General features: G+C 53.9%; 5 protein-coding genes across 9 annotated transcripts in view; 2 read left to right on the top strand and 3 right to left on the bottom strand.

Annotated features, from left to right (window-relative positions):
* The window catches only part of GSE1 (Gse1 coiled-coil protein), a 398,855-nt gene extending 379,274 nt beyond the window's left edge, over nucleotides 1–19,581 (top strand). For 3 of the 5 annotated variants that reach the window (XM_035024658.1, XM_035024654.1, XM_035024653.1), the window contains 12 exons: nucleotides 1–107; nucleotides 551–742; nucleotides 1,041–1,345; nucleotides 2,019–2,343; nucleotides 4,805–5,418; nucleotides 6,589–6,701; nucleotides 7,012–7,282; nucleotides 8,957–9,070; nucleotides 9,915–10,286; nucleotides 11,950–12,225; nucleotides 14,942–15,045; nucleotides 15,741–19,581. The exon at nucleotides 1–107 is cut by the window's left edge and continues 94 nt beyond it. In XM_035024658.1, coding sequence (XP_034880549.1) covers nucleotides 1–107; nucleotides 551–742; nucleotides 1,041–1,345; nucleotides 2,019–2,343; nucleotides 4,805–5,418; nucleotides 6,589–6,701; nucleotides 7,012–7,282; nucleotides 8,957–9,070; nucleotides 9,915–10,286; nucleotides 11,950–12,225; nucleotides 14,942–15,045; nucleotides 15,741–15,875 — 2,928 coding nt within the window. In that variant the 3' untranslated portion in view covers nucleotides 15,876–19,581. The remainder of the gene's footprint in view (nucleotides 108–550; nucleotides 743–1,040; nucleotides 1,346–2,018; nucleotides 2,344–4,804; nucleotides 5,419–6,588; nucleotides 6,702–7,011; nucleotides 7,283–8,956; nucleotides 9,071–9,914; nucleotides 10,287–11,949; nucleotides 12,226–14,941; nucleotides 15,046–15,740) is intronic. The other 2 variants (XM_035024655.1, XM_035024657.1) reach the window with 2 other exon arrangements.
* A 1,501-nt stretch (nucleotides 19,582–21,082) lies between these two features.
* Nucleotides 21,083–33,470, bottom strand: GINS2 (GINS complex subunit 2). Its single transcript, XM_035024659.1, has 5 exons — nucleotides 33,298–33,470; nucleotides 32,574–32,688; nucleotides 26,567–26,666; nucleotides 22,003–22,129; nucleotides 21,083–21,746 (listed from the first exon to the last, which is right to left on the bottom strand). Exons 1-5 carry the CDS (start codon nucleotides 33,385–33,387, stop codon nucleotides 21,621–21,623), a joined length of 558 nt encoding a protein of 185 aa, XP_034880550.1. The 5' UTR covers nucleotides 33,388–33,470; the 3' UTR covers nucleotides 21,083–21,620.
* An 11,829-nt stretch (nucleotides 33,471–45,299) lies between these two features.
* CUNH16orf74 (chromosome unknown C16orf74 homolog) lies at nucleotides 45,300–66,791 on the bottom strand. The gene is made up of 3 exons (XM_035025308.1): nucleotides 66,702–66,791; nucleotides 48,114–48,245; nucleotides 45,300–45,799 (listed from the first exon to the last, which is right to left on the bottom strand). The coding sequence occupies exons 1-3, from the start codon at nucleotides 66,727–66,729 to the stop codon at nucleotides 45,741–45,743; spliced, it is 219 nt and encodes a 72-aa protein (XP_034881199.1). The 5' UTR covers nucleotides 66,730–66,791; the 3' UTR covers nucleotides 45,300–45,740.
* Nucleotides 66,792–101,421: 34,630 nt separating this feature from the next.
* EMC8 (ER membrane protein complex subunit 8) lies at nucleotides 101,422–119,664 on the bottom strand. Its single transcript, XM_035024652.1, has 5 exons — nucleotides 119,200–119,664; nucleotides 110,969–111,045; nucleotides 103,690–103,759; nucleotides 102,919–103,013; nucleotides 101,422–102,413 (listed from the first exon to the last, which is right to left on the bottom strand). Exons 1-5 carry the CDS (start codon nucleotides 119,428–119,430, stop codon nucleotides 102,254–102,256), a joined length of 633 nt encoding a protein of 210 aa, XP_034880543.1. The 5' UTR covers nucleotides 119,431–119,664; the 3' UTR covers nucleotides 101,422–102,253.
* Nucleotides 119,665–119,764: 100 nt separating this feature from the next.
* On the top strand, nucleotides 119,765–128,146 carry LOC118023493. The gene is made up of 5 exons (XM_035024651.1): nucleotides 119,765–119,894; nucleotides 121,244–121,317; nucleotides 126,075–126,242; nucleotides 126,851–126,982; nucleotides 127,888–128,146. Exons 2-5 carry the CDS (start codon nucleotides 121,245–121,247, stop codon nucleotides 128,022–128,024), a joined length of 510 nt encoding a protein of 169 aa, XP_034880542.1. The 5' UTR covers nucleotides 119,765–119,894; nucleotide 121,244; the 3' UTR covers nucleotides 128,025–128,146.
* Nucleotides 128,147–138,926: the final 10,780 nt, after the last annotated feature.

Here is a 138,926-nt window from a genome sequence, read left to right as displayed (position 1 = left end):
CGCATGTCCTCCCTGCCCCCCCTCGGCCTGGACCCCGCCGCCGCCGCCGCCGCCTACTACCACCCCAGCTACCTGGCCCCGCACCCCTTCCCCCACCCGGCCTTCAGGTGAGGCCCCTCGCTGAGTCACCCTCACGTCCTGGGGCCAGGCTCCGTGTCTCAGAGCAGCCCCAGGCTTCCGAGGCCGCCATTAGGGGTTTGCCCCTGGTGGGAGTCCCCCCGTCGTCCGTGCTGCCCCTCCCCCACGGACTGCCTGTTCTGCGTAACCGAGCAGCCCCAGGGGAAGTGTGTCCCACGTCCGTGCTCTGTGCGGGAGCCTCCCAAATCCCAGCCCGACGCGTGCGTAGAGCGCGGGTTGCTGCTCACAGGAGGCCTGCGGGTCAGGCCTGGAAGGGTCCCGGCCGGGCTCTGGGGCCGGCCGTGGCCTCTACCCGCACGGCCTTTGGGGAGGCTCCCGGCCGCTCGGCCCTGGCTGGAGGACACCTTCGGATGGGCCTGGGCTTTGTTTTCTTTAACTCGGGTTCTCGCGGCGCCCCGTCTTCTCCGCGCAGGATGGAGGACTCCTACTGCCTGTCAGCCCTGCGGTCCCCCTTCTACCCCATCCCCACCCCCGGCTCCCTGCCCCCGCTGCACCCGTCCGCTATGCATCTGCACCTCTCCGGGGTCCGCTACCCCCCCGAGCTCTCCCACTCGTCCCTGGCCGCGCTGCACTCGGAGCGGATGTCCAGCCTCAGCGCTGAGAGGTAAGCCCTGTGCTGGGCCGGGCGGCCGGGCTAGGCCTCGTGTGCTCGGGCTGCTCACCTGCCAGAGGGGGGCGCCGGTGCTCGGCTTCGAGCTTGGTCTCGGTCGAGCTCCGTCGCCGCGGGCCTCCTGGCGGGAGCGTGTGGTGCGGCTCAGGGAGTCGGGGTGCGGCTTTCGGCCCGGGGCCTTGGGGTCTCCGGGTGAGCCTGCGGGTCTGCCGTCGCGGTGCCAGGGGCCTGTGCCGGGCCCCCCCGCCAGCGCAGCGCCGTCACCCCCCCACCCCCGTGGCCCGGCCCGCAGGCTGCAGCTGGATGAGGAGCTGAGGCGCGAGCGGGAGCGGGAAGCAGACCGCGAGCGGGAGAAGGAGCGCGAGCGCGAGCGGGAGAAGGAGCGCGAGCGGGAGAAGGAGCTGGAGCGCGAGCGGGAGAAGGAGCGCGAGCGGGAGCTGGAGCGCCAGCGGGAGCAGCGGGCCCGCGAGAAGGACCTGCTGGCGGCCAAGGCGCTGGAGCCGGCCTTCCTGCCCGTGGCCGAGCTGCACGGACTGCGGAGCCACGCCGCCGAGGAGCGGGCCAAGCCCTCGGAGCAGCTGACCCCGACGCGCGCAGGTACCGCGGGCCCGTTTCAGGCTGCAGACGTGAGGTCGCGGAGCCAGGCGGGAGCTGGGGGAGGTGCCCGGTGGCCCCCGATACAAGAGACGTGGGTCCCGTCGAGGCTGCCGCGCACCGTAGTGACCTGCCGTGAAAGCATCAGGAAGGGAGGGATGACCTTCGTCTTGAACGTATTTTGGTTTTTTTTTAATTTTTATTTTTTTTTAAGATTTTATTTATTTATTTGAGAGAGAGAATGAGATAGAGCATGAGAGGGGGGAGGGTCAGAGGGAGAAGCAGGCTCCCTGCCGAGCAGGGAGCCCGATGCGGGACTCGATCCCGGGACTCCAGGATCATGACCTGAGCCGAAGGCAGTCGCTTAACCGACTGAGCCACCCAGGCGCCCGAACGTATTTTGTTTTATCGCGAGCTTATGTAATCAGAGTTAACAACGGCTCGTACAATGGGCTCGCGTGATTCTGGAGGGCTCGGTCTACTCTCGCCAGCCCGCGCGAGCCCAGAGCTGCCGCACCCCGGCGGGTCCGATCGGGAGCCGTGCCCACCGGCCACCCAGCGTCCCCGGAGGCCGTGCTCCCTGAAAGCATCCGTAGGGGCCCTGGGGGCAGGCGTGGGCTGGGCCCCCGGTGCGGAGATGCTACTGTGACAGCCTCTCCCCCCCCCCCGCCAACAGAGAAGCTGAAGGAGGCGGGCCTGCAGGTCCCGAAGCCCGGGCAGCACCCCTTGCACCCCGCGCCCGCCGCCCACCACGCCGTGCCCAGCCTCCTCTCCAACCACAGCATCTTCCCGCTGCCGGGCAGCAGCGCCACCACAGCCCTGCTGATCCAGCGCACCAACGAGGAGGAAAAGTGGCTGGCGCGGCAGCGGCGGCTGCGGCAGGAGAAGGAGGACCGGCAGTCCCAGGTGTCGGAGTTCCGGCAGCAGGTGCTGGAGCAGCACCTGGACATGGGCCGGCCCCCGGTGCCCACGGAGGCGGAGCACAGGCCGGAGAGCGCCAGGTGGGGCTCGGCGGGGCCGGGGGTGCCGGGGAACCCCGGGGGCTGGTCTTCACGCTTGGATTTGCTCGTGGCCAGCCAGCATTTATGGAGTGCCTGCCGTTTGCCCTGCCTCCTGAGTGCTTTCCCTTGCTACCGCGCGCCCCCCACCCCGACCTATTTGGCCTGCGAGGAAGCAGAGGCTCCAGGCCGGGAAAAGAGGCACTCAGAGTGATGTCCCATCACTTGGGGACAGGCGCCGGCCAGAGCCAGGGCCTTCCCACGCAGCCTGGCTGTGTCCCCGTGGGGACGGTCGTGGCGCCTGGAGGGGGCGAGAGAAGCTTTCATTGATCATTACACCCGTTCTGTCTGTCCCTGCTTTCGAGCCCAAACGTTTTTTAATGAAAAAGGGGACTGTATTTAATTTTTGTTTAAATAAGAAATTAAGTTTATTGTTACTGCAATAAATAATACTCGTTTCCCAGCCCCATTCTGGGATCCCCCGGGAGTCCTTTGTGCCCGTTGTTGGGCCCCTTCCTCCACTTACAGCTGCCCTCAGGCCTCCCCACTCCCACCTGTTGGTCTGGCTGTCGCCTAGTAGAGTCCCCTTCCCCAGCATCCAGCCTTCCAGGGCTCATCAGCCAGAGCTGGCACAGAGCCTGGCCACGTCTCAGGGACAGGGGATGCTGACCTCAGTTTCCCCAGTTGTGCACAAGGCAGGCCGGTGGGAGGACTTGGGAGTGTCTCTCCAGCTCTTAACGTCGGGGATGCCGTCTGGGTCGGAGGCTTTTTCGAGGTCCGTGTGCTCCTTCCCTCTCTTACCTTCAGCTCTTGGCCGACGGGGCCTGGGTGCTGCTGGCCTGTTCCGCAGCCCAGCCGTGGCGTCTGCTGCTGGGTAGGGCAGCCGCGGGGATTGGCTTGGCTGATCTGGGGTGAGGTGCCCTGCCCCAGCCGGCGGCCTGCACTGCCTGCCACGGCCGCAGGGAGGGCCGCCGTCTGCAGACCATTCCGCTGCTTCTGTGAGCTGCTCTCCGCTCGTCTCCCTCCCCGCCCCGGGCACTGGGAGGGCAGCCAGCACCCGTTGGCGCCTCCTGATGAAGCCTGGGTATTCTCACTCCCACGGGAGTGTGCCTTTGCCCAAGGCCCAAGGGTCCCAGCACCACTGTCCCCAGCAGGGGCAGCCTCTGTCTCAGGGACTAGCAGCCTCGTGCGGGCCCCCAGCTGCCCTCTCCCGGCCCCCGTGGCCCCCGTGGCCCCCGCAGTGGCTGGCAGCACACTCGGCCTCACAGCAGCACGAACCGGACATCTGACGGGCCCTTGGGTCCCCGGCTAGAAAACCAGTCGGTGCTTAGCTCCGGCGCAGGACGTATTTCGCCTGCTGATGGGTGTTATTCCTTGACTGTTGAAGGACACGTGGCTTCTTGGAATGGCCCCCTTTTGTACTCTGCGGATCAGAGGTACAGCGGCACTGGGGGGTTTTCTCCCAGCCTGCATTTGGGAGTAACTCGGTGGCTATGGTTCAGTGTCCGCAGCCCCCCTCAGGTGGGGAGAGCCCTGGAAGCCTGCTGCGGTAGAGGCGAAGCGTCTTACCTGATAGAAGGTTCCCTCTAGTTCCCGCCCTGCCTGAGTGTGGGGGCGCCATGCTCCAGCAAGTGGCTTGGCTCCGTGGAGACTCTTGGGGTGTAGCTGCTGCTTTGGGGCCACGTGGGGTTGTTGCCTTTTTTTTTTTTTTTTAAGATTTTATTTATTTATCTGAGAGAGGGAGAGCACACAGGGAGAGGGAGAAGCAGACTCCCCGCTGAGCAGAGAGCCCGACGTGAGGCTCGATCCCGGGACTCCGAGATCAATGACCTGAGCCATAGGCAGATGCTTAACCGACTGAGCCGCCCAGGCTGCCGTTCTGATGGGGACCGCTGGGGTTTGGCACCAGCACAGACCCACCCTAACTGTGGGGGTCACCCTGGAAGCAGGTCTGCCCTGCCCCACTGGGCTGGGAAGACACCTGGCAGAGAGGAGAGTGGCCCCTTCGAAGGCTGGCCTGCCCTCTGCATCTGCCCACTGCTTGGCACATGCGGAGGGGTGCCAGTGACAAGGCCACACCTTTGCCGTCGGGGACTTGTCTTTATTCTCTCTTCAGTGGGACTTCCTGTGGAAGACAAAGGTGCAGGTCCGTCCTTACGCAGAGTTCACAGGGATTCAGGAAGTGGTAGAACGTAAGGAGCTATTGCCAGGTCATGGGTGAGAAACAGGAGCACAGGTGGGTCTGGCCTGAGACTGTCTCTGTCCTCAGCAAGCAGCGTCCACCTTTGAGCTTCTGTGTCCTCCCAAAAGTCTACACCTACCTGCCTCCAGCTCTGTGCAGGGGAGATGGGAGTCCCCGGGCAGCAGCCCTGGTGCCCCTCCAGCTCTGCTCTCCGGGGAGTTCCTGGGTGGGCAGCGGGCGGGGCTGCTACGTGACTGATGGCCTGCTCTGCTCTTTCCCTAGGCCAGGACCAAACCGTCCAGAGCTGGGCGGCCGAGACGCCCCACAGCACTTCGGCGGGCCCCCGCCGCTCATCTCGCCCAAGCCCCAGCACCATTCTGTGCCCACGGGCCTCTGGAACCCGGTGTCCCTGATGGACAGCAGCCTGGAGACACGGCGGGCCCCTGAGAGCCACCCTCTGCACAGCCACCCCACTCCGTTTGAGCCCAGCCGCCAGGCGGCCGTCCCACTGGTGAAGGTGGAACGGGTCTACTGCCCGGAGAAGGTGGAAGAGGGGCCCCGGAAGCGAGAGGCCACCCCCCTGGACAAGTACCAGCCACCCCCAAGAGAGGCAGCGAGCCTGGAGCACCAGGCCTTTCCTCACGGGCCCGGGCCCTTTCTGGCTGAGCTGGAAAAATCCACCCAGACCATCCTGGGCCAGCAGCGGGCCTCCCTCGCCCAGCCTGCCCCCTTTGGGGAGCTCACCGGGCCCCTGAAGCCAGGCTCCCCGTACCGGCCCGCAGCCCCACGGGGCCCGGACCCCGCCTACATCTACGATGAGTTCCTGCAGCAGCGGCGGAGGCTGGTCAGCAAGCTGGACCTGGAGGAGCGCAGGCGGCGCGAGGCCCAGGAGAAAGGTGCGGTCTCCCCGGAGGCTTCCTGGGACTGTGGGGGCAGTGGAGCCAGCCCTCCTCCCACTCCTGCTTCCTGCCATGGGCTTTTCGCAGCTCAGGGAGCAAGGTCGCTGGCCTCCGTGTCGCTATCTGACACCTCCACTGGGGAGACAGACCTGGGGTCCCTGCCGATCCTGCTACAATGAAAATTGGCCCAAAAAGCCAAATCAAAGCTTTCTGGAAGGATGGTTCCACAGACACACACAATTAATAAGTGATGAACAGAGGCTTATAACACGGTTTTAAATATTAATGGTGCAGTATAACAAGGGAGGAGGCTGTTGAGAGGACAGGCCTGGGCCCGGTGGGGGCTCCTCCTAGGGGCGGCAGGCCCAGGTGGGAGTGGGGCAAGGGCAGGAGGTCTGGCCCCCTTTCCTTCCTGCTCCTGCGGTGGGGGTGGGGGGGTGTCAGCCAGCAGGCCCAGGGTGCCCTTGGCTGTCCCCCACCTGCACACCCTGTCTGACCAGGAGGGGTCAGGGGCTACTCCAGACCAGTTTCTTTTCTCCTGTTGAACTCAGCCTCTTAGCCAGAAGCTGGGGCCAAGGCCAGGTCTTCCCAGGTGGTGGTTCTAGGCTAGATTTCGGGCCTGACAAGTATTTTTCTCCTCCGCTTGCCTTGTGAGGGAGGATGAGGGGATACCCTGGTGCCCTTGGTGCAGGCGGTCTACAGTTCTCTGCATCTTAGGAAGGGCCCTGAGTGTGCCTGTCCCTTCCTGGGTAGTGGACCCAGATGGCCACAGTAGGGGGGAGTGGATATGCACACAAAGCCTTGGGTTGCCATGGACACAGCCCCAGGCCTGCGGGCTGAGTGATTCCCTGCAGAGAGAGCACTGTCCGTTCACACTACCTTAGCCTGGTCGCTTGGGGTCCAGAGGAAGCCTGGCGTCTGCCTCCTGCCTCTTCCACCCCCAGCCCCAGTTGCCATGCCTATAAAGTGCTAAAATCCTAGGACTGGGGGTTAATGCACATTACCACCTGGGATAAAAGGAATCTGGGTTTTGGGGTGCTCAGAGCGGTCGGCAGGGCTTGGTCTCCCAGGTGCGTCTGTACACGACACAGAGGGGCCCCGTGTATGCAGCATCCGCTGGCGGACAAGGCTCCTTGCCCAGCCCGATGAACCCGTTCTTGCCCCCAGGGTACTTCTACGACGTGGATGACTCCTACGATGAGAGCGACGAGGAGGAGGTCAGGGCCCACCTCCGCTGCGTGGCCGAGCAGCCGCCTCTCAAGCTGGACACTTCCTCCGAGGTATCTGGAATCTGGTCCCCACTGTGTGGGCCCGCAGGCTGGGCTTCCGGTGCCCCCTCAGAGCCTGCTTCTTGGCTTCCCTCCCGCTGTCCCGGGCAGCCCCGCACTTGCTGGGACTCCCTGCGCTCCTCCATGCCCACAGACTGCGGGTGTCTGGATGCACTCACTGTCACGGCCCTACCCCTCTGCGGCCCCGCGCAGAGTGGGCCGCGGCCCAAGGGCTGCACGGACCCCAGGAGGGGCCCCTGGGACAGTGGAAGCACGCCACCGCCAGTGGTTTCAAACTCATTTGTTTTCTTTCCCAATCTAGAAGCTAGAGTTTTTGCAACTTTTTGGCTTGACCACCCAACAGCAGAAGGAGGAATTGCTGACCCAGAAGCGGAGGAAGCGGCGGCGGATGCTGAGGGAGAGAAGCCCGTCGCCCCCGACGGTTCAGAACAAGCGGCAGACGCCTTCACCGAGACTGGCACTGTCCACCCGCTACAGTCCCGACGAGATGAACAACAGCCCCAACTTCGAAGAGAAGAAGAAGTTCCTGACCATCTTCAACCTGACTCACATCAGTGCCGAGAAGAGGAAAGGTGAGGCCTGGTGCGGGCCCCACGGGGTGGGGTCACTGTGGCCATGAGCTTCTGGACAAGCAGGGGCCATGGGCGCCTGGTGGCATCTGGAACCACTTCATCCTGGGGCGCTCTCAACTTCCTCTGGCCCCCGAGGCGGCAGCCACTGTGCTCTCACGGGCCTACCCCCGTGTCTCTGGGCATCCAGTTTCCCTCCACCCCAAACGCAAATTCCCCTCCTTAGAGCACATTTCTCTTGTCGCATCAGTGGCCTTTGTTCTGTGTGTAAAGCCCACTTTTGTCGGCTGCTCTGTCACTTGTCAGACTTCCCGGCGAGTGGGACGGCCCCTGGGTGCACGGTCGCATCGCACCTTCCCGCAGTAGCGGCTCTTTCCTCTTGGTGGGGGCCGGCATGGCCCACGGCGCTTCGTGTTCCCATGGCAGGAGGCTCGGGGTGGCCCGTGGCGGCCGGGCAGAGCCAGCAGATGCCGTGATGGGACAGCTTGCTCTGGAAGGTGCTCCCAGGTCCGTCCGGCCACCGGGGCCATGCTGGGGCCGCCTCCTTGGGCTGGAGTCCATAGTGCAGAAGGAGTGGTGCGCTCTAACCGCATTCTGGTTTCCCCTTCTTGGGTCTGCTCCCCACGCTCGCTTAGTGCCAGGATGTGAGTTCAGGTGAGAACTTGGCCTGTCCAGGTGCTCATTTGCACACTTCCAAGTCCAACTTGCTGACACCTAGGTGGTCCCTTCTCTCTGGAAGGAGTCCAGATGAAAGCAGAAGTGCTTACTGGTCACGTACTTGCTTCCACTTACTTCATTAGTGGGGCGTGGCCGTTTGCTTTTTGCCTTTAACCAGTAAAGTGGAAGCCGTGCACTCTGAGGCAGTGACGTATTGATCACCAGCACCAATCCCTGGGAACAACTACAGTCTGTAACAAGCATCTTTTTGCCTGACTTAATTCCTAATTCCTAGAGGACGCCACCAATAACATAAGCACTTCGTGTCAGTAACAAGTGCCACCGCAACAGGGACTCGCCGCAGTAGGCATCACGGGGCTCTGGTCCCGTTTCGGTAGATGGCAACCATCCTGGGACTTGGGCTCACATACCAGGAGCTGTAGGGGAGGAGGATGTGTGGATCTTCTGGGGTTGCTTCTTTGTGTTGGGACCTTTTGTGTGTCTGAGTCTTTTAAATAAGAATACGGCGTTGGCAGTCACCTCCGAAGATCATAGGAACCCGTTATTTTGCTGTACACACATAGTTATTTTTGGACTGCATCCAGAACGCTCTGTAGTAAAAGCTAAGCAGAATCTCGGCTCACTCTAAAATGAAGATTTCAGGCGCCTGGGTGGCTCAGTTGGCTAAGCGACTGCCTTCGGCTCAGGTCACGATCCTGGAGTCCTAGGATCGAGTCCCGCATCGGGCTCCCTGCTCGGCGGGGAGTCTGCTTCTCCCTCTCATGCTGTCTCTCATTCTCTCTCTCGCAAATAAATAAATAAAATCTTTTAAATAATTAATTAATAACTAAAATGAAGATGTCTTCCTTTAAACACAGCCTGTCCCTTTGGTGCTTGCTTTGTTGTTGTTGGTTTAAAGGACTTGCACCTGCCAGTCACAGCCTGGGCTAGCAGCCTGCTCCCCTTCCCGCTCAGCAGTGACGCAACGGTGTTGTTAATCTCAGGCTGCTTTTCTCATAGACAAAGAGAAACTTGTTGAAATGCTCCATGCCATGAAGCAGAAGGCCCTGTCCGCAGCAGTGGCAGACCCACTCAGGAACTCTCCGAGGGACAGTCCTGCTGTCTCCCTGAGCGGTAAGGCCCAGGGCGGGAAGGACAGCCCCTTCCTCTGCCGCCGCCTGGGACTGTCCCGAGGGCTGCCCGAGGTCAGAGGCGACCCCTCAAGGTCTTCTTCGTCATGAATCTTTCTTCCTGGAAACAGAGTGTGTTTCTCTCCATCTCTCTCTCTCAGAAGCTCCCTGCATGGTTGGGAAGGCTGTCCTCGGGACAGAGCAGGAGAGTGGGAAGTCAGGGCTGCGAGCCGATGGGGACGGTCCTGGCTTCTGCAGGGCTGTCTGTGGTGGGTCAGTGTAGTCACAGTCCAGCCAGGCCTCGGAAGCCCCGTGCCCCGGATCCCGGCACCTTTGCTGCTTCAGCTCTGCTGCTCCTGCTGGCCCCGAGCTGGCACTCTTCTCCCGTGTCACCGTCTTGCTTGTTCTGCCCTGCAGGCCTCTCCGACACCTACTTTCACACCTCCTCTCTCTCTCTCTCTCTCTCTCATGGCTTCGGTTAAACCTTGCTGCGCTGCTGAGTGGAGCAGGAAATCTTTATGGTCCGGCCCTGTTCTCAAATCCTAACATGGTCTTTCTTACCGGGTTGGGCCACGTAACATCTACCTTTTGGGTGATCTGAAGCAACTTGCTTCTTCCTTCAGATTCTCTTTCTTCCCAGATGCCTTTCTGGGGCGCCTTTCAAGGATGGACTTGCTGCTGAACACAGCCCCACCTTCTGACCACACGCGCTCACTGACGTTTAATTAAACGGCCCCCTGAGTCTTCGTCCTTTGCACTAGGTCTTTATTAAACGTGAGCTCTAGAGGTCAGGGTCCGCCTGTTCACTTGCCGCTCTTAACATTTTCCTCGCTTTCTGTCTCTAAAAGAACCAGCCACGCAGCAAGCCTCTCTGGATACGGAGAAGCCTGTGGGTGTTGCCGCTTCCTTGTCTGACGTTGCAAACGCCATGGAGCCTGGGAGACTGGAGCAGCTCCGGCCGCAGGAGCTGTCGCGGGTCCAGGAGCCAGCTCCTGCCGGCAGCGAGAAGGCCAGGCTGAGTGAGGCCCCCGGGGGCAAGAAGAGCCTAAGCATGCTTCATTACATCCGGGGCCCTGCGCCCAAGGACATTCCCGTGCCACTGTCCCACAGCATCAACGGGAAGAGCAAGCCGTGGGAGCCCTTCATGGCGGAGGAGTTTGCACATCAGTTCCACGAGTCTGTGCTGCAGTCCACCCAGAAGGCCCTGCAGAAGCATAAAGGTAAAGAGGCTGCCTGTCCCTGTCCTGCTCCCATGTCACGAGAGGAGCCTGGAGCACTCAGCTGCAGCCAGGGGCTTGCCCCTTAAACTTCAGTGTGCACAAGGCACCTGAGACGGGGCCAAGAGGTCTCCATTGCTAACAGGTGCCCAGGTGATGATGGTGCCCCTGGTCTACTGACCACACTTCAAGGAGAGTTAGCGAGCAACGTCCTCTGAGTTGAGTTAGAAGCCCTTCCTTTTTGTAGAGCCAGGTGAGGGGTCTCTCAGGCACAGAGAGGCTCTGTTCCTTCTGTAGCTTATGGATTTTCCAGCATTCCCGTACACACTCACCTGGGAATCTCCCTGCTCTTTGATAACCAGCAGGTGTTTGTTCCAGTAACCTCAGAGAGCACTTTGTATAACACTCGAGCCCCCGGATCCACTCCCCTTGGACATTTCGGTGGGAGTCCCCGAAGGTAGGAGAGAACAGGAGTCACTACAGCTCATTCTCACTGAATCAAAGGTTGAAACTGACTGGAGGGAAAATCCCCAATGGTTAAGTAACTACTGAGTATAAAATTTTTGTATGCTCTAATAGCCAGAAGAAGGAAATTAGGTTATTAGGCCAAACATGTTTATTACTACAAACTATAAAAGAGGAATGTGGGTAAATAAGCATTCTGTAGACGCACAACTCTGACACTGTGTTAACATCTCCTAGGTAAGTTAACGCCGCCATCAACAGAGACAGAAAGATACCAAAAAGCAAAGGGTGGTGGTTTTCGCAATGAAAATCTGGAGGAATTCTTGACTGGGTGTTTGTCATGAATTTACTTGAACGAATCTTGTTTTTCAAGGAGAAAATACTTTTGACAAGATGCCTGGGTTAAATACCCCATGGCCTCCCAGACACACCTCACAGAGGCTCTTCTGTGGATCTAGGACATGTTTTTCCTGCCTTGTTTTACATCAACCCTTTCCTGACATTACACTCAACTGTTTCCTTAAGATTTTTTTAAGATTCATTTATTTTAGCGCACGTGCAAGAATCCGAAGCAGGCTCTCTGCGCAGCACAGAGCCTCACACAGGGCTCCATCCCAGGGGCCCAGAGATTCCAACCTGAACAGAATTCAGGAGTCGGACGCCCCACCAGCTGTGCCACCCTAGCACCCCTTCCTCGGGATTTTAAGGCCACGCGTCTCCTGCCGGTCTGAGCCCTACAGGTGCATCGCCTGCGCACGTCCCAGGCCGTAGCAGAGGCCGTGTGTACCTGTTAGGACATGCCACAGGGCGGCGCCAACCTTGTCTAAAGAGGTCCGAGCAACAGCTAACGGGGTATGCCTGGGGACCACGGGACATGCACTTTCTGAGAGAGTGGGGACTGGTATCCAGAGGGCCAGCTGCAGACCAGGCTCAAGCACCATTTCCTACAACAGGACGCTGACGCTCTGGGATCGGCGTGGCTGAGACCGCACACCCGTTAGGACTGAGTGGACTACATCCAGGGCTGCTATGGTCATTACGGCTCTCTGAGTTGAGTTAGAAGCCCTTCCTTTTTGTAGAGCCCTTGGGTGCCATGTTTGACCTCTGAAGGGCATAGGTCTCTCCATACTGCCTTTAGTCAGCAGACCTGCAGTCACACACGCTCCTGCAGGCCTGTGACGAGCCTGTTCTTTCCCCGCAGGGAACGTAGCCGTGCTGTCTGCAGAGCAGAACCACAAAGTTGACACGTCCATCCACTACAACATTCCCGAGCTACAGTCCTCCAGCCGGCTCCCTCTGCCCCAGCACAACGGGCAGCAGGAGGCCCCCCCTGGGAGGAAGGGCCCCCTCACGCAGGAGATGGACCAGGACTCAGAGGAGGACGAGGAAGACGGAGAGGAGGATGAGGACGAACCCCCCAGGCGCAAGTGGCAAGGGATTGAGGCAATCTTTGAAGCTTACCAGGAACATATAGAAGGTACAGTGAGGTGGGGAGGGGGCCGAGGGCGATGGGAAAGAAAGTAAAAGCAGCTCCCTCATCCCATCCGTGTGGGATCTCCCTGCCAACCCCGGGGACTCTGAGTGGTGGCACTGACACTCCGCATTCCTGGGGCACAGCTAGGTAATTTTCCTCTGCTACTCTGCCTATTTCAAGAACTGTTCTTCAGGCTTCTGCAGGTGCCCCAGTTTACAGACTGGAGGCCACTGTCACTGGAGGAACTTAAGTTCCAGTGCCTGCCATCACTCAGTGTTGACAGCCAAGCCTGGGACATGCTCTCTGTGCTTGCTGTCTTCCATCGCGCGTCTCAGTAGTCCATCAGTTCTGACTGTGGCTACACACAAGGGGCCTGAAAACAGAAGGTTTATGAACTTAGCTGAGCCCCAGATAGTGAGGCCTTGTCACTGCCAGAGGCTGCCTCCCCTTCCAGTGCCTCAAGGCTGCTGGCAGTTCCCTCACCGGCCCTGTCACCCTCCCGGGCTCGCGCTTGGCGCAGGGAGGCGAGCCCTCACGAGCCACCGCACGCCTCTCCCGCCCTGGCCTAGTGCTTTGGGGTGAGGGGGTGTGGGTGGGGGGGGTCACAAGGCCTGAGTGCTGTCCTTGTGCTTGTTGCATACTGGCTCATTTCTCTGCTCCTCCGTTTCCTCGAGAGGCATCTGGCTTGCAGGCGGGGAGGCTGCAGTGTGTTGACTTCAGTGCAGGGGGCCCCTGCCCCGTCTGGAAGGGCAGGTGGTGAGCTGGGCGCCCACTGTTGGCCTCCCGCCCCAGCCCCTGACCATCGTTGAGGTGTCGGGAGGGGGGCTACCGCTCCCTGACTCGTGCCTTAACATTCAGAGGAGTTTTCATTCTGAGCATGGACTGGGAATCCTCTTACATTTGATTATGGAATGTCCTAATCACTGCAAATCCTTTGAGAATACATTTTAAAACACTCACAAAAGGAATGCCTGTGTAACCACAAGCGGCCCATGTGCTCCCGCACTTGGCTTTCTCCCCTACGAGGAATCCTGTTTTGAACTGCTCACTCCTTACACGGTGTTTCCAGGTGAATACATATGTATCCAGAACCAGTATAGAGCATTTTTTCACGGAGTGAAATGTGTCCATCTTATCTGGGTTTGTTTTTTGGTGCCTTGTTGGGAATCCTTCACTGCCCTGAGGACACGATTCTGTCCATTTTCTTCTAAAATTCATCAGGCCCTGCTTTCGTTAGGCCTAGAATTCATTTCTGTGCATGGCTTAAGGTAGATTTTCATCCCCCCCTCCGCCCCCTCCCCCTCAGCGAATAGCCAGTTACCCTGGCGGTGTGTGGGGTGCTGTCTGGGCCCCTCCGCCACGCCCGGGGCGAGCTGTGGAGCCTGTCTCTGGGCCGCGCAGTGGGTGCACTGGCTTGGCCGCTCTCTGCTGAGGAGCATGCTTGCATCTGCTGCACTTCTCTGGGCCCTTGGGGGTCCCCCCATGGATTTTAGGACCACCTTGTTTGTCCCAAAAAATTCTTAGAATTTGCAGTTGCACTGAATTTACAGACTTGGGGAGAATTAGTATTTTTGATAGCAGTGCTATTACCTCTAGGATTATGGTATTAAATTGCATTAAACCATTTACTCCCTCCTCCCCCTTTTTTTTTTTTTGCCGTAAGCAGCATCCTTTTATTACTTTGAGTTTTAGGTGTTAGTTCGGTTATCATGGATTTTTTAGTTTTTGTTTCCCTTTATTCCTTACATGATCGTAGATGGTCAGACCTTCTGTCAATCAAATTTAGTTCTGCTGAGTTTTTACTTTTTGTCCTGCTGCCATGCCGAGGACCTCTGGGCTATTGAACAGAGCACTGGGAAGAAATAAAGGTTCTCATTGGCTGCCGTGTTGATGGCAGAGGACCGTCCGCGTTCACGTGGCGCGTAGGTCCATGGAGGGGACAGCCTTCGTGTTTGTGCCTTTGGTGTTCTCTGCTGTTGCTGGCTGAGCTTGTTAGCACTTCCGGTAGGAGACGGCTTTTACTGCCCTGCGTTTTGCTGTCGCAGTTGTTCTGCCTCTGTACTTCAGTCAGCTAGCCTGTCCTGGCTTTCATTCCTTTTGTTAAACTACAAAAAAGTTTACTTCCCGTTCCGAGGACTGCGGGACTCTCCAGGACAAGTGCCCTCCAGGTAGGGGGCTCAGCATTCCACACTACTTGCAGTTGCTGACCCCTTTTTCTGCATAGGTTTCCACAGCCGACACAGGAAAAGCACTAAGGCTTCAGCCCAGCCTGGCTTTCATTCTTGAAACACTTCACAGAAAGCAGAGATTTATCCTTGAAAGTTTGAAGTCACTCCTATTAAAACCAGGCCCAAGATCTTTTGGAAAGGCAGAGATATTACACTTTCAAAGTTCAAGTTTACTCTGGCTTTTTTTTTTTTTTTTTAGCAGCTTATTATAAGCTTTCATACCTAAGTCTTAAAATTTTTTATCTTTTCTTTTGAAAAATGCATTTTAAGACCGTAAATTTGCCCTTAATGACTTCCTAAGGTGTATGTCTTAAATAGCCTTTTGATGCTAGGTCCTCTGTCTGTATGCCACGGGGCTGGATTTCCCTGTGTAATGCACAGGGCTGGGCGCTGTGGGCCAAGGAGCGCTCTGGCTGCCTGAGGAGGGCAGCCCTGACCAGGCCCATGGCCCCTGGGTACAGAAAACATACCAACGTCGCGTATCTTTTCAGAGCAAAACCTGGAGCGGCAGGTCCTGCAGACGCAGTGCAGACGGCTGGAGGCCCAGCACTACAGCCTCAGCCTCACAGCCGAGCAGCTCTCCCACAGCATGGCGGTGAGTCTCCGTGCCACCCACGGAAAGAGAACAAACAGCAGCTGGGTGGGGGTGGTCTTAAAACACCCCATGCTTTGTTTAACCTTTCACTACCCATACAGTTGAGTTTTGAGGAGTAATGCCCTTTTATGAAGCTACAACTTATAATTGGGGGGGGGGGGTTACTGTGAATTTACAGAATATTGATCCTGGAAGCGAGATGTTAATTTAATCTCCCTCTGGGCGAGTTAGTACCTGTATCCATCTCCCCCGACGATTTGCTGAATGGAGAAGGAGCTTAGAGGAGTAGCAAAGCTCCTAGGACAGCGGCCCCTCCTCCTCCTGGAGCCGGGTCCCACTGTTCGGTCAGCTGCGCTGGTATCACCCCCTCCCTGGCTTCCTCTTGGCGCATGGGGCCCTGGGGCCGCAGATCTTGGCAACTCCAGAGCAGCAGCAGTTTTATGGGCTAATTTTTTAAAATCTTAGGGCTGATGTTGAGCCAGCAGTGTACCCTGGTTCTATGGGAGTGAGCAGGTCCTTGTGAGAACCTAAGGCTTTGGGCACAGCTTGAACTGGTTCATCCAGCGCCCACGGTCAGAATCCTGAGCCGGGAGAGCCCAGAAGGTGTGCCTTTCCTCATGGCCCCCAGAGCATTCATGCATCACACCCATTTCCCTACTACAAAATGAATGTTTTACCTGAATCTCTCTCTCCAGGAGTTGAGGAGCCAGAAACAGAAGATTGTTTCAGAGAGGGAGCGACTCCAGGCAGAACTGGATCACTTAAGGAAGTGCCTTGCGTTGCCTGCAATGCATTGGCCTAGAGGTTACTTTAAGGGATATCCTAGGTGACGGTTTCCCTTGCACTAGGCCGAACCTATAGTATAGAAATATTATCTATTTTATTACCTTGAATATTTAATATTTTTCACTGGGAGGTTTGAAGCTTAAAACAAAACAAAAAGAGAATGTGCCATGCATGAAGCAAAGGATTCCAGGCTTTGAAGAACGAATGAACTCGCCTTGACTTCAATGCAGCTGAATCACCTTTGTCATTCAGTGAGCAACCGATGTAGGACGCCCATAGTTCTTTTTAAAGGTGGTTTTATTCTTCCCCCGGTCATTATTTTCGAATCTGAAAGTGAAGGCTCCCTTACCAACACTAAAACTTGATCATTTATGGCCCCTGGGTGCATAAGACTGGATCAGACCGAGCGTGTTCTGTTCCTGGTGTGGCCGTGTTAGCACGTCCTGAGAACCCAGTCTGCTCTCGCTGCAGCGTTGGGTCGGCCTCGCTCCTCCCCAGGACTGAGACCTGCTTCAGCTGGAAGAAGGTGGGGTGCATTTCCGGTAAAGGGCTTATTTGTTTGTTACTTTTCTGCAAAATTTTCGAAGCAACAGGTCCTAGGAGCACACAAAGCAACAGTACTGAAGCCTCACCCAAAGGCTTTTCCCTGGAAAAGCTCTTCTCTAAAGCGCATCAACAAACTGAAGGTACCTTTTTATTACTCCGTGGGGGGAAATGTACAGAGCTGTGTGTCTACATACGTTCACACCCACCGATTGTTACTGCGGCGGGCTGTTTTCATACAAACGTAAATTTTGAGAGAAAAGTCAAAGGTGCTTCAGCCTTGTACTGTGTATATATATTAAAAAACAAAGTTTTGTATGTTTTTATTACTTTAATTATTGTTATAAAAAGCCTGCCATTTTTAATATGTGGTTTGGGGGGATTTTTGTTTGTTTGTTTTCCTGTTTGGGGGTTTTGTTTGTTTTTTTGCTTTTGTTTTTCTGGGCAAAAAAACTTGCTTTTAGTGTTTGTACTGCTGCTGGTCAGGACATTAAAATATTGAAGTGTTTTTAAAAATTGAAAAGTAAAAGAGCTTACCACTGGCGCCTATGAGATCACTTCATTTTCGAGTTGTACCAGAAAGTGATGTAGAAAGCCATGTGTTCCTTCTTACCTCCTCCTGTCCCCTCCCCCTGGCTCTGGACGGCAAACAGAACCAGTTGCTATTGAGGAGGGCCTCGTCCCCAGGCGGGAACAAGCAGCTGCCGTGTGTGCACCTGCGTGTGCACGCAGCTCTGTTGAAAGAACCGGTCAGGAAGTGAGCGAGTTCTGTGATAGGATTCGAAGGTGTCTTACAGCAGTCTGAGAACAGGTGCAAAGTAGAAACTTTAGAAGCTTTATTTAGATGCAAAGCTTTGTAAAAGCCTAAAAGTAGGGTAAACAATGTCTGAGCTGAACTCCTCCTCCTCTCGGGAACTTACTGTTAAGAGCACAGGAGCGGCTAGAAACTAGGAATGCCATCTCAGTGCAAAGAGTGTTTCCTTCTCGTCCCAGTTACTGCTTATTCAGGCAGTGTCTAATCTAGATCAAGCAGATAATCTCTTGCCGAATGGGCCTAAACCAGAGGCCACAGCAGCCAGTGGTTGGTCTGTCGGGGGTGGGGGTGGAGGCGAGAGTCTTGATGGCCACTGTCCCCTTCACCCCGGGTCAGGGGAAGGGCTGGCTGACCTTCAGGAAGGCTACTCACTGCGATCAGTGGCCGCACCCTCCGCCCCAGACCTTAGCTGTGCAGAACAGCTTGCTGGCAGATGGCACTGCGTTGCTTTATCTGTTCCCACACCGTTTGCTTTGTATGTCTGCCAAGAATCTTCCAGTTATTAGCAAACTCAGACAAAAAGTGCCGCCAGTATTAGCAGCAGTCAACAAGCGCCTTCCTCTCCGCAAAAACGACTTGAAGAGAACGAAGGCCTGTTCTGTGGGCCTCCTCCCCTGCAAAGACATCGAGAGATCAACATGTTCCACAAGTGGGGACAGGTGTTCAGAGGGAGCTCTACTGCCAACAGTCAGGGAAAACTATTACTGAATGTCTCTAAAGTCGGCTTGCTACTTCCAGTCTGAAACAGCAAGCTTAAGAGTTACATCTTTGCACCTCACTCCCTGTCCCCCACCATCACAGGAAAGGGCTGGATGCCCCTGCTGATCAGCTTGGCAATGGCCAGAGGAAACAGGAAGCACAGCCCAGCCCTTCACCAGCCCAGGGGAGTCCCTTGTAGGGGTTTTCTGTAATGGGAGGAGGTCGTGGGGTAAAGGGATGCAGCCATACGGGAGAGGTCTCTGACCAGGGGTACAAGCTGTGTCCCTGAGCTAGAAGAACTGCTCCTGTCCCTTCTGCTTGAAACCACCACCTTGCCCCTGCCTTCCTGCTTCTGTCACTCTGCCTCCCCACACTCTCACCTATCTGTAATAAGACAATCAGAATATAAACCAGTAAGGCAGCATGAAGAAACTCAGAAAAAGGTAAGAAAGCATCTTTAGAAAACAAAAGTGTACCATTAAGACCTAGTGCTTGAATGGTTTTTCCCATCTGGTAAGCTTCAGATGATTCAGAAACAGCCCAGTAGCACCTAAGTCTCTTCAGTTTGGGCTTAAAATTTAATAGATACATAATTTCTGAAGCTTTTTGTTCAGCTAGTTCACGAGTTTAAAAGATGACGTTCAGAAGTACACCACATTTGCTCTAGAATGGGTTATGCAACTTCTGTCAGTATTTGCATGAAGACCTGTCTTTCACGACCTTGTGTCTTCCTTCCGCACCTGGAAGAGAGGGCTGCCATCTGTCCTGAAGGGGATTTCACTCAACTTGTGAGGGTGCTCTCCCAAAGCCAAGGTCAGATGGTTCCACATTTAATCAGATCAATAGAAACAAACCAGAGCTCTCCCTAAAACTTGGCACTATATAACCTCATCATTTGGAAATGTTTTCGCGTAATTAGAGCCAAACGGACATAAAATAGGATCTTAATCCATTATCTCAGATAAGTGACCAAGGTAAGACTTAACAGTTTCTCCTATGGAAAGAATATAGGCTAAACACTTAATTGGCATTAACATTCTCATAGATTATATCCTTAAACTCCAAGAATATTAAAAGGAGCCCACACTTTCAGCAGCCGAGAATTACAACACAAGAAATCTCAAGTTCGTACGTGGAATGGTATTTTCCTCAAACAGCTCCATAATGCTGGCAAATCTCAAAAATCAGATAACCCCCTTTTCCCTCTGACCCGTTTTTAAGTAGAAAATTCCAAGGATCCACCACAAGATGGAGATGGTCAGCACAAGCTGATTCTGTTACTCTTAGGTGTATATTAGCCACTTAGCAGTCATCCCTGCACTCCTTCAAGGAAACCAGTTACTGACTTCCTCACTACTTGCAGTAGCCTGTTCATCCCAACTTTCTGGTCCAGCGCTTAAGTGAAACTCTTACCTCTGCCTTGACCTGAGGAAGACCATGCTAATTGGTTGTGTTACTTTGTATGTACCCTGTGCTTAACGTAGAACAGTAAAACCAGTACATGAGAGGGAGGAGGAATGCCTCGGTCACTCTGGGGGCAGTTTAGATGCTGTGAAATTAAACCTGTTCTAAGTGTACTTGTTTGAATTAATTGTATTGTAATATTATTTGTTGAATGTAGTAATTAGGTATTTATGAATATATTGCTGTAATTTCTGACAACATCCAAAAAAATAAAATCTTCCTAAATCATGTTAAGAGGAAAATCTTTGTTATAATAGGGCCCAAAAAAAGTGCCGGGGTGGGGGAGAAAAGCTCAACCATCAAAGCCTTATGGGTAAAATATGAAGACAAAGTGGGTAATAACCTCACCTAGGTTTCAAGAACACAAGGTATTAAGGGGTGAGATCTAGGATCTACGGGACTCCTGACCCTCCTCAGTACCGTGTGGTTTCATTCTAGAAGAGTCCCAGATGAAAAGGGAAGTCCTGTCATCTGAAAGCAACCCTCTAAGACAGTCACCTTAAATAACAGAGAACCAGGTCTTCGTGTCTGGCCCTTCCGGTGTTCAAATAATAACCCTCAGCTGTGTTGGAAGGACAGCTGGGTAGCAATTTAGAACTGAGAAACCATGCTTGGGTAATGGGAACGGAGTCTGGACTTTGAACACTGAAGGGCAAAAACCAGAAGCTGTTCTTTAGGCTTCAGAGTGCATGCCACTCTGAAGAGCCCCAGGGAGAATGTGCTCTGACTCACAATGCTACAGTCGAAAACTAGCTGGCTACAAAACCTTCTATCCCTTGTAGGACTCCAGACAAATCATTTCTCCTCTCAAGGTAAGGTCATTTCTAGAGCAGTTCCAACCACTACACTTGAAAACTAGTTCTCCTAGGAAAAGAAATGGACCCTTCGTTGAGACACGGCTGCCTCCAACCAGGTCTATTCCCTCTGTCCCTCAAGAGCAGAAATATGGGCCCGACTTCCCCTCCCAACATCTGGACTTTAGCCTCACAAACTGCAGAACATGCAGTCTGTTTCTCCCAGGCTTTTTTTTTTTTTTAGTTTTAAGTTTATTACTATGAAAGATCTGCACAATCACCACAGATAAAGTCACTGCAGAATCTTTACTTCTGTCATCCAATCTCTAGCCGTTTGCCAGCACCAGCCTGGCCTTCTGCAGTCCCCCTGACTTCCTTCATTCTGCTCTGGCATTTCTTTTGCTTTTTTCCTGGGGTCTTTCTCTTCTCATACAGGCTGTGTTTGCACATCAATGTTTGGGTCTGTTTTCCCTTCACATAATCCAAGGAATTCTAAATCATGCCAGTTGTCTTGCCACCACCAAAATGGGTTCTGAGTCCAAATACAAAGATGACATCTAGTGTGGTCTTGCACACTGTGCCTAGTTTCTCCTGAATTTCTTAGTGCCTTCCCAGGGTGAAGAACATCAATGACCATCTGGTTCCACTGAAGGAGTCCAGTTGGTCATGAACTTCCTCATCTGGACAGCTATTGTGTCGTTCATGATGGTGGCTGAGCGTGAAGCACCCAGGGAGTTCCCCACCTTTCCCCTTGATAAAAACCCACTATACCTTAACCAGAAGTAGCCAAGAGAACAAGAAACACCCAGAGTGTCAGTCTAAAGATCACCCCTTCCTGCCACACATCTCCGTATGATCAGTCAGACCATCTTAGCCACATGACTTGCTCTCTTCACTTGGTAGTAATGCAGGGAAAAAACCCAACGTGAGATTTGCATGGAGTCCATCTTTATTGGGCTTAGATGGCGAACCCTAGTCAACATCTTGCCACCCATCTGCCATCCTTCTCTGGGTGAACAAACTCTAGGAGAGTCTAAATTTAGCCCAAGAGATCAGGTCAAGAAAGGAAAAAAGCCCCAGGCCACATCGCCACTCCTACTGTATCTCTCTCTTAAAAACAACACTTAAAGTCACCGAATGTTCACCCACATGACAATGCCAAGCAGGAGACCGCAGGCTCTGTAGCGAAAATAACGTGTTTTGCCAAAGCTGCTTTCCTTCCCCTATAAAAGAACAGCTGGCTTCTAGAGACAGATGTGGAATTAAAGAATGTCTCGAGGACTAAGCACAAACCTGTTGCTTTCCAACAATGTTATGAGCCCATTCCTTGTTTCATTACACAATTCTTCATATATTCAACAGGGGTTCTAGAACTCGAGATAATAGTACCTCTATCATGTCTCGAGCACTCACACCACCCGGCAAGCCTCCGGCCAGCAGATGCAAGGCCTTTCTTTACGAGTTCAGGTCTTTCTCTAGAAGTCTTGGGACTGGATGCTTTCAGAAGGTTGCAGGTTTGTACGGAGTTTATACATGTGATTGAGGGCTTGTGTGAGGAAGGCCCCACTGGTATTGATTTCCATCAAGGTCAGGTTATCCAGCTAAAACACAAGAGAAAAAAAACTGGGTTGGTTGAGGAGTGTTTGGTTTGAGAAAATGTAAAATCTACTGAATAAAAGTAACCAATGAATAATGGTTTTTGTTTCTCTTTTTTTAAAGGCACAGCACAGCTAGTAATCCCTGCTTGCGATAATCTAAGCAGACAGGATGCTGGGGGCAACTCGCTGGCACCAGCAGGCAGCCCCCGGCCTTCGTGGGCATGGGAGGGGGAGGCCCCCGTGCCCTGCGCACACCCACCTTGGCATGTGCCTCCTGCTGTCTCACGAAGCTGTCAGCAGACACCCGTAGCTTGGCTGTGCGAGTGTCCCACACATCCTTGATCAGGGTCCGGATCTCATCTGCTTTCGGGATGTTGTCTGAAGCACTAAGAGAAGCCAGGCGGTGGGGAAATCACATAAGGAAGCACTTGGTAAATTAAGCAACATCCAGGTGGAAGTGGCCTGTATTATTTTTTAGTAGGTTCCACACTGAACGTGGAGCTCAAACTCAAGACCCTGAGATCAAGAGTGCATGCTCCTCCAACTGAGCCAGGCGGGCACCCTTCCAGGTAGAAGTGGCTTTTTATTTTTATTTTTTTTAAGATTTTATTTATTCATTTGACAGAGAAAGAGAGCGAGAGCACAAGCAGGGGGAGTAGCAGAGAGGGAGAGGGAGTACCAGGCTGAGCAGGGAGCCCGATGCGGGACTCGATCCCAGGACCCCAGGATCACGACCAGAGCCTAAGGCAGACACGCAAATGACTGAGCCACCCAAGCGCCCCTAGAAATGGCGTTTTTAAAAAATGCTGCTTGGCTTCAGGAAAACACAAGCAAAATGTGTTTTCCTTTGTTTTCAATTTTAAGATGTAAAAAATTTCTAGCAGTTAAGCTTGGTGCCAAGAAAATTCAGGCATGGGGGGCACCTGAGTGGCTCAGTCGTTAAGCGTCTGCCTTCAGCTCAGGTCGATCCCAGGGGTCCTGGGATCGAGCCCCGCATCGGGCTCCCTGCTCCGCGGGAAGCCTGCTTCTCCCTCTCCCACTCCCCCTGCTTGTGTTCCCTCTTTCGCTGTCTCTGTCAAATAAATAAATAAAATCTTCAAAAAGAAAATTCAGCCATGGGATGCCTGGGTGGCCCAATCAGATAGATGTCTGCCTTCGGCTCAGGTCATGATCCTGGGGTCCTGGGATCGAGCCCCGCATTGGGCTCCCTGCTCAGCTCAGCGGGGAGCCTGCTTCTCCCTCTCCTCCCCGCTTGTGCTCTCTTGCTATGTCTGTGGCTATCTCTGTCTCTCTCTCTCGAATAAGTAAAATCCCCCCTCCCAAAAAAAAGAAAGAAAATTCAACCATGATCCACACAGTTATTTGTGCTCACATTAAGTGTCCCATGGCAGGCTGCAGTACAAGGACTTCAGAGAATAAGCTCTAAAGGTTGGACATCCTCTGCTCAGGGTAATTGAGTGTTCGGTGCTGTAGAATTGCCATCTTGAATGAATTTGCTTCAAGGGCTGGCTCAGAGGTCATGACTGCTATTGCTCCTACCTCATCACTTATCCAAGGGCTCACAACCCACCAGGGAAAGAAGACAACAGCTCTGTGCCAGGCACAGTGCTCGGCACTACAAAGCGTTTCTATCCTCCCAAAAGCTCTGAAGGCTAGGTACTGTCCCACTCCACAGAGAAAAGTACACTTACAGAAACCACAGATTAAATTGCAAATTAGCATAAACCGAGCATACCAATACACAGCGAATTCTGGGTAAAAGTCTGAAGAGTCAGCGAGGGTCAGTGTGATAGCCTTCCTGTCGTGAGCTACATTTTGGATCCTTCTAGGCCATTAGGCCATTTTAGCCTTTTTTTTTTTTCTCCTCCACGTAGGTTCCACACCCAGCGTGGAGCCTAATGCAGGGCTTGAACTCATGACCCTGAGGTCAAGACCTGAGCTGAAATCAAGAGTCAGACATTTAAGTGAGCCATTCAGGTGCCCCTTGTTGTGAGCTGTATTTTAAACTAACCATTGAAGGAAAAGACAAAAAAGATGAAAGCAAAAGCTAACACTGTCTATCACCTGGCATGCTAGGAAAGGTACAGTGGCCTCTCCACATGCTCAAAGTAGCTTGTGATTAGTGGTAGGGAATCAGTGGTATAAAATTTACATAGTGGATTGTATTTAAGACCCAAACATTTGGATTTTACGCTTTGAACAGCAGGTTACAGAACAAAGGACCTCATCTATTTGTTAACTGAAGTGCAGAACAAAGGTAAAATTAGGTCCCTTGGCCAAATGAATTACAAAGAATCATAAAACCAAAGTTTCAACAGGAACTGCATACATAAGATCTGAATTTCAAAAACTAAATGTGAACAGGCCCCTCACCTCTGCTTCCATATTTTCCCTTCCAAGTCCTCCTGCCCACTGCCACAGAAGACTCTCCAGTTCATTGGATGACAACCCCTGCCAAACACCCTCCCCAGGACACTGCAGCCACAGAGTAACAGCCTCAGCTCCCCAACTCTTTACCTAGTCTACATCAACCCCAACAGCTCGGCTTCCCCAAACATACTGTGCTTGTTCACATGTCCCTGCCTCCTACCTATAGCATCCTCTTCTCTAGTAAATTTTCCCTCCTTCTTCAAGCCACGGATCCCTTCTCTGACACCACCAGGCATTAGGGCTGCAGTCCGGCATGGTCTGAACGGGACTGATCACACACTGCGGTGTAGAGCTACGGGTTAACAGGCTCACACTGCTCCCTAAGCAGGGCTCAAGCCCACGTGACGATCTCCATTATCTAGTGGAATGCTTCGTGTTGTAAACTTTAGCGTCATACCAATTTAAGGACAAATCCACGTTACATACCCCAATAATTCATTTGAATTCAATAGTGTCATACAGTGGAGGCCTTGCTCTAGAACAGATAATAGGGAGCTTCTTAATTTTTGTTCTAGTTCTGCTCTTGCTTTCATCAATGAAAAGGTGCTCAGGGGCCCCCGGGTGGCTCATTCGGCTAAGCAACAGACTTGGGTCTCAGCTCAGGTCTTGATCTTGAGGTCATGAGTTCAAACCCCACACTGGGCTCCATGATGGGCCTGGAGCCTACTTAAAAAAAGAAGAAAAAAAAAAAACATGCTGACTTCAAAAGCTTGACATTTTGCAAATTACAGTCTAATCTCCCAAGCAAAATCATCCACATTTGCTTGCCCGCCCCTGCTGATTTCACTCGTTCATTCAACAAACACGTATGCACCAGGCATAATACTAGTGCAAATAAGACGCAGTCCCTGCCCTTTTTATTTTTTTTAGAGGAAGAGAGAGCACATGTGTGCACAGACACACCGGGGGGGGGGGGGGGCGGGGCGCGGGGGTAGGTAGAGAATCTCAAGCAGGCTTCATGCCCAGCCTAGAGCCTGACACGGGGCTCAATCTCACAACCCTGAGATCATGACCTGCGCCAAAATCAAGAGTCAGACGCAACCAACTGAGCTACCCAGGCACCCCAGTCCCTGCCCTTTAGAACTGGGGTAGGGGTGGGAGGGCACAGCCTGACTAGTGATTAGAAGATTACAGCTGGAGGCGCCTGGGTGGCTCAGATGGTTAAGTGTCTGCCTTCGGCTCAGGTCATGATCCCAGGGTCCTGGGATCGAGTCCCGCATCGGGCTCCCTGCTCAGCGGGGAGCCTGCTTCTCCCTCTGCCTCTCTCTGTCTCTTATGAATAAATAAAATCTTTAAAAAAAAAAAAAGAAGATTACAGCTGACAAATGCCATGGGGGCTACAGAGCTGTCAGGGGATAGGCATCCTTAACCTGTGAGAGAACACCGGTTAGGCTAATAAGCCAAAGGAGGGAACAGACAACAGATGGACTAACTGAACAAAAGAAACAGTATTTGAAAGCCCTGAGGACCTTGGTATGTGGAAGGAAGAGGCCAATGTCAGCCTGGAACCCAGAGAATGAGGGAGCCACGAAGGTAGGAGTGTGTAGGAGCCACAAAGGCAGGCAGAAGGAGCCCAGCTAGGCAGTGCTTTGTATGCTATCATGAGGACTTTAGCCTGAACCCTGGACAGGCTCCAAGAAACAGGGGAGTTGCGTGGCAGCTCCATCTTTAAAAGTCTACTCGGGCTGCAAAGTGGAGAATGAATTAAAAGCCAATGGGGAGGGGCACCTGGGTGGCTCAGTCATTAAGCGTCTGCCTTCGGCTCAGGTCAATAGAGCCCCGCATCGGGCTCCCTGCTCGGCGGAAAGCCTGTTTCTCCCTCTCCCACTCCCCCTGCTTGTGTTCCCTCTCTCGCTGTCTCTGTGTCAAATAAATAAATAAAATCTTTAAAAAAAAAAAAAAGCCAATGGGGAGCCAGAACTGAACGCAGGGAAACAAGAAGCTACTACACCACGCTTTTTGCCACCAGTGGGCTTTCAGTACAGCTAGGGTTCAGAGCAAGTGTGAGCCCTCTGGCCTTTCCTGTGAAAGACATGCAAGAACTCAGATGCACATAGTGGAAGACAAAGCGGTAAAGCTTCACCAGTAAAACACAGCTACAGTTAAGAAAAAGGCTAGAGAGGATAACGGCGACTCACCGGGGTCCAATGTCAAGCGATAAAGTAGCAAGGGATTCCCTGGGGGGGGGGGGGGGGGGGGAAAAGGAAAGGACAAATGGGAAAGCCCAGGCAAAAGCGTGTGTGCACACAAATGCCTCCCAGGTTACTGACTCAGGGATACGGATGCCCGGGGATCCCCCTCACCTTGGAGCCAAAAGTGGAACGAGAGGAACAGGGTAAGGGATGAGAATCAGGAGTTCTACTTGACATGTGGCTCTAAGGAGACATACTTACTGATTTAACAGGAGTTTCGTAAGTTCCATGTAGTAAGGGCTAGGCATAGGGGTAAAAGTTTCTTCCTTTCGTTCATGATCCCTAATCTTCTCCAACTTTTCTGAAATTTAGAAATGTATACATTTTACCATCCATACCCAAAATATTTGTTTAAGCTTTCCAAATTTACCAAGTATCTACATTATCTATTGGATCAACTAACAAAAACATGAAGAAAAAACACTTTTTGGAATAACATATCACTAACTAGATGATTCACAGCCTATTTCCTCAAAAGTTTTTCTTATGGGACACCTGGGGGCTCAGTCAATTGAGCATCTATCTGCTTTAGGCTCAGGTCATGATCCCAGGGTCCTGGGATCCAGCCCTACATCGAGCTCCTTGCTCAGCAGGGGGCCTGCTTCTCCCTCTCCCTCTGCTGCTCCACCAGCTTGTGTGCTCTCTGTCAAATAAAGAAATAAATAAAATCTTAAAAAAAAAAAAAGTTTCTCTTATAGAAGGTGGTAAATTCCTGTTGGTGTTGCTGCTCTGGCTTGCAGGATGTACTACTGAAGAAACTGGGAGTCAGAAGTTCTTTTCTTAGGGAAAGAGACAGGCATTCTACCTTTAATGCAAAAGGTGATGAGAGTAACCAGTGACTGGAGAAATTTACTTGTATATACGAAGCCTTATTCAGAGGGGAGCAAGAGGACATAACACCATGGCCACTCCAGCCTAGGGGTAGGATGATGATCACAGAGGGCCTACAGCCCAGCATCTGGAATCCCACAGTGGAATCCCAATTCCAACCAGCAGCAGCACCCCTCTCTCCCTATCTTATGGGTCTGAGAAAGTCCTGAATCTGGCCACTGAGGCTGAGGGACACACACACAACTGTGCTAGGGGAATGGGGGGGGAAGCGGGGTCTTTCAGTGTTGGGCCCCCTCTTCAGGGGCCCTTGGTGCCATGCTGCAACCCAATCTACTCCCCTACTCCATTCACCCTCGCACTCTAACCCGATGCCCTTCTGAGAGCTGCACACTCCCGCCAGCACACCACTCCCAACCCCCTCCACACCTGTCTCTGTGCACAAGAAACAGCCCTCCAGGTGTGTCCTGGACCTCCTCTCTGACCGGCACAGACCACCACCCCAGCAACTGTCTCACTTGAGTGTTCGCTGTTGTCCTCATTACTTCACCATTCCATCAAACTCACTACAACATCTTCCATTTTAAAAAGAAAATCCTAGGGGTGCCTGACTGGCTCAATCAGTTGAGCACCCAACTCTTGATTTCGGCTCAGGTCATGATCTCAGGGGCCTAGAATCCAGCTGTGAGTCAGGGTCCCCACTAAGAGGGGAGTCTGCTTCTCTCCCTCTGGCTCATGTGCTCTCTCGCTTGCTCTCTTGCTCACTCAAATAAATAATATCTTTCAAAAAATAAAAATAAATATAGGCACCTGGGTGGCTCAGTTGGCTAAATATCTGCCTTTAGCTCAGGTCATGATTCCAGGGTCCTGGGATCCAGCCCCACGTCAGGCTCCCTGCTCAGTGGGTAGCCTACTTCTCCCTCTGCCTCTGCCCCTCCCCACCAGCTCATGCTCTCTCTCTCTCTTAATAAAATCTTTAAAATAAATAAATAAGGGATAGCTGGGTGGCTCAGGTCACCATCCCGGGGTCCTGGGATTGAGTCCCGCAGCGGGCTCCCTGCTCAAAGGGGAGCCTGCTTCTCCCTCTGCCCCTCCCCCTACTTGTGCGCGTGCGCGCTCTGACAAATGAGTGAATAAAATCTTAAAAAAAAAAAGACAATAAATAAATAAAAATAAATAAAACCTTAGTAAGTGAAATAAAATCAGAGAAAGACAAGGATCATATGATTTCACTCATGGAATTTAAGAAACAGAATCATAGGGGAAGGGAAAGTAAAATAAGACGAAATCAGAGAGGGAGACAAACTTAAGAGACTCAACTACAGGGAACAAACTTAGGGAAGGTAGGTGGGGGGATGGGTAACAGGGTGATAAGCATTAAGGAGGGCACGTGATATAATGGGCACTGGGTGTTACATGCTACTGATGAATCAGTGACCTCTACCTCTGAAACTAATATGTTAATTAATTGAATTTAAATAAAAATTTTAAAAAATTTAAATAAAACCTTAAAATAAAAATCCTCCCAACGCCAACTACCAAACCATTTTTTCAAGAGTTAACTTCCTTTCTTCGACCACTCAGGTGGGTGTCTATTCTACCCCTCCACCAATACCACTCAACACCAAGGCCCACGACCTCTGCTCAGCCAAGCCCAATGGTTCCATCTGTCTTCACATCTCACAAAGATTAATACTTCTTGGAGGATATTTATCACTTGATTTCTGGAATACCACACAGAGTTCTCTTATCTCCGGTTCCTCTGGGCCTTCCTGACCTCTCTCAGCAGTGGGGTATAGAGCTCAGATCCCTGAACCCTTTACCACCTAAACCCACATCCCATGTGATTTCATTCTGCCTCATTTAAATACTACCTAAGCACTCATGAGGACTTCCACATTTGTATCCCCAAATAAGCCCCTTCACCGAATTCCTGACTAAATACTCCTGCCCACAGTATCTAGCTAGATATCTAGATATCTACCTAGATAGCTAATGGGCACCTAATAGGCACCTCCAGTGTGACATGGTCAAACCCCAACTCCTGGTCCCTACCCCAGCCCTAAAGCTCCCGCAGCCTTCCCCAACTCAGGAGACAGCAACTCCGTGTCCTTCTGTAGTTTGGGCCAGCAACCCTGGCAGGCATTCTTCTCTCTCCTCCCTCAGATCCCACAGCCCGTCCTTCAGCAAATCCTGCAGATTCTTCCTTCGAAATATGCCTAGACTCCAACCATGTCTGCCCACCTCCATCATCTGGTAAAACTACTCACAGCCTGGGTAACTCCCTACTGCCCTCTCCCCACACACATCTTCTCTATACAGTTGACAGATTCTTTTCAGGTATCTAAATCAGAGTACGAAATACTGCTGTTCAAATTGCAATGAATCAAACAGATGTCACCCACTGTTGGCCAGGATGTGGAACATTAGGAACTCTCACAGGTTTCTGGTGGGATCAGAAGAGCTCTACCACTCTGGAGGGCTAGGTGGCAATTTCTTATAGTCAAGCACCATCTGCCCTATGACCCTAGGTATTTACTCAAGAGAATTAAAACCATGTATCCACAAAGACTTAGGACAGGAATGTTCGTAATAGCCTCATTAGCAATAGCCAAAAAATAGGAAATGATCCAAATATCTACCAACAGAAGAATGGGTGACCTAACTGTGAAACACTCTACCGTGAATGAAATAGTACTTGGCAATAAAATGATGTAATGCTCCATGCAACCATAGGAACGAATCTCAAAAACTGTGCCAGAGCGGCATCTGGGTGGCTCAGTTGGTTGAGCACCTGATTCGTGCTTTCAGCTCATGTCATGATCGCCGGGTCAGGGGATAGAGGTCTGCGCTCAGTGGGGAGTCTGCTTGGAGATTGTCTCCATCTGCCCCTTACCCCCTCATGAGTGTGCACTCTCTCTCAAATAAATTAAAAAAACAAAACAAAAACAAACAAAACAGGGCTCCTGGGTGGTTCAGTGGGTTAAGCGTCTGCCTTCAGCTCCAGTCATGATCCCAGGGTCCTAGCATGGAGCCCTGAGTAGAGCTCCCTGCTCAGCAGAGTCTGCTTCTCCCTCTCCTTCTGCCTGTCACTCCCCGCTGCTTGTGCTGCCAAATAAATAAGATCTTTAAAAACAAAATAAGACAGGGGTGCCTGGGTGGCTCAGTTGGTTAAGCAACTGCCTTCGGCTCAGGTCATGATCCTGGAGTCCCGGGATCGAGTCCCGCATCGGGCTCCCTGCTCAGCGGGGGGTCTGCTTCTCCCTCTGACCCTCTTCCCTCTTGTGCTCTCTGTCTCTCATTCTCTCTCTCTCAAATTAAAAAAAATAAAAAATAAAAAATAAGACAGCGTCAGAGAAGTCAGAGACAAAAACGGACTTACTAGGTGTTTCCATTCATAGTATAAGAGCAGGTGGAACTCTACAGTGGCAGAATCAGAGGGCAGCTGGCTCTTGGGCATGCTCTACCAACCAACTAGTGAGCTTTCACTACTGCTCACCCCAGCATGGCCCCGGTCCGTGAAAAGGGTCAGGCTAACTCTCTCCACACTTTTCTGACTGGCCTGCAATGAGACAGGCTCTTGCCCCTATCACCTTCGGTTTGGACAGGCCGAAACTGCCAGAAGGAGATGTAGCGCTGTCAGACCTGGCGGGGTTCGCTGCCAAAGTGCCCCTCAGCAAAAGGAACTGGGATCGGGTGTTTCCCTTTATTGCAAACCCTCCATGGCCAACCTCCCCCCGCCCCGCCCCCCCGCCTTTAGGACCAGGAGAAAATGCCCAATCTTTCTGAAAGTGTATTTGAGAGTGCCTGACTCATAGTGTCCTTGGTTTTGTTTTTTTTTTTTTTTAATTTTATTTATTAGAGAGAGAGAGAGGGAGAGAGGGAAAGCACAGGCAGGGGGATCAGCAGGCAGAGGGAGAAGCAGGCTCCCCATGTAGCAAGGAGCCCGATGCGGGACTCGATCCCAGGACCCTGGGATGATGACCTGAGCCGAAGGCAGACGCTTAACCAACTGAGCCACCCAGGTGCCCCCATCATTTTATTATTGAGGCATAATTAATGCACCATTCAATTCATCCGTTTAAAATGTGCAATTCAGGGGCGCCTGGCTGGCACAGTCGGTTAAGCGTCTGACTCTTGGTTTTGGCTCAGGTCATGATCTCAAGGTTGTAGGATGAAGAGCCCTGCATCAGGCTCCAAGCTCATTGCTGAGTCGGCTTGAGATTCTCTGTCCCTCTCCCTCTGTCCCTCCAGCTTTTACTCTAAAATAAATAAACGTTTAAAAAAATAAAACGTACAATTCAATAATTTTTAGTATATTCAGAGTTGTAGGTGATCTCTGTGCCTTTTCTTTTACTTAGCATAATGTGTTCCATGTTTATTCAGTTGTAGCACGAGCAGGACTTCATTCCTTTCTATGGCTGAATAATATTCCCTTGTTTGGATGATACATTATTTTCATGCATTCTGTATGTGAGAGGACTCTGCTCCTTAACATGCTAGTCTATACCTGGGGGCTCAAACTTACTGAGGTCACTCACGACCCTAAGGTCAAGAGTCGGGTGTGTGTCAAATAAATAAAATCTTTAAAAAAAAAGTTATTTGACAGAAAGAGAAGAGAAAGACAGCACGAGCAGGGGGAGGGGAGGAGAGGGAGAAGCAGACCCCCCACTGAGGACACCCCCCCCGCCCCCCCGCATGAGGGCTCAAACCCAGGACCCTGGGGTCATGACCTGAGCCAAAGGCAGACTTGGGTGCCCCACAATATTCTTAATTTTATGATTTTTTATTTTATTTTTTAAATATTTTATTTATTTATTTGACAGAGAGAGAGATAGAGCAGGAACACAAGCAGGGGGAGTGGGAGAGGGAGAAGCAGGCTTCCTGCCGAGCAGGGAGCCCGACGTGGGGCTCGACCCCAGGACCCTGGAATCATGACCTGAGCCGAAGGCAGATGCTTAACGACTGAGCCACCCAGGCGCCCCTATGATTTTTTATTTTTTAACATTTTTATTTGGGAGAGAGTGAGAGCACACAAGAGCAGGGAGAGGAAAAAGCAGGCTACTCGCTGAGCAGGGAGCCCCATGTGGGGCTCGATCCCAGGACCTGTAATCACGACCTGAGAAGGCAGACGCTTCGCGGACTGAGCCATCCAGGCATCCCAAAATTCTTAATTTTAAAGCAAGCTGAAATATCTTAAAATCAAAATCCGAGCGAAATTTGGTATAGGTGCCTCAAATTAACACGACATTAGTAAGAGTGGTCAGCGAACTGAGGTGAAGCTCCAACCATTCATTAATTTCAGCTGACCAGGGGATGATGCTGGTGCTTCCATCGTGAGGGAAGGTGTCACCCGGCCCTGCTCCACCCAGGTCCTTACCCACATCCATCCACTCGGGGGGAATCAGCCGACACTTCTGTCTCTGCTTCAGGTTAATCGCCAGCCACAGAGGCACTTCCACCGGTAAGCCGGGGTTAAAAGGTCCCAGGTCCCCCTGCCAAAGGAAGACCAGACCCTGGTAAGAGGAGGCAGGGCAAAGGGCACAGCGGGACCCCACTGCTGTCCAACAAGGGGAAGGGCGCTGCAGACGTTGAAACCCAAAGGAAAATAAGAGCCCAGCTGTGAACACAGAAAAGCAGCTGCGAGCGAGCGGTCCCGCCCCGGCGCCGGCCTCACCTGCGCGCCTGGCCGACCCACCTGACCCGGCTTCCTTCCAGCTGAGGCGCTGGGCCCGGGCCGAGAACCTCGCCCACCTCTTCGCCCCCCTGCGTCCACGCAGCCCATAGCCTTCCCCCCGCCCCCGGGCCCTCGGCGTCTCCACCCTCCTGTTCTACCCCCGGGTCGCCCCCCCGCACTCCCCCCCCGACCCCCTGGGGTCGCCCCCCCGCACTCCCCCCCCACCGCTCAGGGTCCCCTCACCCCTGCTCCCCCCCCCCCCCCCCGCGCCCCCCCCCCCGCCCCCCCCCCCCGACCACTCGGGGCGCCGCCCCCCCAACCCTGACCACTCGGCGAGCCGGAGGCCGGGCGGGTGTCCGCGGAAGCCCCAACACCACCGCCCCTTCCCGGCGCTGGGCCTGAGGCAAATGGCCGACCCGGCGCTTACCCCGATGAGGTAGATCTTGTCTAGGCTGAAGTTTGGGATTATGGTGACCAGCTCCTTCTCAGCCAGAAACTCCACCTCCGCCGCGTCCATGCTGGCCACAGCCGCCCGCCCGGGACGCGTCGCCGCCGGCTGCCCCTCACCATCGGGGGGAAAGGGCCGTGGCCGCAGCTTTCCCGCCAACACGCGGGGCCCGCCCCCCCGCGCCGGAAGCCTATAGCAATAGGCCAGCCAATTGGCCAGCCAATAGCAACGCGGCACTCTCCCCGTGGCGGAGGGAGGCGGGGACCGCGGCCGCTTCGAGCCCACGGATTGGCGAACGTCAACGAGGCTGGGCGGATCACGCCCCACAGCGTCTCCGCTCGGTCCACCAAGCTACGGGCCCGGGGCCCCGCCCCCCGCGGCCCGGCCCCGCCCCCCGCGGCCCGGCCCCGCCCCGCCGCGCTCCTCTCGTGGGCGGGGCCCCGCGCGGTGCACCTGGCGCGGCGCGCCCTCCTGATGCTGCCTCCGCGCTTCCGTGTCCCTTCACCTGTCCCGGGCGCCTACACTGAGTCAAGCTGGGGGTGGAGTTCGGAGCACGTGGACACCGGGTCCCGCGCCGGGCCAGAAGTAAATGCATTTATTACTAGGTCATGGCTGTGACCTGGCTAGGCAAACGGGGCCCAGGCCCCATCGGAGTGAGACGAACCCTTGTTTCCCTTAACTTCACAATCTTCTGTCCTCTCTTCACATATTGGTCAGACCTATAAAAAGACAGATTCCCCCGCCCCACCACATCTTCCGATTCAGAAACTCAGTCTGTGCTTTGGCAAGCACCCCAGGTGAGACTCAGGAAGACTTGCACGGCTGCCGCACGTCCTGATGAGTTTCTCTGTCCGTCCCTATATACAGTGGGCTTATGTAAGACCTAATAGCAGTGGTTCTCACACTCTCTTCTAGAAGATTCTGAGTGTTAACATGCACACTCCTGGGGGCTCCTGGGTGGCTCAGGTCATGATCCCGGGGTCCTGGGATCGAGCCCCACGTCGGGCTCCCTGCTCGGCGGGAAGCCTGCTTCTCCCTCTGCCTGCAGCTCCCCCTGCTTGTGCTCTCTATCTGACAAATAAAATCGAAAGAAAGAAAAGAAAGAAAGAAAGAAGTAAACATGTGCACTCCTGGAGAATTCTAACTCAGGGGTCTGGGGTGAGGACAGAAAACTGAATTTTAACCAGGGCCAGAAAGCTTCCTGGGAGTGACGCTGCTAATGCAGGCTGTTAGGGACAGGCAGTGGGCTGAATTTGAACCCCTGATCACTAGGCCCTGTGAAAAAACACAGGAGACAGGAGGATTCCAGGGTTCCGAATCCCCACAGGAAATCTGCCCCACCCCAGATAACCCCATGATCTCCTCCCTAAGCTCCCTGAAACCTGCCCCATTTAAGGTTGTTGGAGAGATGAAATAAGGCCATAATTAAGTTCTGCCCACTCACATGGCCTAGCAAGCTGTCTGCTATTTATCTGCTTTGGAAATCACCTTCACTGTGTGCCATTTTATTAAGACAAATACAAAGCCAGGCTGGCTCAATCCGTGGAGCTGGTGACTTTTTTAAGTAATCTCCCCACCCAACCTGGGTCTTGAACTCATGACCCCGAGATCAAGAGTCAGATAGTCTATCAACTGAGCCAGCCAGGCACCCTGGAGGGAGCTACTCTTGATCTTGGGATCCTGAGTTCAAGCCCTTCGTGGAGTGTGGAGATTACTTGAAGAAAAAAAAAAAAAAGAAATAAAAGATCCCTCTGGATGCTGTGTGACAGAGGGCAAGTGACTACTTTGAACCTCAGTTCCTCATCTGCAAACGAGGTAGGAATGAGAAGGAGCCTGGGGTGTGTGGGGAGGGGGAGAAGCTGCAGGCCACCTGGTCTCTCCTAAAATAGAAGCTCCCTCAGGCATCTGCAGAGCATGTTTGCCAGTTTGTCTGGGTTTTGACTGATAGGGGAATGTTTTCTTGATTGGCAAATATTTGTGCTCCAGAGTTGGCGAGGCTTCCCTCCCTGCTTTTCATAGCCTGGAAAAGAGCTGGTGGGAAAGCCCAGGTTCAGAGAGGCCACGCAGGGCGGGATGAGTAGGAGAACTAGCTGAGCCCAGTGTCTACATCACCTGAGTGTCCTTGTCCCTGACTATAGGGTGGGGGCAGTGCTGCTGCTTACCTCTTCGGGCTGTTGAGGGAGCCAGACAAGCGGGTATGGTGTCCAGTGTTGCACACTGCAACAGGACAGCGCCTCGGAGTCGCAAACATGAGCAAACATCGGAGGCACCTGGAGGCTTGTTAAATGTCTTTCCCTTCCCAGAGGTATGATTCACAACAGCTGAAAGGTGGCAGCCACTCAAATGTCCATCAACTGAGGGATGGATAAACAAAATGCGATCTCTACATACTGTGGAATGTTATTCCACCACAAACAGGAACGAAGCACTGTTTCGTGCTACAGCGTGGATGAACCTGGAAAACACGATGCTACGTGAAAAGAAGCCAGTCACAAAAGACCACATATTATGAGTCCACTTATATGAACAATCTAGAAACTAGATTAGATGTAGAGATAGAAACTAAATTCGTGGTTGCCAGGGCTGGGGGAGAGGGAAAGGAGAGTGGCTGTTCATGGGTACTGGGTGTCTTTTAGGGGTGATGGAAATGTGTGGTGGTGTTTGCAGAGCTCTATAAATATACTAAAAAACACTGAGCTGTAGACCTTAAAAGGGTGAATTTGTGACGTATTCCCCAATAAAGCTGTTATTTAAAACGCCCTCCCCTAAGCTCCAGATTTACTTTCTGAGTGACCACACACATGTAGGTTTTTATAATTGGGAAAATTGGGAATTGAAGGGATTGGCCCCAATCCGGTCCAGCTGTGAGCCACACTTACGATCCAGAGAAGACTTCCAAATGCCTATCCTCATGCCTGGTCTCTGAAAGTCGGGGAGACAGTGCACAGTTGAGAGGAACACGAAAGGCACGGGACCAGCCCGGAGGGGCGTGGTGGAGGTGGGCTGTTGCGTCAGACCAGGTGGTCAGAACCCTCACACCGCTCTCCCCTGTTGCAAGAAATGCCTCCCCTAGAAGACGGGAATGACCCATGTCATGGTGAATAAAGAGCTGGAGATGATGTAAATGGGGATGACGGGACAACTTACTGTGCCGAAGAATTCCAAACGATGTACATACTCACTCTCAAGAGGGTGACCCAAGGGCACTTGGCTGGCTCAGAGGCACGTGCGACTCTTGATCTTGGGGTCGTGAGTTTGAGCCCCATGTTGGGGGTAGAGTTTACTTAAAAAAATAGTGACTCAGGGGGCACCTGAGTGGCTCAGTCAGTGAAGCGTATGCCTTCGGCTCAGGTCATGATCCCAGGGTCCTGAGATGGATCCCCGTGTCGGGCTCCCTGCTCAGTGGGGAGTCTGCTTCTCCCCCCTCCCCTACTCGTGCATGCAGGTGCGCACTCTCTCACATAAATAAAATCTTTAAAAAAAATAGTATACCAAGAAACAACAGGCGTCGGCGAAGATGTGGAGAAAGGGGTACCTTCTTACACCGTTGGTGGGAATACAAACTGGTGCAGCCACTCTGTGGAAAACAGTGTGGAGGTTCCTTAAAAAGTTAGAGAGGCACCTAGCTGTCTCTGTCAGTTGAATCTCTGACTCTTGGTTTCTGCTCAGGTCATGATCTCAGGGTTGTGGGGATCAAGCCCCATGAAGTGAAAGGCTCCGTGCTCAGCAGGGAGTCTGCCTAAGATTCTCTCACCCTTGGGGGCGCCTGGGTGGCTCAGTCATTAAGCGTCTGCTTTTGGCTCAGGTCATGATCCCAGGGTCCTGGGATCGAGCCCCGTGTCGGGCTCCCTGCTCAGTGGAGAGCCTGCTTCTCCCTCTCCCTCTGCCCCTCCCTGCCCCCCCGCTTGCGTTCTCTCGCTCTCTCTCAAATAAATAAATAAAATAAAAAATATTCTCTCTCCCTCGTCCTCTGCCCCTCCCCCCACTCGCACATGTGCTGGCACTCTCCCTCCCTCACTCCCACAAATAAATAAATAAAATCCTTTTTAGAGGTGCCTGCATGGCTCAGTCGTTAAGCGTCTGCCTTCAGCTCAGGTCATGGTCCCAGGGTCCTGGGATCGAGCCCCGCATTGGGCTCCCTACTCTGCGGGGAGCCTGCTTCTCCCTCACCCACTCCCCCTGCTTGTGTTCCCTCTCTCGCTGTGTCTCTCTCTGTCAAATAAATAAGTAAAATCTTTTAAAAAAATAAAATAAAGTCCTTTTTAAAAAATTAAGAATAGAGAGGTGCCTGGCTGGCTCATTCGGGAGAGCGTGTGACTCTTGATCTTGGTGTTGTGAGCTCAAGCCCTGTGCTGGGTGTAGAGATTACTTAAATAAATTAATTAATTAAAAAATTTTTACAATAGAACTATCATATGATCCAGTAATTACATTACTATTTACACAAAGAATACAAAAACACTAATTTGAAGGGATAGGTTTATAGCAGCATTATCTTCAATAGCCAAGCTATGGAAGCAGACCAAGTGTCCATCAGACTGATGAATGGATAAAGAGGTGGTGTATATACACAATGGAATACTACTCAGCCATAAAAAGAATGAAATCTTGCCATTTGCAACGACATGGATGGAGCTAGAGAGTATAATGCTAAGTGAAATAAGTCAGAGAAAAACAAATGATATATGATTTCACTCATATGTGGAATTTAAACAAAACAAAGGAGTAAAGGGAAAAAGAGAGAGAGACAAACCAAGAAATAGATTCTTAACTCTAGAGAGGAGAGGCGGGTGGGGGAATGGGTTAAATAGGTGATGGGGGTTATGGGGTGCACTTGTCCGGAGGAGCACCGGGTGATGTATGGAAGTGTTGAATCACTATGTTGTACACGTGAAACTAATACTACACTGTATGTTAACTAACTGGAAAGAAAAGAGTCTTGCACCATAGGGCGCCTGGGTGGCTCAGTTGGTTGGGCACCTGCCTTCAGCTCGGGTCATGATCCCAGGGTCCTGGGATGGAGTCCCCTGTCAGGCTCCCTGCTCAGCGGGAAGTCTGCTTCTCCCTCTCCCTCTGCCATTCTCCTTGTGCTCTCTGGCTCTCTCTATAGCTCTGTCAAATAGATAGATAGTTAGATAGATAGCTAGCTAACTAGATAGATACAATCTTTAAAAAAAAAAAAAGAGTCTTGCACCTAAAAAAAATAGTGTTATCAAAATTGGTTCATTAATTTTGACAAATAGACCAGAGCAAAGTAAGATTAAGGGCAGGGGAAACTGGGTGGGCACTCTATGGGAACCCTCTGTACTGTTTTTGCAACTATTCTGTAAATTTATTCTTTTTTTTTTTTTTTACGATTTTATTTGGGAGAGAGAGCGGGCACGCACAAGTTGGGGGGGAGGGGCAGAGGTAGAGGGACAAGCCAACTCGGCGATGACGGGGGCCCGATGTGGGGTTCCATCCCAGCTCCCCGAGATCATGACCTGAGCTGAAGTCAGATGCATAACTGACTGAGCCACCCACGTGCCCCAAATCTAAAGCTATTCCAAAAAAAAAAAAGCCTTGTTAAAAAAAATCTTGGGGTGCCTGGCTGGCTCGGTTGGTGGAAGATGTGACTCTTGATCTCGGGGTCATGAGTTCGAGCCCCACTTTGGGTGTATGATTACTTAAAAAAAATCTCTCCTCCAGGTTCCCCCAGGCACCTAAACATTCCTGCAGTTGAACCTACTGCCCCCTTTAGGACAGTCTGTGCTCGGGTACCTTTGGTCACAGTAGAATTTAGGCGGGCAGAAAGGCACCTTGGACTTCAGACCTTTCTGCAATGACAGAAGTGTCTCATCACCGTCCCGTCCAGTCGGGTGGCCACTTAACCCCGTGTGGACCAGTATTTGCAGCATCAGCCACCTCCTCGAGCCTTGGGTCCTCTGAAGCGTCAGGCAGGCCTGGACCTGGCATTGGGCCCGCCGCCCGCCAACACATCCGGGCAGGTGGGTCTTGGGCTGAGCACGTTTGGGCTGCACCTGTGATCCATCTGCGCAGGGCATGTTCATTCAAACCTTGATCAGTTCACCTCGAAGTCTGAATCCCAGCCACGTGGGAGCCATTTCCTCATGGTGAGGAGACCAGCAGCCGAGCACCATGTTGAGCGGCCCAATGGAGGAGGTGGGGGACAGGCTGCAGGGCAGCTCGCCCTGCTTGTGCTTGGGAATCACCTGCCCAAGGCCAGGCCACACCTGGCCTGAAGGAACCACAACTTCTGGGGCAAGGCTGAGGGCCACTGATCCGATAAACCGAGTCCAGCCTGGCTCCTGCAGCCTGAGGGGGAGAAGGTAGAGGAAGCCGAGACTGACAGCTGGTGTCACCCATCTAAGGAGGGGGCTAGAATTATAGTCAGGGCAGCAAAAGAGAAATGCAGAATGGAGATCACCCCCCTCTGGTGCCTCTTCCTTCCCTTGCCTCCGCCAGAACCCATCGTGGCTTCTCACAGAGCAGTGTCCTGATGATAGGGAAGGATCACTCCCCTACTGGGGCCCCCATCCCACGGTGCTCCCGGAGCCTGAGAGCCATAGTTCCTACCGTGACTTGGGGGGCTGTGTCCCCTCCAAGGTCTCCAGGGCGGGGGTGATAACACGACCTTCTGGCCCGCGGCGAGGAGCCGTTCTCCCTGCAGAGCGCGGAGAGGCGAGCGGGGGTCAGCTCGCCAGGGGCTGCTCGGTGAGCCACTTCCAAGGACGTGAACAGGATCCTGAGCTCAACGGGAGGCCTTCTGAAGGATGCGGGTCAGGTTGGGGAGTGACAAGAGTGGATTCACGTTCTAGGACGAGAACTCTGGTGGCCACGGGCGGCATGGGGTGTGGTCTAGCCACGAGGCTCGCCTGGAGGCTGTGAGCAGAAGTGCAGGTGAGCCTTGGCCACGGCCTGGCCTCGGGCAGCCCCAGGGCGCCCGGAGTAGGGACTGTGTGAAAGCAGAGCCCATTAAAGCCCAGCAGCCCCCAGGTGGCCAAGGGAGCTCCCCATCCACCTGTGGCTCCAGGCGGCCGCCCCTCCTGGGGGCCCGCGCAACCCTCCCCGCAGCTCCCGGGCCTCCAGGGTTGGGCGGGGGAGCCGGCGAGAGAACCGCCGAGCAGGGCGGGCGCTTTCAAATGGCTCTGACACGGTGTGAATACACTCTTGTGTCTTTTTGCCATCTGCTGCTGTCATTAAAACATTACATTTCCATCTGTTTTCACACTTCTCTCCCCTCCCAGCCACCCCTCCTGGAGGCACACAGCACGAATCCCTAGTCGTGGGCCGGAACGTTCCCGCGCCTCCTGGAACCTGGGAGCTTCTCTGGGACACGCCGGGATTAGGGCGAACGGGCCTTCTCGGGGGTCAGAGCTGTTGACGTCCATCTAGTTCCTTGTCGCCAGTGACCCCAGGCTCTGCGTCACACCCCGCCGACACACACTTTTGGGGGGGGGAGCCACTCACAAAGCGTTATTGTTGGTTTTAATCGGTGTGCACGACTTTGGCATTAACAGTAAATGAAAAAGTACAAACATTAGTATCCATTTCCCCCAGGACGTATTTAAGGAAGAACAGACTGAAGAAGTAAGAGTTAGGGAGCCATGCTTTGGGTTCACGTAAGTCATCATTCCAGACCAGCCCTGAAGAGGCACCCACCCCACCCACCCCCTCCTATGTAAGCACCCCCCCACCTTTCACTGACAAAGGACTTCAGCTGCCGCCTCCATTCTGACCGCAAACTTTTTTTAAGTTTTTATTTTTATTTATTTTTTTTTGAAGATTTTATTTATTTATTTGATAGAGCGAGAGAGAACAGTAGAGAGAGAGGGAGAAGCAGGTTCCCTGCCAAGCAGGGAGCCCAATGCGGGGCTCGATCCCAGGACCCTGGGATCATGACCTGAGCCGAAGGCAGACGCTTAACCATCTGAGCCACCCAGGCGCCCCTTAAGTTTTTATTTTGAAGTAATCTCTACACTGAAGGTGGGGCTTGAACTCGTAACCCCAGGATCAAGAGTCGCTGCTCCACCCACTGAGTCAGCCAGGCGCCCCTGACCTCAAACTTGCTAGTTTGGGTTCTCCTTTCCAGCTAGTCCTTCGGCTCAGGTGGAAGACTCTGAGGGCAAAGCATCCCAGAAGCTACCCCCTCGAGCGATATGGACCGCCCTGAGCCTGCGAGATCTCTCGTGATTGACCCAAGACAGGGATGCATTTGACCTTCACTGCCTACCTGCACACACCCACCCACCTTTGCCCCACGTTTTCCTTAGATAAACTGGAAGTATTTTTGGCACTTTGGAGACAGACTTCGAGCTGCTAGTCCACCGTCTTCCCAGTGCTGGCTTCACTGAAATAAATTCCTTTCTTGTTTCCCTATCACTTTGGATTTTGTCAGCAGCGAGTGGCCAAACCAGGTCTGCTCGTGAACCCCAGAACCAGGTGCTCTTGCATCCCTGTGCCCCGGGCTACATCATGAAGGGCCAAGTCCACACAAAACTGAACAACTTCACAAGTTTGCGACCGCACAGGTGGGCCTGGTGGGTCTTCTCCAACACAGCTGTGCTAACATCAGCATTATTGCTAACGTTCTGGAGGACTCTTTGGATCCTATGCCACGTTATTCTAGGTTCTGTGTATTCGCTCATTTAATCTTGCCGGAAAACCTAGTTATCATCCCCACTTGAAGATCAAGGAAACTGAGGCTCGGGGAGGCAAAGTAACTTGCTTAATTTCCCCCACTGATAAATAGAGCATTGGGACAGACTGGATTTAGGCTAGGAAGCAGGAATCCACAATCGCAGACTCCACCCCAGACTTCCCAAAACATAATCTGCATTTGAACCAGATTGCTACTGGGAGCACCTTCAAGTGCGAGAAGCATTAGTGTAGTCCAGAACATTCCTCAGCATTGCCTCACCACCACCACAAAGAGCACAGCATGGGTGGGGTGGGGGGAGGGGTGGTGGGGTGGGTCAGGGGGTTATCTGCTAACCCATCCAAAGGGGGTGACCTGGTACTTCCAGCTGGCCTTGAGAGCCCCCAGCCCCCCTGCTTCTGCTCCCAAAAAAGCCCCAGGTGCTTGCTCTGGAATGCTGTTGTTACAGACATGCAGGCTCCCCTAGCACCCACTGCAGGTAAAGTCCCCACCCCCACCACCCACCCCATGTTCGTACCTTCACTGTCAGTAATCCTCAGGTCCCTCGGGGCATTGTCTCCATCCTCCAGATGAAAATGGAGGCCCAGAGGGGTTGGTGACCTGCCTGATCAGAATGACTCCCGTGGATCGACTATTTGATCCCTGCCAGGCACCATGGAGGTGGTACATAGACTATTTTACTTAATCCTCAGATGCTCCCCATCTTATCTTCACTTTCTAGGCTAAAAAAAGGTCCAGAGAGGTCAAGTGACTTTCCAAAGTGACACATTACAACATGGGTCTTGCTGACACCAAAGCCCTTGCTCGTACCCACTCCCCCCATTCTTTCTGACAGCTCCTATGTGGGATGCTAGAGCTGCAGTGGGGTGCCCTGCTCCCTACTTGCATGCCCTCCCCGGGCAGGAGTGTGCACTGAGCAAGCCCTCTCCACCTCGCCCCTCCCTTGTGGGGAGAGAGAGCTCGCTTGAAGGCAGAGGCTTAGGGTGCTGGGCAGTGTCATGGCCTTTGCTGCAGGTTGGGGGTGCAGATGTCACCAGGAAAGGTCTCTCTCCCCGTACTCAGCAGGCACCCTCCTAAGGATGCTGGCTTCACCAGGGATGGAGGCTCCAGCTACAAGAGGCACCAAGCCAGGGACTAGTACGGACACCCTGCACGCCATGAGAGCGAGGGAACTCACTCTGACCCTGCAAGAAAGCCATATCCAGCATCCTGGGACTGCGCCGCCTCTGACCGACCCCCTCCTGCCTGGGCTCCAGCTCACAGCCTTCTTGCTGTTGCCATGGGCACTAAAAGCCTGGGATGAAGCCGGGATTAGCCACAGCAGGTTGCAGAGTGGGCTGGAGGCCTCTGAGCTGTGCCCGGGGAGATGCGGGGACTCCTCCTGCGCCCTGGCATGTAGACCGAGCCAGTCTTTAGGGCTCGTGCCCAGCGCCAGCGCTCTGGCCCAGCATTCCCCCTGGTGCCCAGAGTCGGGGACTGGGGCCCCAAGCCATGAGCAGGAGCTGAGAATACACTCGCGTGGCCTGGCTTGGGCTCTGCGCTCCCGCCACCCTCCATGACAGCACACTGGGGCAGTGGCTGGCCACAGCTGGAGGGAACACACAGAGCTGATTTGAACCCAGCTCCTCACGGCCATTCAGTAGAGCCATGGCCCACCTACCTAAAGACCAGGGGGTGAGACACTGAAGATCCGCTGTCTTAAGCCAGTGAGTTTGGGGAGCACGTGCGTCTTCGTGTGTTTGGGTTGCTAGAAATGTATTTCTCACGTTTCTGGAGGTTGGGAAGTCCAAGATCAAGGCACCAGTAGATTCGGTGTCCGGGGAGGGCCTGCTTCCCGGTTCACAGTTGGCCATGACCTCACATGGTGGCATCTCTCTGAGGTCTCTCTTGTAAGGGCACCAATCCGTTCCCGAGGGCTCCAGCTGCATGACCTAGAGGCCCCCCTCCTTACTCCGTCACACTGGGGATTAGGTCTCAACATTCAGATGTGGGGGGTGGGTACACATTCAGCCTAGAGCTGGGGTTGTTTGTACACAGCAATATCACAGCGAAAAAGAAAGCTGACTAATGCGTGACCTCTAGGAGTTTCCTCCAAGAATATCCTACGCGTTAGAGGTGCTCAGAACTGCCTGGCACCCCTCCAGCTGCATGAGCACGAAATAACAGCTGGTGCACCTGTTGTGTGTGAGCTCTGGGAACATGCTGGGAAGTGCGACTTCTTTTCTTTTTTTTAGATTTTTTTTATTTAGACCGGGGGGGGGGGGGGGGGGCAGGGGGACAGGGAGAGGGAGGACCCCCCAGAGAGATCGGGACTTTGCCCTGGGCTCCTGGTAGGTGACCTGGAGGCTCTAGGAATGTCCTGCCTGATAAGACTATCTTTGTTTACCTGGAGCCTCGGTCACGCAGAACAGTCTGACGGTGTGATTTACAGAGGGGCTGGACACTGAGGTCACCATGTGGGCGGCTAGCCGTGTCTATGTGGCCAACCCCCCAGGGAAAACCACGGACACCCCGGCGCCCCAGTGCGCTCCCCTGGTTGGCGGTACCCCGAGCGTGCGTCATCATGGAGGCTGGAGAACCAAATGCTGCCCGCAGGACTTCCCCGTGTGCTCTCTCCTGGGCCCCACCCTTGTCATCTCTGCCCTTTGAGGATTGCAATCTGCATTCTTTCGCTGTAAGAAACCATAAACACGGCACAGCCAGAGTGGCTTCTCTGAGTTCTGAGTCCCTCTAGGGAATTCCTGAACCCGAGAGTGGTCTTGGGGTCCTCCCCCGCCCCCAACTGCACTGCCCCCCTCCCTCCCTCCCCGTGTGCTCCTGGATCACCTTCCAAATAAACTCTTTCCCCACAAAGCCTTTGCTCAGGCTCTGCTGCTTCAGGAAACCGACAACACAGCGGGAACCACAGGGCCTCTGATAGAAGCCAGACAAAGGTGCCACCATCAGAACAGTCTAGGAGGGGAACGGGGACACCAAGGGTTTGATGTTCTCGAAAAACACCAAATCCAGAACCACTGCCTCCCATCCTAGACACATATCATGACGAGGATCCCACAGCTGGTGAGGACGGAGCTGGGACTCGGGCCCACGTGACTTCAGAGTCCGTGCCTTGGGCCTTGCTCAGGCTTCCCTGGCAGTGTGCGAATGGGGGGGGGAGGGGGGCCCACGACCGTCCAAAGGCCCCGCCCCCACACCGGCCAGCCCTGCCCCTCCCTCTGTAGGAAGCGATTCTCTTCACCTCTGTACCTGCGTGCGCTCCATCGTCTCTGCCCAGCCCAAGAAGCAGGGCTCACTGTTTGTTACAGATGACCTTTATTTATAATGCAAAAAAGGAATTATAAATCACTTTCTGGACTGTTTTGATATCTGTAAAACAACTTGTAAAAAACGGAGCCACTCCTCTGCAAGTTCTTGCGTGTGTTGACTTCATGCACGCCCGACTGTGTGGCCCAGGGCTCAGGGAGGGTACGTTTGTCCAGGAGAAAGCCTCTCCCTCCACCCCGGTGGCCGTCACCATGACCGTGTGGGCGTGAGAGGTCTGGTCAGCTCAGCGGGGCCCGGGAAACTTGGCTCTGCATGCAGGCAGGGCCGGCTGATTCCTTGCTCTTCTTGCCACATTGCAGCTGGTCAGGTGCCGGATTCTTTCGTTTTCCCCTCCAGGGTCCGGCGTGCTCAGCGCATCTGTCCCGGGCAGCCACGCCCCCAGGGACATGTGGGGTTGGGGGCCCCTGGAGCAGGACAGTCTCCGACCTGTGCCTCCTCCTCAGGCTTCGGGGTCTATTTCTCCATCCTCTGGGCACGACCCTGTCTCATCCAGCCAGACTAGGAGGAAGACGAGGAGTCAGCATCTGGGTGGGCACCCACCACATCCAGGCTCCCTTCCCCCAGAGCTCCAAGGCCAGAGCCTCTGGGCTCCCTGCTTTGTACCACCACCCCGAACTCCCCCCACATACAGGCGGGTAAGGCTGTTGACAGGGGACCGGGTGACACTGGGTCTCGTGGGCCGTCCCCACTCACCCTCCGCCCACACCCAATGCAGAGCTCGCCTGGGGCCCTGGCTGAGGTTCCTCAGATTGTACCCCTGGGCCCCACCCTTGGCTCAGCATCTTCTGGGAGGTGCCTTCAAGGCCGGGACTGGACGGGAGGTCAGGACCTCCATGACCCTGTCCTAGAGATGGGAAGTTGAGGCCCAGAGCGGGGGATACCTGCTCCAAGCCAGCCAGGGGGGCCCAACCCCTCACTGCCTGGGGAGGCCCAGGTCTCTGATCATCACTCGGAGCCAGCAACACTGGAAGAAGTGCTACCCAGGTCTGGAGTTCTCCTCCTGCCCTAAATACCACTGGTGAGAATATGAACAACACCGCCTCTGTGCAGGGCGTGAAGTCAGACCCTGTCCTTGTCACCGGATCCTCCCCAACCTCTCTGAGGCACCATTTTACAGATGGGGAAATCAAGGCTCAGGGAGGTAGCCCCTCTTGGTCAGTGTCACAAGATGCTAAGTCACAGAGCAGGGATGTGAATTCAGGGTTCTCTGACCCAGTGGTCCGTGCCTTTTATCCTATGCCTCCGTTCTCTGAAAGGGGAAAAGCAGAGGCACGGGGTCCGGGCGGGTAGGACAGGACGGTACACCTGTTCAGGCCCTCTGTGCTGATCCACCCCTGCAGCTGCTTACACTTAAAGGGGCCTCTCTGGGGTTTCGGAATTCCTCTGCGAGCCAGGGACTCTGACCCTGTAAAGTGACCCTGAGCCTGCCCACATTCACACTGGCCCCGGGGGCAGGGATGGGGGTTATAACCCCATTCTACAGATGGGGACACCAAGGCTGGCAGGGCAGGGAGCCTAATGGTAGAGCGAAGGGCCTGAGCCTCTGCTGCCTGCACTGAGCTCTCTGGTTGGACACAGAGCAAGAGCCCAGCTCTTCTCCCACCTTGCTGTGTGCCCTTGGGTGAGTCACCGTCCCTCTCTGGACCTCAGGTCTCCCATCTGTAAACTAGAGATAAGGGTGGTTTTCACAGCCCTCAGGGTTGGCAGGAGAATAAACATTGTGAGAAGACTTCAGCCCAGTGCCTGGCACTTGGGAGGGTGATAAAGGAAGGTGACCCAGGGTGAGTCATTACTGAGAATGGCCCAGCACCCGTCCCCGCATAGGGCCCAGCCCAGAGGGGGTCCAGTGGGTTCCTCCCGATCATCCGGCCTGGTGGGCAAGCTCAGCACTTCTGGAAAAGCCTACCCAGCCCCCCCACATCAAGCCTGGTCAGCCTGTGCTCCCAGCAAGAGCCAGGCAGGACTGATGTCCTGACGGCTGGTTGGCTGACTGATGCGAGCCACTGGGGGGGCGCCTAGCCTCGGGGCCACAGGGCAGGCTCCAGATCACACGGCTGGGTCTGAATCCCAACCCTGCCACTTACCAGCTCTATGGTGAGCATCTCACCCTCTCTGACCCTCAGTTTGCCCATCCGTAAAACGGGGATGAAAACAGGACCTAGCCCAGAGTCACCCTGAGGACTCCATGAGAAACTGCTTACTGCTAACATCAGTATTTTTTATTACTATTATTCACAACGGCAGCCTCAGCACCTCGCACAGGTATGGCCCCCTAACTCTCTTTGATGAACAAATGAACAAGCCGTCCCACCGGCTCCAACAGTGTCCACGGTGCCCACAGGTGAGGGCACGGGTCTGCACCTGTCTCTGGAAACAAGTCTGTCTCCTCCCCACTCCCTTAAGTGAGCAGCATCTAGGAGGGCCGGAGAGCAGCTGGGCCCAGACGTGGTGTGTTTCCAAGGCTGTCCTGTCCAGCAGAACTGCTGTGGCCGGCAAGACGGAGCACTAGTCCCCAGCTGGCAGGGGAAGGCACATCCATCCATTACCTCGCTGGGCCTGCCCAGCCCCATCCATCATGCGCCCCGGCTGCCGGCAGGGGCTGTCTAGCTAATTACTTAATAGGCCACATCTTGCTGAGGCTGGTGCGTGCGAGGGGCCCTCGGTGGAGCGTACGCAGATCCCAGCATAAATTTTTAACAAACCCCGGCAGGTGGGGACGTGAGCTCAGACCCACGGCACAAAGGGGGGCCCCCTGGGAGCTGTCCCCAGCCAGGCCCCCCAGACAGCTTGGCAGCGGTGGCGGGCGCCTCACCTGTCTGCCTGGAGTCCCGTGGCAGCATCATGCCCGTGGGGGTCGGGGGGGTGATGATGATGTTGGGCACGTCCAGGTGCTTGTCGCTCAGGACGGGGGCCTCGTCATGGCTACCGCCACACATTTTAAAGCCTGAGAGGGCAGGCGTGGGACACACAGGTACACACACACACACGACAGGGAGACAAGCATCAGTGGCCGCCTGGAACTGCCCGCCGTGGGCTGCCTGCCGGCCTCCCTCCCTCCCCGCCGCTCCACTTTGCACACACGGGGAGGGACCCCCCCCCACTGGATGGCCTGTCCAAGCTTGCATCGTTCGGGGACGGCACTGAGTTGTCCCCGCTTTGTCCACTGACGTGGCCCCAGCGTCCAGAGCAGTGCCTGACACGCAGCGGGCGCCCAGAACAGGGCTCTAAATGGACGCGAGCCGCGCAGCTCGAACGGGAACGCGGCCCGACCGACGCGGAGCCCTGCCTGCCAATACCTCTCCCCCACGTCACCGTCCGAAAGGGTGTCTGTGACATGGGGCTCGTTTCTCCCTGACACATTGGACTGGATTCCCCAGCGGAGCTGCCTGAGCCTGGCATTTGCTTTGGGCAGAGACGTTAGGTTACAAATTTGGTGTCTTTCATCGACAGGGGGCTGGTCAGGTTTTCTGTTTCTTCCTGTGTCAGTTTGGGTAAGCTGGGCTTTCCCAGCCATCTGTCCATTTCTTCCACGGCCGTGAATTTGTGGTCCTGCAGGCTGCTGCTAATGAGGTTCAGGTGACCCGGCCACGCCTGGGTACAGACCTCCAGCTGACAGAAAAGCACCCCCAAGTCATCCACATCACACGCCTTGCTCCATGCTTCCCCTCTGAGTCAGTGGAACCACGATGCGCTAGAAACCAGAGTGTGAGCCACAATTCCTCCCTTTCCTGCTCCACCCTCCAACCCCCGAGACAAACTAACCCATCACAAGCCCGCAGGTGCCATCCCTCAGCATCTTTGCAGTCCTCCTCTCTCCCTCCCCATGCCCCTAACCCGTCTCTGGGCCAGAAACTGCGAACCTGATCATACCACATACTTGCGGGACCCTCACTAACTCTTGACAACCAGCTATGAGCAGTAGCTCCCACAGTGTGTTCCCTAGAACATTGGCCTCCTGAGACTCCCTCAGGAAGGGGGTCCCACAATCACATGAGTTTGGGAACACCATATATTTGAATGTTGATTGGATCCCATCTAATCTATCTTTCTCGTGGAGATTCTCTTGCATGTTAGAGAGAATTAAAGGCTCTGAGAAGTCCTGCAGTAGGGAAGCAGCTTTCACTGAGCTCAACCCTGGGCTTCCTGAACTTAAGTAACCTTGGGGTCTGTTTTTGAAAGAATGCCTATTAACATCTCACAGAACCATGAGTTGTGAAATACATTTTGGGAAATGGTGATCATAAATTATAGCCAGCCTTCACAATCTGGCCTGAACTACCTGCAGCCTCATTCCCTGCCACTTGCCCACACTCCCCAAACTGCTCACAGTTCCCCAAAAGCCTGGGCTCCCAATGCCTTTGGGCCTTTGCACACGCTACTCTCTCTGCCTGGAATGTTCTTTCTTCCTTTGCAGGGCAATGGGCTCCTGCTTACCCTTCAAAGCCCAGCAAAATAGGCTCTTCTTTGGGGAAGATGTCCCAGCACATGTGATCCCTCCCTCCTTTGTCCATCTACACTGATTCATTCATCAATCTTCTTCCAGCACTGATCACACTGTACTGAAACATTCGTTCTTAATTCTGTCTCCCTTTACCGTGAGCGTCTGGAGGATGGCCAGTGTCTCATTCATCTGTCTCCCTTGCGCCCACAGTGCCTGGGAGAGAGCAAGTGGAGTGCTTTAAACTGGAAATGACCTTCAGGCACTGCCGAACTGCGTGTAAAAATCCTTGTCTCTAGACCCCACACCACCTTGTTTTTCATGACATTTGCTCAGGTATCTGGGTCCCTAGTCAACAGCAGGAGCTGGGGAATGGGGTGATTGTTATTCCCGCTGCTCCTCATGGCCCCTGGGGGGGGCGGGTCAGTGGTTCTCAAGCATGTCCCCAAGAGGTGGAGTCTGATCCATCTCCCCTTCTGTGTGGATGGACTTAGCATGGATTCTTGCACACGGCATATGACGGAAGGCATGGTGTGGGACTTCCAAGACAAGGTCACAAAGGACTGCAACTTCTTCCCTGCCCTCTCGCTCTGGGGGAAGCCAGCCACCATGCTGTGGGGACAAGCAAGCAGCCGGGGGTGTGTGGTGAGGGACTGAGGTTTCCTGCCAACAGCCCTGTGAGGGAGCCACCAGGAGAGGGAGTCCTCCAGCCCAGTCAAGCCTTTGGGTGACACTGCAGCCCTTGTTGACCGCTTAAATGTAACCCCACAAGAGACCCTGAGCCAGGAGCTCCCAGCAAAGTCGTTCCTGAATTCCCAAGCCACAGACACAGAGATAATACATGTTAAAGCCACTGGGTTTGAGGGTAATTTGTCATACAGAATTGGAAGCTGATGTGGTCCCCATAGCTCGCCCTGACCACAGGAGGAGGAAGGATGGCGGGTGCGCAGTGGGAAAAATCACAGGGGGCTTCTCAGGGTGACCTCTGGCCACCTAAGGGGTGCCCCTCTGATGGGCAGTTCATGCCTGGACTGTCAAAGACAGCCTGTTCGAATCCACAAAAGCATGAACATCAGGTGACCTAAAGCAATGGAATCAGGCCAATTTCTTGGCCCATCTGCAGCTTGACCTGGGCCGGGTGCTCAGAAAAGCTGCCAGCAACGGACACAGTGGTGAGCACCCTGGCTCTAATTCAGGCCAACTGCTCGCTCTCCGTGCCACCCTGGGCAGGTCACGTCTCCTCTCTGGGCCTCTGCGTGGGAAAGAGGTCTGGCCTCTGTGCTCGGCTTCTGGGAGGCCACCTCTAAGCCCCTGGGCTGCCATGCCTGGCAGGAGAGGCTTGGTTTGCCTGGGGGCCCTGGTCACTTTGGAGAGTCCAGCCACACGGACTCTGGGTGACACCCAAAGGGACTGGAGACAGATCTGCCTCATGGGCAATCAACCGTGCCTTTGTTCTTGTGTCCTTGGGTTGCTGTGACAAAGAACCACAGACTGTGGAGCTCCAACAACAGGACCTTACTCTCCCCCAGTCTGGAAGCCAGAAGTCGAGAGCTCCGTGCCGCCAGGGCTGGCTCCTTCTGAGGCCGCGAGGGAGACCGTGCCCCATGCCTCTCCCCCGGCTCGCCGTGGTTTGCGGGCAATGTTTGGTGTCCTCTGGCTTACAGACACATCACCCCGATTTCTGCCTTCGTCTTCACACAGCTTCTCCCTGTGTGTGAGTCTCTGTTTGAATGTTCCCTTTTCACGGGGACGCCAGTCATATTGGATCACAGATTATAATCCATAATAATCCATACCGGATTATTACCCTACTCCAGGATGTCCTCTTCTTAACTAATTCCATCTGCAACAGCAACCCCATTTCCAAATCAGGTCATGTGCTAGGGTCCTGGGGGCTAGGACTTCAATATATGAATTTGGGGGGGCACAATTCAGCCCAGAACACCCAGTAAAAACTCTGAACACTAAGGCTCGGGTGATCTTCCCTCGTTGGCACCATTGTGTGTGTGTCTGTGTGTTTGTGTATCACACGTTTATACCAAGAGTGTAATGCATGTGGGAGCTCTGTCTGGAACTTTCCTGGACTCCGCCCCACACACTCCCTCGGCTCAGCTGGTTGGAATCTGTGTCCCTTCCCAGTAATAAATCATCACCACGAGCACGAGAGCCTCCAGTCTTTCTAGGAAATCATCGAACCCCTGAGCCTGCAGCTGCTGTCAGGAGTGAGGCTGTTCTCTGGACTGTGTTCCCTCTGACTTCCTGTTTTCACTGACAAAACTGGGTGGCCGGACCCACGTCTGTGGGCTGGGAAGAAGATGACACAGTGCTCCCTCCCGGTGAACACAGCAGACTTCCAGCCCTGAAGCCCGATCCTCTCTCCTCCCTGGGGTGGTTCCCACCCCCCACCCCCAGAATCGGCCAGGCCAGTTAGTTCTGCGGGAAGAGGCCAGGTCTCCTCATCAGACTCCGAGCCCCTCGGGAGCACCCACCGAGGCCGCCGCCAACTTGACTGAGAGCAGTACAACCCAGAACGTAATGCAAAGGAAGCCGCTCGGAGGAGGCCGTCCTGTTACCCCCTGTAATGGCTGACATCTACGGATTATTTGCTGCATGCCGTTCACGGTGCTGAGAGCCTGATGGGCGCTTTCTCCTTCGGTCTTCACTGCTCCGCGCTGAGGTGCGAAGTGTGACCAGCCCCATCTCATGGATGTGGAGACTGAGGACCAGAAGGAGAAAGCACTTGCACTCAGTTGAACAGCTGGTGTGGGGTGGAGGCCAGGATCGGAACCCAAGCCCAACCTGTCTGACTCCGCAAGCTGGTGCTTCTCGTAACCACAATTCTATATGATGGAGCTGGCAAACTTTCTGAAAGGGCCGGGCGGGAAGTATTTTTTACTCTGGGGCTCTGCAGTCTTCTGCTGCAACGGCTCCACTTTGCCATTGTCACAGGAAAGCTGCCACTGACGACAGGCAAATGAATGCCTGCGTTTCAATAAAACTTTATTCTTTCTTTCTTTATATTTAAAGTAGGTTCCAGGGACCAACGCGGGGCTTGAACTCACAACCCCAAGATCATGACCCGAGCTGATACCAAGGGTCCCAAGCTGAAACCGACGGAGCCACCCAGGCGCCCCCCAATAAAACTTTATTGACAAAAACGGGCGGCGGGCCGTATTTGGCCCAAGGGCTGCGGGGCGCCAGTCCCGAGGCCCTGTAACCTCCAGAAGTCAGGGAGTGTGGATCTGAAACCTGCCTGAGGAACAGAAACTCAAAAGCCTGAGGCTGCTTAATGCCAAAGACAAGAACGAAATCTGAGCCCCGCCTGCTGTTCTAAGTGACAGTACCTCACCTCGGATGGGTGTTGGGCTCGAGGAAATGAATGAATTCACATAAAGCCCTTGCCCAGCAAGCCAGGGGCCTAGAGGGTGCTCAATCCCTGTTAGCTTTCTCTATAATCATCCATAAAGAGCATCTCATGGAGTGCTGGCAACAAAAGGAAGCTCTGATTATTGTTATCTGTTAACAGGAGGGAGCCTCCCTGCTCCCTCTGCGAGGCCCCTTCCTCCGCGAATATTCCCAAGTTCTAAAATAAAATGCTAATGGGGAAGAGCCACACTTCTCCCGGGGCCCCACATTTGCATTTTAACAGGTTCTGGGAGCTTGGCGACAAAGCCCACATTCTTAATCAGGAAGCATCAGGTCACTCAGTGGGCCCTGGAGAGATGCTCAAGGCAGAGAGGAGGGAGGGGAGGGGAGGAGGGAGAAAAGGAGGAGGGGGGGGCCCCCGCACTCCTCAAAACCCCCCCCCCCCCCCCCCCGGGGCTGCCCAGCTTCGAGCAGAGGTGGCTGAGCAAGAGGGAAAAAGCTCTCAGGAGATAATGCCTACTTTGAGGATTAAAGACAAATGCCAACCCTGCCCCAGACAAGGAGCTCATTTGTGCTAAAGCCAGAATTGTTACTTGTTAATTATGTGCCTGCCTCAGGCCATTAAAAGCCCATTTCCTGAAGAGGTGGGCTTGGCTGGGATTCCAGGGGGCCAGGCCCCAAGGAAGCAGGGGGTGGGGAGCAGACCCCAGCGCCCCAGAAATATTGAAAGATTTCGGGGTGCAATAGGGAGCCTATGCGGGAAGATTTCCAGCGGGGGGAGGTCACCTGACCTTGACTGGGCCCCTGCTCTGGGGCACACACTGTTCTTGGTCCTGGATTTAGAGCAGGCCAGACTGCCAAAACCCTGGCCTCCAGGAGCCGGCCTTCTCTGCGGGTGAAATGGGGAGACGCTGGGCTGCGAGGCCAGACTTCCTCTGAAACCTGGTTCTGCCCTTTTCCCAGCTCCAGGGGAGTGGTTTTCCATCTTGGCTGCTCACTGGAAATCACGTGGGAAGTTTGAAAAATACCGATGGGGACCCCACCCCCAGAGAGCCCGATTTCACTGCTCTACTCAGGCCGCCAGGATTTTTTTTTTTTAAGTAGGTTCCAGGCCGAGCATGGAGCCCAGCATGGGACTTAAACTCCCGGCCCTGAGATCAAGACCTGAGCTGAGATCAAGGGTCGATGCTTAACCAACTGAGCCACCCAGGTGCCCCTGGGGCTGCCAGGATTTTTAAAAGCACCCAGGTGAGTCTAACAGCCAGAGCAGGGAACCCGCAAGCTAGGGTGACTGTGTGAGCACAGGGCCCCACTCTGAGCTTGTTTTCTGGCTGTAAAAGGGGTTACACCGGTCTTGTAGGCATGAAGTACCTGGCATGGGCCGTGGGGCTACCCAGTGCGGGAGACGTGGCCAAGCGTGAGCCCGCTGGCTGGCTGGCACCTGGGGGAGACCGGGGTTGGGGACCAGGCCGCTTCCTCACACCACCCCTTGGGGTGCATACTGGGCCCACGGCTGTTCTGCAGGCGAGAAAACCAAGGCTCAGAGAAAGAAGGTGCCAGGAGGGCCCGCGGAGGCCCGGTGGCTCCCACCTGAGCTCCCGCCCTGCCCCTTCTGGCATCAGCCACCCCTTCTCATCCTTCAGAAGCCCCGAGCCAGGCCTGTGCTCTGCTCAGGATGCCCCAGTTCCCTGCGCAGCTCTCAGCAGCCCCCAGGCCACTCCCGGGCCGCGGCCTACACCTGCTGCCCTCGGCAGGCTTCATGGCTCAAGGGTGCCCTCTGCTGCTTCTTTTGAAAATGGCACTCGGACCGGCACCCAGCTTGGAGACTCCGCCTGGGCCCAAGTCCCTGGGACTGTGTCCACTCTTCCCAAAGGCACCGTCGCCCACACAGTGACTCTGTTGCACTCACTATGTAGTGGAGGCCAGAACGTACACCTGGGCTTCAATACACCTGGTAATGACTCTTTGGGCCTTGTTTCCTCACCGGCAAAATGAAGGTAAATAATCGCCCCCACCTCCAGGGGGCGCTGAGAGGGATTAAGACCCACACTGAAGTCCACACTCCAGCCAAGGAGGGTGCAAACGCTATGGGCATTTTGCAGGTGAGAAATCCACACAGTCGGCCATGCGGAGCACGCTCAGTAAACATAAGTGGTGATGAATAGCACGAGATTCTGATCCCAGCACTTATTCATCGATTCAGCCAATACTGAGCACCTACTGGGTGCCACCCAGAGGTTGTTACTCCTAGCCCCCTGAGCGCACGTCAGGGACCTGGTCCCACCCTCGGTGTGGGACAGCTGGAGTGGGGGCGGCTCCCCCCAAATATCCCTGGTTCCAACTTAACCCTCGGAGACACGTTTTCCTTATTGGATTGGACCGGCCCCGGGCTCTGGGGGCTCCGGACCCTGACTCTCAGTTCTGCCGGCTGGCTGGCTGGGACCCTGCCTCGCGTGGCCCCGGCCTTCCCCCGCCACGCTCCCTTCCCTTAAGGCACGGAGCCGGGCCCAGGGGAGGTGCTCAGTCGGCAGGCAGTTAGTGAGCACCCCCTACGTGCTAGGCGTCATTCCTGAGAAAAGAGTCTCAGCATGTTTCTCTGCTCCTCCCCCCATACTGTGCCTTCCTCCACCCTCCAGGCCCCAGTGTGCAAAGTGAGGCCCCAAAGATTTCTGCGTCAGCTGGAAAAAGCCCGAGAGGGCCTGCCAAGCCGCAGTCCGGAGGGCCCACGTTGCTGGGGGGGGGGGGGGGCGCGCTGTGTGAGCTCCTTGAAGGGAGTCATCACGTGGTCCTCCCAGCGAGGCCGACAGTGGGAGAAGCCCATTTTCCAGATGGACGCACTGAGGCACAGAGGAGTCAGGCCGTGCCCAGGGTCCTGGGGGACCTGACACAGAAGCTGCCTTCCCAGGGCCAGGAGGCAAACACTTTCCAGAGCCTGGGTCACTAGTAAGAAGCAGATGATGGGAAGGAGCAGCAGGACTGGGTCAGAAGGGGGGAGTCAGAAAAGGCTTCCCAGAGGGGCCAATCGGAGGGCGGCAGGAGAAGCGGACGGAAGGAGAGGGCACTTGGGTCAGCTGCAGCAGGCACAAAGGCCCTGGGGCAGGAACCGGGTGCTCTGGGGCCAGCACTAATTCCTCAGAGATGACCGGATGTTGGAATTAGTGTAGGTCTTTCAAAAAACAAGCGGACAAATGCCTCCAAGGGTTTCAGATGCACTTAATCTTTTTTTTTTTTTATTCCAATTAAGCAGAAAGCCTTGCCTTATTATGGATGAGGCCAGGGCAGTGAGGGCGGTTTTACCTTTTCGAGGCAGCCCCGGCCCAGTGGAGCCTGCCGTGGATGTTTTAAATCTCTTTTTAATTAAGGAAAAAGCCCCAGCTTGCGTCAGGGATGAGCTGCTGGAGTGAGAGCCGGGAGGGGGACCCGGAGAGAGGATGGGGCGCGGTGAGGTGGGGCGAAGGCGCCCCCCTCCCTGCCACCTGCAGGCTGCCTGCCTGCCCGCGCCCAGCGCCAGGGCGGACTCCGGTGGCCTCCTGGCCCCGGCTCTGGACCCCAGCCTCTCTGGGAGGCTTCGTGGGTCTCGGCCAGGGGGGTGAGGGTGCAGTGCGAACCCAAGTCAAAGAAAGGCGTAGCATCCGGCAGCGGCCCTGCCTGTGGGAGTCCCTGCTGTGAGCAGCTCACGGTTCCACCGCGGCCCATGCCTTGTGGTGGGGGCTGCCCTGTGCACTGGAGGGGGTTTGGCCTTGGTCTCCAGAGGCTGTAGCACCCTCTGGCTGTGATGCCAAAAAATGTCTCCAAAAAATGTCTCCAGATGCAGCCAGCCTTTCTTGGGGGGTGGGGTTACCAGATAAAATACAAATTCAAAAAAATAATCATTTTTTAGTACAAGTCCCGTGCAATATTTGGGACATACTTATACTAGACAGTTCCTTGTTTACTTGAAATTCAAATGGAACTGGGCATCCTGTTTGATGGTTCCCCCCCCCATAAATCTGACAACTCTAGGTAATGAGGTGGGGGGGCAACCCCCTCCCGCCACCACTGAGATGAGAAGTCGAGAACCACTGTCATGGCTGTTACAACTCTCCACAAGAGCTTGGCCTTTCTGAGCAGGCCCCGGAGAGCTGCTGGTTTCCTTTGTCCCTTGTGGCCGGGCCGGAGCCACGGGAGGGGGCAGCGGGGTGGCCCGACTCTGCCTTCCACCTTCCGCTGTGTGGGCTGAGCAACTTCCTTACCCTCTCTGAGCCTCTGTTGGCAAACTCACAGAGGGGATAACAGAGGGGGCTATCCACCTTGCCTCCCTTATTAGGGTAAAGATTCGAACTTCCGCCCAGGATAGTGACCGGTAAGCTGCAGGGCCCCCCTAAGGATGTGGGATGTTAAGTGGAAGCTGTCCAGCCGGTCTCAGAGGCAGGAGGTGAGCGAGGCTATCCTGAGCAAACCTGTGAGCTCCTGGGGGAGCCCGAGCCCTGAGGACAGGGACGTGTCTTCCCAGCAGTGGGCAGCTGATGCGTGAGAGGGGCCACGGATGGGCGGCCACACAGCAGAGCAGATCAAAAGCTCAAGACCCAGGGGGCATTTGGCATTTGGGACACAGGGCGGCAGCACGTGCCACCACGGACAGCTGAGGCTGTGGCTCCGCCCGGGGAGTCCTCCCGGGAGGCCTGGCTGCCCCCTTCCGTGTGCTCCCCGGGCAGCTCCCCCCTCAGCTCCACATGGGCCTTTCCCGGGCTCAGAGGGCAGCCGATGCTCTGGATCTGGTGCTGGCAGGGTGCAGAGATACCGGACAGCGGACAGCCCCTGCCCTGCATGCTGCTGGGGCCTGTGCGAGCTGGGACAGCCTTCCCAGGGCGCGGGCTCCTCTGCAGGGTGCAGGAGGGGAGCCCCACCAGAGGCAGCCCCGTGTCGGCTGTAGAATTGTTTGCTGACAAATTGCACCGCGCGCAAGGGTGACAGACAGGAAGTGCCCCCAGCTCCGTCCCAGAGCACCCCAGCCCTCACACTGCGGAAACGGAGGCTCGGGATGAGTTCGTGCCTTCACCTTGGGTGTCCCCAGTGACTTCAGAGGAGTTTCGGGTGTGGCCTGGGCGGTTTGAACCTCCCTGCTCAACAGAAGAGGTGATGCACACAGAGGTTGGGGGCAGGGAAAGGACAGAGGCCGGAGAAAGTGACCCGGGCTGGTAGGAGTCAGGGGAGGGGTCTGTTTCCCGATGAGAACGCTGGTGGGTGTGTGGCCCCCTCACAGCCTGCGTCCTTGCTCTGCCCGTGTGTCGTACATCAGTAAGAAGGCAAACCTTTCCTGCAGAAATGAAACTTCCCCGAGATAGCAAGAGTGAAAGAAAAAAAAAAAAAAAGGCCGTTACCACGGTTAGCTTAGTCATTCCGCACGTGGAGGATGCAGGGCCTTTGGGTGCAACTCCCAAGGTGACTCGGCAAAACTCTCAAAATGACAAGGGTTCACGCCCTCCGACCTAGCAGGCTACTCCGCGGAATGTCCCACGGCCAGGCTCCCTGGCGGGTGAAAGGCGGGCTGGGGACGGTGAGACCGTGAGCGTGGGCCACACGAGGGACTGCCATGCCTCTGTCCACGAGGGAGCCCGTTCCCGCGCCTGCAGATCCATGGAAGGACCAAGGGGCGGAACGGCGGGTCTAATGCCACCACTCATGTTGCAAAGAGGAAAGGGATACGCCCAGGACCATGTCTGTGCATGCATGGAATATTCTGGAAGGAGACCCAAGGAAGCAGTAACTGTGGCTGCCTCCAAGCAGGCGGCTAGGAGAGTGGCAAGGGCAGACTGACTTTTTATTACATATGCTTTTGTACATTTCACATTCTGTGCCACAGAGGTATTTTATATATTCAGAAAATAAAGTCATGAAAAAGAGAAATAAAACATTTTCTGAAGGGGGGCTAACACAGACAGATGGACTTAGGAGGGAGGAAGGAAGAAGGTGGGCCATGCTGCTGCAGGAGAGGTCTGATCAAGGTGATGGGGTGAGAGAGTAAACAGGGAGAGAGAGGCAGGAGTGGGGATGGGAATGCTCCTTTTCAGGAGAGTGGCCCCATGTGTGGTCACCAGGCCCAGGTAAATTGAGAGTGAAGTTCCCAGAGTTCTGGGGGTGGGGACGCTGGGCTCAGCTGGTCCCTCCAGGCCAGAGACATTGGCCGATGAAGACTCCAGCCTGTGGGCCCTGCTCTTGGCTGACCCCCAGCCATCCCGTTCTTCATAGCTTCTCCCCTTGGAGGCAGTCATGGTTACTGTTTCCTGTGTCTCCTTCCAGAACATTCTCTGTCTCCATGTACAAACACCCTCCTAGGCGTGTTTGTTTCCTTTTTCCAACATGCATGTGGTGTTAGACCTGTCGTTCTGCCCCTTGTTCCTTTCACTGAACCGTGCGTGTGGGACATGGCTCCCTAGCTGTTCAGACGGAGCTGCCGTCCTTTCTCACACCGTCATGGGCTCCCCTGCACGGCCCCACCTTCTGACCGACACATGGGAAGTGCACGGTTAGGACACCAGTGTGGGCCGCCAGCAGCTGAGGCCGGCTGTGGGGGTGGCCAGGACTCAAAGGACAGGCGTCCTGGGGCCTGAGTGGAGGTCATGCTTTACAGCCCAGGCTTGTCCCCAGGGGGCCGGAGTGCTGCCTGCTGATGGTTCCCTAGGACCTGCCCGCCCCCAAGCTGGGAGGGACTGAAGAGGGGCACTCAAAGAGCTTAGGGTACACAATTTAAGAGGGCCCCATCCTCAGGGCCAGGCACACCCTCACTCTCCTCATCTCGGCCCTGCCCCAGGTCATGCCCCTCCTGACACAGCCCTCCAGCATGTCCAGGAGACGGGCAGGTAAAAGGCCTGTTCCCCTCGATCTGGGACAACTGTGCAGGGCCGTCTCGGCTCCAGAGCCCTGTGCACGGAAGCCCAAGCCTACCCTGGGTATTGGTCCTCAAGCCCTCCCCAGGCCAGCCAGCTTGACTGTGGCCCTCTCGGCCATTCCTCCCTCCTTCCTCAGGACAGTAGGTGTGGTGTCAGGGTTTGGCGGGGTGGGGGTTGGTTAGCCTAAGCAGGACATGGGGCTAAATCCAGGCCATGAGCCAGGAGAGCTGCTGGCTCTCCCATGCGGACAGGGCGGGGCCAAGTTAAGTACCATCTGCTTTGGCATTTAAGATAGTCTCTGATTATCCACCCCTCCTTGGAGCAGGTGGGGGTCTCCCTGCCCTCTGAGCCCCTGCCTCCTGGGTTTCCAGCCAAGCCAACCTTGTCACCTTGGGCAGTCAGCCCCCAGCCCAGGTTCCATGTCACAAGCAAGGATGTTGGCCCCAGACAGTAGTTCTCACCCTGGGCTGCGCAGGAGAATCAGCTCGGAAGTTTCTTAAACACGCTGGTGCCCGGGACCCCCACCCACACCAACTGAATCCCCACCCCCTGGGGAACGGGCCAGAGCTGCACCATTGTGAAAGCCTCCCATGTGATTCCAACGTGCATCCCTGCAAATCGGAGTCGCATGGGAGGCTTAGACCCCCGGTCTGCCCTGATCCTAGTGCTCCCTACTATTGATACAAGAAATTCTCGATACCACACCTCAGCTGCCACGGCCCTGCCTGCCCCAGGGACCTCAGCAACTCCTGCTTGGCCCCTAGCCCCTCACTCCTGTCACACGCCCCTCCTCTTCGCTGCCCTTCGGCTCACCAAACTCGTCCCTGTCTCAGGGCCTTTGCATCCACTGTTCCCTTTGCCTGGAACACTGTTCCCTGCCTCCGTGTGGCTAGCTCACTTCAATTCCTTTTACTGCTGTCACCACGCAACCCGCCGGCCTGGATCTTGGGTTCACGCACTCGTTTCTGCCTCTCCTGCGTGGGGACAGGGCTCTGAGCCGTCCTTAGCCCTTCCCTGGGGCCTGGTGCAGTGCCTGGCCCGGAGTGGATGTCCAACAGCTGCCTGCCGGACAGATGGAAGGTCTTGCGGGAACACAGTGCTGGTCTGGGCTCTGTTCCCCGCGGGGAGAGGGTTTAGGCAGGCAGCGAGGATCCCCATGGGCAGGAAGCTGCAGCCCACTGCACAGATGGGAACACGGAAGCTCAGTACACTAAGACATTGACCTTGGCCACGTTCTACCTTGATGCGGGCCCCACCATGTCGCCTTCCTTTCAAACCTATGAAGCCCCCCAAAGCGTTCTGAAAATGGCTCAAAATGTACTAGCCGAATGGATGCCTTTATTCCTCTCTTTATGTGGAGCCCCCAGCCCCCACTGGAGTAAACCCCAAATTCCCTGCCCCTGGTTCCACCGTCTCCCAGAGCAGCTCTTCCAGGCGTACTTGCTTCCCTGGTGCCACCCCTGCCCTGGGCCAGGCCACAGGTTTCTGTCCTAGCACACGGCAGTCGGCACTCAGGTGGCTGCACTGAGTAACGTTCACCTCTCTCTCTCTCTCCCAGCTCCATGCGGTCCAGGAGCGCAGCCACCTTGCTCATGTCTGAAGCCCCATATCTGGCCCTGGGTGGGCGCACGGTAGGGATGCAGTCGACGTTTGTGCAGTGAGCAGTCTCTCGACCAGCTCTGCCCACAGCGTCGGACGGCTCGAACCAAGAGTTTGCCCTAGAAGGTGTATGCGTTGTGACGCTCATCTTCGCTGTGACCTGCGGCTAGTCTCAGGCCTCCTAATACCAGGCAAAAATGGGCATCGTGACCACCAGCCCCCAACCACCCATGCCTGGGTTATAGGCCAAGAGGAGGAGAGGCCCTGAGCCCCCCGCAAGGGAAGTGGGAGAAATGCCTGGATAGTCAGGGGCTCTGGGGAGGGCAGACCCGTGTCCCCAGTCCCTACCATCACCATGTCACCTGCTTGGCACAAGAGACTAAAGACCCCACTACCATCGGCCAGATCCCAACAGTGGGCTGTCCTCCCAAACAGATGGCCGTCTTCCTCAAGATGGTCAAGGTCACAAAGAGGAGCTTCTGAGAAACTGTCACGATCAGAGGAGCCTGAGGAGATGTGACAAGTAGTTGTAAGGTGGGCTCCTGGGACAGCAAAGGGGCCTGAGGGGAGAACAGGAAAGCTGAACAAAGCCCGGGCCTTATTGGTAGTAATATATCTGGACCAGTTCAGGGGCCGTGATGAAGGGACCGAGCTGATACAAGCCTTAACTAGAGGGGAAACTGTAAATTTGAAATTACTTTCTGTAAATCTAAAACTGTTCTAAAAAAACAGTCATTAAAACACACGAACAAGCCACCAAGCCCGACAGTCTCCATCTCTTAGTGCCCTTCCACCTGGTCCCAGGTGGCCCCAGAAGGACAGTCCGCTGGGACCAGCCCGGCCGAGGAGCCTGTCTCCTCGGTGACGCTGTCATTGGCCGGGGCTGGCTCTGGCACCCTCCGGGGAACCCCAGAGACCACAGCGGCCCCCGAGGCGGCCCCCACAGGAAAGCCCACACCTCCAGACTGACTTCCCTTGCACCTGCAGCCGCCACCAGAATGGGAAGGTACAGAGGGCCAGGGCAGACAGGAAACCCTGTCCACTGGGCACCATCTTCAGTGCCAGTCTATCTCAGATAAGCCTCAAAACCTGGCCCAGGAAATGTGCCCACTCATCACTCCATTTTACAGATAGGGTAGCTGAGGCTTTGTTATGTGAAGAGATTTGTACAAGGTTGCAGTTAGTCAGGGACACACCTGAGATCTGAACTCAGATCTTTCTGACCCCAGAGCCAGGTCACCAGTTGTTCTCAACCTTGAGCAGGCACTGGAATCCCCCAGAGGGTTTGTTAAAACCCCCCCGAGTCTCTGACTCAGTAGGTCTGGGAGGGGCCCATGCGTCTGACCAGTTCCCAGGTGATGCTGAGGCCTCAGCTCTGGGGCCCCTCCATGCTGCTAACTCACAAACCCACAAACCAGGAACCCACTCACCCCTCCCCTGCCTACTGAGCCAAGCCCCTCCAACCGGCCATGGGACGCGGGCCGGTGAGAGTGGCCCTGTGCCTCCGTCTCCCCACTGTGAAGTCACCTACGCTGCCCAGCTGTAGTGAGCACGAAATAGGCAAATAGAGGGACCCCATTCTGGGAGCTGCTCCTGTTTCAGTGATGCCCGGACCAAAGCCAGCCCTTCCGCCAGAGGGCAGGGGGGAGCTGCTCTTTGGACAGCGGAGCACTCCCACGTGTCACAGCTGCCGTGGCCAGGCCCTTGGGCAGCAGGACCCCACTCCCAGTGCTCCGCTGCACCCACTCTCCTTTGGGACCGAAAACAGAAGGATTTCGGCGCAGCTGTGTTCCTCTCTCCCGTGCCACACCCTCCACAGGTCCCCACCTCGGGCTGTCTTTGCCATCGGACCGGAGAAGCACCTTCCTGCCCCACATGTGCGGGGCTCAGGGTGAAGTGACTCATGGAGGGGTGAAGAGTGTCCCCCCAAATCCACGTCCACAAAGAACCTCAGAACGTGACCTTATTTGGAAACAAGGTCTTTGCAGATGTGATTCGTTAAGAGTCTCGGGATGAGATCATCCTGGATTTAAGGCTGGCTCTACGTCTGAAGACCGGTGTCTTTCTAAGAGAAAGGACACAGGGACACAGGCAGGAGGCCGTGGGAGGACAGAGGCCGACCCAGGAGGACGGGCCACACGCCCAGGAGCGCCTGGAGCCCCCAGGGGCGGAGAGAGACAGGGAGGACCCTCCCCGGGAGCCTTCGGAGACAGCGTGGCGACCCTGCTGGCGCCTCGATTGAGGACTCGTAACCTCCAGACTGTGGGGGAACGCATTTCCGTTGCTCGAAGCCTCTGAGTTTGGGGTGATACGTTTCGGCAGCTCCAGGAAACTCGGACACCATCTTACCGACTGTGAAGATGAAGGAGAACGTGTTGCTAACGTTTCTGGCTACAGAGACTGCTTCACATGTCACCTTGAAATGTTTCCTCCTGGAGAGGCCATACCGGTGGTGGATGAAACAAGGCCTCTGGAACCAGCCCTCCGGGGGTTCAGATCCCACCGGGTCCCAGCTGTGTGGCCTCGGGCCAACGGCACTGCCTCTCTGTGCCTTAGCTTCCTCATCTGGAAACTGGGGATCCCAGGAGGACTCACGTGGTTGTCGTGGAGACAGGGGAGCGGATCCACACAGAATATGCACAGAACAGGGCCCTGTCCAGGCTGAGCCTCCAGTAAGAACTCACCCCGTATTCTAATTACTTGACTGGGTCGTTCTGAGTTCTGGAATTCATCCCAAAGAAATAATAATTTTAAAAATCAGAAATCAAAGATGTTCAAAACGGCACGATTTACAAAAGCAACGAGTTGGAAACCTCCCAAAGACCAGCTCTTGGCGGGATGTGACACAGGAGTTAGAGAGTGTGGAAAGACACACGCCAGTGGCAGCCAGACAGGACACACAGACATGTCGCAGCCCTACATGGGGTAACACCACGCTTGCGGGCGCGAGGGCCCAGGCGGCGAGGGCCGAGAAGGTAATTTGGACAAGGGTGTGCAGGGAAGGGGCCGAGGGGCACCTGGCGCTTTGCAGTTGCTGGGCTGTGGCCCGTCCCTTATGGGAGGAGGAGCGTTGGGGCCTCTGGGCGGGTGGGCCTGGGTCGTCTTGGTGAAGCACGGAGAGAGGGTCTGGTGCTCAGCTCCCCGCCCCCCTCCCCCTGCCTGTCACACCCAAGAGACCTGCCACCTCCCGACATCAGGGCTGGGTGAGGCTGGTGTGGGCAGAGGGCTGGCAGTCCAGGGCCAGTGGCAGGCCCCAACGAGCTGCAGTGAAAAATATGTGAGCAAACCTCGCTGCTCCAGCAACATTCCAGCCCTTTGCTCCTCCAGGGTCTGGCTGGAAGGAGGCCCTTTTAAAAGCCCCCTGGCACCAGGGCTCTAAGTCCTGCAGGGAGGGAAATTGGGGGGGGGGCATGGGATGCTCCCCAGGGGCTCTCAGGGTCTGAAGTGTCTGGGTCTCCTCCCCTGGGTGGTCCCCGCCTTGGGCTGGAAACGAAGCAGCCCCAGGGGTCCCTCCAGGGCCTTGGTTAACTCATCAAAGATGTCCTGGCCCAGCAGCCAAAAGGGGAGGCAGCCCCGTGCCCGAGGAGGAACGAATTGGATAAACCAAAGGTGGTCTATACACGGGGAATATAAGTCAGCCTTAAAAAGGAAGGCTCTTCTGACACCTTGAGGACATTGTGCTGAATGAAATAAGCCAGTAAGGAAAGGGTAGATACTGGGTCACTGCTCACATCGGAGGCCCTTAGAATAGGCAAATTCACAGAGACGGAAGGTAGGATGGTGGGAGGTGGGGCTGGGGGAAGGGGCTGGGCAGTTGGTGTGTGCCGGGGACAGTGGAGAAGGTCTGGAGGCGGGTGGTGGGGACACCTGGCGCAACAACATGAATGTACTTAATGCTCAGGCACTGTACACTTAAGAATGGTTAAGACAGCAAATTTTATGTTACATATATCTTACCACGATTAAAAACCAAAACCAAAAGCTTGTCCTGAATGCCCACTCTGTGCCCGGCCCTGGGGACACCTGCCGTGAAGTCTAAGGGAGGAGGGTCCTTGAGCTCCAGGGGCCCTGACTGGATGCAACCCCTGGCCGGCCACCCCCCCAGATTCTCGCCCCGCAAATGCCCCCCACTCCAGCGTGGGCTCAGCCTGCGGCCTCAGAGGGGCCAGGCCCTGGGGGGGTGTGGCTTGCGCACGGCTCTCCAGCAAAGCATCCCCACCTTGCCAACGACACTCTGGTTTTCTCCAGGGGACCCACTGCCCCACACTTGCGCGGTGTCTTGGAGGAACTGTCTATCAAGATGCCCCACCCCCTGCCAAGGGGGCGGAGCATAAGCCCTAAGGGGGCCAACCAGACGCTCTCCTAAGCTCACCCATCCCAGCAGCCCGACCGAAGGTGGTCCTTCACTCTGGCCTGGACCTTCCCACGCGCCTGACCTCCTGCGGCGAAGGAATGGGGTCGGGGGCACCTCGGAAGCATCCAGGAGGTGAGTCAGGGCGGCTGGGCATGCCACACGTGGGCGAGGGGCCATCAGAACAACTCCCAGATTTCTGGCTGGGGAGCATTTGTCGCTGAAGAATGGGCTTCAGGGGGAGAGTGTGGGCCACTTTGGTCTGAGGTGCCCCTGGGCCATCCAGACCCCGGACAGAAAGGTCTAAGGCACAGGACAGGGGTCTGGGCTGCCTCTGCCAACACCTGCCACATTCCACAGCAATTGTGTGTCCTTCTGGGACCTTCTCCCTGCTGGCCTTCCCCAGCACCCAGTGGGTCGGACCTCCTAGGTCAGTGATAACAGGCCCGCGGGATGGAGAGCAAACACCCTGGAGTGTGCCTGTCGGGGGCTCTTCCTCCCTTACTCTCCACGGTTGGGACTAACGCCCCTGAGGGACAAGCCACGGCGCAGGGGCACGGCGACTGTCCCACACCACTCACCTGTCCGAGCCAGGGAAGGCCTGCAGGGGGCTCAGAGTCAGAGCAAGCCTTTATAAGGCAGCTGCTGTATACAGGTACTTTCAGTGGGGGCCGGCCCCCCCCCCAGGGTGTGCCCTCCCACTCTCTCCGGCCTCATTCCTTCGCCTCCCCCCACTCCCCAGCCCCAGAGGAGCTGGTGGGGAGCTGCCCCCCTTACCTTTCAGGCAGGACAGCTGAAGCCCCATGGCGGCGCCTCTGGGCCTGTGGAGAGAGAAGGGGCTCGTTGGTATGGCCACGTGCGGCCAGCCCCCACCCCGCCCCCGCCCCACAGGCTCACAACAGGAAGTAGTGGGGAGAGAAACCGCCAGACTGGCGAGGTCGGGGTGAGTGCTGGCTACAGCTGGGCTGGAGTTTGCTCAAAGAGCAGTCTGTGCGGTGGAAAAAAACTTTCAGGCGCCTCAGAGCTGAATATACTGGAGATCCGAGTGTGGGGTGCAGTGGAGGTGAGCGTGGGGTCGGGGGCTGACCTGGCCTTTCTTTTAGGGTCTGCAGAGGTGGCTGGCTTCAGAAGCAGGAGCAGGAGGATGTGAGGATCCTCGGCCAGGCTGTGGGGCCGGTGGCCCTGAGGCCACCATGATGGGCTCCGCTTGTTAGAGGCACGTTCTTTGGAGATCTAACAGATTAAAGGCACCTAGCCTCAGTCCAAGGGAGTTAAAATTGTCTCACTGTTCCCCCCGTCGGCCAGCAATGGGATGCGTCCTTAGCGTTCTGAGTGATGAATAAAACAGGCAGCACCTGTGTGCTCGGGACAATCCTCAGCGACAGTCCCGGGATGTGCTACTACCGTTCCCACTCACAGACGGGGAAATCAGGCTCAGGGAGCTGGGGTTCCAGCCCTGGGGCTGCCCCGACCTCGGTCTGGGGCCTGTGAGGCTCTGCAGGCCCTTCTGGGGAAGGGGAGGCTCATCCCTCCATTCACAGGGAGCTGCCTGTGTGCCAGGCTGGGGGCGGGGAGAGGCGTGGAGGGTGGCCACGAGAGGGGCCCCGCGTTGTGCTCTGAAACCCGTCATCCCGTCCTGCCCAGAGGCCGGCATCTTTGGCTAGGAAATGCTGGGGTCCCCCAGGCGCTCACTACACACGCTGTGCTGCTGGACCAGCAGCCTTGGCCCCCCTGGGGGCTCGTTAGCAATGCAGCATCTCAGGACACCCAGATGCACTGAGCCAGAATCGGTATTTTAACAAGGCCCCCTGGGAGCCATGTGCCTGTTAAGGGCGGAGAAGCTCGCTCTGGGTCAGAAACTGTGGAGCCTTAGGATGGAAGACGGGGGTTTCGGGGGGGTGGTGCGGTGGGGGGAACAATGAGGGTGTGGAGGAGCAGCTGGGAGTCTGGGAGACATGCAGGCGCAGGAGATGGTGGGACCAGGAGGGGCTGGCTTGGAGAAACCCAGGGTGAGGGCTTCCGTTTTATCCAGGTTGGGTTTGTGGGACAGGTAGGAAGGAAGGGGGCCTGGAGACAGGCTGGGGGGCTTGGAGACGAAGCGGAGAGCACGAGCGAGTGGGAGGGAGAGAGACAGGCCAGGAGAGAGATAGACAGTGGTGGAATATCTCTTAACTTGCCGGCAGGCCCTGGAGCTGTGTGTCCTCCTGGCTGGACCAGAGCCTGGCTCAGCCAGGTGACTGCAGTGGACGGTTCCTCAACCAAGACTTCACTTTCCTCATCTTTAAAGTGGGGGTGATGCTCTTGGCGGACTCACTGAGCAGCATGGAAGACTGAGTTACCAGGAGGGCACAGAGCTCAAGCCTGAGAAGTGTCCAGTGCTATTATTTATAACAGCCACAGAGGGCAGCCAGGTAGTGGCTTCCAGCTGGGGCCTTTCTCCACGGCCGAGCTTGTGAGAGATGCGGCCGAGCTTGTGAGAGATGCGTGCTCTCAGGCCCCACCCCGCCCGCAGGCTCGGGAGCTGCATCTCAACAAGACCCAGGGGATGCTCATTACTGCTGCAGAGGCGCTGAGCATTGCCTCCTACAAGACAGGGGATTCGCCCAGGGCACTTAACGCAGACACCTGGGTCCCACCCCAGAGATTCTGGGGTAACTGGCCTGGGGTGTGGGCCTGGTCCTGAGATTTTTTAAAAGCTCCCCAGGGGATTCTAATAATGTGCAGGATGCGATGCCTAGGACAGGGTCTCCTTCTTCAGGGGGAAGAGCAAGGGCCAGGCTGGAGAAAGAGAGAGCCCGAGGCCAGGCCTGTGGGAGTAACACGTGTTCTCTCTTGAGCGTTCACTGTGTGCCTGTCAGAGCCCCTGGACCGAGATTCCTGGTCAGTTAGTGCTCACAACAGCCCTGAAACGTTGGGACCATCCCCATCCCCATTCCACAGAGGGGGAAACAGAGGCACAGGGAGGTTAGTTAATTTGCACGAGGTTGTATGGGTAGCAAGAGGTGGGTTCGGGGTTCAAACCCAGCACTTTGGACCCCACAGCCACAACATTTTCAACTACAGGGCTTCCCGGGGTTGGGGGTGGGGGCTAAGCAAGGGGTGGCACAGACCTTACCTCTGTCTCTCCCAACCCTCCTCAGGCTGGGTCTCCGGCCCAGGGGTCTGCAGCCCTGAGGTCAGGCTCACGAACACACCCAGGACCCCCACTGGCCACTCTGAGTAGCTCACACATCACAGCCTAGTAGACACGCCGTGCGCAGTGCACCCCGACGTCACTGTGTGCTTATGGGTGACCCGTCCCAGGGTTTAGACAGTGATTTATGGGGAAGGCCTTAGGACTTTGCTGTAAAATGCTCCAGAAAAGCCACCCCCGTGCTGTGGGCGCAGGGGGATGACGCCGTTGGGGCAGGGGTGCCAAAGCTGAAAGGTGGGAGTTCATGACGTATTTTTGTGTTTGTCTGAAAAATGCTGGGGTGCCCGGGTGGCTCAGTGGGTGAAGCGTCTGCCTTCGGCTCAGGTCATGATCCCGGGGTCCTGGGATTGAGCCCCGAGTGGGGCTTCCTGCTCAGCTGGGAGTCTGCTTCTCCCTCTCCCTCTGCCCCTCCCATTCGTGCTCTCTCTCAAAAAAATAAAATCTTAAAAAAAAACAACTAATACTAAAATGGCCAAAAGAGAGACAACTGTCTATGAGGTGACAGGATGCAGCCGATGTTCAGGTTTCTGACCTCGATCATCCGACCGAGTCTGCAAGAGGCGGTGCTGCTCTAGGTGTCTGGGCTCGGGGCCACCGCGCCTGCAGCGTAACTCGGTGGTTCGGCTAGGAGATCAGCACACGTGTGTACGTACGGAGAGAGACCCCAAGGCAAACGTGGCTAAGTGTTCGTCTCTGGGAAAGGACCTGGAGGAGCACTTTGTGTTCCTGCAACTTTTCTGGAGGCTTGAAACTATTTCAAGAGAAGTCAACCAGGGAAAGAAAAGCAGAGACACAAGCACAACAGGGGTCCCGCGGCCTCTGTGCCCCACGCCACCGCCTCCCCAGTGGTGGCCCAGACCGCGGTTCTGTGCATCAGACCGTGTTTTCCTCGAGACTTCTCTGATGCAGTTGGAGGAGCGTTCAGGGGACCGCGGCTCTGGTCTGGGGAAGGCTGTGTTGTTCTGTGCCAGGAGCACCACCTCCCTAAGACTTGTCCTGAATTGATAGGTGTCGTCTCTAAAGCTGTCTTGTGACTTGAAAAACACCCATTTCAAAACATTCAGCAGGGAAGGAGAGAGAGAGAGACAGGAGGAGGAAGGGGGGAACGGGGAAGGGGGGGAAAAGGGGGGAAGGGGAGAGGGAGGGAGAAGAAAGAAGGCGGATCAAGGAAGCAAGAGGAGGAGGAAGCAGGAGAGGCCCCAGCCTGGATTCAGGGGACACAGGGACCAGAAGCTGCGTCAGGGTCCGGCCAGGTCACATCAAGGGGTCATGTCAGTGAGCAGCGTTTCTGTGTCCGATTTCTAAAATTCCCCAATGGAGAATTTTCACAAACCGACGTGTCTTGTCCCAGTGCACGGGCCCTAACTCTGGCCACCCTGCCTCTACCTCCCCACAGGACAGAAGGTAGGCAGCAGGGGGTGGGGAACGGCCTGGAGGAACGAGGACGAACCAGGGTCCAAGCGCTGTGTGACCTCAGGCAAGTCATTTCCCTCTCTGAGCCGGAGGTGCTGAAGTCGGGCTGCCCAGGCTCTGTGTCAAACTGGCACCCTGCCACCAGCCTGGGGGGTGGTCCTGTCCCCGGCACTCCCGCGCAGGCGCTGCGTTAGGGGTGTCCTGCGTGGCGGACCCCGGTTTGGGCTGCTCCCACGGGTGATCCACTCCACTCCCTCTGTGATGGGGCTGCTGACCGAGGGCCAGGCCCGGCAGAGACTGCGGAGAGAGCCCCGTGAATGGGAGGAGTTGAAGCCTGATTCTACAACTGGGGGAATGGAGGCCTGACTGGGGCGAGTGAGGCCGCTTCTACCTCGGACCCCTTCGTGGGTAGCATCACAATAACGAGAGCTGACACATACCTGGCTAATGCTTTTAAGAGGCCAAGTCCTGGGCTGAGATTATTATAAAAATTACTCCACTCCACCCTACCAATGCCCTAAGAGAGAAACATTACCGCCACCCCCATTTTACAGACGGGGGAGGGGGATGGAGCTCCGAGGGGTCCCCGGGCCAGGAAGCCCCACTGGGGGTGCTCGGTTTCAGGGCCCCGTCATCCCATCCGCCGCGGCTCTGCGCTGCGTTCCTTACAAAGATACGGGTTTCTGCGACGAGGAAAGAGATTGGATGGGAGGGAAGCAAAGCTCTCGTGGGAGGGGTCCCCCTTCGCTCGGCCAGATGGCGCAAATGCAGTCAGGCCCAGGAGAACCGCTAGTTTAGGTATAAATGTCCCCTCTTCCACACTTTGGCAGGAGTGTGGAAAACCTCCCTTTCCTATTGCGTCGGGCTGTTTGTGTTCCCTTTGAAATATCAGATTGTTAATTATTTGCACAACAGCTTGAAGTAGAACGGGCTCTTTCTTGCACCCGGGCATACAAATGGCCCTACTGCCAAATGGCCACCACAGGGTCCTCTCTCGCGGCAGGGACGGCGATGATACACCCTTCCTCCTGCGGGGTCTGCCTCCGCTCTGAGCCGCCGAGAGAGATGGCTATCAGCTGCTTTGCACGCCATGCGGCGTGCGCTAAAAGCAGGAGCATCTCCAGGGGAAGGACACACGTGGCCGAGCGGTCTGTGACTGTTTTTACAGCAGCCTGGAAGAAACGGCCAGCCCACAGTGGTGAGAGCTCCCCCACTCACCTTCTACACGCTTGCAGTGCGGAGAAAGGGAAGACAGCGTGTTCTCTGCCCAAAGTAAAAAGTATGATGTACTGTGTCCCAGACACAGAGCCACCGACGGACTGGGGGACGCTACTTCTTGAAGTCTGGCCCAGTGCGGGCTGACTCCCTTCAGTTACTACTTTTGTGGAACAGAGGCTGGGCTCTGGAGTGTGAGGGGACGTCTTTCTGGAGTGAATCATACGCATCTAGAGCTGGAAGGAGCCGGACAGAGAAGGCTCCAGATAAAATATACAGTGCCCTGTTTCTGCATGGGACATGCTCAGACCCCAAATCCTTCACCACGAATCCGCAATTCAAACTTAACTGGGTGTCCGGGTTTTTTTTGTTTGTTTTGTTTTTAAGATTTTATTTTTAAGTAATCTGTACACCCAACGTGGGGCTTGAACTCACAACCCTGAGATCAAGAGTCGCGTGCCAGGTGCATCCTGTATTTTATTTGCAAAATCTGGCAGCTCTCGACAGAGGTGGTCTTGATGCTCACATGGGTTTCCCAGATGAGGACACGGAGGCCCGGAGAGGGAAAGTGAGTGAAAGGTCGTGTCCAGCTGGAAGTCTGATCTTGGTCTCTGCAGAGCCACCTCCTAGAGGGAATCGGAATGATCCTCTGGAGGTCATGACTCACCGTAGTGTGGCAGCTCAGCTGCTTAACCAATACCTCACTTGAAGCCCAAGGAGAGGGCCGGGGTGAAGAATCATAGCTGAGGAATGGGACAGTTGGCCTAGGTGGGTGGACCCACCGAGTGAGGATGGAACCAGGTGCCACTCCCAGCCAGGGCACGTGGGCGAGCTCTCCTTGCCTGTTTCCTCACTGCAAATACAGGGAAGAAGGTTCTAACAGGCTGGCCACCCTGGGCTCCCAGTAGGCACAGGGAACATCTTGGTTTTCTTCCTTCTTTAGAAAAGGCACTTGCTTTTTGTAACAGGATTAGAATTCCTGCAATTCCAGCCAAAGGGTCTGTGCTGGGAACAGATATGCCACAAGCATTAACATGCCTCCCATCCTGGTACACAGAGTGCAAACATGAGCATCTCCTTGGCCTTGGCCCATGGACTTGCAGGAGGCTGCAAGCTCCTCTCTTGGGGGTGGGGGGGAGCAGGGACAGCTGCTTGGCCCACAGCAGCTCACCAACAGGAAGTGAAAGAGGATGGGGGCGGGGAGGCAAAGCACCCACTGAAATCCCCACCTATTTTTCTGTCATGGAGAAGGGTCTTGGGCCACATGGCTTCCCTGTGATTGACCACGTAACTCTGAGCAAAACACTCACCCACTGCCTGCTCTGAGCCTCTGTGTAATCAAGCTCAACGCTTATGGTTTGTGTAGCTTTTCATATGTTATATGTCAATAAAAATGTTTATTCAAAAATAAGGGGTATGCTATTAGAAGTCAAGTTAATGGTTAATTAACCACAGGGTTAATTTAAAAATGTGCAATTAGGGGCGCCTGGGTGGCTCAATGGGTTAAGCATCTGCCTTTGGCTCGGGTCATGATCTCAGGGTCCTGGGATCCAGCCCCACATCGGGCTCCCTTCTCAGCGGGGAGCCTGCTTCTTCCTCTCCCTCTACCGCTCCCCCTGCTCGTTCTCAATCTCTCTCCCTCTCTCTGTCAAATCAGTAAATAAAATTTTCAAAAAAAAATTTTTTTTTTAAAGTAGGCTCCATACCCAATGTGGGGCTCGAACTCACAACCATGAGATCAAGAGTATGCTCTTGTGACTGAGCCAGCCAGGTGCCCCCCAAAACATGCAGTTGTTTTTCATGGCAGCCTTGATGACAGGAGCCACAAAGTACCAGCCCGCAGCAGTGAGCACCTGCCAGCTCACCTGAAGGTTTTCGGAAGTGGCAGCCTGTGGGAGACATGGGACCCACTGCTGGCTCCCAAGGGAGACTGCCGCTGGGAGGGGCCGGAGGACATTCCTAGGGAAGTTCTATTTCCAGATCTGGTGTACACTTTTGATGTGCACATGTTACCATGTGTGTATTACATGTTCATAATATTTTATTGGGGGGGAGGTGTTGCACTTCCTGGTCCCAGAGGCCTGGCCTAGCCCCTGCCATATTCAAGAGCAATTCACTGTCAGGGCTAGGGGTTCAAGGCCTGGCCTTGCCACCGACCCGCCTCATGACCTTTACAAGCTTCTGTGTCCTCATCTGTAAAATGGGGATAACACCACTACTTGGTCAGAGGATGAAACAGACCAGGCAGGTGATGGGGACTGTGGGCTCTGGAATACCGCAAGTGCTCGGTACACATTAAATAGCACTGCTCCCTTTCCACACCCACTGAGGGGAAGGTCCCAGCTCCAGTCCTCAGAGGTGACCTAAACTCCGGCTCAGTGCCCACTGAGTTGCACCCCACAAGCAAGGGAAGGGCTTCCAGGGAGAGGAGATTAGGTGGTGAAGCTTTCAGCCTCCTTGGGGCTTGCAGAGGGATTAAGTCTTTCCATAAATATACGGCGGGCCTCCCTCCCTGTCTCCCTCCCTCCCTCCCTCCCTCCCATCCATCCATCCATCCACCCACCCACCCATCCATCCACCCACCCACCCATCCATCCATCCATCCATCCATCTGGAGGAACCGGTACCCAGGGTGGGGACAAAGAACCCAAGGTAGGTGTGGCCTGGACAGGTGAGGGGATTCCCGGGGGTGGGGCAGGAAACGCCAGGGCCTGCCCGTCCAGCTCTGCTTCTCTGAGCCTCAGTTTCCTCATTCGTAAGATGGGGCGCTTGTGCTACGAAGGCTCCACTCTCTCAGAAGCGCCTTGCACCTGCCCTTCCTCCGTGATCCACTAGCTGCCCAGCCGGTAGAGACCGCCTCTCTCCGCGGTTCCTCCGTGGCCCAGCAGCCCGGCGCCTCCGGACCGAGTCCGACCGCCTCTGACCGCACCCCCACGCGGCCGGGCGAGCGGAGCTGCGGGTCCCCCTTCCTGAGAGCCTCCCCCAGTTCCGCTGAGCTCAGCCGCCGGGAGAAGTCGCGCGGGCGTTCACACTGGTCGCCCTTCGCGGTCGCAAGCCTGCTTTGACGCCCTGGGAGCCAAGGGGGCCCCTAAGCGAGGCGGCTCATAAATAATATAGTTTGAAATACTCGATAGAGGGGAAATGGTTCCTCCCAGGCCTCCTGCCCCCACCCCGGCCGGGCTCCTTCCCAGCTCTCAGGAATGGCGGTCTGGCCCATTCCCGAGGAACTCGTGACAGGCGAGGTGTCGGGGGGACCGCGGGGGGCCAGGGGCGTCTGCGCGCGGACACACCCCCCCGCCCGGGCTAAGTTGCGGCGCAATCAGAGCTGCGGACCCAACTTTCCCCCAATCCGCCTCCCCGCAGAAAAGTCTGCGAGAAGTTGGGGGGACGCCCAGGACCTCGAGGGTCCCCCAACGCCCCCCCGGAACCCCCGGCCTCCCCGGGCGCGCCCTTCCCGCCGCGGGTCGCCTGCGGCTCTCGGGGAGCGCGGGCGTCCTCCGCAGGGGTGGGTGGGCAGCGCCGGGCCAGGCAGCGGGGCGCGCGGCGCGGGGCACTCACCGCTTCCTGGGGGGCTCACTGCGGAGCCGCGCCCGGGGCGCACGGGGCCCGCCCGGGCGCTGGCGGCGGCGGCGGCCGGGCTCCGGGGACCGGGGCGACGAGCCTGCAAGAGAGAGCAGCGGGGGTCATGGCCCGGGCCGGGCAGTGCACGGGGCCCCCCGCTCCGCCCCGGCCGGCGCTCCGGGCCGCCACCGCGCGCACGCCTCCCGCCGCGCCCTCCCCGGCCCCTCGGGGCGGTGCTGCCTGCGGCCCCGCCCAGCCCGCGGGCGCCCGATTGCCCGGACCGGGCGCGGGGGCGGAGCAGCCCGCCCGCCGCCTCCCGGGGACAGTGCCAGGGGCGCGCCCGGCGCCCGTGCCTCCGGCCCCCCGCCTCAGTCTCCTCTCGCCCGGCCCGGGGAGGAGGTGGAGGGTGGGGCCCGGGGGAAGTTTGGGCCCCTCCCCGGGGCTGCCTGCCAGGCTCCCTGAGGCCGTGCACCCCAGCCCCACCCGGTTGGGTGGAAAGGGGCGCCAGGGTTCTCCCGTACCAGGTAGCCATACTTGAGGGGGCCCCATGGCCCGGCTGCGGAGGGGGGAGGCGAGAAGTGGGAGGCCCCACCATCTGGCCATCCGCAGCTCCCTACCCCTGCTCGGGGCCCTGGGGACAGTAAGGAACACGGCCCCGCCCCATCTTGGGAAAACCGTGGGGCTTCAGATGGCCTTCGTGATCAAAAGGCAGCCTCCCTGGTGTTAGGGTCTGGCCCTTCCACTGTCCTCACAGGCGTTCACTCTTCACTTCTGGAGGTGAACCCCGGGGTGCAGCAAGAGGGGGGTGTGGAGACTTGCCTCCTGGCCCGCGGCCCCAGCTTCAGGTTTTGCTGATGCCCAGCTGGGAGTAACTCTCCAGTTCCCCTCTGGGTGGGTGTGGAGACCTTTTATCCAAATGGGTTTCTTAGGAGGCTCCCAGCTAGCCAGGAGGGAGAAAAGCATCCCCGACCGTGGGTTCTTTATGTCATTGTCAGAAGGCCGTCATGCCCACAAGATCTCCACACCCTGTATGGTATGTAATTCTGGAGGCTTGGAAGGGGAAACTGAGTCACAGAGCGGGACAGTGGCCCTCCCTTGGCGAAAGCAGGAAGGAATTGAGTTGCAGGAAACAGAGTCAGCATCCTAGCTGTGTGTTCTCCCTTTGAGTCACTCCTAAAAATGTTGCAGTCTTTTATATCAAGTCCGGAGTGACAGGTAGAAAATGTATCATGTCCCCCCCCCCCCAAAGAAGGACAAAAGGGGGCAGGGTTAGGGACAGGATGCTCCTTCCGAGGGTCCCCACTCCACACCCTCAGAGGGAAAGGGGACTGTCCAGGGTCCTGTGTCCTGGCTGTGAGCTGTGGGGCAGGGCTGCTCTGAATTGTCTCCTTTTAATGGTGGTGACAGAGGGGTGGGGGAGCCCCAGGGGCGGTGGGCACAGCCACCAGGTTCTGGTTCCGGCGTGGCGGAGCACCAGTGAGGCCTTTTCTGCAGGCAGAGAGGTCCTCAGCAGGCCGAATGAATGCTCGGTGCTGGTTGTGAGATCAGCCTGTTTCTGGGCCTCAGTTTCCACCAGGACAAATGGGGATTTATTATTTCTACACATGCTTTTTGAGCACCTACTCTGCGCCGGGCACGGGGGTACCACGGTAAATAGGATAACTGCCCCTGACAGCACCACCTAGGCACGCGACCCCCCCCCCCCCCGGCACCACCTGCTTAGGACGGCCCTGCGAGGGGGAGACACTTATTCTGTCCACGTCCCTGGGCCTGTGGCACAGGGATGTCACAGGTCACCCAACCAGTGGGCTCTGCGGCCCCAAGCCGAGGGAGGAGGGAGGAGCTGCCAGTCTCAGGAGGGGTGACTGCTAATGAGAGGCGGCCAGGTGGATGGGTTTTGCCAACTGCATGGTTTGAGATGAGGAATGGAAAGAATCCAGTTTAACTTGCTTCCTCCCCCGGGAGTCCTTGGTCCCCTGAGAACAGTGGGGGCTGTGTTTCAGGGTCAGAATTTCTCAATGTCTGCGCTTGATGTCTGGGGCTGGGTCATTCGTTGTCATGGGGGCCCGTCCTGGGCACTGTGGGATACTGAGCAGCATCCCCGGCCTTCACCCACTAGAGGCCACTAGCATCCCCTCCCCTTCTCCAAGCTGTGACAACTAGACACGGCCACCTGCCCACTGAGGGGGTGCAATCCCTGAGTGTATTCCATGGTTCCCAGCCCTAGCAGCATGCAGGGATTATCGGGATCACCAAGGGGGGCTGCAGGGGCGGGGGCGGGGGGCTTAACAAGTAAATGAATGCAAATACTCAGGCCCAGGCTCACCCCAGGGATCCCAACCTAACTGGTCCAGGTAGAGCCCAGGTATGGGTGTTTTGTAAAAACTCCCAGGTGACACTGGGGTGCCTGGGTGGCTCAGTCGGTGAAGTGTCCCACTCTTGATTTCGGCTCAGGTCATGATCTCAGGGTTGTGAGATCGAGTCCCGCATTGGCTCCATGCTGGGTGTGGAGCCCGCTTGAGATTCTCTCCCTCCCCCTCTGCACCTCCCCTGGCGTGCACCCTCTCTCAAATAAATAAATAAATAAATAAATAAATAAATAAATAAATTCAAAAACAAAAAAACCTCCCAGGGACATTAATTGGCTGCTCCCATGGAGAACCTCGAATGTAGTGTTAGAACCCATGTGGAAGACTAGAGACTTAGGGGGCAAATCAACCAAGTGCAGTATGTGAAATGTGTACAGATCCTGAACAAACCCACTGTAAAAAGGTATGTGTGAAGTAATGGTGGAAAATGGACTACAGTCTGGGTATTAGATAATTTGAAGAAATTATTACTAATTTGAATGGATGTGACAGTGGTATCATCGTGCTTTTATTTTGTTTTTATTTTTTTTTTCTTAAAGATTTTATTTATTTATTTGACACAGAGAGAGACAGGGAGAGAGGGAACACAAGCAGGGGGGAGTGGGAGAGGGAGAAGCAGGCTTCCCGCCGAGCAGGGAGCCCGATGCGGGGCTCGATCCCAGGACCCTGGGATCATGACCGGAGCCGAAGGCAGACGCCCAACCAACTGAGCCACCCAGGCGCCCCAATCATCGTGCTTTTAAAATCTTTTCTCTGAGGGCGCCTGGCTGGCTCAGTTGGTTAAGTGGCTGCATTCAGCTTAGGTCATGACCTCAGGGTCCTAGGATCAAGCCCCGCGTCGGGCTCCCTGCTCAGCGGAGAGCCTGTTTCTCCGCCCCCACTTGCTTATGTGCTCACTCTCTCTCTCTCAAATAAATAAATAAAATCTTAAAAAAAAAAAAAAGCCTTTCTCTGTTAGTGATACATATGGAAATGTATTTATGAGTGAATTAGTATGAAGACCAGATTTGCTCTAAAAGTGTCCAGGAAAGGGGCGCCTGCGTGGCTCAAGTCGGTTGAGCATCTGCCTTCGGCTCAGGTTTTGATCTCAGGGTCCTGGGATCGAGCCCCCCAACACTGGGCTCCCTGCTCAGCGGGGAGTTTGCTTCTCCCTCTCTCTCTGCCCCTCCCCCTGCTCGTGTGCTCACTCTCTTTCTCTTTCTCTTCTCTCTCAAATAAGTGAAATCTAAAGAAAAAAAAAAAGGTGTCCAGGAAAATAAAAAGATGGAAGAGGGAGGAGAGAGACAAAATGATGGGAAATGTTGATAACTGTTGACGTTATGTGGAGACTCGTTAGGCTGTTCTCTCTACTTCTTGTGTGTTTGCAATTTTCCAACATAGGGGCATCTGGCTGGCCCAGTTGGTGGACTTGGGGTCATGAGTTCAAACCCCACATTGAGTGTAGAGATTACTTAAATAAATAAATGTTTTAAAAAAAGACGTTTTTCCAAAATAAAAAAAAAAACCAAACCTTTTTGTTTTAAGAAAAAAGAGAGAGCCCACTTGGACACAGTTTTCCTGGCAGCCAGGTGAGGTGACCACCTCCAGGAACTAGGTCTCCGTTTGGGGGTGGGGGTGGGTAATGGGAAGCTGGTGGTGGGGCCCTTGTGGGTTCTGGGAGGAGAGGCAGGCTCAGTGGGCTCACCTTGCACCCCCACCTGGCAGCAGCCATCACCGAAGAGGGGGCTGGGCGGCCGTGAACCCACAGACCCTGGAGACCAAGCCAGGGCAGCGGCTGCATACCTGCCTGTGATCAGAATCCCCTGGAGCTTTGGGACCAGGCAGGGGCTGCAGCACAAGAAGTGTGGATCCCTCAGGTGTGGGCCTGGCTGGGCGGCTGTGAAGTCAGGCCCCCGACACCTGTCCCCCAAAACCCTTCTTTCTCGGCACAGAACCCCTTGGTCCACAGAGGAAGTAGGAGAACGGTCGCGAGAGCAACTTCTCCCCACTCCTCCCCACGGGATGCATGCATGGACAGCTTCTTGTGCATGATTCAACAAGAGTTCTCAGCACGGACTGCGTACCCACCAAGTGCCGGGCTCTAGCGAGTGACCGAGACAGTCGAAAACCCTTGTCCCCACGGATGTTAGAGTCTGTGCGCTGAGCAGAAAACTATGACAGTAGCAGGCTGTGAAGGGTGGGGCTGGGGAGCTGAAACTTTGGAGCAGGTGGATAAGAAGAGGCTCTTGGAGTAAGCCCCTGGGAAGGCATCAAGAGGAAAGGCTTCCTGCGGGATTCTGGGTTCAGTGTATGGCCAGAGGAGGGCAGAAAAGGGATAGAGTTGCAGGACAACTTCTTCCTCCTGAAATGTCTCCTTCCCCCCTGCCCTTGCCCGGAGAGCCCCCTCCCGACTTTCAGAGCCCCGAGCAAGTGGCCCTTTGCCGTTTGGAACTTCAGCCTGTCCTGGGCTCACTGGCGAGCTTGCTGAAGGTCTGTCACTGGCCGGTAAGCCCCCAGAGGGCAGGAACCAGTTCCGCTTTGCTGACTGTCATATCCCTGGCCCAGTTGGTGCTCCATACTTCAGAACCAATGAGGTTTGAATGAGTGAGTGAGGAACCGCAAGTCCTCGGTAAAGAAGCAGATGCTGGAGCCCATTCCCAAAGGGAGCCATCTGCCAAAGTGCCAAACCGGCGCAGTCGCCTGGGGGAGCTGCAGGGGACAGCATCTCCCTCAGGGTGCTGTGCCCAGACCCGGGTGAAGCCTGGTTCTGTCTCTGTGGCCTGGCTCGCTGGTGCCCCTCCTCCACTGTCATAAAGTGGCAGCTTGGATGAGGACAGTGGCGGTGGTGACATGGGGGCTGCTTTGGGAGACGGGGCCCGAGGCAGCGAAGAGGAGAGCAGGCGTGGTGGCCGCCCTGAGCACTTTCTCGGCCTGGAGGGACATCAGGGCAGGCCCGAGGCTCAGCCAGGATGGTGGGAGGGTAGGGATGGAGATCACCCCGACTCTGGACAGCCTGTGATGTGGCGGCAGGGTGGGGGTTCCTGCAGACCGGCCTCCTAGGAGACCCCACACATGGGTCTGAGAAGCTTGGGCCTTCCTGTCACTACGGCACAACCGCCCCGCACGCGGGGAGCACCAGCCTGTCACAGGTGGCTTTGCAGGGATCTGGGTCATCCAGCATAGGCAAGTCCCCATCAGGTGACAGCAGTCCCCGCCAGTGTCATGAGCTGCCCAAGAACCACCTGGTTGGGCCCGGGCATCCCACAGAACGGGGCTGGGGGGTGGGGAATATAACGTGGTGGTTGTTTTAAGCCACTTAGTTTCGGGACATTTTGTTACACGGCCACAGAGCCGAGACAAGCTTCTACTAAGTGATAGACGCGATCTGAGTTACTGCTTTCTGTAAGCTTGGCTTTAGCGTGCTGTAGTTAGATTTATGAATTATTCCGAATGTCCAAAAAGCATACAGCTTGAGAAAATGTACACCTACAACTTGCTACATTTGCTTGAGTTTCTGCTGTTGTTGCTACAGATATTCGAAGCCCTCTGTCCCTCTCCCCGCTCTCGTTCTCTTCCCCGCCTGCCGGAGGCCGACCGTCCCTGCCGCGTGTTCCGCCTTGCTGAACACCTCGGCACCCAGGGCAGTCTGTGGTCGTCCGGGGGGTTTGCCTACGGAGGCTCCTGGCCAGCATCGGGCACTAATGTCCCGCTTTCCAGATGCGGAAATGGGACTCCAAGAGGTGGGCCAGGGACGCCCGGCTGGAGAGGGGCAGGGCCGGCCTCCCGCACCAGGACCCTCCAGGACGGAGTGGGCGGCAGGCGGCTCTTTCTGTCGGAGGAGATTTTGTGCATGTCTGTGCTTGCACGGTACAGCGGGATGTTGGAAATGGGGGCCGCGAGAACGGACTGATGGGGCCCCATGGAATTCACCCAGTGGATGGGAGAGTAGATGAGAGCCCCCTACGAGGCCATTGCTGGAGCCGGGTGACAGGCCCACGGACGGTTGTGCTATCCGCTCTCTCTTCTTTTTTTTTTAATGACAATTTTTCCTTTTTATTCATTTCCTATATTACACTAAAGGCATTCTCCTTCACACAGGACACAATAAGTGTTCTAGATATAACTAAACACTGGCTGGAGACATTCCTGCCAATTCGAGTCTTACAACGATAATTTACTTTTCCTCAAATGTCTCCACGTATATGTTTGAAAATTCTCGGAGTAAAACTTAAAAAAGAGGGGCGCCTGGGTGGCTCAGTCGTTGGGCGCCTGCCTTCGGCTCAGGTCATGGTCCCAGGGTCCTGGGATCGAGCCCCACATCGGGCTCCCTGCTCCACGGAGAGCCTGCTTCTCCCTCTCCCATTCCCCCTGCTTGTGTTCCCTCTCTCGCTGTGTCTCTCTCTGTCAAATAAATAAAATATTAAAAAAAAAAACAAAACCTTAAAAAAGAAACGCAGGCCCTGGGGAGACAGGCCCCAGGAGACAGGCAGTTGGTGGCTGGGCGGTGGGACACCCCATCAGTGCTGGGCTCTCTGCCCCACAGGGTCCCCTGAGAGCCCTCGCAGCTCCCAGGCCGTCAGAAGGGGCCGGGGGGGGGGTTTAACCCACCGTGGGGGAGGCTGAGATGCCCCGTTCTCAAGCCCGGGCTGGGTCTGGCTCCCTCCGCCATGCTCCCCAAATGCCCAGGGCCCTCCAGCCTCGCTGAGCAGGCTCTATGTCAGTGGCTTCATCTCCCTCACGGGGCGACAGCCGAGGGCTTGGCCTGGGGCTGCAGGGACCGAGTCTCACCCCTGCGTCCCCGTGGGCACTGCAGTAAGCCGAGTGGCCTTCTGATGCAGACCCTATAATTACGCCCCCGTATGGGCGAGGGGCTGAGGGTTGTGGTGCCTCAACCCACTCCCCAGGTCTTGGGCCAGGGGTGACAGAGCCCAGGTTTCCCCCGGCAGTCAGGGGTCACTCTTTTTTTTTTTTTTTTTTTTAAAGATTTTATTTATTTATTGGAGAGAAAGAGAATGAGAGACAGAGAGCATGAGAGGGAGGAGGGTCAGAGGGAGAAGCAGACTCCCTGCCAAGCAGGGAACCCAATGCGGGACTCGATCCTGGGACTTCAGGATCATGACCTGAGCCGAAGGCAGTCGCTTAACCGACTGAGCCACCCAGGCGCCCAGGGGTCACTCTTCTGCTCTCCACACACACTGTGGGTGAGAGTCGGTGTGAGAGCACGGCTTTCCCCGTCCTCCCCAGGGATGATCAGGGCTGCCCGTGGGGGAAAGGGCAGAAAACCGGCCCACGAGGGCCCAGCCTGCCACAGCCCTCAGGCAAAGCAGCGTCTGCCAACAGATGGAAGCTCACGAGATTCGATGACCGCATCCCCAAAATTAAAACCTTCAAGAGACACCGTTATAGATATTAGTGGACTAGCTACAGACTGGAAGGATGTATCCGCAAATCACGTACCGGAGAAAGGACTGAGCACACAAAGAAGCTTTTGGACTCAGTAACAAGGAGCCAAGGAACCCAATTAAGAACTTAAATTTAGGGGCGCCTGGGTGGCTCAGTTGGTTAAGCGACTGCCTTCGGCTCAGGTCATGATCCCGGAGTCCCAGGATCGAGTCCCGCATTGGGCTCCCTGCTCGACGGGGAGTCTGCTTCTCCCTCTGACCCTCCTCCCTCTCGTGCTCTCTGTCTCCCATTCTCTCTCTCAGATAAATAAATAAAAACTCTTTAAAAAAAAAAAGACTTAAATTTAAGTTAAAAAATTAAATTCAAAAAAGATTTGAATAGACAGTCCACCAAAGATACACACGGTCGGGAAGCACAGGAAGAAAAGCTCAAGGTCATTAGTTGTTAGGGAAATGCAAGTCAAGCCCACGATGAGGTGCACCCAGGTGGCTGTAATAATAATAAAGGGAAATAGCAGGTGTCGGTGAGGACTTGCCGAAGATCTGACCTGACCGCTGGGAACGTGAAATGACGCAGCCACGCTGGGAAACAGCTGGGAAGATTCTTAAAAACTGAAACATTCGTCTACCATAGACCCCACCGGTTCCCCCAGAGGGGTGGGATGAAGCCTGCGTCCACACAAAGCCCCGCGCACGCACGTTCACGGCGGCTGTATTCACAGCAACCCACTGGTGGAAACCGCCCAGGCGGCCTCCTAGTGCGGGGTGGGCGCGCACACAGTGGTCCGCGGGGACGAGGGAAGGAGGCGCCCACTCACGCCACAACGTGCATGAACCTCAAAACCGCTATGCCCGGTGCGAGAAGCCAGATAGGAAGGGGCTCAGATTGCACGCGTCCATTCACCCGAACCGCGCAGGACAGGCAGGGGTGTAGAGACAGGATGCGGACTGGCCGTTGCCAGGGCTGGGCTGAGAATGAGGAGGGCTGCAGATGGGCAGGTGGGGGCTGGACGCCTACTAAGGGTTATTGAACTGCACGCTGGAACAGGTGACTTCTATGGTACGTAAGTGACGCCCCATTACCTGTAACGCAACAAGGACACGGAGACACCTCGGAAGAGGCAGGCTCCCCCTGCCCTGGGAACGTGGGGCCGGGAATGATCAGGTGGCCAGCAGGTTCGAGAACACTAGTCGGGCTCTGGGGCTTTTGGAAGAGCCCTGCGGGAAGGAGAGGGGACGCCAGGGACCCTCACACGGGCAGGGAGGAGGCAAGAGGGCAAAAGGTGGGCCCTAGAAGAACGGGCAGCAGGGTGGGGAGAGCGGAAGGGGAATGGAAGGATGGGGAGGTGGGGGCCTGTGGGCAGGAGGAGCATCGCCCGGCACCCGGGGGAGTCCGCAGAGGACAGTCACTCTGCCAGGGACCCGGGCGCTAGGGGCACTTGTGGGGTTTGGCATCAAGTCTGCTGTTTCCTGCACTCGGGCCACGTTCATTCCTTCATTCCTTACTGCGCATCTCACAGGTGGCCGCCCTCTGGCAGGTGCCAGCCATTTGGGGAACGAGCAAGCCCCTTGCCTCACGGAGACCCTGGGCCGGTGTGCAGAGCCCTGCGGGTGATGGGGGCGTGGAAGCCAAGTTCAGGGGAGGAAGGGCAGATGGCGGGTCCAGGGACAAGGCAAGAAGGTGTCCTGAGGGAAGATGGCAGGAAGAGAGTGACAGCCCCGCCTTGAAGGCCACCGGGAGGCCCAGCGGAAGAGCAGAGGGGCCGGACCCCGCGGGGCCCTGGGGGCGTGCTCTGGAGGTTGGCCGTCCTGACAATGGAGAGAGAGTGATGGGGGTTCCGCAGGGGACTGGCCGGGTCAGAGGGGCGTGCTGGAGGGCAGGTGTGCTCTGCCGCAGGGAGGCCGGCCCGTGAGGTGGGGCCAGGGCTGGAGAAAAGGAACAATAAACACAACAGATACAGTCGCTCTGCCGCCATAGGAGAGACCCGCTCTTCACGTCCTGAGACAGAAAGCTCCCCCAGGGCAGGGGAGCAGGGGTGCCCCGTCCTTGCCTTCACAAGGGAGGGGGATGCGGCTCGGCACGTGTCTGCCTGAGCGCTGGGCGCCTGGACGGTCTCCGGAGACCAGGGCTGCTGGCCGCCTGCGTGCCGCCGGGTGGGAGCCCGGGACCCTCTCCACTTCACACCCTTCGTCTCCTGGGAAACTGAATGCGGACAACGGATGACTCAGTCCAAAGGTTAAATGTAAAAGAAAAGAAAAAAGTCCATAGATCTAACATATAGAGAAAGCTGCAAAATGTAAAAGAAAAGAAAAAATCCATAGGTTCTAACATATAGAGAAAGCTGCAAAATTACAAAAGGTAATAAAGACAGGGAAATGTGGGGCGCCTGGGTGGCTCAGTCATTAAGCGTCTGCCTTCGGCTCAGGTCCTGACCTCAGGGTCCCGGGATCGAGCCCTTGGGATCCAGCCCTTGGGATCGAGCCCCACATCGGGCTCCTTGCTCAGTGGGGAGCCTGCTTCTCCCTCTCCCTCTGCTCCTACCCTCACTTGTGCTCTCTCTCTCTCAAATAAATAAAATTTTTAAAAAGACATGGCAATGTGATCCATTTGTTTTAGCTTTGCTCTTCACAAAAGCTTCAGTATGACAAACTCACAAGTGTTCAGAGTTTGCAAGATTGCTGAGCACTCACTACCTACTTTAACCTTGGTAAGTTACTTATAGCCAAATGATTGCAAGTGCAAGGTCACAAAAAATATTTTCTAGAAAGCTCCGGAGCCGGGGCATCTGGGTGGCTCAGTGGGTTAAGTGCCTGCCTTTGGCTCAGGTTGTGATTCCAGAGTCCCAGGATTCAGCCCCACATCGAGCTCCTTGTTCAGTGGGGAGTCTGCTTTTCCCTCTGCCCCTCACCCCACTTTCATGCCCTCTCTCACCCTCTCTCAAATAAATAAATAAAATCTTAAAAAAAAAAAAAAGCTCTGGAGCCAGTGGTGTTTGATGGTGGGTGTGGGTGAAATTTTCATCAGTGTACTGGGGTGGAACCTCATAAGGCAGGAGATTTGGAGGCCCCAACTTGGTCTGAGATTGAGGTCCTGAGTGTGGAGAGACAGACAGGGGAGTCCCTGGGTGGGAGGGCAGGGACTGGATCTGTGGCTAGTGGATTGGGGGGCAGAGGGGAGTCCTTTGGGGGGCAGGGATGGGATCTGTGGCCAGTGGATGAGGGGGACAGGAGTCCCCTGGGGGGGGGGGGGCGGGTCTGGGGGCTAGGGGGGGGGGGGGCGGGGGGGGGGTCCCGGGGGGGGCAGGATAGGATCTGTGGCCAGTAGACAGGTTGGGGACAGGAGGAATCAAGGACGGCTCCCAGTCTTGTGCCTCCTTCAGCCCATGGGTTGAGTTTGCTTTGTCGAATTGATTTTGATCTTGCCAAATTCAGGCAAACAGCAGATCTTAGAACCATCTTAAAGACAAAAAGATTGGTACTTTGTGATCTCTAGGGAATTGTTGCTCTTGATCGACATTCTCGTCCATATACCAGTGTGTGCTTATGAGGACAGTAATGTCATTCATGTGTGGGCATGTCGGGGGACCTCCCCTGTCCAAAGACCGCTCAGGGGTCAGAGGTTAGACCCAGTGCATAGTTTACATACACTTGGGTAAGTTTGGTTTTTCCAGCTCAGCTTAGTAGGGGTCGCTTCAGAGGGCATCTAGATGGGCTGGGGGACAGCGAGGTCAGGGAAGGATGCGGATGGCAGATGCCTCGATGCAGCAGGAGCTGATGAAGACTCTGGTACCAGAGGAGGAGAATGAAGCACTAGGAAAAGCAGACCGGGGGCCCCGAAAATGTGGCCACTGGAGACAGCAGAAAGCCTTCCATGCTCTTAGGGCCCGAGGGTGTCGCCATTCAACTGTCCAGCCTTGGACCCAACGGTCTCCATTTGTCACAGAGAAAAGGATAAATATCACTGGTAAACATTTCCCACTAAGACCATTAAAATATGTGTACTGGGGTAACAGTCATTCCCCCGAAACCTCAAGTGACATAGATTTCTTCCCAAAGATTGTAGATGGGTGAGGTTTCTGCACGTCTTTGGAAGGAGAGGGGAATCCCCAACAATTCAGACCTGGCCCCCCATTGCTCAGGGGTAACTCTGCAGGGAGCCCAGAGCGGGAAGCCTTAGGGCTCTTTGTTCAAGCCCCACCCGGCTCAGCCATGGCAGCTTCATAGTTAACCTTTCTCAGGGCTTCAAAGTGGCCCCATGGAGTGCAGGGCCTGGGCACCAGGCCGAGGGGCATTCTTCTTCCCGAGACCTTGGGCAGGCAGAGCAGCTGGCTCACAACCCTCTACAGTGTGGGCCTGGCCTCCCGTGGGCTTGGGGACAGTGCCAGCAGGGTAGGGCTGTCACATGCCCCGGCTGGGAAGGGGATGAGGGTGCTCACTAGACCGCAAAGGAGCCTGAGCTGTTCTTCAGGACATTGTCTCCCTGGTCAGCGTGGGCCTTTCAGGGAGGCCCTGCTCTGGGGAGGCTGGCTCAGCAGAGCCCAGGCTTTTCTCCCAGGCAGCTGGTCTCCCACGGCCCCCCCCCCCTTCCTGGGGGCAGGAGGGGCAGGGAGGAAGGGAGGGGTGTCAGGGCTCTCAGGTAAGGAGCTGGTCTCTGCACCATCTGAGCACCACGGGTGAGCATGGGGGGGAGTGGGGTGCTCGACTACAGGGCAGATGTGCCCGTCTCAAGCCTCTGATTTCGCTCACTCATCCATCAGACTTGCCCAGGGCACCCGCCACGAGGGCCGGCCAGGCGGAGATTAGGGCGGCACTGTCCCTCCAATATCTAATTCGCACCACAGGTGCCATCTACAGGTTTCCTAGCGCCTTGTCAAGAGAAGTACAAAGAGGCAAAATTCGTTTTAAGGGCCTCTTTCATTTAACCCGGTTGATCAGAAAATGATCCTTTCACCACGTCACCAATATAAAAATTATTAAGAGGGGAATTTATGTTCTTTCTTTCTGCACTCAGTCTTCCAAAGCTGGAATGTATTTTACAGTTAGAGCGCGTGTCCGTTCAGAACAGCCACATTTCGGGGACGCCCGGGCGGCTCCTTTGGTTAAGCATCCGACCCTCGATCTCAGCTCAGGTCTTGATCTCAGGGTCATGAGTTCAAGCCTCTCGCTGGGCTCCACGCCAAGTGTGGAGCCTACGTGAAAAAAAAAACAAACCAGCCACATTTTAAGTCCTCGGGAGCCACACGTGGCTGCCAGCTGCCGTGTCGGGCACCACAGATCTAGAGATACCAAAAATAGTGACACCTGGACTTGCGCTGGAGGGGCTCACGGCCCGGTGGCATTGCGGTGGGGGGGGCGGGGGGCCGGTATGTAAACAGCCCATTACGTAACTCAGTGCTGGGAGGGGCTACAGGATGCAAGGGCAGAGATGGCCTGTCCAGAGTCTCCTACGTGGGCTCAGGAGACGGGGTTTCTGGTCCTTGCTTTGTCCCTTGGTAATGACGCCCGGCCCCTGGCGAGCTGCAGGGGCTGGCCAGCATTTAACGACTGGACCACGAGGCAAAGCCACTGCATGCCTGTCTGACGGACGACTTCAAGGTGCTGGTTCTGGCCGGCTCGTGCAATGTTAGGAGCCAGGCAGTATCTGGGGAGCTTGTCCCCTGCTGCCCAGCCACTGCACTGGGGGGCCTGTGTCCCGGGAGACCCACACAAGCTGGCGGGAGTGGGCAGGCGCGAGGGCATTCACCTAGCATTGCGGGTGAAACTGCCAACTAGGGATTGCTGTTTGTCAGAAGAACGAATAGACAGTCTGTGGTACGTTACGGTCACTCACGAATGACCTATTCATTCGACGGGAGATCGTACAGCGGCCAAGGGGAATGAACCAGACCTATGGACGTCCACCTGGGAAATACTCAAAGGCTGACTGAGCGCGGAAACGCAAACTTGGACGGTAGGATGTTGATCGGAACACTTTGGAAAGACAAAGCGGCATATAAGCTCCCACGGCATCGTTAGTGGTGTCTGGGGGAAGGAGGCCCACCAGCCTCAGATGAGTGGTTGACTCCCGCAGGGGAGAGGAGGACAAAGGGGGTCTTAGCTCAACATTTTAACTTTTTTTTTTAAGATTTTATTTATTTGACACAGAGAGAGCAACAGCGAGAGAGGGAACACAAGCAGGGGGAGTGGGAGAGGGACAAGCAGACTCCCCGCCGAGCACGGAGCCCGATGTGGGGCTCGATCCCAGGACCCTGAGACTATGACCTGAGCCCAAGGCAGACGCTTAACGACTGAGCCACCCAGGCGCCCCTTTACTTGAGATATTTCATACTAAAAAATTAAAGCCCCTCTGAATTAAAAGATGAATTAAAGAACGGCCTTGCGTAGGTCACCTGTCCTCCCTGCCCTTTGGTTTCCACATCTCAAAGAGGGGATAAGAGTCCCTGTGTCCCTGAGCTTAGGTGGAACAAAAGTGTGGCCATGTTTTCGTGACCAGCATCGGTAGCAAGAGCCCTGAATCAACAGCACTCGTTAGTGTTTGTTGACTGCTTACTATGCTCCCGACACTAATGAACCGGCCTGGGTGGCTCAATTGGTTGAGTGGCCGACTCCTGATTTCGGCTCAGGTCCTGATCTCAGGGTGCTGGGATCCAGCCCCGAGTCAGGCTCCGTGCTCGGCGGGGAGTCTGCTTGAGGATTCTCTCCCTCTGCTCCTCTCTGTGCTCATGCTCATGCATGCACACTTTCTCTCAAATAAATAAATCTTAAAAAAAAAAGAACTGGCCTAAAGACAAGACTATTTTACAGAGAAGGACACTGAGGCAGGGTAGCTGAGTTGCCCAGCGTTACCAGCTGGTTGAAGGTGGAATCGGGATTTGAGCTCAGCCGGCCATTTTCAGGATTGGCATTTTCACCCTTTCCATATACTGCCTCTCATCAGTGCTGATTTGCTTTCCTTTTCCAGAGATTGAAACCATTTTTCAAGTCTGCAGGTGCCCAGTTGCGTCCCATGCTTGGGTCCCTGGCTAATCCCTGGAGAGGCAGGTGGTGCCCACTCTGGCTGCAGATGGCTCTCCCCGGAATGGACAAGAGTCACCCACGGACTTTAGGGGCCCTCCAAGTGCACCGAGTTCGAAGGTGTGCCCCAAGTTAACACTAAGGTAAACGCTGCTGAGGACGTGGCCACCAGCAGCCCCACCTTTAGGTCTCCCAGCTATAAAAATATGTAGCGGGATGGGGGTGCGCACAGAAGGAGGGATTCTGGGTCCTATGTGTGCCTGCAAGGTGCCCTGGAACCCCAGAGAGCAGCTCACTCCCCTGGAAGGCCTGGCTGCCTTCGCTGGGGAGGGAAGGTAGTCACTGCTCCGTGCCCCTCAAGACAAAACTCGAAACTCGGAAGGCTTGGAGGTTCTCTGCTGGGCAGTGGGCTCTCCTCTCCCAGCCAAGCCACTGTGCAAGCAGATGAGCACCGTCTTCCTCCCGGGGCACAGCCAGCGGCAGCGAGAAGAAAATGAACTTTCTTTTCTGCCTGCTACTGAATTCCTATCCCTTTTAATTTAAATTGGGACGACTCCCACTGAACCGTGGATTGGTGGGGTGAGAGGAGACACATTACTGCTTCTTTCTCTGCTGTAACTTTCTGTAATCTTAAAAAACAAAACAAAACAAAACCCCAGCGGTATATATGGCTTCTGCTCTAAGAAAATAAAAACACAGGTTTAAAAATTCCCGAGAAGAGGTACAGGAAAGTGCCTGGCACAGCGCTGGGCACCCAGATGGCGGTGTTCAATACTGATGGGAAGTCGCAGAGCGAGGACAAAAGAAGGGCTCCTCCCCCAAACTTGGAGAGGTCTGGAGATGGGGCAGGTGGACGAGGCTGCTTTTCCCTCCGAGCCCTGCGCTGAAGCCCCTTGCAAGGCCCCCAGCAGCACCCCCTCTTACCTCTAGGAGAAGAGATCAGTGGCCGTCTTGCTTCTCAGGCTGGGGACAGTAGGTCGCTCTTCTGGGATGGCCATCTGGGCTGTAGCTGCTCCCTGTCCCCTGCTGGCCTGGCCCTCTCCTGACTCTGCCCATTTGGACTAAATGCCTGGCCTTTGCAGAGAAGGGAAATTATCTTTAAGCTCAGACCTTCCAATAGCCCCCGTGACTTTCGGAAGCTTTCTCTGTGCAATTAATCCCTGGCTCATATCCCCAGTTCCTGGCTTTGAGGATAGAGGGATGGACCAACCGGAGATAGAACCCACATGGTGAAGGAAATCAAAACCACGATGGGGGGGCGGGGGTGCGCGGGGGAGAGGTGGAGGACTTCACCGTTTCTGGAAGGCTCTCCTGGGAAGGTGGCTGTGGGACTCTTGTGGGGCCCTGGGGGCTGACACTGCGGTTCGAAGGGGACTGGTTTATGTATAACACAAGGGGAAATTTCTGGCAATCAGAACCAGGGTGCGCTGCCTCAAGACCCAGTGAGTGCCTGAGTCTGGGTATATCAGGCTCGCTGTCACCACGCTGGTTCACGCTGGTTGCCCCGATGACTCGCTAGCCTGGGAGGGAGGGTTTCCCCTTGTGAGCAGGCCGCCTGTGGCCCAGCGCTCGGGAGGGCAGAACACAGGGGTACCTGCACGTGGGTGGGAGAAGGTAGAGGCCTCCAAGGACGGCCACCGGAGGTGCCAGACAAGCCAGGGCGAGAAAGCAACCTGATCCTGGCCTGGGGGCTTCGACCTGAAACAGGCCAGGGTAGAGAGCAGATGGGCACCTGGATATACAGAGCCGCAAGGACGTCACGTGTGGCCAGGAGCTGTGGTCGGTGGTAGTAAGACCAGGCTGGCTGAGAGAGCAGGGATTTCTAGGAAGCCATGGCCAAGGACAAGCCAAGGACGCTTGCTCAGGCCTGCGAGGCCCACCCGAACCCACCTGCCACGCCGGTTCTGGGAAGGCAGTGAGCAGATGGGTCTCTTCTCCCAGCGAGCTCCCCAGGCTGCCACTTAGCTTCGGAGCCTTTTGGAGTGCGGATGGAAGCACTGCACAAGGCTCTGAGCCCTCAGGAGTAGAGTGTTCCTGGAATTACAGCCACTGTGGACCCCAGAGCCTGAGGCCGTGGAGTGGCTCAGGGGGTGGGGGTTGGGGGGGTGTGTGTGCTCATGCTCGGCAGCCCAGGGCCCAGACCCCACCCCTGTGCCTAGAAACATAGCCGTAACCAGAGGCAGATCGTCCTGGAGAGGGGCCAGGCGGAGGGTCTTTCTGGTCCCCATGGGATGCCTCAGTGTTCGAGGACCCGTGACTCAGTCCAGGCAGGCCCTAAGGGGGCTGTGGGACGCCTTGGTGACTTGCCCTTCCTAGAGTTTCTTTAGGGGCCCTGCAATCCTTTTTTTTTTTTTTTAAGATTTTATTTATTTATTTATCTGAGGGAGAAAGAGCGTGAGAGAGTGAGCACAAGAAGGGGGAAGGGGGAAGGGCAGAGGGAGAGGAGGAGAGAGCAGACTCCCCGCTCAGCAGGGAGCCCACTGTGGGGCTGATCCCAGGACTCTGGGATCATGACCTGAGCAGAAGGCAGACGCTTCACCAACTGAGCCACCCAGGCGCCCCCATGGGGGGCCCTGCCATCCTGATGCTTCAGCCCATGGCCTGCTGGGTTGTGCATCCTTGGGTGGAAACGTTGCTGATGGCCGAGCTCGGTCTCTGCTCATTTTCCACGCTCCCCGCTACACTTCAGACAGCATCGGCCCTAACAGAGCTGATCCAGGGGGCAGGAGCTGACGTGGAGTTGAACCCAAGGCCTCTGGGGTAAGCAAGGGAGCCCCGAGGCACCTCTGGAAGCGGGAGGGAAACGGCCTTGTGGCGGTTTTCCAGCCTGGTCCAGACTTCTGGAATTCTTTCGTCTCCAGGACATGGCCAGCTCCTGCTCGGGGCCCACGGGATGCAGACTCCGTAAGGTCTGGAGGGTCATCTGACCTAGTCTCGGCCTCCTCAGCCCTCGTGACCTCAGCTGGGGTCGAAGTCCCTGTCCCAGGAGCCCAGCAGCCGCGGAGGCCGGGCCAACACCGACCCAGCTTGCCAACTGGCGACCAGATACTTCCTGCTCGGGCGCGCTGCAGGAAGGAGGCCCTGGTTTGAGGCTTTCGTACCCTGTCAGAGCTTGGGTTGCTGGGTGGCCAGGCCTGTCGAGGGGCCCTGCGGTGGCACCTCCTCTTTTCCAGTTGACTGGGGAGGTTTTGCCTGCGCTGGGGCAATGTTAGTTTCTACCTAATGAAAGCTAAGTATGCTGCCTCTAAACAGTTCTCCTGGTCCTGGGGGGTCGGGCGCTGGCAGATCCGTCCCTCTGAGGGTGGAGGTGAGCCGTGATGTGGCTGTCAGCCTGTGGCGCCCCTTCCCCGGTGACTCAGCAAACCAGAGCCTGGGCTGAACTGTCTGGGGTACCGGGGAGGTCTTGCCCCACCTGGCGGCTCTGGGGGAGCGGGGACAATAAACAAGATTGATTCAGCGCCAGACTTAGCCAGTGCCCCTCAATCTCATACACAAATTAACCCAAGGACAGTGAGACAGAAAGCCAGGCTCTGCTAGGGGAGCTTGTCCAGGCCTCTTCCCTGCGGCGTGTTTCTGGGGTTCTGGAGTGGGTCTGGTGCCCTCGGGGGTGGGGGTTCAGCAAGCTGGAGCAGTTGCTGACAGTTTCTTGGGAGATACTAGGCCAGGTGGGAGGGGGTAGGAAGGGATCCCACCTTTTCTCTTACCACAGGGAGCTTCTTGGTCACCAGCATGGAGGGAAACTGCACAAAGGAATGCTTCCTTTTCCCAAGTCTCTGGAATATTCCCTCCCTGCCCCACCCCATGGAGCCTGTATGGACAGCATCCACACTTCCTCCATGAGGTGTCAGGGGTGTGAATGGAAATGGCGAGATCCCAGTTAGTCAGCTGGAACCCTGGCCCCCAGGCCCAAGCCCCTTGGCTGAGGGTTCCTGCATCCTCTGCCAACCTCCTTCGGCACCGATGCCCTGCTTCTCCGCGCCCACCCCAGCTCCCCTACCCAAACTCCTGGGGCTGACCGCTCCTTGCCACCCTGGTCCTGGCTCAGTCCTGCCTCTCTCTCAGGCGGGCATCCCCCAGGACATGTTTCTGCCCATGGCTTCCATCTTCCCCAGAGGGATGGCTCTTGCCTTTAACATCAGCCCCTTCCTCTCTGGAAGGGATGGGTCCACAGAAGGGTGTCCGAGACCCTGCCTTCATGGGGTCTGTCTGAATGGTGGGCTGCTTGGGAGACGCATTTGGGAAGGGAGCCAAGGGACCCCTTGCTGAAAAGGGGAAGATATGCAGGTAGGTCCTAACTTACTTTTGGGGTCCTGAGCTTCTCCCCATCTGCTTTGCTTTCCCTCAGTTCCCCAACCAAAACACACTCCCCTCTTCCCTGCATCCAGTCTCCCCATTTCCTTGGGATCAGCCCTGCCTCAGTTTCCCTCTGCCCAGGCATGAGTGGTGGTGCAGCATGTGGCTGGGTCTGCAGGTGCATCAGCCCACCTGGATCACCACACTCCCATAATTATGGAGAACACCATCCCTCCCGGATAACCCTGCAGAGCCTGGATGAACAGTGCCTTCCTCCTGGGGCTCCAGCCAGCACAGAGCCAGCTCATAAAGGCGCCCCAGTTCTCCGGGACTGTCGAGGAGCCGTTGTGAAAACTACCTCTTAGCACAGAAGTAATTTAGCAGAGAGCTTGACCACGGGGCAGCCATTTTACCAGCAGGATCTGCAAATGACTTTGAGCTCCTCAGAAGGCAGGCGCTGGGTAAATTCCAGGCATTATAGGTGATTAAGAGAACAATTCCACTTTGGAAAGACTAGCTCGGAGCTGCAGGGCAGGACGAGGTGGGAGGCTGGGATGGTGGAGGCGGCAGGCCAAACAAATCGTCTTCCTTGAAGATCTGCAGAGGTAGACGTCCTATGTCGTGAGGACAAACCCAGCTGAGGCCCGCACCCTGTAACTGTTGCTCCCTGTTTGCCTGGGCCAGGTATTAAAGCTGAGTCTCGAGCATCCGTGACCCCAGGACTGAAGAAGCGGGAGGTGGCTGTGTCTTTGGAGGAGTCCTGACCCTGGGTCACGGCTGTGTGACGTTGTCCGGGGATGGCCAGGGCATTTGAGCTGTGCACTCGTAGAGGATTCTGCTTCCTGACATTTTCTTCCCATTAAGAAACGGATTCCCGTGTTTTCAATTTGCTTCTCCTTGGTGACATTAGTTGAGCACATTTTCATATGCTTACTGGCCACCTCGGTGTCTTCTTGTGGGAAGTGCCTGGTCAGTAGGGCTGTTTATTTTAAAAAACAGATCTGTAATTTTTAGTATATTTGGATGAACACACTGAAGTTTTTTGTGTGGTGACTAAATTATAAATATCTTCTGCTCTGGGGCCTCCCTTTTCACCACCCTGATTATGATTTCTGAGGAAGAGAAGTTTTTGTTTTTTTTTTTAAAGATTTTTAAAAATTTATTTATTTGAGAGAGAGAGAATGAGAGAGAACACATGAGAGGGGGAGGGTCAGAGGGCAAAGCAGACTCCCTGCTGAGCAGGGAGCCGATGCGGGACTCGATCCCGGGACTCCAGGATCATGACCTGAGCCGAAGGCAGTGGCTTAACCAACTGAGCCACCCAGGCGCCCGGAAGAGAAGTTCTTGATTTCAATGTAGTACAATTGATTTATACATCCTGTTGAAACATGTTTGCCAAGCCCAGGTCATGAGTATATTCTTGTGTGACTTTCTGGAAGCTGTATCATTTTGCTTTTCATATTTAGACCAATAACCCATGAGACACCAGTCTACACCATGGAAACGTCTAAAATTAAGGACGGACAACACCTGCTCACACACTGTGTGCAGGATGCTCACCTGGCAAAACCCCCTAAAAAGCCGCACACGCGCACCAACAACAGGTTCACCGCTACACGTAATCGTGAGAGAAACGTGCACCTGTGTGCGTGAAAGGGCCCGTACAAGAGTGTGAGCAGCACCGTCTGTATCAGCCCAAATGTCCATCAACAGTGACGTGCACCCACTGTGCGGATCCTCGATATTGCTATTGACACAGAAATGGATGGAAACCTGCTACACACAATGATGTGAATGAATCTCAGACACAATTAGATTATGTACTGTAAACTTGCATTTCTGCCAAGCTCAAAAACCAGGCAGTCCTAATCCAGGGCGTGGGCATGAGGGACTCGTGGGTATCAGTAGTGTTCTAAGAGTCTCTCTGTTTTTTAATAAAGATTTTATTTATTTATTTGACAGAGAGCATAAGCAGGGGAGCGGCAGGCAGAGGGAGAGGGAGAAGCAGGCTCCCCGCTGAGCAGGGAGCGTGATGCGGGGCTCGATCCCAGGACCCTGGGATCATGACCTGAGCTGAAGGCAGCCACTTAAGGACTGAGCCACCCAGGTGCCCCAATATATATATATTTAAGATTTTATTTATTTGAGAGAGAGTAAGGGGAGGAGCAGAGGGAGAGGGACAAGCAGACTCTGTGCTGAGCGCAGAGCCCGATGTGGGATCATGACCTGGACCTGAGCCCAAATCAGGAGTCAGACTCTCAACCACCTGAGCCACCCGGGCGCCCCTAAGAGTCTGTGTTTTGAGCTTGGTGGTGGTCATAGGAGCCTGTCTACTTCGTTCTTTTGAAAAAATGGACTGAATTACACATTTGTAATTTGTACTTCTTTCTGTATACACTGTACTTCAATAAATACATTTCATTAAAACAAAAAACATATTTCTTGCCAAATACGTATTGTCTGAGATGCGGATACAGAGAATTTAGGACATGAATGTAAGTGGGCAATGTATGGGTTCCAGAAATAAAGTGTTTATGTAGTCCAGAAAATATGAATTACAATCTTATAAAGGTGTTTCACGACACATCTCTTCCAATAAATTTATATCTAGGACTTCAGAATTTCAAAACACAGAGATCCGGCATTGAGGGAGAGGTGATTAGAAGGATATTCAGAAAATGGCGAACTTCAGACGCTTTTGCTTTTTCAGTTTGTGCCCTTTTTTGAGCTGATTTACAGCAGGTCTCTGGGGGCGTGTCCTGATACGCGGGGACCAGGACAGGGCTCCAGGGACATGGGCTGTGAAGCTGCCTCCTGCAAGCGGGAAGCACAGGACCGATTCGAGACCAAACTTGGAAAATTAAAGACGTGTAAGACACTGAGCTGGCTCTACCATCCTGGGTGTAAGGCTTTGAGATTGTTCACAAGCCGGGAGTCTGGCATCAATCTGCTTTGTACTGCTCAAAGGTGAAGCACACATTTTGTGCATTCTGTGTGCAATACATTTTAAAAGAGAAAAAAATCAAAGAGCCTCCTGCTGCGACAGAGCTCACTCAGGAGTCTGGGTTCTGCCTGCCTGCGCCCCGTGGAGCCATGAGGCTCTCAGCCGCTGCCCTCCCCAGTTAGCAGTTTCAGGGGTCAGCCTAATGGTCCAGTGCCTCAGGCCCTGGCTGCCTGAATCGCTGGATTCCTGGGGATCTGAAATTCTTCAGGGTAAAGCACGGGCTTTGGTCAGAGACTAGGGTTTGTAAAACTGTGGCCTGAATCTACCGGCTAAAAATGTCAACTTCTGGGCCCAGAATCACAGTGAATTAGAATGCTTGGGGCTGGGGCGACTGGGTGGCTCAGCGGGTGCCTTTGGGATCGGACCCCACATCATCGGACTCCCTGCTCAGCGGGGAGTCTGCTTCTCCCTCTCCCTCTGCCCCTCTCCCCTGCTTACGCTGGCTCTCTCTCAAATAAATAAAATCTTAAAAAAAAAAAAAAAATTGCTTGGGGTCTGGGCCTAGGGATCTGCACACATTTCCTAATAACTTGCATTTACACCTTCTACCTCTTAAAAGCTCCTCCAAGGTTCATCTCAATATGCAGAACATTAAAGGTGCCCAGGTGATCTGCAGATCTGCTTTCTACCTTGTCTTGGTGGGGGGGCCGAGAATGGTGGAAGGGAGTGACTACATTTCTTCCTAATTTTCTGCCGTGAGCATATACTGAGGTCACAGTAAGGAGGAAAATGTGTTAGCACCGGGGCGGCGGCAGGAAGTCCAGGGGGAGTGGGAAAGAGGTCTCCCAGGGGAGGGGCCGCACCCGAAGCCCTTGCCTCCCCTTCTGGTCTGTCTCAGACAGATGTGCATGTGCACCTGGGCCCTGGTTCCCACCTGTAAAATGCAGACAAGGCCCCGAAGCATCCCTGGGCGGCTGGGCAGGTGAATGTAAAGGAAAAGGATGGCGGAGATGTAAGCTGCGGTTACCTTTTGAGAAGGGAGGCTTTCGTTCATTCACTCATTTACTGACCATGCACTGGATGTCTACCACAAATAAGCACTTGGCTCCTTCTCAGTCTGGCCTGGAATGGTTAAAACATTGGCAGTGAGGAACTCCCGTCAACAGGGCCCTAACATGCTCCGCTAAGCACGAGCACATGTATTCTTCCCTCTGGTCTTCATGAGATTCCTGCAGACAGGCATTATCACCTCCTGTTTCAGACAAGACACGAGAGACAACGTGCTCACAGCACGTGCTGTGAGCGCGAAGGCGGTGAAGCTGGGATTCACACCTGGCCCTTGCGACGACTCACTACCACATACCTCCTACCGAAGAAGCAGGGAGTGAGGCACTGCTGGAGGCAACAGAAAGATTCTCCTTTCTGAGAAAACCCAGTGCTGAGAAATGAGCAACTCTTCCTTGGTAATGAGGCCGCTATGGAGAAGGGGACCTGGAGGGTACTGAATCCTGTCCAGCTTGGGCTTCACTGGATCCTCAGTGCCCGAGGTTCACCCAGGGCCCTGGGAAAACTGGCCGGTGTCCTGCCTTCGGATAGACTCCCCAGCAACTGTGGGCCGTGCCAGGCCAGCAGCCTTACCCACAGAACTTCACCATCATTCTGAAACGCAATTATTTACAGGTTTATTAATGGTATCTGGGACATTTGTTTGGACAGCGCTAAATATAGTATGTTGTTCTGCTTTGCAAGGCAACACAGGTTCGGGCCAAAGGTTTCCTCCAGTCAGATTCAAGTGGGTGCTTTGCTGGCAATCGTTCCACTGCTTTGAAAGCAGAAGACCAAGAACACAACTCTTGGCAGTTCTAACGCTGGACGAGGTCTTGTAGTCTAAAGAAAAATCTTCAGATCACAGCAAGGAAATGTCTACCCCAAGATGTTAATCCTTAAAAAAAAAAAAAAAAAAAAAGGATCCTTGGAAGAACAGCAATTTATTCTAAGAAATGGCAAAGCTGATCAGATTTTGCATCCCATTCAAAGGTATCTCAGGCATTTTAAGAAGAAATAAGTCAAAATTATGCTAAAAATATTCAAGTTATCCCCTGGATTCTGAAGCACAAGAACGTGAAGTCAGATTACTACATTGCCTACCTGAGAGTTGGCAGGGGGAACACAAACCAACATTTTCTGCCAGGTCTTCTCCTGAATTGGAGAAGGAAAAGCCAATGTTTAAGAGGCACTGAGTTGATGAAAAGCCTCAAGGAATATCAGTTAGTAAAATGGAAGTCTACCTTTAGACTCCGCTGTCTTCACTAAAATGGCTAAACATGCCTGCAGGGTCCAGAGATTGATGCTGGTGGCTATTTTTCTTGCATCTACCTACCATGATGTCATGAAGTAGCTACTGGAGTCAGCCAGTACCAAAAAGGGGCAGTTTCAGAAGCAAGTATTTTTCTTTCATAACTAGGAATCACTATACCTGGGAACAACAGGTTGGCCAAGTGTATCCGAGAAATGAGCTGTTCAACCAAAACTAATTACACAAGGACTTTTTACATCAAGGTGGCCTGAAAATACCGTATCCCCGGAAAACGGACTTGAAGATTTAAATTGCTCAAGGTTTCTAAGTTGTTTTCTATTCTAAATCAACCTAATTTAATTAGAATTAGCAAGGCCGATTTCCCCCGAGCGAGCATGCTGCTTTTGTTATGTGGGAAGTTCCTGAAGACCTTCCACATTCAGTGTACTCAGTTCTTAAAGGCGACCATGATTAGAAATGGAAATGACATTTTTATCCGTTAATAATTTACCTGTCCTGGGGCGCCTGGGTGGCTCAGTTGGTTAAGCGACTGCCTTCGGCTCAGGTCATGATCCTGGAGTCCCGGGATCGAGTCCCGCATCGGGTTCCCTGCTCGGGGGGGAGTCTGCTTCTCCCTCTGGCCCTCCCCCCTCTCATGTGCTCTCTCTCATTCTCTCTCTCAAATAAATAAATAAAATCTTAAAAAAAAAAAAATTTACCCTTCCTGCTCATTTCTTACTGGATGGGTGCCACGGGAGAGACAAGGTCCACCAGAATGATTTTGAGCACTTGGCTGGCTCTGAGGGGCACCTCTACACACACCCCTTGCCCTCCGATCCCTTGGATTCAAGTGAGAAAGAACTATTTAGGAACATTTTGATGGACAAAGAATTTTTCAGTATACAAATATACTTTGTGTCAGTTCGTTTAAGTCTTTTCTAGAAAAAGGCAGAGTATGAATATGAATGTGCAGCTACCTGGCAGGTTCTTACTTTCATCCCTGGGAGGGAAACAGGGATCTGGTTCTCAGGGCCCCCGAGACTGCACAGTGAGGCCTGGAGGCAAGAGGCAGGGGAACCGAGCACAGGCTTCTGCTGTTTTTACAAGGATGTAGGAGCTGGCATCTGCATCTTGGAAGTCTCTTTTTGTTTTTTTAAAGATACACTCTTCCTTTCGGAATATTTAACATGAGTCCTTCCGCAAATCTAAGCCTGACTCAGCCATGGAGAGGGAGCCTGGTTCTAGGCCGAAATCCGAACTGGACGGTGGCACTACATTCCTGGGAAGCTGATGCGAAAAACAAGTATGAGAATTCCAGAGAGAGGTGAAAATGAGGGAAAACAGGAGGTAGTCTTTAAAATGTCTCCAAAACTGGGCTTAGCCACACCTTCGTTCCAAATAGCTCGGCCAGTTCCCCTTGACCTTGAGCTGCAGGTAGCACGTGCCCATTTTAATCCCAGGAAAAGAGCCTTTTTGTGTGTGTGGTAAATGCTGGAGGTGATCCTTCTCCCTTTCTGAAACACACACAAGCCCAGTCAGGACGAGACTGCTCACTGCATTCCATCTGTGACGGGTCGGGCGTCTGAGGCGAGAGAAGTGAGGAAAACGGAGCACGCCGACCCGTCACCCCCTCCATCCGTGTCCTCACACCAAGTAACACCAGCTTCAAAAATTAAGGGGAAGACATGTTTGAAGAAAGGGCAGAGAGAATGACTCATCTAGGAAAGAAAACAATGCAGCAGAACCACAGAGTCTCCCCATCATCTCCTAGGTCTGACCCAGTGTTCCAACTATACAGAGAGTGCTCTGTAAAACCTGGGGAGTCTAAGTTTTATTTGGCTTTTGTTGCTTCAAATACAAAAGAAACAATTATTTTGAGTACACAGAGTAGAACCATTTAAGATAATCATGGAAGTGAGTCAGGGGTGGGGACTGATTTTTGCCTTTTAAAGATCATCTGAGCGCAGCTCCATTTTCCCTGTTTTGATTCCGCAGGTTTGCGAGCTTTCTGGTTGATTGAGAAGCATTACACTGTGCTCCCATCCAAGTTCCCATTACCGGCGGCAGCGTCTGTTTTCACCCTTAACGATGACGGTTTCTCAGGCAACAGTGGCATTATTCCCACCGTGCAGTCGCGGCGGCTACGTGAGCCCGACCAGCGGGGCAGCGCTGCTCACAGCCGCAGCCTCCCACTGCGAACAGTGGCACGCCGCGCGCCGGATCCCGGACCACACGAGCCCCGACAGGATGAAAACCCACACACACCCACGCGAGTAGAAGAGCTGGGCTTTTTTCTTTTAAAGGTAATTCATAAGCCTTAAAAGGCATTCTCTCCAGATTATAAAAGGTTAGTTAAAACTGTTTAAGAGGAACAATCTCAGACAAGCAGAAACAGCTTTGATTTGGAGGATTAGAGCAACATATAACTGGGAAGGGCTCCACAGGGACGGTCAGGTGGGACAGTGTGCACCTCTTCTAGAGACTCTGAATTAGAAAGATGGTGAGGGACACTCTGCCCCATCAGGGCACAACCACCTCTGCTAACTGTCCGCTTCCCACACAGGCTACGAGAGACCTTATTTACATTTAAAAATAGCTTTCTTCTTCAGTGTAGTGGAAACGCCCAGAGACCAGTCACTAAAACCCCTCCCTAGCACAGATGCAGAACAGCTTTATTGATCTCTGGGTTTGTCCAGTCATTCCGAATGTCATCCAGGTGGTTATCAAAATCCACAAGTGTTTCGTAGGACCGGCTGTCCAGGAGTGACGCTGAGATCCTCTGGGCCTCTGGCCAGTCTTCACAGTAATCACTATGAGGTGAAACAGGAGAGATCAGCCTCTCAGCGGAAAACAGGTGGCTTTCCAACAGAGGGAACAGAAAACCGGCCACACACACAGTGGTATAAAGGAAAACAATCTGAATGCTAGTAGACACTCAAGTTTCAAACACACAGAGACGTGCATGAAGAATATGTGGCATGGTTAAGAACTGAAAGAGACCCCCTCCAAATGAAGATCTGAAGAAGCTGGAGCGGGATGGTGGATGCTTTCTGAGTGATTATTAATGACCAACGCAAACGCCTGAGAGCAGTGCCCTGGGGCAGGGGGCAGGGGGCAGACGACCCAGGGGTAACACTCAAGCTCTCTCAGGAGCCAGGAAGCATGCATGATTTCTGTATGAGGTTTGCACACTGCCCTGGAGAATATGCTAACTTAAAAGCAGACGGCCGGGGCCAGCCTCCCAGTGGGCGCTGGGTGCCCAGGAACAGCCCCCAGCGTAGTACACACAGGTCATCGCGAGCACGCAGCACTCACTAGTGTGGGTCCCTGCACCGCCATCGGTTTTCATGGTGTTCGTACACATGGATCGTAGGCACCACGCAGTCCATCGTAAACTTAGTGTTGTCTACCTGCGCACAAGACAAAGGATGCACTCGTGAACAGAGCTAACAAAGAGCCGGCAGCCGGCACGTTTCTGGAAGTCCTCAGGCACCTCCCCGTGGTGCAGACACTGAAAATCCAACGCATGCAATCACACCTCAAGTGTGGTCTGAGGTTAACTGTGTGTTATGCAGAATAAATGCTAAGTACTCCACAAAAGCGGAGCTTCTGAATATTACTTTCTCCCTCCCTGTTAGAATTCTGTCTGAACTGAGCCTGTGTAACAAGGCTTTTGATGTTCGCTACTGTCTGACTTCTTCCTTCCCTGTGGGCTGTTGGCTAATTCAGTGGCTCTCACACTTAAGCGTGTGTCAGAATCATCTGGAAGCTTATTAAAGCAGCCTGCTGAGACCCGAGAATCTGCACTTCTGACAAGTTCCCAAGTGGTGCTGGCACAGAACCCCACTTTGAGAACCGCTGAGCGGGAGCCCCCCCCCCCACCGCCGCCGTGGGGACGTGGAGCGTTCTATGGCATCCACACTGCGCCTGCAATTCAGCAGCTCTGAGGCTGCAGCCAGGAGGACACCACAGAGGGCAGCACCGGCCTGCTGGAGCGTCTGCACAGACCACCCATGGGACAGAGCTCCATGTTAGCCAGAGGATGCTCGGCAACAGAAAACACGACAGCACCCAAGAGGGACTCACCATGATGAGAGCCGTATCGCTGAAGCCCTCGGCGATTCTGGAGGCCACCTTTTCTGCGACCTGGTTTGGACTGCAAAAGACGCGGCAGTGAGTCGACTGCGAACCAGCTTCGGCCGTCCCGCATGGTGTCCGAACGGCAGGGCTAACAAGCACCACCACAAAGGGCGGCACCAATCACCTGCGTGCTCCTCCCGCCTGTTAGACGGCCCTGGGTCACCGCAGGGGCCGCGAGGACCTGTGCCAAGGACAGGGAATGCCATAAGGGCAGCGGGGAGCACGGTGCAAAGCAGGTCAGTGCGTTCGGGAAGAGGCATCTTCTAAACTGAAAGGCTCCCTGGAACCCCACGGAGAGCACCCCTTGAGTCCACAGATCTCGCTGCACGCTCCCACCCACTGAGCTCTGGGCTAGACGCCTCTTGGGCCACCCACTCCATCACACACTTGCAAAGGGACTCCGTCCACCTCTTAGCTGCTGGCAATTGAGCCATTTGACTTTTTTTTTTTTTTTAAAGATTTTATTTATTTATTTGAGAGAGAGAGAGAGCGCAAGAGAGGGCAGGGTTAGAGGGAGAAGCAGACTCCCCGCCGGGCAGGGAGCCCGATGTGGGACTCAATCCCGGGACTCCAGGATCATGACCTGAGCCGAAGGCAGTCGCTTAACCAACTGAGCCACCCAGGCACCCGAGCCATTTGACTTTTAATTTTGAAAATCTCTAGGCCATTCCAAATCTTCTCCATGCTTGTCAGCCTTCAATCTCGGGCTCTGGCCCCTCCCAACCTTGATAAATGATGACTTGCTACCTCAAGTCCATTAAGGCGAACTAGAGAGGCTCCCACATCGTCCCTATGCCACCCCCCGGCTATTTTCCCATCCTATCTCAGGCACAGAGAGGCCTCCTTGCATCCACAGGCCCCTCCGTGCACACCTCCTTCTTGGGGGCCTCCTGTATGTTCTCTCCTCCCAGTGGCCCCTGCTCTGGTGCCAAATCTGAGCCAGTCTTTCCCTTCTTAGGAAAAAAATTTAACTGGTTCCCTCTAGCCCCTGTCCAACCTCTCTCCTTTCAACCACGTTTCTTAAAACTTTAATCCATCTTAACCTTTAATAAGCTGACAGTCCTGTCCCTTGGTGACCACTGTGCAATCTGGCGCCTGTCCCTTACCTAACCTTCGAGGGTCTGCACCCTGGAGGCCTGCCACGCACCCCCACCCTCCCTGGCCACCCCGCTGCAGCCTCCTGCGTCCGGGCTGCCAGCCTGCTCTAGTTCCCTGATTTGCTCCTCTTCTTTGGTCCCTCACAGGTGCTGCAGATGGGCTCCCTGCTTCCGCCTCCTCAGTTCACCCTGCCATTAGGCGATCACTCCACACCTGGGTTTCCAAAATTGCTTCCTAACCGGTCTCAATTTCCAGGCTCTTCTTATTTCATGTATCCTGAAAACTCTCTTCAAATCAATTTTCCTGAAATGAAACTTCCATCCTGTTCCCTGCTGCTCACCACTGTTCTCAGCCTGGGCGATCCAGGCCCTTCTCCTTTTGGACCTAGCTACTGTTCCTACTCACGGAAGCAGTCTTTTGTGCGTCTTTAATTTCAGTGGAACGGTCTACAGACTGTCTCCCTCACATGCTCCTCCCCCTCACTCACACTGTCCCGTTTGGGATACCCTTCTACATTGGTATCTGCTTCCTGAATCACTTCTCATCTTCAAGGCCCAGAAAACACCGTCCTCTATGGGAGGTCTTGCTAAACTGCCTCAGAGGGGGTCCATTTGTCCCGTGTCTACACCCTGTTTATTTCTAAAGTGACTTAACACCTAATACTTAGCATGCAGCTGTCTTTCTGTGCATCTTATCTTCCTAGCACAATGAGAGTCTGAGCTTTTTGAAGTAAGGACTGAGCCAAGTATATTTTAACAGCCATAAAAACACATTGATAATTGTGGGTTTACTGAAGGAAACACACTATACAATTATGTTGTGACTGAGCTGAAAAAAAAGGGCAGATTAATAATGTTTTATGAAAATGAATTATTTTATCTAATTATTCTATTTTCAAGTTCAAAATTGAGAATTTATAGTGATGTGCTGATTGCAAGTCTGCAGGATTAGGAAAAATGAAACAACAAAGCAGTTTCAAAGAGAAAGGGCCCCAGGGGTTCCTGTCCCCCAGGCCACCATGAAAACTCTGTAAGGGACGGCAGAGTTACATTGTGTAACTGCAGGCGTGCAGGTCCTACGGCTCAGATGGCGAATGGTAAGGAGCGGGACTGGAACCACGGAGGCCTGCGTGTTCATCCACGAAATGTGAATGACACACACTGACATCCCTAGCTCACTCACACCTTAGGTGCAAAGGGAAAAGAAGCCAGCATTTGCATAAAGTATCTGCCATAAAGAAACTCACGAAATTATCATCCTAACATTGAAGATGATCATGGTAGCTAGTGACTTTTTTAAAAAAAATATTTATTTGAGTGAGAGCGAGAGCACGAGCAGGATGAGGGGCAGAAGCAGACTCCCTACTGAGCAGGGAGCCCGATGCGGGGCTCGATCCCAGGATCCCGGGATCATGACCTGAGCTGAAGGCAGACACCCAACCATCTGAGCCACCCAGGCACCCTTTACATTTTTTTTTTTCTTTTAAAGATTTTATTTATTTATTTGACAGAGAGACAGCAAGAGAGGGAACACAAGCAGGGGAGTGGAAGAGGGAGAAGCAGGCTCCCGCTGAGCAGGGAGCCTAATATGGGGCTTGATCCCAGGACCCTGAGATTATGACCTGAGCAGAAGGTAGACGCTTAAAGCGACTGAGCCACCCAGGCGCCCCTACATTTCTTTTTATAACATAAAATACTCAATTACTTTTTTTATTTAAACTCTGTTTCCTATGCTGTACTTTTCATCTCTGTGACTTTTATATTATACCTCTTAATCACCCTTCACCTTTCCCCCCCACCCCCACCCACCTCCCCTCTGGCGACCACCAGTTTGTTCTCTGTAGTTAAGAGCCTTTTTAATTTATTTAGGTCTATTTCAAATATTTTTACTTTTAAGTAATCTCTACACCCAACGTGGGGCCTGAACTTACAACCGCACGTTACACAGACTGCGCCAGCCAGGCACCCCAAGAATTGGTTTGTTTTTTAGATCCCACATATAAATGAAACCATATGGTATTATCCTTCTCTTGTCTGACTTACTTCACTTAGCTTAATGCCCTGTAGGTCCAACCATGTTGTCAAAAACGGCAAGATCTCCTGTTTCACGGCGAGCATTAGTCTATGTATATATACACCACGTCTCCCATGTCCGTTCATCCACGGCTGGACACTGGGGCTGCGCCCATGTCTTGGCTGTTATAAATAGTGCTACGACAACCATAGGGGTACATATATCTTTTCTAATTAGTGTTTTCATTCTCATTTTCTTTGAAAATGGAATTAGTGGATCATATGGTATTTTTATTTTTAACTTTTTGGGGAACCTCCATACTGCTTTCCACACAGGTTGCACCAATTTGCACTCCTACAGTGCAGAGGATTCTTCTTTCTCCATGTCCTCACCCATGCTTGGTATTTCTTGTGTTTTTGATTCTAGCCATTGGTGTGAGGTGACATATTGCAGTTTTGATAGGTATTTCCCTGATGATCAGTGGTGCTGAGCATCCTCCCTCTTGGGTCTGCTGTGCCATCTGTGTGTCTTCTTTGCAAAAACGTCTATTTAGGTCCTCTGTCCATTTTTTACTGTTTGCTTTTTTGGGGTGTTGAGTTGTATAAGTTCTTCATATATTTTGGATATTGACCCCTTATGGGATATATCATTTGCACACATCTTCTCCCACTCACTAGCCTGCCTTTTTGTTTTGATGATGGTTTCCTTTGCCATGCAAAAGCTTTTTATTTATTTATTTAAAGATTTTATTTATTTATTTTGAGAGACACAGAGAGAGAGAGAACACAAGCAGGGGGAGTGGGGAGGAGAAACAGGCTTCCTGCTGAGCAGAGAGCCCGACGTGGGGCTCGATCTCAGAACCCTGGGATCACGACCTGAGCAGAAAGCAGATGCTTAATGACTGAGCCACCCAAGCGCCCCCATGTAAAAGCTTTTTATTTTAGTGTAATCCCAATAGTTTGTTTGAGTGATTCTTTTTTGAAAAAAGTAATCATGGGACTAGTAACAGTACCAGCCTCCACGTTGAACCAAGCACAAAGCTAAACATGGTGTATGTTGCTTCACTTTGTCCTCAAGACCAATTTCTGAGGCATGAGCTTTTACTACCATTTTATAGATAGGACCACTGAGGCCCAAGAGGTAAATCAGTAAGTCACCTATGATTCGAATCTAAGTCTACCTGGTTCTAAGGCGCATGCTGTGAGACACTGATAATCAGCTGATCTGATTTTATCTATTTGTCAGAGAGAGAGCGCACAAGCAGGGGAAGCAGAGGCAGAGGGAGAAGCAGGCTCCCCGCTAAGCAAAGAGCCTCATGTGGGACTTGATCCCGGAACCCCGGGATCATGACCTGAGCTAAAAGCAGACACTTAACCGACTGAGCCACCCAGGCGTCCCAATCAGCTGAAATTTTTAAAAGAAGAGCAAATTTTTAGCTAAGTCTGGTTGAAGAGAGAAGTGAAGGTTTTCCAGGTAGAGGCAAATAGTATTAAAGAAGGAAATTAGCATAATTTCAGCTTCTGAGCTTCCAAGGTGTGTGGCCTTTGTGCAGTGACCATCTCTAGCTAGACTTTGTTCACCTGAGTGTCCTTGTGAGGGTTAGAAAGGACAACGCCAGTAAATCCTAACACAGCAATGGCGCACACACACCGTGAGGACTGAATCCCCAATCTCAGCAGAGACTCATCAGAAGGGATTCAAAAGGGTGACTGGGCACTCTTGTCCCCCAGCTCATGTTTAATTCCCCGACAGCCCCGACAAGGGCCTGTTAGGAAGCAGGTAGACATTGATGGGGGAATGCAAAACCTCCTGAGCAGAGCAGGTGAAGGAAGCAGGAGAGCCTAGAAGCTCTAAGCAGCATGAAAATGGAATGAGGTCCAAAAAGAGGCAGGAAGACCGCGTAGCTGTGAGCCAAAGGAGGCACACAGGTGAGAGCCGTGCACGTACGTCTGGGGCAACCACGTGAGGTGGGGATTTGGGGTGCGGTGGGAGGAAAGGGAGGCATCTACACTCGACAAACTGGTGCCATTACCTCCTGCCTGGTCTCCTCGCCTTTCTGCAAGGCAACTGTGGCAAAGTACTGCTCGGTTCAGGGAACCCTTCCAAGGACAGCTCCCCGCTGCTTACAAAGTCCAGTTCTAAAATCCACCCAGTGTCTACCTCACGCTGCCCCCTCCCCGGACGCTCTTTCCTCCTGCTCTCCACACGTGCACCTGACAGGACCCTGCCCACTGCTGGGCAGTCAAACGACACCCCTCCCTGAGGGCTTCTCTGCTCATCGTAGTGGAGGAGTTCCACACGACGTGAGCTGTCACGGCCTCTGCACCGCCCTCAGGGCCTGTGGCCCCAGTCGGGCACTAGAGTCCTGAGCCGGCAGTATCTTTCATGTTCAATCCAGCAACCCGAGGGCAAAGGCCAAGAGCGTTTAGCTTTTGCTCGGCAGAGCCTGGCCCAGGGACAGTCTTTCATGTAACAAAGACCAAGACCGACAAGGGACCTGTGAATAGGCTCTGGATCAGAGAAGGACGTGCAGCTGTGGAGTCATCCACGCGTGGGAGGTGGATGGAATCAAATGGAGAAGGGGTCCTAGAAGGAGTGAGGTTAGTAAGAGTGGCGGGTTCTGGGATCACAGACGCCCTGTGTGTGTGGTCGTCCAAGCAGGGGCTTTAACAGGGGTTGTCTGGAACCCAGCATTTCACTAGTTACCCTGCCTCCCTCTGAGTCCTGACTGGGGCATTTGTTCCTCGTCGATAGCACCAGCTTACTGTGTATTTCCAAAAACACTACTGGCGCCTGGGTGGCTCAGTTGGGTAAGCGACTGCCTTCGGCTCAGGTCGTGATCCTGGAGTCCCGGGATCGAGTCCCGTGTCGGACTTCCTGCTCAGCAGGGAGTCTGCTTCTCCTCTGCCCCTCCCCTCTCTCATGCTCTCTCTCCCTCAAATAAATAAAATCTTTAAACAACAACAACAACAACACTACTGAGTCCACCCTCTGGCCTATGCCAGGCAAGTGCACATAACTCCAGGCGGCATTTTGGTCTGGAATCCTCCCCTGTAGCCCCCAAGGGCCTGGACACCGGAGTCAGCTGGCTCTATCTGACAGTGTGAGGAGAGCAGGAGAGGGCCGTGCAGGAGACCTCCCGTCTGGAGGAAATCACACAGAGGGCGGGGGAGCGATTCTTCTGGGGCTTTCCCTGTCAGGTCATACACAGCAGGCTGGCTGCTGGCCGTGTCCCTAAACCAAAAGGCAGTGCCTCCTGTGAGGCAGACTTCTTTGCTGCACTCCTCCCTTCCTGCAGGCCCAGGGATGGTACCACCTTCTGTCACAGCACTACCCTCTGTGAGTACATACTCCCAGACCTTAGGAAACAACCCACTGATGAGCCCTCCTCAAATCATCTGAACCCCAGTGTGTCATCAGTTTTTCTGTTGAGACAAAGGCAGAAAGAAAACAAAGTCCTCAGCTTTGCTCCATGAGAACCAGAGGCCCACATGAAGGAATCTGCCAGCATCACATCTTCACCACAGCCATCAGACCCTAAGAGCACCAAATCTAAAAGTTGTTTTATTTGTCTCCAAAGAGAACAGTATTCTTTTTTTTTAAATTTTTTTTATTTGACAGAGAGAGACACAGCGAAAGAGGGAACACAAGCAGGGGGAATGGGAGAGGGAGAAGCAGGCTTCCCGCCGAGCAGGGAGCCCGATGTGGGGCTCGATCCCAGGACCCTGGGATCACGACCTGAGCCGAAGGCAGACGCTTAACGACTGAGCCACCCAGGCGCCCCCAAAGAGAACAGTATTCTTTCCTAATGCTCTGCCCTACGCCATTCCTAGCTGGGACAGAAATCGGAGGCCTCTACCTGTTGCTTTCATTGTGTGAACTCCCTTCAAGCAAAATAAAGAAGATCTAAAACACAATCCCAAATTAATTTAAGTGCTGGGATTTCTGTTGTTTGGAATCACCCACACCACAGTTCCCCTCAAACACCACAAACAAGCATAAAAGGCGAGGAGGGGTTTTGTTCTCACAGAGACGACAGAATTCAAAAGGCACATCAGAGATGGTCTGTCCCATGATCAATCTTTCAGACAACAGGGTTTTTGCACGGACATACCTAGCATCCTTGACTCGTTCATTAGCTTGATAATAACCGGCAATCACATAGCTATTATCTTTGCACCATGAATCAATCTGAAAGAGAAACAGAAATTGGGAAGAAAAGATGAATGATTTTCCCTTAAATGTCACCTCTCAATAAACACAGGAGACCCTGTCCCCCCACATGCCGGGATAAGACACAGTATAATCCCTGAATCCTCTTCCCCAGGAGAAAGGTCACACCAGCTTGCTGTCCATGGTCTGTGGGAGGCCACAGAAAACACAGGAGAGCGTGGCCTCACCCTCACTGAGGGGCCCCAGTGCCCCCACACATTGTACAGGCGCAGTACTGTGGGGAGCCCGGAGCAGAACCAGAATGGGGACCTCGGTCTCTTGAAACCAAGTCTTTTTACATTATATTTAAATTTCTGTATTCCTAGCAACAAACCATGAGAAACACTTCATGCCGGTGTATGGGGTAAACAGGCACATGGGTGTATATACACACGTGCACACACACGCTCTCTCCCACTCAACTCCCTCTCAAAATTTTTGTCTGTTTTATAATGCCACTCTTCCCGCATCAGATTTAGCTTCCTGCAGGTCTAATGCCATTATTAAAAACAACAAAAGGTCATCCTGTTTTGCCATAATGGAGTTTTTATAATATACTGCAATAAATTCTATTCTCAGTCTGCAGAAGAGGAAATAAAATTGATCCTCGTTTTTCATAGCAAATTAACTAGTTAAAAATACTCTTTTCTTTTTAAAAAAACATAGCTGTATTGCTTTTTTCTTGAATTCTGGTTTAGGGCTCAGGCAGTTTCCCCGATGACTAAAAGCAGACTTCACAAGAGGGTTACAGTCCAAGGTTCCCTGGCTTGCACAAGGATTAGAATAATAATTCTGGCCTCCTAACTAAGAGCTCACAAATTACCATATTGGGTCAAAACCAAGGCTCACTGAACCAATTAGATGTTTTGGTCATCCACCCAAAAGATTAGGGCTATGTCTCCAAAATATTTACAATGGCTCTTTTCACTGTAACTTTGCTACAAATTACTCCCAAATCACTTGCATTTTGCTTCCATCACCTCTTAAACGAATGGGTTCCAGAAACTTTCTGCTGCTGCTTACAGTGGCAATTTCTTTCCTTTTCCTCTAAACCTGTTTCTTTGTAGTACCAAAGGGCATGCCCTAGCTCTACAATCTGGCATCTGCCCCATTCCCTGACCTCAAACCCACAGATCAGCCTCCCTTTCAGCGCAGCCTTCTCAGCCTTTGCTTGTACTCAAAGACCAGCCTCTTGAGTGTCTCCTCACTGACCACTTGGGCGACCAAGAGAGGCTCTCTGGTGAGGCTTATCCTTTTATCCAGAGTCGAAACTAAAGATAAGTCTAAAAATGGGTCAGCATAAGGGCGCCTGGGTGGCTCAGTCCGTTAAGTGTGTCTGCCTTCAGTTCAGGTCCTGATTTCAGGGTCCTGGTATTGAGCTCCGCATGGGGCTCTCTGCTCAGCGGGGAGCCTGCTTCCTCCTCTGTGCTCTCTCTCTCAAATAAACAAATTATTATTATTTTTTTTAAGATTTTTAAAAAATTTATTTATTTGAGAGAGAGAATGAGAGAGAGAGAGCACATGAGATGGGGGAGGGTCAGAGGGAGAAGCAGACCCCTTGCTGAGCAAGGAGCCCGATATGGGACTCGATCCCGGGACTCCAGGATCATGACCTGAGCTGAAGGCAGTCGCTTAACCAACTGAGCCACCCAGGCACCCTCAAATAAACAAATTCTTTAAAATAAATAAATAAATAAATATGAGTCAGCAGGGCTGAATCCTTCTGGAAGCTCTTAGGGGAAAATCTGTTGTCTCGTCCACCATCTAGAGGTCACCCACATTCCTTGACTGGTGGCCACATCATTCTGACCTCTACTTCTGTTGTTACATCTTCTCTCTCTGACCCCGCCTTGCCTATCTCCTTCTAAGAACCCTTGTGATTACAAGGGCTCATTAGATAATCCAGGTTCATCTCCCCGCCTCAAGATCCTTACCTTAATCTCATCTGCCAAGTCCCTTTGCCAAGTAAGGTCACATAGTCATGGGTTCTGAGCATTGGGCTGCGGACGTTGTTGAGGGACCATTTTTGGCTGACTGCAGCTACATTTAACATAAGGATTATTACTCGATGCTGCTGCTGTTCTGACCACTCCAGGAGCTGTCTTTAGTGAGCACTCCAAGCTCTCCCAGATCCCTTCCTGGGTTGGAGGCAACAGTTCAAGACTTATCCCCCAGCAGATGCACATGGTGTCACCCTGCATCTGTGCTCAGGGAGCACAGAAAGTACCTGACGTGAAGGTGATTCTTGTGACAAACATAAGGGCCTAACCAATTCCAGCAGAAAAACAGTGTCACGACCTTGAACTTCTAGTAGAACTCTCTGAAGAGACTGCCCCCAAAGCAAACCAGGTCATAACAGCTCTGGCTTGGTTTTAAAACTTTTGAATGATTCAAACAAGGAAAACCAAGTTACTTGTAAGGATGCTTATTTTTTTTTTTTTTTAAGATTTATTTGAGAGAGAAAGAGAGAGAGCGCGCGCGCAAGTGGTGTGTGAGCAGTGGGAGGGGCAGAGGGAGAGAATCCCCAAGCAGACTCCCCACTGAGCACGGAACTGTGGGGCTTGATCCCACAACCCGTGAGATCATGACCTGGGCTGAAACCAAGAGTCAGACGTTCAACTGACTGAGCCACCCAGGTGCCCTTGTAAGGATGCTTATGATCGGCAGGTACAGCCTGTCCACAGCTGTCCAGATAAACATACAACTTAAAAATGGAAAACACAAAAGGGTGGATGTAGAGCTGACTAAGGGCTCCCAACCAGGCACCAGAGCCCGCAGAGATCGGGTGAACAAGTTTTTAGTAAAATGGAAGCATTTTCTTTGACGGTTTCAAAAATGGAGCCAGACCTCATTGGGTGAGAGTGACCAGGAGTGTGGTCCAAGTCGGTGAGCAGAGAGTGAGAAGAGAGAGCGGGGGAGGCAAGGATGGGGTGGGCAGGTCTTGAGGGGCTTCAGAATCCTGCAGAAAGCCCAAATGGCTCATTAATGAAAAGCTTTAGTGGATTTAAGAGGCAGCTTGCTCAGTTAAGTCCATTTGTGCTCAAGTGGGACAGGTCAAGGCAAAAGAACTGAGCAGCTGTCTGACCTCTGTTCTCTGCAAATCCATTTTCCATCTTCCCTGCTCTCCTGCCACACATCCTGTGAACAATCCAAGTGAAGACCACAGTTCAGGACAGCACTCTGAAACCTGATGTCAACTTAGTACAACGGACTCTGCATACAGAGTCCAAATTTCACACGTGCTTCGTGATTTATTCCACCTTTCAGAGGGGAAGGAGGACACTTTTACCGTGCATAAGCCCGTCACCCTCTGTCCAATGCCTTTCTGGCTCGTTCCATCTCAGACACACAGGAGAACCACTAAAGGCACCAGGCCCTACCTGTTCATTCCCAGTTCAGCTCTGCACAAAGAAACGAGCTTCTCCCCACAAACTTGCCAGCATTTGCATGTGTGACACTATACGTTTTCCAAAGCACTGTTACCTACCTCCTGTGACTACGCCATCACCACAAAGCCGGTAAGAAAGACCTGATAAGAGCCATTCTGAGGAGGGCATCACTCCCACACTTGCCACTTAAAAGCTGAGGGTGTCTGTAAGCCTTGCTGTCTGCAGCAACAAGCAGGCCGTGGGAGCCTGAGAGGGCTTGCTAGATTCACTGAGAAGAAAAGCTCCTTCTCAAGTGGGATGCTGGTTTTTCTATGGAACGGGAAGGAGCCGGAGCCATGAAAGTAAATGGGGGTAAATGGGATGGGGAGAGGGTGAAATTCAGTGGGGAGAACCGAAAAGAGGACCAGAGCAGCTGTCTCCCTCTTCCAGGCTAGCACGTCAATGTTCTGGAGATAACACGGGGCAGAATAAGTAGGGGGCTTAGGAAAGAGCTAGAGGACAGTAGCCCATGCAAATGAGCACAGAGAAGGCACACATGGAGGCAGCAGAAAGAATTCTGGGCCGAAATCAAGGTGATGAGACCAACCGGCAACTAAGAAAGTCATCTCAGCAGAATGTAATCAAAAGCTGCTCCACAGAACCAGGAAATCAACGAGGGGAAAAGGACAAAAAGGGATTACAGAAACAGCAGATCTATGCTAATTTTCCTGCTAACATTTTATGGGTTTTTGCTATTAGAAATAATTCCGTCACTACCTACGTCACTACCTACGGTTATTAGGATAAATAACAGGCATAAGTACTTAAAAAACAAAACAAAACAAAAAGCACCCAGAAATGCAAGGATTTTTTTTTTAAATGGAAAATGATAATGAAAAGCTTTTCAAAGGAATCTGGTGCTGCCCTTTGATGGACTGCATATCAAGCCAGTCTTTCCCACTTACTAAAAATAACTACAATATGAAACTCCCTGAATAGAAAAAAGCCACGAGAATAAAGCCTCATTTATATAGTTTCATGGATTTAGAAGCCTTAGTAAAATCACATCTACCATAGCTGATATTTTGATAAACTATGGCCAATATGCTGAGACCATTGCCTTCAGGTTATAAAGTTGCTAAGTCAAAAGCTGAATGGCACAAACATAAATACCTTAAATGTAATAAAAAAATTTTCAGATGCAGGCGCCTGGGTGGCTCAGTAGGTTAAGTATCCAACTCTTCATCCCAGCTCAGGTCTTGATCTCAGGGTTGTGAGTTCAAGCCCTGAGTTGGGCTCCACGCTGGGTGTGGAGCCTACTTAAAAAAAAAAAAAAAAAAGTTGCACAGAGTCTAGTTTAGACTTAATTTTGCAGGATGGGAGCCTCAAACACTGATGGGCATGTCTGGGGAAGTGCTGCAAGCTGAGAGTGAGGGCAGAGTGCAGTGATACAGGGGAGCAAGACCAAAATAGGGCCTCATGCAGTGCCCCTCTCCCTCTTAACAGGCTGATGGCAGTGGGCCATTTTAAGAGTCAAGGTCTCTTCTGGGCATCTTCCCTCCCTAGTAAGTGGTTTGGGAGGCAGCTCTGCTCCAGCGCAGTTGTTTATAGTTCTTATGTTTAATTCCCTCAAGTATTGCATTTATATCTTATAATAGTAACATAACACTTCAATTCTGTAAAGATTACTTAAGAATGAGAAGTGCTAATAATACTTCGACAATTCCAACTGAGGTTCAAGTTTGTCTTTAAGATGCTTAGATATTTCTGATAGAATTTTAAATGGATTTAACGCAACACATCTCTCCCCTCTGGCTATTCCTCAGCTAGCCCGCCCGACTCTCTTCTTCATCCACCCCATAGAAGCAACAGTTCTCAGGCTTCTGTCCATAGCTCCCTCCTCATCCCACATGCTGCCCTGCCAATATGGCCTGCTCTCACAGCTTCAACAGTCATTGAGAAGCTACCGGTTCTCAATCTACGTCTCCAGTCCATCCATCTTCTCAACTCCAGACCCACTTTTCTTTTCTTTTTTTTTTTTTAAAGATTTTATTTATTTATTTGACAGAGAGAGACACAGCGAGAGAGCGAACACAAGCAGGGGGAGTGGGAGAGGGAGAAGCAGGCTTCCCGCCGAGCAGGGAGCCCGATGCCGGGCTCGATCCCAGGACCCTGGGATCATGATCTGAGCCGAAGGCAGACGCTCAACAGCTGAGCCACCCAGGTGCCCCCAGACCCACTTTTCAACGTTCAACAGTAGTTCATCTTCATTTTCCCTCAATAAATGGTACCACTGTTGTCCAATGCATAAATCAGACACCGAGGTGTCTCCCTTGTTTCCTTCTCCCTCTCTCCACATATGATTAATCACTGAGTCTTGCGGATTCTTCCTCCTGGTTCTCTCTCCTCTGCATCCAAACTGCACTCAGTGTAGGCCACCTCTCTGCCTCTGGTCTTGTATGCACTCTGTCTCCTTGCTGCAGGCTGGGGCGATCACTGAGACACAATCCAACTATGCGACTCTCCTCCAGTGGCTTCCCTCTGTCCTCATGACGGTGCCCCAACTTCTTTGTGTGATCTGCAAGTTGCTGTATGATGAAATCTGTCCACTGATCCCCTCTCTACCCCTGGTCCCTTTACACTCTAGCCCCCCCTCCCCCATTTCCTTCTGGTCTTTGCACACACTGGTCCCTTTGCCTTGAATGCTCCCCCTTACCTCCCCCCTACCCACCCCCCACGCCCCCCATTACTATGGCTGGCCCACTGTGTCACTCCTTGCATGCCCACTTCTCCAGGCTGCCTGCCCTCCCCCACTCTGGAAGCCTGGGTTAGCTATGGACCTCTCACCATTTTGCTTAAGCCCACATATAACATTTATTCTTTGGTATTGTACCTTCTGCTTCCTGCAAGTTCAAGTGCTGAGCAGGTGTTGGGATCCACAGCCAAGCCCTCCCCCAGCACAGACCTGGCACACTGTTGGAAAACTGAAAAATCCTGCATTAATGCTCCTGGTAAATCTAGTTCCCTGCAAGTGATTGCACTTCACATATCCAATCACCCTGCAATTCCCCTGAGAACAGAATAATTAAGGCAGAAGGATGAAAGGACTTGCATTAAAACATACACATGCACACCCCAGTGATGATTTGGTACTGACAGCACATTTCTTGAAGAGCTAAAATGACTGATTTTCTAAGTATCTACATCCTACCCATGTCCTCTCCAGAGATGACATGATGAAAATCATAAAATGGCTCAGTTTAACAGGCACTCAAAGATGTGCCCAGTAACCTTAGGGCAGGACCGTTTGCTCAGGGGTACTTCCTGCTTACATGGGTGTCATAATTAGGTGAATTGTGAAACGGGTTCATTTTGCTTGGTGTGAAATCTAGACAAAGGATCTCTACCTACACCTCAAACTTACTACTTCTTCTATGAACTAAGTAACTTTTTTTAGGATTATACTTAAGTGGGGCGCCTGGGGGGCTCAGGTCATGATCCTGGAGTCCCGGGATCGAGTCCCGCACTGGGCTCCCTGCTCGACGGGGAGCCTGCTTCTGCCTCTGACCCTCCCCCCTCTCATGTGCTCTCTCTCTCATTCTCTTTCTCTCAAATAAATAAATAAAGGGCGCCTGGGTGGCTCAGTTGGTTGGGCGACTGCCTTCGGCTCGGGTCATGGTCCCGGAGTCCCGGGATCGAGTCCCGCATCGGGCTCCCTGCTCAGCAGGGAGCCTGCTTCTCCCTCTGACCCTCCCCCCTCTCATCTGCTCGCTCTCTCCTCTCATCCTCTCTCTCAAATAAATAAATAAATAAATAAATAAATCTTAAAAAAAAAAAAAGGATTATACTTAAGTGAAAAGTGAACAGTATCTCAACTCGGGTTCTGAGACAGCTCTGAGGTTACAGGTTATGTTCCCGAGGCTTTAACAACTCGGTGGAACTTACAAGTGGTCTTTTTTCCTCCACTGGTCAACACCCAGAAGCCACTGCCTAGAGCTCCGTCACCAGCCCGCGGATCCGTACGCTCAAGCTCTCGCCTGCCGCGCTGCAGTAAAGCAGCGGCGCCGGTGGCCCCCTCAGAGCGTGGCTACGAGGTCTTCCTAATGTCGCGGGGAGTCCTTCGGGTCGGAAACCCTGGGTGCATGCCAGGGGCAGCCTGGCTGGCTCAGCCAGTGGAGCGCGCGCCTCTCGATCTCGAGGTGCTGAGTTCGAGCCGCACGACGGGCAGGGAGCTTATTACTCACATGTGGGGCGCAGTGTAGCTAAGACATTAGAGGGGACGGGGCCGTTCTCCCTCCGCAGCGCTCACGCACATTCAAGGGGACGAGCGCCCGCCAAGGCCACGCTACCCCCTCAACGTGCCTCGACTCTGGGGCTGCGGAGCACTAAGGCCCCAGAACCACAGCGTCGACACTCGCGGCAGACGAGGTACGCGCTCGGGGACGGTGCGCGGGCACCAAGCTGCAGCGTCTCAGTCCCCACACGCCCAGATCCCCGACGGAAGCGCTGCGGAGCCACGGCCCCCGTCAGCGGCGGCTTCTTTCCAAAGAGCCCACGGGTTTGAGCAAATGAACGTGACTCGCCACCTAACGCGCCCCTAAGAGCACCCGCCCCGGCTGCTGCACCCCGTGCGCCCGCGGGGTACCAGGCCCCTCGTCACGGCGACCGCGGGGTGGGGGGGGCGCGTCCAGCTGGGGCCGCCCGGACGCCGACTTCCTCACCCGCGGACGCCGAGGGGAGGGGACGCCGTCCTTCCCGCGCTTACCAGGGTAAGGGCCACCTCCAGCATGGGGGCGAGGGCCAGGGTGCCGTGGAAGAGGGGGATACAGTCCACGAAGAGGGTGGGGTGGGCGCCCGGGCCGCCCAGGGGCAGGTGCTCCTTGCGCGGCTTCTGCTTCTCGGCCACCAGCAGGCCGTTGACGGCGCAGTGGGGGTACTTGGCGCCGTGCAGCACCATCTTGCAGTAAGCCTGGGTGGTCAGCTTCACCCCGGGCATGCTGAGCCCCGCAGGGCCCCCGAGGCCCTGGCGCCGGCTGAGGCCTGGGCCCCCGCCCGGCCGCGCGGCGCCTCAGCGGAGAAGCGGGACGAGGCGACGGTGCCCGGCGCGGCCCCGCGGCCGGTGGAGGCCCACAGAGCCCCGGCCCGGCCACGGGACGGGCTCCTCACACACCGACTCCCGCTCGGGAGGAGCCGACGCGCCCGCCTCACTCCCCACTCGCGCCTCTGGCCGGGCGCCGCCGTAAAGCGGTCTCTCGGCGCCGCCGTAAAGCGGTCCGGCCCGGCCTTTTACGACGCGCGCGGCGCTTCCCTGCTTCCGTTTGGGTGACCTCCGGCGCGGCCGCGTCCTCCTCGATCCCGTGGTGCTTCGCGTGCGCGCGCAGTCTCTTCCGGTCGCGGGCAGCCGGGGCACAGAGGGCGGTCGCGGCGGTCGCGGCGGGCGGCGGCGGGCGGCGGCGGCAGGTGAGCGGGCAGCGGGCTGCAGGCGGCCTTCGCCGCGGGGCCGGGGAGGGCCAGGGACGCGGAGGGGGCGGGCGAGTGGGCCCGCGGCTCCGCGCCCGGGCGCCAGGAGGGAGCGGTGGTCGGGCCTCGGAGTCCGGTGACATTGAGACCGGCCGGCGGGGGCTCGGGGCTCGGAGGCCGCCGGGTCGCGGCCTGTGTGCCGCCTCGCAGCATCCGGCCCGGCTGCATCTGCGCCGCCACGGCCGCGAGCTGGGTTCGAGCTCTGACCTTGGAGCGCCCGCTGGCCGAGGGCGGGGCCCGGGGTCCGCGCTGCAGCCTGGGCCCGCCGCCCTCCAGCCGCGGCTTGAGCGACCGTCCCCGGTTTAACGGGGCTGGGAGAGGCGCTCCGCCTTCCATCCCGGGAGCCGCCCAGCGTCCGCCCACGCGCGAGCCAGGCCCGGGGAGAGAAGGTGCGGGGTGCGAGCTGGCTCAGCCCTGACGTCATGCTTCTGTTTATTCTGTCTCAAAGGGGGTCTTTTCCTAATGCGTTAGGAGTCCCTTTCGTCGTCAGCAGTCCCCTGAAAGGGCCGGTTTTAAAGCAGGGGGAGCTAGGGGAAAAGGGCCCGACGCTGGAAGGGCCCAGGTGGGAGGTGGGTCATCCAGGTCATCCGTTGTCCGCAGGGACTGGAAGTGGACCAGGCCGTACTTGCAGCCTTTCTGCCTGCCTTTCCCTTCCTATCCTACGCACCTGTTAGGTTTTTAATCAAATACTCAGTTGCGTGCAGTGCATGCCGGTCCCTTTGAGCTGTTTATTCTTTTCCGCCAAACAGTGGAGCCTATCATAGCAGCTCAGCGCTGTAGGGTTTCTAGCTTTTTCAGTCTTAGGAAAACTGCTTCTCCTTGTTGTTGTTTTTTTTTTTTAAAGATTTTATTTATTTATTTGAGAGAGCGAGAATGAGAGAGCACATGAGAGGGGGGAGGGTCAGAGGCAGAAGCAGGCTCCCCGTCGAGCAGGCAGCCGGATGCGGGACTCGATCCAGGGACTCCAGGATCATGACCTGAGCCGAAGGCAGTCGTTTAACCGACTGAGCCACCCAGGCGCCCTTCTCCTTGTTTTTTAAGAAAGCCAGTTTTTTACTAATTTCCTGCAGTGTGTATATGTTATGGTATTTGGTTTATAATGAAGCTCCGTAAAAACGTGTTGACTGCTATGAAAAACCTCATCTTAGGTTATTTTGTGAATTAGAGTCAGTAAGGAAGAACGGATCATCTATGCTGGGGGGAAGAAAACAAAAAAAGTAAAATGCACTGGAATTCCTAATAGGTGTTTGCCCTCATTCATGGAGAGGGTGTACGTTTTTATCTTTCAGAATGTTGGCTACCAGAGTGTTTAGCCTAATTGGCAAGCGAGCTGTTTCCACCTCAGTGTGTGTACGAGCACATGGTAAGTGTAACTTTTCTTCTAAATGGGCTGAGCTAATTTCTTTTTGCTCCCACTACGTGTAAGCCCTTGTCCTGGAGTTTCAAACACAGATGGCCTAAAGTGGCTGAGATCCTGATGTGGCTGTTGTGGGACTTTTGGGGGGGTAAAAATATTTTAACAGGGCATGCTTCTAGATTACAGAATATTTATGAATCATATTGAATACCAGTCTGGATCTTTGTTTATGCTATTTCTTTTCCCCCCTTTTCCTTCCCTTCCCCCTTTTTTCAGGTTCAAGTTCCACCCCTTTGAAGAGATCTCCACCATACTTGACTTTAATGATTTCCTCTTTCCCCGCAAAAAAACACCCAGCCAATATTCTTGAATACCATTTACATTATTGGGGTAAGGGAAGGGAAGGAGCTTGGACTTCCTAGCCTGAGCAGAGTTTAATCTCGTTTCTGTCTTGGATGAGCTACTTACGTGCAGGAATCTGTTTTCTCACCTGAAATATTTATAAAGAGCTTAGTTCAGTGCCTGGCACATAGCAAGTTTAGTTTTGCATTTATTGTGCATCTTTGTACCAAATATTGTTAGGCATTGAGAATAAAAAGAATACAAGATGGAATCTTTCCACAGGACGTTTGCAATCAGGAGAGGGACAGATACATAAAGGCAGTGTTTGAGTACGTGACAGCCCCTGAGGAGAAGCATTTAGCCTGGCCTAGGGTTCAGGAATGGTTTCTGAAGGAGAGGCTTCACTGTGCTGAAGGACTAGTAAGTTTAACCTCAGGGTTTTTCTTTTTCTTTCTTTCTTTCTTTTTTTTTTTTTAAGATTTTATTTATTTATTTGAGAGAGAGCGCGCACACGCATGCACACAAGTGGAGGAGGCAGAGGGAGAAGTAGATTCCCTGCTGAGCAAGGAGCCCGATGCGGGGCTCGATCCCAGCACACTGGGATCATGACCTGAGCCGAAGGCAGACGCTTCACTGACTGAGCCACCCAGGTGCCTCTGACCTCATAGGTTTAACTTCATATTCAGACGGCTATGGCAAAAATGCAAATTTGTGTGGCAGGTTGTGTTAGTGAGGGGTCAGGTGTAAGGCTTGAGTAGTGATAATGAACTTGGAGAGCAAGGTTTATGTATCTTGGGGCTCAGTAATCAGTAACTGCTTTCTGTGTGAATTTTTCCTTGAAATTGTGTCCTTGAGTTGCTAATACTGTTGTCTTACATTTCCCTCTATTCCTTACATTGCCCAGGATAACACGTGGACACAGATAATTTTATTTTATTAAGATTTTACTTACTTTATTTTGAGAGATAGCGAGTTAGAGAGAGAGAGAAGCAGACTCCCTGCTGATCAGAGAGCCCGACGCGGGGCTCCATCCCAGGACCCTGGGATCATGACCTGAGCCGAAGGCAGACTCTCAACGACTGAGCCACCCAGGCGCCCGACACAGATCATTTATTAGTAAGAGTATCGTTGAGATAATTTGTTATTTAAATGAGTAAGTAATCAAAGTTTGTCGTTTAACTAGTACATATGGAAAGAAACACTCCTTCATTAAAAGCCTAGGAAGTCATTTATGACAGATTATATTTTGCTTCTATTTTGGCTTTGTGTATATATTTTCTAAGCTTTTTTGTTTGTTTAGTCTGAGGTGCAGTTTGCGGAAAGTAAAATGTATTCTTTCTAGGTGTCATGTTCTGTGGATTTTGATAAGCTCCCATGGTTGTGTAACAGAGTGACACCAGTCAAGACCTACAACATCTCCATCACCCCCCCACAGAGTTCCTTTGTGTCCCTTCGGTCATTCTGGTTTTTTATAAGAAGCCAACTCCTTTTGGGGCTCCTGGGTGGCTCAGTCGTTGAGCGTCTGCCTTCGGCTCAGGTCACGATCCCAGGGTCCTGTGATCGAGCCCCGCATCGGGCTCCCTGCTCCGCAGGGAGCCTGCTTCTGCCTCTCCCACTCCCACTCCCCCTGTTTGTGTTCCCTCTCTCGCTGTGTCTCTATCAAAAAAATAAATAAAATCTTTAAAAAAGAAGAAAGCCAACTTTCTCCTTATGGTGGCATCGGCCATAACTTAGTCTTAGGTATTGTTTTGGCAGAGGAAATTAAAATAGTTCCTTTTTGAAATCCTTGAGTGGCTTCTCGTGCCTAGGGTAAGATCTGCAGCTAGCCTGTCTGATGTCACCTCGCTGTATTCCAGCAAGCAAACGACATAGGCAAACCAGCCCCCCTGGGTTGCTCAGCATCCCAACCCCCAGCGGTATGGTTCCTTGCAGGCAGCAGGCTGCTGTGCCTCAGCACTGGGCTGTGGGTGGGAGCTTTCTCCTACTTGTCAGCCTCAATGCAGCCGTTACTTCAGGACAGTCTTTCCTCGCCACCCTCTGTGAAGATGCTGCCTGTCCTACATCACCCTGCTTTGTCGTTGCTTGGAGCGGTGACGTACTGTGGTTTGTTTGTATTGCTGCCTTTGCTTCTGGAGTGCAAACTCTGTGGGGCTGACGTCCTGCCTCCTCCCTTCCCGTGTCTTCACACTGTAGGCTGATGGCCACCACCACAGTCCGCTGAACAAGTCTTGTTTTTAGCTTTTAGTCATGCAGGTCGTACCTGAATACACAGACCGGTTCCACACAGAATACACCGCGGAGCACCACTGGCGGCCACCACTGAGTTGGGATGCTTGTGTGGTGACACGTCCGACTGAGGGGGCAGCTCCCGTTCCCCGGACCTCAGCAGAGGCTCCGTGAGAAACCCAGCTGCGGACACAGATGACGAGATGCTCACTTGAATGCAAAAGTCTCTTCTCTCTCTTCCTCTCTCCCTTTGAAAGGAATGCTTGGTATGCTAGTCTTTGCGGGGTGTGGAGGACCATGCTCAAAGTGCTGAAGAGCCCTGGCAGCCCTGAGACCACAGATTGGCCAGTCTCGTTCTAGAACATGCAGTTTTATGCTGAGGGTGCTCCAAGGTTCTGAGCATTTGCATTTTTATACCTTTAGATGTAATTCACACAGCAGACACTTACCCATTGAAAGTGTGCACTTGAGTGGTTTCCACTTTAGTCCCTGAATTGTGTCCTAACCACCACAGTCAGATTTAGAATGTTCTCATTACTCCAGTTTGCCTCTGTTTTTAGTGATTAACATGCGAGCTGAGTGCTAGTGTACAGCTATTCTTTTCAGTCCACTCATTTGGATAGACTTTAGAATTTAAAATTGGAAAGTAATTCTGGTCATTTCCACCTTAAAGTTTTTGGGGATAAGCTTGAGTATATGTAAGTATGCTGGTCATTTACATGGTAAAGGTAAGCATCTAGAGAAATTCTACTTTGAGGTGAAATGATTTTTTTACTTTTATTAACATGATTTGGGAGAATTTAATCGTTGGTACTAAGCTAATAGAAGTGAAATGTTTCTGCAGGACTGCGTACTTGTCCAGACCAGTTTGGATCACAAAATTTTCTTGCAGATGTATGATAGAATTGAAGAAGCAGCTTTCAGTAGCTTTATTTAGGGAAACCCCTAAATAAAAATAAAGCTGTTCCTTTCTTTTCTGCTTTCTGAACTGTTTTCCTCTTTACTTGAGTAATACCCAAATATGTGCTTGTTTTTAAGGCACTGAAATTTCTTTCCCCCCCCCCCAATTTTTTTTTTTTTTTAAGATTTTATTTATTTGAGACAGAGAGAATGAGAGAGACAGAGAGCGCATGAGAGGGGGGAGGGTCAGAGGGAGAAGCAGGCTCCCTGCCGAGCGGGGAGCCCGATGCGGGACTCGATCCCGGGACTCCAGGATCATGACCTGAGCCGAAGGCAGTCGCTTAACCAACTGAGCCACCCAGGCGCCCGGCACTGAAATTTCTATCTCTGTGATCAGAAGTCCCCATTTTGTCCTCTCCCTACTGACAACTACTGGGCTTTACCCTGTCAGGAGTTTTGTGTGTTCAGTTACATGTACGTATAAGGACACACACACGGTTTACAGTCTTAGAAAGAAAAAGAGCAAGCCCTGTATTCAGTGACTCACCAAGTACATGACTCTCCATGTTGAGCTGCCTTACTCCTCTGAGTGTTGGGTCTTGTTTCCCACTGTATACGCACCCGCCCCGATTCCCTTCCTCTGCTCCACCTGTTCTTTTTCTTGAGCCCTCGCTCTATAACCCCTGATGCCCATGTCTACCTTGTGTCCCGCTTCTAGCATGTGAGCACCAGGGATCTTTGTTCCCTGATCTCAGATGTCTAGAACCGCTGTCAGCAGGTAGTCGGTGCTCAGTAAACTCGGACCTGTGGATGAGTGGCTCCAGGACACGTCTGTGGAGCCCGTTGCTTCTAGCCTCTACTGGACACGGGTTATGTGTTTTTGTTCTAATGACAGTGCCGTACGTCTCGGTTTCTGATCTTTAAACGCTTGTTCCTTTATGAGTTTTCTCTTGTTTTTGCTTCTCGTCCTTAGCGTGAGTCTCTTACAGAAGGGCCCTCATTGAGTCCAGTAGGGCGTCTCGGGAGCCGAGCGGGTACCCTCTGTGGGCACCTGCCCTGGAAGACGCGTGCTGGCCGTGATGAAGTGCTTCTGTTACTCCTCGTTCTGCCGTCCGGGCCACGGGGGACAGGCCTGCTTGCTCCCTCCTTTGCACGACAGTCCCTGAGCTGCGTGAAACGCGGCTGCAGCTCGCTGGGATAACTGAGGTCTTCAGGCTGTACGTGCCTGTACTCAGTTCGCTTTGTAACGCTGAACCCATGTGAATATTCAGATGCTTGCCCACCGTGTTTTGTAGGAAGCGTCGTGAAGAGTGAAGACTATGCTCTCCCGGGTTACGTCGACCGGCGTGACTATCCCCTGCCCGATGTGGCCCACGTCAAGAACCTCTCTGCTAGCCAGAAGGCCTTGAAAGAGAAGGAGAAGGCTCCCTGGAGCAGTCTCTCCATTGATGAAAAAGTTGAATGTGGGTATTGAAGCAGGAATATTGGCAAAGCGTGTGAGGGAGAATTTTGACTGGTTTCTGGGCTGCGAGATGGAGGGTGCTGCCCCGAGACCAGCGTGCTTGGGAGGCCCAGCGTGCTGTGTCCTGCGGGGTTGATCCAGGGCCCTGGCTTTTTGGGCTGGCTGCGCCTCTGCCCAGGCCTCTCTGTCTGTGCTCAGGGGGCTTTGGTCCCCAGGGGGGAGCATGGACGTGGACACAGAGCAGCGAGGTAGGGGTCAGTCGGCTGGGGAGTGTGTGGATGCAGCTTCTTGGCACCTCTGCTGAGTAGGACTGGGTTCATTGTAACTTACTGATGGAACATGAGCACAGCAAAATGCTGTCAGTTGGGAAAGGGGAGTGAAAGTTACGGGATTTTGCAGATCATACGCTGTAACCGAAAGAAGAAAGAAGTCACTGTTTTTTTTGTCCAAAGTAGACTCCGTGCGTTTTCTTCCCTTCATCATGCCTTGTACGTGTGTGAGCACATGCATGCACACTTTGTCTCTTGGCTATGTTGGAGAAATGGGAGAGCCCTGCAAGGAGGGGCACAGCCGCCCTCATTCCCACAGATGCCTGTGCTCTCTTCCCAGTATACCGCATGAAGTTCAACGAGAGCTTTGCTGAAATGAACAGGAGCACGAATGAATGGAAGACGGTTGTGGGCACCGCCATGTTCTTCCTCGGCTTCACTGCTCTCATTCTGATTTGGGAGAAGCGCTATGGTGAGTGGGGAGGGGCTGTAGGCCTGCCGTCTCGGGTTGCAACCACACAAGACCTGGATTGGGGCCAGCGCCAGTGCGTGGCCTGTGGGCGCCTGTGCCCACGACAGGCACCTCCATTCTGGGATCTATTCCAGGATTGTTCGCTGGCTTTGAGAAACCAGCTCATGTTAATGGAAGTGTAAGCCAGACTCTGACTTACTCACGGCAGGCTGTGCTCTATAGCAAATGACTTCCCTTCCCTCCTTTGTATGGCACGCCACCTTTCCATGGTGCTTTATTGGCTCACCACACAATTATGAAAAGGTGGCGTAGTGAAGGTTTGATCAAGGAAAAGGGCACGGATTCTCATCGAAGGGCTATTTCAATTGTATGGGGACTGCATCTCGGTAAGCAGAGTCCTAGGTCTTCAGACCTCACAGTTCTGCTTAGATAGCGTCGGGGTTGTCCGCTCTTTCCGTGCTGCCTCTTTTCGGTTCTTTGTGTCCAGGTAGAATGGGTTTTTCCCATTCCAAACAGCGATAATCCTGTACTTCTGGTCTGCTGTGGACATGGGTTACTCATGCCTGTGTATTTGATCTCACTAGTCCAGTCACTTTTGGCTCTGTTTGTGCCCTGTGCTAGCCTGTAGACCCCATTATCTGCATCCTACGGAGGAGACTTTCTGCTCTTAGCTTGTATTTTACTGCTAATCTTTTATCCACAAAGGAATAATATCGAGAGTTATCAGTGCCCAGAATTCAAAGCCTGTGTGTGTGTGTGTGTGGGTGCTGGTGTGGAGTGGCAGGCGACTTCACTGGCCTGGTGGCCAGTGTGTTGTGTTGGGGAAGACCTGACCTGAATGACCCGTGGGCTTAGAAACGACTCGTCAGGACAGTGTTGTCTCATGAAATTGTTCTGGGCTTTAGTGTATGGCCCCGTCCCGCACACCTTTGAAGAGGATTGGGTGGCCAAGCAGACCAAAAGGATGCTCGACATGAAGGTCAGCCCGATTCAGGGCTTCTCAGCCAAGTGGGACTACGACAAGAACGAGTGGAAGAAATAGAGGAGCGCACCCCTCACCCATCTGAGCCTCACCTTGCTCTGCCAGATCCACACAGCTCAGCATCTTCACTGGAAACCGTTACGTTGTGTCACCAGTGCTAATAAACGAGCAGCTTACGTGAACTCCATTGTGGTCGGTTCTTTGATAACTAAATGAAAATACCTGTTTTTTGAAACATAGTTTCTCCCAAGTGTCTGACGTCAGTATATTTTGGGTATAAATGAAATGGCAAGAATAAATTGTTTTAAGGGGATATCATATAAAAGCCAAAAATGTAGGGTCCTGTGACGTGAGATGTTTGGTTTTTGATGAGATTTTTAGGAGCATGAAATATCATTACGGAAGCTGGACCAACAGAAGTCCCCATGGCTACTTCTCTTCTGGGACCTGCCCTCCCCTCTTTGAAGTCGTCAGTGTTGTTTGGCGTGGGTGGCCGTAAGCCTGGGAAGGGCAGGCTGAGCTCTGAGCTCCTGGACCGAGGTCTTGAGTGATGGACTTGGTTCCCTGGCCACTCTGAGCCTTTTAGTCTAGAAAGAACGATGGAGCCAGTGCCAGGGAAGGAGCGTCATGCTGGCCCCAGCAGGCTCCCTGGGGGCTCGCATCCCACTGTCCTCTCCCACCTGCTCTGCGCACTAGGTCTCCTCACTGATCCCTGGAGACCCTGCCTGGAGCAGCAAATGAATCCTCGAACAGCCTGTGTGATGAGCTGCACAGAGGGCAGGCAGAGGGGTCTCCCAGCGGCCTTGGTGCCGGAGTGTGCTGAGGGTGGGAGGTGGCCTTTGAGCAGTCCAGCTGTAACTGGGAGGGGAAGTGGGCCTCTAGAGCTTCACTAGAGGTCAGGGGCTGTCACAGGAAGAGGGCCTTTGGTAGTAAGAAGGCTTGAACGACCAGCCTAAAATTGAGAGCAGGTTAAATAAAGCCGCTGGTGGTGGCGTCTTCCTGCTGACTTCCTGGGAGGCCCTCCCCACCTTAGGGGAAGGGAGCTGGGTTGGGAGTCTGGCCAGTGTGTGGGGCCAGCGTGGCCTCTGGATGGCCTCACCTACAAAGCTCAGGCCTCCTGCTAGGTGGTGTCCTTTTCATTTCCTTTTCCAGGATGGGCTCGTATGGGGCTGAGGTGTCTGACCTGGCTCAAGGTCACTGCTGGCCTATCACCTGGTTCTTGTGACCCTTAAATGACCACTGATGGAGCACCTACCTAGGCCAAGGCACTTCAAGGCCACTGTCCCTCTTCAGAACAACCCTGAGAAGAAGGGCCCCTTACCCTGGGTTAGGTGATGGAGCTGAATGGGGCTAGAGGTGGGTGGTTCTGCCCGAGGAAACACAATGTTTGAGACCATGTTTGAAGGTCACCTCTGACCCCCAAACTCTTCTATCCCGGTATATCCCCAAACAGACTCTCCCTGAGCTCAGGGACGTCCCATGGGGTAACCAGGCTTTCCCTGGCCTTCCCTTACCATGTAGGAACTTGCTGTCTTGGACTTGCTAAGAGGATTACCACTTGTACATCGGTGTCAGGTCCCAAAATGTGACTGTGGAGTCCTGTTGTCTGTGTCCTTGTTCCTTCCTTGGATGGAATTCAGGAGGGAGCCGGGTTCATGCTAGATTCAGCCCGGGATCCTTAGGCCAGAGGTCTCCTTGACCATGGCTCGATCATCTACATGTTGTGGGGGGTAATGGTGGATGTGACCCTCGGAGCCCTTACCCTTACGGGGCTCGCAGAAACACCGAGGGCAAGTAAAACAATGGGCAGAATGGGAAGATTTGATAGTGCTCCTCAGGGCTGATGGAGAGGGGGCCGGGGTGGGGGTACGAACAAGTTGGGGTTGGTTGGGGGAGAGCACACGGAGGACGTCATGTGAGCTGAGACTAGAAGAAAGCCAAGACGAGTGGAGGTGCAGGTGGCAGGTGGAAAAAGTTCCAGACTCGAGGGCCTGCAGTTGAAGGCCCAGGGGAGGACAGAGCGGAAGGCCCATCAGTGGGCCAAAGCACCCTGGGGGAGAGGAAGGGGGCTGGGGCAGGGCTCTGGGAAACACCTGGGAGGACATTGGAACAGCCCCCAACTTGGCTTCTTGGAGGCCAGAGGCGTCCCTGTGCCTCTAGGAGTGGGGCTCCTAACAGGCCTAGCACTTGGTCTCCACGTGGGACCATCTGCTGCTCCTCACCTAACGCTGGGAGAGCTCGTTGCCATTGAAAACGCACCTCGTCCCTTTTGACTGATTTTTGCCTCTGACTCAACGCTCACCTTGTTACTAGTGGCAGCTTTTTACCCTGCTCAGTTTAAAACTCATTCCCTGCAAAGGGACAGCCAGCAGCTGACTTTGGTCAAACACAACCCTGGAAGCCAGAAGGCAGTGAAACGATAGATCCCTCTAGAATGACATCATCAGCTAAACTATTGCAAAGAGCAGGGAAAAGGATCTTCACAGGCGAAGATCACGAGTGTTATCACTGACCGGTCTTTGTTGAGAGAAGTGTTGAAGGGCGTAGTCCCAGAAGAAGGAAACTGAACTCTGAAGGAAGGCGTGAGCTGTGAGGTGGAGGGGTGAAGGACCTGGAAACCGTGAAGGCAAGTCTGCCCAAACGCTGGCTGAATGGGACGGTGACCGCGATGACGACCAATTCTGGGGACAAGTGGTTGAAAGCAAGGGGAAGGGGTTCTAGGAAGATGAAGCCTGTGGCGACATACTTTTGAAGTATTTCTGTGAATCCCCACATGAAAACAGTAAAGAGAGAGCAAAGCCAAAAGCCATACTGACAATATCAAAAAATGAGGCGAAGAGGTATTTCTATGGAGCACCCTTTCCCAGTGATGGCAAGTGGAAGACGGAAGTTATGAATATTAACTGTGGCTCCACGAGCAGTCTGCTTCCTGTCTGCTTCCTGTGTCCTAGCTGCTTCCTGTCTGCTCCTGTCACCTGTTTCTTGTTTGTTTCCTGTTTCCTGCCTGCTTCCTGTTTGTTTCCTGTTTCCTGCCTGCTTCCTGTTTTTTTCCTGTGTCCTGTCTGTTTTCTGTGTCCTGTCTGCTTCTGGTCAGCTTGCGGTTGGCTTCTTTGTACTTCCTGTGTGTCACCCCAGCATGCTTCTTCAAACCCAGCCGTGGTGGTTCCTTCTGTCCCAGCAGCTGAGTCTGGTTCTGAGTCGTCCCCATGCCTGCAGGATCAGCCCAACAGTTCCTCCAGAAGCCCTGGTCCCGGTGGACAGCGGCATGCTGCAAGACCTGGGATGTCGAGGGGTTTCTGTGTGCCCTCCCATCAGCTCAGAGGCATCCTGGGTCCCGCAGGGTGTCACAGTGCTTTCCAAAAGGGAGTGTCACTATGGGGAGGCATAGTCAATTTTTATTTTTTCCCAAAAGAGCAATTGAGTAAGTTGAACGTGTATTTTTAATGTATCTTTGATGTTGTGTATTTGAAGGGAAAAAGATGTTATTCAGTTAGGAGGAAAAACATAGCACTTTTTTGATAGCAACTCTTAGAAACCCTTTTGAATTTCTGTGAAGTCTTCTGGGTGCTTTGAAATGCTTCAGAAGTTGATGCCAACATTACTGTGTCTGACTCCCCTTTGGAGCTTCGGGTCTTCCCTAGGTGGGATGACTTCCCAGTATACCCAGTACTTCCTGCAGCCTTCAGACATGTCAGATGCTGGCTCACTCCACAAATGGCCTAAGCCTTGGACCCCACAAAGGCTGGTGAGGGGTTGAGTGTGCCACTACCCGCTTGGTCCTGGCCCTGGCTTACCGTTCTTAGGCATCATTTCCTCATGACAGCTGGAGTTACTGACTCTATTTTACAAATTAAGGGATGGGGGCCCAGAGAGGTTCCGTGACTTGGCCAAGGTCACACAGCCAGTAAAGGCAGTGCTAGGATTCAAACCCCAGGGGCTCTGTGCCAGAGTCCAATCAACGCCTGCTGTGTTGCTGTCTTTGCTTGAGTGCCTTATACAACTCCTGGCACACAGTAGGTGTTCAGTAAATGTTTACTGAATAGACATGTCCAAGCCCAAGGACGAGTCAACCTCCAAGGATCTTTTCAAATGATTTCCTCATGTTCCCGTAGCAGCCACCACTGCCCTCCCCCAAACCAAACCAAAGTCAACACTCACATCAGCCACGGTCGGTGCCCACTGTTCTCCGGCTGACCAACGACGTCACAGCCGCTGAGCCATCTCTTCCCAGATCCGCCCTGCAGGCAGCAACTCATCTTGGGATGGATATCAGGAATCCCATTCCCTCCATGCACATGGCCGTATGGGGCCACTGCCGGCTTTCATCTGGTGCACCGGTGGGGCACGCCTCGCAGGTGAAGGCGGAAAGCAGCACGATCATCCTTGGGGGTTACAGGCCCCTGCAAGAATCCGATGGACGCCCCAGCTGCTACTCTCGAAATGCACGCATTGAGGTCCAGGCCCAGTCATTGCTAGTCTGAGGCAGGTGTGAGGACGAGGGTGACCAACTTGTCTTGGTTTGCCCGGCACCTTTCGCAGTTTTAGCTCAAAAGCTCTGCGTCCCTTGGGCTGTCAGTTGCATTATGTGGTAGGACACATGCGGTGTCCTGACAAAGCCCCATCAGAAGCACAGGAAAAGTCCTTGCAGGCGACCTACACATCCTGGAGCCCCTCGGTCCCAGGATGACCCGGAGGGTTGGCTGGCTGCGGAGCCATGTTGACAATAGGCATCCCTCCCAAGGATGCTGAACTTTATGAGGAAGTTCACAGTGTCCCTCAGCCTGGGCTGCAAGGTAGGGTCACCTGGTAACCATTTGAAGGCACTGAGGCGTGGGCCTCGCCCTAGGTGTCTCTGTAGGGTTTAAATCTGCTCCAGGTGACTCAAGTGCAGGTTTAAACCACTGCATTCATTTCCAGGTGGCCTGGGAAACGGTTGGACCCACAGACCTCGGCCCCAACCTAGGTTTCCTAAACCAGGATCTCCAAGCCCACAGGTGCTCTCGAGGCACCACCTCACCCAAACGAGCCTCTTAACCAAGGGGGGAGCCCACCTGCTGAAATGGGAGGGTGGTCTTCAATGCAAGGTTCCCGCATTGATACAGGGTCTCCCCCATCGACACACCTTCAGAGGTGGCTCAGAGCTGGCTGTCATACCCCATGTGGACAACAGGTGGCACCCAGGCTCCGTGCTTTTCCCAGAGCCCCCGGAGGCTGGCTCTGCATTTAAAACTGTTCTCCCTCGTCAAACTTGTCTCCTGAAAAGTTGGAGGAGAGTTTGTGCAATCTGAATTATTGGACAGTGGCCTGAACTGTCCTGCTGGATGTGATGTTCCTTTAAAAGTCTTGTGTCTGGTGAACATTCATGGGCAATTTGTAGTTTGCCCCACGACCCTGCTGTATTTGTTTGAAAATGGAAAAATTATTTCCACAAATTGTGAGTGAAATTGACCCCCTAGGGAAATGCACTGGCTTTGGCAGGCTCCTCAGTGCCACCCACCTCAGAGGTGAATGCACCCTCTGCGGCTTGAGGAGCTCAGATCTATGTGTGGCCCCGGACCGGGGAGGAAATGAGATTGACGGGCACCCCTTTGTTCTTTTTCTCATCAACGCCAAACTTCTGCGATGGGGAGGATGGGACCCTTGTTCTCGGGGCTCACATGAGAAGCATTCTCATCTGCTCAGTAAATTCCAGTTTACTTCTGAACGCTTGTCATTATCGAATTATCCTCGAACCGATTTCTATTTCCATGCTCTGAGGGTGTCTGTTATGTAACAGGGCTGAAAAATACCATGTAAAATACTCACTTTAGAAATGGGGAAACAGAAACTCAGGGAGCCGGGCGGTGTGAGGTGGGGGAGTGAGGCTCTGAGTTGAGTTCTGGTTGGCCCAGTGGCCTGCGTGAGTGCCCTGCCTCTTCCTGCCTGTTGTCACCCTCTGAAGTGGGTGTAGGAGGACGGCAGCCCTGGGGCAGCTGGGAGGGTTCTGGGGCCAATCTGCAGACTCTGGCCACACATGGCAGCTCTTTAAATACCAGCTGACGGCATCATCAGGGGCTCCTGGAATGGATGCTGCTGCTTCATGGCCCAGTGTCTATTGAGGATGATAATGTGGCACATGGGCTGGGAACACTGGGGTTTTATGGGGAAAATGAAGTTTCCAGAGACCCTTTCAGGACCTTCCTCCTTTGACATCTTTTGGCTCTCAGTATAAAGTCACTGAGTCCAGGCTCAGCCTCCTTGCCCTCCAGAGCACGGAGCAGTGCGCAAGCTGCCTTGAGGGCCTTGCCCTTCTAGCTCCCCTGGCCCTAGCACCACCAAGAGAAAGAGGCATTTTCTCCAGTGTTTAACTGCTTGGGTTCACGCTTCTGGCCTGGGCTCTGGACTCCGGATGTATGTGGAGTGGCCTGAGGGGGTTGGTGTGTGTGTGGTTAATATCTCAAAAGCCACAGGAATAAACAGGGTATGTTTTCTTGGGGCATCATTTTCACTCAAAGTTTTGGATATAAGTTTTTCTTGTTTATAAGTAAAACAAACATGGATATACCATAGAATGGAATGAAAAAGTTAAGTCAATTTTAAAGATAAAACACATGACTTCAAAGAGATTTGCATGGGGGCCAGTTTGAACTACACTTGGAGGGGTTCTTCTCCTCTGCTTAAAGAAACTTGAAGAATAAGTCCATGAATACATTTCTTAAGTACATACTATGTGCCAGACACTCCTAGACAGCAAGGGAGCCAGGAAATGGGAGACACTGCTCCTGCTCGTGAGGATCTCATGGTCTAGAGAGGATCTTAGCTTTACCATCACTATCACCGCCATCACCACCATCATCACCATCATCATCATCATCATCACCATCACCATCATCATTACCATCACCATCATCACCATCATCAGCATCAGCATCAGCATCATCACCATCACCATCATCACCATCACCATCACCATCATCGCCATCACCACCATCATCATCACCACAATCACCATCACCACCATCATCACCATCACCATCATCATCACCATCACCGTCATCACCATCACCACCATCACCTTCACCACCACCATCACCATCACCACCACCATCACCATCATTATCATCACCCTCCACCATCACCATCACCATCATCACCATCACCATCACCATCACCATCATCATCAGCACCATCATCACCATCACCACCATCATCACCATCACCATCACCATCATCGCCATCACCACGATCATCACCATCATCATCACCACAATCACCATCACCACCACCACCATCATTACCACCACCATCATCATCACCATCATCACCATCATCACCTTCTTCTTCATCTTCATAAACTCCAAAACATCTGTCTGCTTTGTTTCCCACTGTAACCCCAGTTTCTAGGCTATCTCCTGACACATATTAAGTATTCAGTAAGTATTTGCTAAGTGGGTGCTTGGGCATGATATAACCAAACTAACTTCTATATTGTGTATTATCTCAATTACTGCTTACTGCAGTCCTATGAGGTAGGAAGTACATTTATCTGTTCCCAATGGGGACACTGAGAGAGGCTGAATAACTTCCAGAGGCTGTATGCCAAGTAGATGGTAGAGTCAGGATCTAAACCCTCGTCTGTCTGACTGCAGTGCCTGGGTGTTCTACCTTGAACCATGGCGGCCTGAAGATCTTGGCACAGCCCTTAGATTGGAACTGAGCTGAAAGGGCATGAGCCCGCGAGGCTGGCTTGGTTAGGGATGGCTTTGAGTTAGCTTCTCCATTGGCTATTGAGACAATCCAGTGTCCAGATACCAGAGAGCACCAGATGGAGTTGACCACATGTGTCCAGAAGGTGTGACAGCAAGGGATTTAGGCAGCAATTTCACATCTGGGGATTCTTGGCCAGTAGCCGTGTTGGCTCCTGGTGTCACCAAGGTGTGTCCGTACACAGTGTAGCCATGCTGGGCTGGAGGGGGTTTGTGGGGTTTTCCCTTTGATCAGGAGTTGGCTGGGATCACCTATAATGCGGAGTCACAAGGCTGCCTTGGAGGACTTTCCCAGCCATTAGGGTTACCACTTCCTCAAACCTGCCCAAGGCCCTACTGGAAAACACCAGGTTGGGATCCTCATGAGTCTGGGAGAGCCACTCTTCCGGGGCCATGGGGAGATGGGCTGGGAGGACTAAAGACTGTGTCAGGCACCTGGATGCCCGAGATGGAGAGAGATTTGGGTTTTCAGGCATGATTTGAGCCCTGGATTTAGCCTTACCTGAGCCAGCTGTTCCTGGACCTTTTGGTTCCATGAGCCAATAAATTCCTTTTTCCCCCTTTATTTGCTCAAGCCAGTTTAAGTTGGACTTTTTTTTGGTCATTCATAACAGAAAGAACCCAACTGAAACCCACAGGTTCAAAGACTTGGAGTCAGCACCCTCTTGAGAATCCAACAAAAGCTAAGACTCCTTTCCCCAGATGCATGCAGGAACACACAGAATTGGGCATGTAATCAGACTCATAGGCTCCATGGGTCTCTTTCATGGACCGAAATACCAGGAATCTCAAACTGAAACTGATCTGCAAAAAATGCTAAAAATTTCTTGGATGCCATGCTGGAATCTTTTTTGGTTCTGAGATCAGAGGACACAGAGCTCTGTGCAGGGGTCCGTCTGCCTCCCAGACTGATGGGGGCCCGTGGCATCGTGGGGTATCTGCACATTCGTCTCCTGCTCTACCCAGCTCCTCCCCTTGCCCATCCTCAGGCCCCTTGGGGTTACCTGCCTGCCTCCCTGGGGAGGGGAGATGGGCATGACCACACAGGGGCGGGGTGTCGGCCACACCGGGAGAGCTGGGCACGGGAGCTGGGCACGGGGACCTGCACAGGTTCTGAGGATGCGCACTGCAGCACTGTTTTAAAAAGAGAAAGAAACAGGAAGTAAGCATGTGTTTATCAAGGGGGGAATGGAGAAATGAATGTGGTGCATCCAGGAGTTGGTCTGGAAGCCGCAGGTCCATGAGTACCAGCAGGGAAGGTCTTGGAGCCCCACGGTGCAGGGACGGGGAGCCAGGTGCTAAGGCCCTTCTCCTCAGTGCACAGGCGTTGAACAAGGCGGTCACACCGTCCTTGTGGTGCCTCCACCTGTGGGGAAGGACACGACACGGGTGTGTGGGAGTACGTAGCCACAGGACAGGGGCTGTGCCTGGGAAGGCGTGAAGGGGTCTGCAGGACAAAGGGCTGCACTCTCTCTGTGGGTGAAGTTCTTTCCCGACTCTGAAGCAGACCCAGGAAAACTCCACTCCAGGGTCTGCTCTGCGTGTCAGCATGAATTCTCTGTGAAGCCTGGGCTCCGAGGCCCTAGCAGGCCTCAGGCTTCACTCGCACACTTGTACGCACACAAGGTACACACACGCTCAAGCACGCACATGCACACACATCGCAATGCACATGCACATGGACACAGGAATGTGAACACACAATGCTATGTGCATACATGCACACACATGTGCGTGCACACACAATGTGCACACGCACAGGGACACAGGAATATGTACATGCAGGAACAATGCACACATGCACACATGTACACACACACGGAGTACCAACAGCTTTGTGTAAGTCTCCAAACCCCTTCACCATGGACCCACCTCAGGATTTCCTGGTTATGTGCTTCCATATATTGCTTTCCTCTGCTTGGTCAGGGTGCCTGGGCTTCTGTTACTTGTGGCTGAAGACCCCGGCCTTATTACCCTTCATGGCATTGACTTAGGGACCTTGTACCTCTGGGAAGAGTCCCAGCCACGGGTCTGGTCCACCCTCCCCGTGTGGTGGATGAGAAGCTCAGGTTTCACGAGGTGGGCTGGGCAGGTGTAGACAACAGCCCGCCATCAGTGGGAGTGTGGCTGTGCTCGTGGAAACGGAGCGTTGGTCCCTGGCCACGAAACCCGCCACGGGGTTTTAGAAATACTAACGTAGGGCGCCTGGGTGGCTCAGTTGGTTAAGCGACTGCCTTCGGCTCAGGTCATGATCCCGGGGTCCTGGGATCGAGTTCACATCAGGCTCCCTGCTCGGCGGGGAAGCCTGCTTCTCCCTCTCCCACTCCCCCTGCTTGTGTTCCTGCTCTCGCTGTCTCGGTCTCTGTCAAATGAATGAAAGAAAGAAAGAAAGAAAGAAAGAGAGAGAGAGAGAGAGAGAGAGAGAAAGAAAGAAATACTAACGTATAACTAGGGACTGCAGCAGTTGAAGGCCAAGCTATTTATGTTGCGAGTGATTTATGTATTTTTGTCCATTTGCAGAGAACAGATCTTTCAGATGTTTACCCAGTAAAGATCCCTGTGGGTCTCAGAATCGGATGCTTCAGATGTCTGAGCAGTCTGAAACATTCTGTCCTTGGGCTTGAAAAACACATCGCATTCCTCCTCCCCCCACGCTGTATGAGCACTGTCAGTGGTCTCCCTTGGGTGGGCTGTGCGTGTTTGTGGGGCGGCCTGGGGGGCCTGTCTGCAGGGCCCAGCTCAGCCCGAGGGACTGTGGTGTGGCCTTTTACAAGCTACGACCCCATGTCAGGAAGGGGCTTGCTTTGTTTTCGTTTTGTCTGCAGGGCACTTGAATTCTGAGGCTGTGTCTTGGGATAAATAGTGGGGCCTAGGGTCTCTGATGCAAAGAGCACCCGCCACTTGGCCAATATTCTTCTGAATACGGACTCGGTGTTGGAGGAGAAGAGGTCTACACATTTGGGTGTTTTCTTTGTTTTGCTTAAAATGATAAAATATTTCAGACCTGCAAAACCGTATAAGGGATAACACAGCGAAGCTGGTGGACCCGTCCAGTCACCCACTCCATTCCCCAGAAGTGACACTCTATTCACACAGGTGTTTTTCCCTGTGGGCATTATCCCCTTGCAATTTACTTCCAGAAGGGGTGAACTCAAGAATGATTCTTCACTTTTCCAAAGGACCCCTGAGCCCCCTGCACCTGGAGCCCTCCTTCCGT

The sequence above is a fragment of the Mirounga leonina genome, unplaced genomic scaffold (genome assembly GCF_011800145.1).
Source record: "Mirounga leonina isolate KUSES-001 unplaced genomic scaffold, KU_Mleo_1.0 Mir_180, whole genome shotgun sequence".
NCBI classification, from domain to species: Eukaryota; Metazoa; Chordata; class Mammalia; order Carnivora; family Phocidae; genus Mirounga; species Mirounga leonina.
The sequence above is the reverse complement of the archived record's forward strand: the minus strand, read 5'-3'. Positions and strand labels throughout refer to the sequence as shown.

What these genes read in the sequence shown, in the direction of transcription:
- LOC118023493 (XM_035024651.1), top strand. Translation starts at nt 121,245, where the DNA reads ATGTTGGCTACCAGAGTGTTTAGCCTAATTGGCAAGCGAGCTGTTTCC. An exon ending in AGTGTGTGTACGAGCACATG is followed by an intron (nt 121,318 to 126,074) that starts GTAAGTGTAACT and finishes CGTGTTTTGTAG; the next exon opens with GAAGCGTCGTGAAGAGTGAA. An exon ending in GATTTGGGAGAAGCGCTATG is followed by an intron (nt 126,983 to 127,887) that starts GTGAGTGGGGAG and finishes TCTGGGCTTTAG; the next exon opens with TGTATGGCCCCGTCCCGCAC.
- CUNH16orf74 (XM_035025308.1), bottom strand. Translation starts at nt 66,729, where the DNA reads ATGGGGCTTCAGCTGTCCTGCCTGAAAG. An exon ending in TCAGCTGTCCTGCCTGAAAG is followed by an intron (nt 48,246 to 66,701) that starts GTAAGGGGGGCA and finishes CTGCCCTCTCAG; the next exon opens with GCTTTAAAATGTGTGGCGGT. An exon ending in ACGGGACTCCAGGCAGACAG is followed by an intron (nt 45,800 to 48,113) that starts GTGAGGCGCCCG and finishes TCTTCCTCCTAG; the next exon opens with TCTGGCTGGATGAGACAGGG.
- EMC8 (XM_035024652.1), bottom strand. Translation starts at nt 119,430, where the DNA reads ATGCCCGGGGTGAAGCTGACCACCCAGGCTTACTGCAAGATGGTGCTG. An exon ending in TGGAGGTGGCCCTTACCCTG is followed by an intron (nt 111,046 to 119,199) that starts GTAAGCGCGGGA and finishes TTTCTCTTTCAG; the next exon opens with ATTGATTCATGGTGCAAAGA. An exon ending in CGGTGCAGGGACCCACACTA is followed by an intron (nt 102,414 to 102,918) that starts GTGAGTGCTGCG and finishes TTCACCTCATAG; the next exon opens with TGATTACTGTGAAGACTGGC.
- GINS2 (XM_035024659.1), bottom strand. Translation starts at nt 33,387, where the DNA reads ATGGACGCGGCGGAGGTGGAGTTTCTGGCTGAGAAGGAGCTGGTCACC. An exon ending in CCCCGAGTGGATGGATGTGG is followed by an intron (nt 26,667 to 32,573) that starts GTAAGGACCTGG and finishes TCTAAATTTCAG; the next exon opens with AAAAGTTGGAGAAGATTAGG. An exon ending in ACGAAACTCCTGTTAAATCA is followed by an intron (nt 22,130 to 26,566) that starts GTAAGTATGTCT and finishes GGCTTCTCTTAG; the next exon opens with TGCTTCAGACAACATCCCGA.